This window comes from Python bivittatus, unplaced genomic scaffold (assembly GCF_059951505.1).
Source record: "Python bivittatus isolate LINGU-HERP-01145 unplaced genomic scaffold, Pbiv_v1 ctg000480_np1212, whole genome shotgun sequence".
In the NCBI taxonomy this organism is placed as follows: domain Eukaryota; kingdom Metazoa; phylum Chordata; class Lepidosauria; order Squamata; family Pythonidae; genus Python; species Python bivittatus.
Window position 1 is genome coordinate 96745434 of NW_028277075.1, and position 144179 is coordinate 96889612.

The 144179-nt window shown below is 38.8% G+C and overlaps 1 long non-coding RNA gene across 1 annotated transcript; it reads right to left on the reverse strand.

The window, feature by feature from the left end:
• Positions 1-7468: 7468 nt before the first annotated feature.
• On the reverse strand, positions 7469-60050 carry LOC148215079 (uncharacterized). Its single transcript, XR_015796915.1, has 4 exons — positions 59949-60050; positions 22640-22717; positions 10338-10434; positions 7469-9243 (listed from the first exon to the last, which is right to left on the reverse strand). It is a non-coding gene; the product is annotated as an uncharacterized LOC148215079 (long non-coding RNA).
• Positions 60051-144179: the final 84129 nt, after the last annotated feature.

A 144179-nucleotide genomic window follows, 5' to 3' on the forward strand; every position in this document is an offset into this window, starting at 1 on the left:
GTCACATGCTCGCAATTTGGGTGCTTGGCAACTGGCTTGCAATTAAGATGGTTGCAGTGTCCTGTGGTCACGTGATTGGCATTTGTGACCTTCCATGCCGGCTTCCCACAAGCAAAGCGAATAGAGAAACTGGCAGGAGGCTGCAAGTCGCTCCTACTCCTGCTGCTTTTTCGCCTGCCATACTCCGTAGCACCTGCCTGCGGCCCTATTGGACATGGCTCAGGAAGGAAGAGAGAATACTGGAAATGAACAACTGGCTATGCAAATGGTGCCAGATGGAGCAGTTTGAATTCTTTAATAATGGAACACATTTCCACAATGAAGCACATCTGTGAGAAGATGGGCTGCACTTCACAAGATCTGGAAAAAATTTATTCTCAGGATTCAACTGGTGCAGACCCCTCTCCTTAGTAAATGTGATAAGCAAGGCTTGAACAAAGAAGCTGCAAATAACCCCTTACTATATTCAGTGGCTTGACCACAGTTTTAGGCCAGGCTACTGCAATTTTTTTGGCAAAATATATCAAGCCAGGGGCTATAATTGAAAACTCTGGAGTGGCACGCACCACAGTAGGTGGGATAATTATGCAAATGGGCAAACAATTTAATTCACTTGACCAGAGCAGGGTTTTCTATTTTTCTTCCTGAGTTTGTGGAAGAGAGTATTCACATTTTTTCTATCTTTTTCTATAATTAAGCTAAGCTGATTTTAGGCCTTAGAGTTAATGTTTTTTTTACTTCTAACTGGCAGGAAACAATGTTGTCCATGTTTATCAGTTCTGGTTGGAGAAGACTCTGAGGTCTACAAAAAAGGAAATTTGGGGGATATTCAGAGTCCAAGGAAATCAAACTGCCTACACTGGTATGAGACCATTTTACCTGATTCTATGTTTTTAGTAGTCTGGAGTTGGAAGATACTTGCGTTAACATGGTGTTTCCCTAAGCTAGTGCCCTCTAGAAGGGCTGAGGCAAAACCACACAGAATTCCGAGCTTGCTGGCTGGAAATTCTAGGAATGGTAATCTCAGTTCATCTGGAGGTCACCAGGCTGGCAAATCCTGTCCTAGAACAGTATTCTGCATGAACTCATGAAGTCACTCTTCAGATATCAAACGAAAATTCAACATGAACATATTCTCACCTCCTGGATAAGTTCATAGAGCCAAACTTCTAAAAACGAGGAGAGGTTATTGGTATCTTTTATTTGCAGGATGACTGTAGCTGCTTTTGAGAAAGTAACAAAGGGCAAGCCTTCACATTTGGATGAATGAGCTCATTTTTGAGGGTTTGTGGAATGGCAAAATAGGCTCTTTTTACTTTGCCTTTCAGAAGACCTTTCCATGTAACTGCTCTCACCAGTCAGAAATCAAACTGACAATCTGCCTCAGGAAGCCAATCGAGTTACCCATCTAAAGAGACAGAGTGACATTTTACAGGCTGAAGTGTGAGGCCTACCCTCAATTTTCTTCCGTCAGCCCCAATGCTTGCTACTTTGAGGCCTCATGGTTAGACAGGAGAGGGCCTGGGGTAACAAAATCCAAGGACCCAAGAGGTAACTGGGACTGACAGTGTGTTTAAATATTCTAGAGACTTATATGTGACAGGGAGTCAAATTTAATATATCCTCGGGGAGTCTGGACACACAGACATAATTTTTATATTTTCAAAGTTGTGGTTTAAAGACAGACTTTTGATTTCATCTTTCCTCCAGAGATACTTTGGGAAGCACTGAAGCAAACTTTCTCACTTTTGCACATAATGATGATTCATCATCGAGCAGCACCCCCATTAAGCTTGCAAACCATGGTGAAGACCTAAATTGAGTATTGTTTTAGGTTACTGAAGAAATAAAACCAGTAATTATGTATTCCACCCCATACCCCCCTATTACACTGAAAAGAAAGAACATTTAAGATGTGCATGAGGGAAAAAACTATGAAGAATATGTTCTGGGAAAAAAACTCTGTCTCTTGTATAAAAAGAAAACAACATTTTAGAATATGTAATAACACCTTATATACTTCTATTTGTCTTTTCCCACCAATTTTTCAAGGTCATAAGTGTGGAGGCTGCAAACTTTGACATTCACAACTAGCCAGCTCAGTTTACATGCCATCTAGCATCTCAGTTTACATATATATCTCCTGAGTAGAGATGACCTCTGTCACTTACATAAAAGGCTGACTTCTCTAGCTTCTCCTATTTGGAAAGAGAAAATTTGGAGACAGAAAACTTTTAACAACTGAGTGGAACTTGAGGAAACCAAGGAAGAAGTATGGACTGAGTCTGGGACAAGAGGGGCTTATCACACCATCAAACAGCCTCTGATTAAAGCTTGGACTTTCCAGGAATCTAGGGGAGGGCCAGGTAAAAAAGCAGAGGAGTGTTTGCTTCAGAAAATTGTTCTATTTATAGAGATAGTAAAGGTGCTATCAGAAACTTGTATTAGATTCTTAATTTAGTTTTTTGTGTGGTGCTAGTTAAATTTTATTGATTTTGTTCATATTTCTTTTAATAGATAGGGAATTCTGGATAACCAATGCTCCTTTTTCCCTAGCTCGGGCTGTGTCCAAGAAGATTTATTTTTCTCTTTGTTGACTTCTTGGGAGCTGAAATATAATTTGGAAGCAGTCACCGTTCTAGATCCTACCTTAGCCTACCTTCACTATTTGTAGCATCATCTTGTAGTCTGTCTGGAACATTTCATGTATGTTTGTACATTTCTTTTAAAGTAAAATGGGTTTCATAAATCTTTTATTTTAAATAAAGTTTTTATTTGGTTTATCTCTTGTGAGATTGATCAGTCCCATAAAGAATGGCTGATATGGCCAGGAGATTTCATTATAGCAATCTCTTCTCTTCTCTTCTCTTCTCTTCTCTTCTCTTCTCTTCTCTTCTCTTCTCTTCTCTTCTCTTCTCTTCTCTTCTCTTCTCTTCTCTTCTCTTCTCTTCTCTTCTCCTTTTAAACACCAGAAAGGAATCATAGATTGTGGAAGCCCAATTTCTCTCATACAGTGGGGCTATGGAGAGAATAACAGGTGAAATGTATCCTGGAAGATAGGTAGTGACAGTGGGAACTACCAAGCTGCTATCCTAAGTGTAGTGGTCTTGAGAGACAGGAGGAAGAGATGTTACCAAGGCAATGGTCAGATAAAAGAAACCTGAGTCTGGGCCAAAACTGTAACTGAGAAGGCATCTCAGACAAAATACTCCCTAGTTCTCATGAAGACAAAGGGAGAGGGGGAGTGCATTCAGACTCGCAAGATTCTGTTACTACAACTTTATAATAAAAGTAGTGTTAGCCTGCATGACTTTGGTTTCCTAGTCTGGTCTACCTTGAAGGGCTGACACCAAGGCAGAAAGAAGACAGGGCTATGAAGACCCAGAAGGCTTTTGGGAGAGGAATTTGAGACCTCTAGCCTTTCACCATGAAGAGCTATATTGACTGGGCTCACAAAAAAGGAAAGCTCACAGAAAGTAATGTAAGTGATTATATTTTGAATTAAGTTACATGCTATCTCATAGAAAGATCTTAGTTAACATGTGCTGAATTCAATAAAGAATTTTTCTTTGTATTTGAAATTTTCATTTTCTCTCCCTTCTTCTCTAGGTGCAATGGAACACTGATTACACATTGAATTCCTGGCATAAAATGATGTCCTTGTGAAGGACCATGTAAATTGATAGCGTGATACCTGGCAGGAGTAGGAGTCAAAGTGACATCTTTGATTCTGGGATGAATATGAATGCATATCAGGGACTTTCTCCAATTTCTCAAAACACAATGTCCCATAGTCCTTATCTTGCCAATTTGGATGCTAAAGTTGGAAGGGAGATTCTGCTTATTTATGTCCCTAGAGTCGTGATTTTACAAGATATAAATGAACTACAGATATAACGAAAAGGCAAGACTGTCCTTGTTTTGTTAGTTAAACCATTTTGCTGCTACATGGCTTCAATAGATGATTTATTTTCCAAAAGTAATTTAAATATCAGACATCAATGAATAGACTCATAGGGACAATCCATTAGCATTCTGATAATGCTTTGAAGGTCCACAGTATGAAAACATACTTCCTTTTATCTTTTTTTCTTTAAAAAAATGGAGGCCAATACAAATCTTCCTGGAGCCTGGTTCAGGCTTTTATATGCCAGTTTTTTTTTAAATTGTCTAGTCTTTCCTGTATTTATTGACTTACAAAAAAGTCCACTTTAGCTTCAAGTACCATCTGGTGTGTTTGTGACTATTTTCTTCGTTTCATCAACTTGATATTTGATGAATGGCTTTAAAATGTTTTAACAAACAAACAAACAAACGAAACCCTTACTATATATTTTAGGCAGTAACTGATTGTGAATATTGCTCCCTAGTGAGATCCAATATGGAGCCAGATGCTTCTTGATCATTTAGAGGAGCTGCAAGGAGAGGATCATAGAGATTCATCACTATTAGAATTCTAAAACTCCAGAGGACACTTTATGGTTGCTACATGTCAATTGTTCTTATATATTTAACCAGTTGGCTGGTGTACCGTGGAGCAGCATAAAGCAAAGACATGACATTTCGGGAAAGCAAGTAACAGTCAACTCACCAGATCCAGATCCATTTCTCTATTATTTAGGTTTGAGACACATGACGAAGAAATCTATTAGGAAATATTAGGAAAAATATTGCACATGCTGCCTTTTCAAATACAGCTCTAAACTGTGCAGGCAAATATTTTGGTAAGCAAAGGAATAGGGAACAGGTTTGCGATAATGTGAAAGGTTCAGTTGAGTTGAGCTGGTCATTTTCATGGACTTCATACTCCATGTACTTTTCTAGGCGTCAGAACAGAAGTAGTTTAGCAGTGCTGTCTTCTTGGATACTTGTTGGCTTCCTGGTCTAGCCTACAGGCCTGAAATTTCCTAAGCAAGTTGCTTTGTTGCTGTTGCTTTCTTTTTCAAGATTAATGAGGCTCAGAGTTGTGTGCTGAATAATTTTGCTTTTGGATCCAATATGGGCACTTAAGAAAACAACCTGTTTTGACTTGAATTTGGAATGAATCAGAGGCCCATTTTGATGTAGGCCTTCTCTGAGGCAAATTTTGTTCTTTCACTCAATTGGATTTCTTTTGTACAGTCATAGATTTGACCCATAGCAGTCCACCTTGTCTTGCCATTTGGCTGAATCTGGTGCATACCCATATTTAAAAACCAGATGTAGCTAATGAAAACTCCACTTATAAACAAATTGCGTGGGGTTGACTTTAAATTCAAACTCAGTTTAAGATTTAAAAATGAGCAGCTCAAAATTCCTATGAATTTCCCAGAAATTGGATGAAAAGGCATCATAGTGGTCTTCTGAGTGATTTTTGGATGGGAATAAATAGCATCAAGTAGTATTCCTCTCCAGGATACCTTAGGTGAAGAATAAAAAATAGCTTTTGTCTTATTTTAAAAGAGGACTCATATTTACAGTGCATCACTGTGATTGATATAATGAGGCATCATCTCCCAGCCTAGGGCCCTCCAGATGGGTAATACAATGTCCAGATTGCTAATAGAGATTCCTGGGAAGACTATTTCCGGTTATTTAGAAGGAGTCAGTTGGGAAATACTGCAATATTCTCCCACCTTCATCTTTTAACAGGTAACGATAGCAGTTCACCAATGTGAACAAAACATTTGAAACCTGAGAGAGAAAGAGTAATGATTGTTGGGTTTAATTATTGTGGAGTTTCAAAATAAGCATGTCCTTTAGAATTTTGTGGATTTCTATTTCATTTATTTATTTTATTTAAAAAATTAAACCTCCTAATAGCAGAAGCTGTCTGAGTAGTTTGCAATAAAACATTGCATTTCTAGAAATACACTACCCACTAACACTTGGTAACTGCTGTAGCACAACCATTGCCTTGTACAAACTTCATCTGGATGTAAATTAATTCCTTCTTTTTGGGATGTTTCAGAAAATGCAACAGCAGGCAGATATTACATTTGTGCTTCTAAAAATCCCAGATGGAGACAGTGCTTCACAATACAAAATATATGGTTTAGAAAGGTGAACAAAGAAAGCAACCAATTGCAAATAATCACCCGTTTGAGCAAGAACAAAGAGTGACTTAGTCAATTCCCACAGCCCATAATGGTCCCTTTGAATTGTGCTGTTTTTCTTTTAAATGTGGATGGTAGTCATAAAATTATGGAAATAGATACAAATGTCTTCTATTGCAAGTGAATCTTCTTCACACTTTAAAGCTTTTTAAAAACTATTAACAGCTTTAACAGCAGGAATTGAACTGGTTGTAAAAAATGTAGTTTATCTGTCTACCCACCATCAACAGGGATTCCTAATTTCTTGTGATTACATCAGGATGGATTTTCTTTTGATTAGGTTGTGTCATCTAATGAAGATTACAAGACACTGGCTTTTAGGGAAAGTCTAAGAAAATGAGTGCTGAAATGGATGTGGTGATAATCCAAAAATAGGGGACTGCATATGCATAAGGCTGTCTGGGTTGTCTGGATTTGGAGCCAGGAAGCTTTTCCTTTTTCATTGGGTGAAACCTATTTTAAGAGTACACCAAGTGGCGGTGGTGCTTTATGTGTTTTATGACCTGAACTGGCAAATCAAGATCTAGCAGTGCAGCTGCAGAGAGCTCCATGAAGGAGATGAAAAGTCCACCCTTAGTTTAAGCCCAGAAGTAGGAGAGGAGCCGTCTTCTAAGGTACGGCTATGAGGTATGGGCTACAAGAATCTGGGCTACCACTATTTGGCAGAAAAGATACAAAGAAAACTCTGAGTCTTTGCTACGGGTGGAAATTTTCTGAAGTTTTGGAGCCAAGATATGGTAGACCTCCTTTGTGGCAGAGTCCTCATGTATCAGTGGATGGGATACATAAATGAGAACTTTGTTGAAATGTCCCTCTCAAAGTGCTACGGTAGGAGAACCCCCAAGAAATAAGCCTCCTGTGACTGTAAAGTAGCTTGGCTGCATGCTACAAGTCATGTGGTTCATATAGAAAAGGATCTACATATAAGGCTTTGTGCTATGTCACTAATGTGCTAAATTATAAATATCTTGCTTGGTAAGGTAGGACCAGGATAGAGGTGGATAATTTTTTCAGAGATGATTCTTTTCCAGAGAAAATATTTTGTTTGATAAATTCATTAGTATTAATGAATGGATGAGAATAGCCATTTATTTATTAGATTTACATTCCACTTTATATTCAGAAGCTCAAGGTGGTCACACAGCACTGTACACCTCTTCCCATTTTTATCCCTACACTAACCCCTGTGAGTTGGACTATGACTGGCCCAAAGTCACCTAGATAGCTTCTGTGGCTGCAGATGAACTAGAAGCTTGATTTCTCCAGTCATAGTTCAATATCTTAACCATTAGAATCTCAGTGTTTGGGGAGGAATTAGTCTGAGCAAGTCTGAGAGATCAGAAAAAAAGGCAAACTGTAAATTGACTCTGCCATGGAAATTTATTTATTTATTTATTAAATTTATATAGCCACCCATCTCACATATCTGACTGTGACTACTGTGGCATACAATAAAACAATCAATAAACAATATAAGACAACAATTAAAAAATTTAAAACACTTAAAACACAGATATAAATAAGACTGTGGGAGAATGGACCAACAGCCTATATATAATTATCCTATGCAAATGAGCATTATTTGCTAATGTATTGGCCAAGAGAAGATCCCAATGTATCCAGAGAGGATCATGTTGGGAAAAATGACGATAGCCTAAAACAGAATACAAGATCTTTGAGAACAATAGCTTATAATTCAGTACTGTATTATATTGTATTAACTACTATTAGATTATTTATTATTATTTTGACTGCAGTATTTATTGAAAAATATGATTTATATCTTACTTTCCTCCAAGAGCACAGGGCAGGGTACACAATTTTTTTTTACTTTTTTGTTTTATTCACCATTTATTCTTATAATAATCCAATGAGAAAAAAAATAGCTGGCTCATGGTTGAATAAGGACTTAAATTTAGATCTTCCCAACTGTAATAACCACTACACCATAAGAGTGTAGTGACTTCTTTATTAGTTTCTGTGACGTAATAATAATAAGAGTATAGTGACTTCTTTATTGTTTCTGGGGCTTAGTAGTAATCATTAGTCATTGTTACAAGGCCTTTACAATTAGTTTTACATTAGTTAATATTACAAGGCCTTTACATTACATTAGTTATTGTTACAAGGCCTTTTCAATTAGTTCTTTATTAGTTTCTAGGACTTAGTAGTAATAAGAGTGTGGTGACTTCTTTATTAGTTTCTGGGATTTAGTAGTAATCATTTGCATTGTTACAAGGCCTTTACAATTAGTTTTACATTAGTTATTATTACAAGGCCTTTACATTATATTAGGTATTGTTACAAGGCCTTTACAATTAGTTTTACATTAGTTATTATTACAAGGCCTTTACATTATATTAGGTATTGTTACAAGGCCTTTACAATTAGTTATTTATTAGTTTCTGGGACTTAGTAGTAATAAGAGTATAGTGACTTCTTTATTAGTTTCCGGGGCTTAGTAGTAATCATTAGGTATTGTTACAAGGCCTTTACAATTGTTACAAGGCTTTTACAATTAGTTACAAGGCCTTTACATTAGCTATTATTACAAGGCCTTTGTAAAACTATGGAGTTTTAGAAAGCTGGCCCCGAGCATAGGGAGCAGCAATCTCCTCATTTTCCCTTCCTAAAATATCCAGATTGAAGCTTCAAATATAATTTCTGATTTTTGGAGGTGACCGATTACATTGCAGTTTTTCATTTTGGAGGCACACTTGAAAAGGAGCTGGGCTGTGTGAGATCAGTGGTGGCTACTGATCAGTCGTGCCTGAAGTTAAGCATTTTATTTGCAAGCATTCATCTCAACATCTGAGAGTGATTACAGCAACAGAATGAAACAAGGTACCAAATGCAAGCTTGCAAACTGCATGACATCACTTCCCTCCCTCTTTTTTTTGATGCAGATGCTTATGATGCAGATGTTATGAAGAAGTTCAGAGTTATTTTTTCACATGTAGTTCCATGAAATTGTATCTTAAATTTCAAAGGAGAGTGATCAGGAGGATTGTCTTCCTCTTTAAACCTGGATTATAAAAGTGAATTCTCTTCAATTATCTGTCAGGCTCATGGGCAGCAAAGGAATCCGTGCACAGCACAACTTAATTCACACTCGTTGCCAGCATAGGAAAGGTTGACATATACAACACTGTGAAAGCATATCAATGCAATGAGTGAAACTGGTCTTTCCTTTCCTTTCCTTTCCTTTCCTTTCCTTTCCTTTCCTTTCCTTTCCTTTCCTTTCCTTTCCTTTCCTTTCCTTTCCTGTCCTTTCCTTTCCTTTCCTTCCCTTCCCTTCCCTTCCCTTCCCTTCCCTTCCCCTCCCCTCCCCTCCCCTCCCCCCACAGTAGAATGATTCCAGTAGCTGGAACATTCACCAGAAATAGCAAGTAGATGGAATGCTATAACAAACAACTAATACCAGTAATCAATTCCACTTATGACCATGCTAACTTCTTAGATAGATTATTGGTCCATCAAGTGTTATCATGTCTATTGTGAGAAACTGAAAGAGTGTCTATGACTTCATCATTTATACACTCTGACTCTGAGTTAAAGATCCTTTCCTTAGGTGTTACAGACTCCCTTTGATAAATTGTGAACATGCTGAACAATTGGACCAGTCCTTGAACATGGCTGAAGTTGACATCTACTCCAATGAGTTCCTTGCTTAGCTACAATATTTTAGGAAGAGAGAGCAAAGATGATGTCAATGGGCTGCTCACTCTACATGGGGTCCCCTCCTTTCCCACTGTCGTTGCCGGATAAGAAAAAGCCAAGCAAGCACAATGGATTGTCCTTCTCCTTCTTCTTGTCACTCCTCTACTTGTTTTGGAAAATGAGGTGAACAAATAGTGAGTGATAGCAAGGGGAAAAGCAGATGGGGAAAGGGCTGTGGGGATCAAAAGGCATCCCCTGCAGGAGTGTAGATCTCAGCATTCTCCTTACAATGCTGGCTCCTGACACCAGTGACCTAAGCATGTTCAGTTGAACAGATTTTGTGCATGTGTACGTGCAGATATACTCTGAAATGGAATCAGGGATCCTTGGTTGTTCAGATTTATTTATACATGCATGCGTGCATGCCTTATGTTGACTCTTAGCAACTGCCCGGACCAGTCCCTGCAGTTTTCTTGGCAAGATTTCAGAAGTGGTTTGCCACTGCCTTCTTCCTAGGGCTAGGAGAGAGTGACTGGCCCAAAGTCACCCAGCTGGCTTTGTGCCTGAGGCACTAAAACTTACAGTGCCCTGGTTTCTATCCTGGTTCAGATCACGTTGGCTTTTATTTGCTTCACTCTTAAAATGCTTTTCAGTTCACTGCTCAAGGCATCCTTCAATCCTGTAAGGAATAAATGCAGATGAACAGGATTTTACTTTTAATCGCTTTAAATGAGTCCAAGGATAACCAAGTTTTGACCACATGCTCAAAGGGTAAATGTCATAAACACACAGCCCTCTTTGGGAAGGTTGTCCTTAATGTAATCATGATCAAGAAGACTGGAGTCTTATCCCTGCTTATATCATATACGATATATGATATATATCATATCAGTTTTTTTTCAGAATTAGTAATGGAAACAGGGCTCTTAAGTTCCTTTTTAAAAAAAAAAACCCACTGCAACAGCAGGGAAGAGGGTGTTCAGAAATGAAGAGGCTACAGAGGAGAGAAGGTTTAACTCTCCCAAACCCATAAACAGTCATTCTGATTCAGGCAGAGAATAGGAGTAGCCAGGTCTCCATCAACCCACCACCAACATTTTTATTTCTCTGGCCATAGTACACTAGAGCATTTTAACTGAAGACGATGCCAGAAACTGAATTTTCACTTGAAAATATATGCTTTACCCTTGAGATTTGGCCTGAGTTCACCTGATACCTGAACTGGCTAACCACATTTTAGCCTAGTGGGTGGTGTGAACAAAGCTTGTGTGTTAGTTTATCATTTAATGTGTTGCACAAATATTGAAAATTGGGATAATTAACAAAGCCACATTTTAATTATGCATAAGTATGTGCAAGCCCAATCAAAGAGAAGGCACTTGAGGAGGACACATGAAGGGCTGGTTATGTATAGGTTTCAGCCAGGCTGATTCTAATTGCCCTACCAAAAACATGGGAAATTCACACTCAGACCTGACCACCAATTCTTTACCTATGTTCAGCTATGATGCAGAGTTTTTAAAGCTATCCCTATGCCATAAACCTTCTGTTCTATTGTCTGAGAACATTGAAAAAGAATGAATGACATGACTCAAGTTAGCTAGGATTTGTTTCACGATAAAAAAGAGAGCACTTTTATTTAATGTGTCTATACTGCTGCACATATCTACTTGGAAGAACCTATTCATAGGATTTTAACCTCACTGTGCACACTATCCATGTATATCCTCAAGTAGACTCTGTTGGGTTTAGTAAGATTTATTCTCGTGATGTAAACAGATGCAGTGTAGGATTTCAGTTTAATGCCCTAAGTACAGGAGATCATTCTAATTCTTACAGAGGCATCTTGTTTTCTGTCACGCTGGAAACAGCTACCAAGGAAGTCATTGCAATTTTGCAGAAAAACATTTTCCCAAGTGCAACAACCCTTCTGCTTCATTTTCATTCCAGAAGAAGGAACATATTTTAACACATGCTTATGGTTTATTATTGTCCAGTGGTATTGGCCACATACCATTTTGCATGGCTTAACCTCATGAGGATCATCAGGTAGACGAGAGCTCATTTTTAAAGAATTTGATATATATAGCATATTATTTTATGAGGAGAGAGAGAGAGACCTTGCCATCAGGTAGGAACACAAAAGGGTGGTGGATTGGAGCCAAGTCAGTCTTTCTACTGCCACCGTCTTCTTTGCATGCCTCCCTGCTCAGCTTGCTTATCCAGCCAATTGTCACTGCGGCACTGATTCTTCCACCATCCTCTCTTCTTCCTACCACCTACTTGTACAGTCAGCTGACTGAGTGATCTAGAGTGGGGATATAGTGTGCTAGCGGAGAATGGGGCATTTTCCCCATCTCAGAGAGTAGGCTACCTTGGGCTACCTATGAAAGCAGCCTTCATTTTTAAGCATGTTCATTTAAATCATTCAGTCCATCCATCTGGACTATTGTTTCTAGCCATCAGCTATTACAATCTAATTATTGTATAAGCAATTAGTATGTGTGCCATTGGGTGTCCTCTATGTTTAAACAAGATACTAAAATGAATGAACAGAGTGCACCATAAAGTCAGATAAGGCAGATTGAAAACTTGTGGCCAATACATCAAGAATAGAATACAACTATACGTTTTGTATACAATGCACAAGGTTTAATGGTGATTATCTTGCAGATATTTACATAATGTATTGACAGCAGATATGCTGTTGAGCCAGATTTAAAATTTCAGTATTAACTTTAAAAGCTTTAAACCACTTAGGGTCCGCACATTGTTTATAGACCTGCCTAGCTTTTGTGATGATTATAGACATTTTATGTAAGGACCATTTGATATTCTACACACTTAGTAGACTCAGAACTCAGTGTGACATAAAAAATTTAAATCACCTTGATTTCAGTTGGTCTACTTTACGTAGATCAAAGTCTGGATCCAACCCATCATTCTGAACAAATCTTACTCGTGCTTTGCTGCTGCCACTGTTCTTGCAGAATTAATTCTCCTCACCTTGTCTTCTGTATGGCACATAATTTTCCCTTTCCATGGGGCCATTAAACACCTTTTCTTCTAACAAGTACTGCACAGTTGGCTGTGTAATCATTCCTGACGAGAAATTAATGGAGGTGCTTCTGTAGAAATAATCCCATGAAGGCACCTTACATACCATCCAGGAAGCTAACTGTGTTAGACTTTATAATGAATGTCAGGGGAACATGTCCCTAGGATTAAATACTTGGAGAAGAAGTACATACTATTACTATACTGGGAGTTCTAAGATGGAAAACAACACCTATAATCAATTATGAAACTGCCAAATTGATGACCTACAGGAATACATAATGAATTTTTGTGTCACATAAGTTTGATCTCTTCTGCACACTGACTTAACCGCATGACTTTTTAATGTCTTCCTATCTTAGCCAAGCATTCTGACAAGTTGAAATCTGTGAAGGAAAATATGCTAGCTATATCAGTTGTACATAGCATATGACAAGTTTATGATTTAAGGATGACGGGATGTATTCTGGATATTGAAACCACTTTTCTAGATACATAACAGTTTTTGAGCTTGTCCAATTTCCTACACAATGAACATACAGTATTGCAATGTAACTAGGATCTCCACTTCTTTAAAATATTTTTCTAAGATTAATCAAATTAATCAAATCAAATCTGAACGAATAAACAAACTTGAATACATTTGGATATAATGGTGAATATGAAGAGAATAGCTTGTTTTACGATCTAGATGATGCACATAAGATGTTACAAAAAGAGTTACCTGGGAAGAGAGATTCTTAGCTTGTATTCATTTGATTTATTTCCTTTCATTCAGGAATTCAAGACAGCATACACAGCACTCCCATCTCCCATTTTTCTCTATACCATCAACCCTGTGAGGTAGATTGGGCTGAGAGACAGTGTCTGGCCCAAAGTCACCCAGGGAATTCCTGTGGCTAAGAGTTGGATTAGAATCTGGGTCTTCCTGGTGCCAGCCCTACACCTTAACTATTATACCACTCTCATTTTGTAGCAGCACAAAGGGGAAAATTAATCTTCTAAGATGGCATTTCCTATGTGCAAATTATTTTTTAAAACAATATTGCCCTAGTAATGGGGTGCTATTTTAGTAAGTTAGAAAAATACTCATATTAATAAATGATACAGCATTTCCCCCCGAGATCTGTATGGCTCCCATCCTGACAATGTTCATAAGTCTTTGAAAACTTGGCTTCGCTCCCAGGCCTGGTGGTAGGGTGGCTGCTGAGCCCTGTTGGTTTTTCTGTGGGTTGTTGTGTTTGTTGTACATGATATTTCTCTTTTCTTTTAGTGTTCTTTACATTTAAAATTTAAATTTAAATTTAAATTTAAATAAATAAATAAATAAATAGTTCCAATCCTACACACCCTTAAGCAGCACCAAGTCCCACTGGGTTGGTTCTAGTCTTATTCCTGAAGAGAATAATTTACTGCAGTGCAATCCTTAATGTTTGGAATACAAAAAGGGAGTATGCAATTAACTTAAATGAGACAATAATATGAATGATATGGAAGTTCTTTCTTCAGGATTTGACATCATTACTTCAAAGGATTGTTAAGGTGATGAACATGTTTCTGTGAACTCATCTCTGGACTATGCCATATAGAAAAGACCCCATGAGATGCCTGGCTGCATGTTAGAACTATGCTGAAATATGGAATGTCATCCAGTTGATGTGACGATCCCTACTATATTCTTTATATTCCTCTGTTCACAAAAATGTATTGAGTTTGGGGCCTTGACACTTTGAAAAACACCTTTTATAGAACAAAAAAACATCCTCCACCCCAAAATGTTAATGTTAGGTTCAAGCTAAAGAACTTTGAAGAAGGAACTGTACATTGGATAGCAGCTCTGAGTAACACACATTGCTCATTGTCATGTAGTTCTCTGATAACGTTCAACAAAATTATATTGGTTCTACAGTGCTTCCACTTAGCTTAATCTTATGAAACCTGTGAGCCAGAATGGATCACACCATAAGTTGATAATCCATCATAAGGAGGCAAGCCACATAAAAAAGAGGACTTTGAAAGATACCTGTGCCTTCCACTTTGTCAGTCTAAACTATCTGTATCAAAATGCTGCTGCAAAATGTCTAATGGCTATCACAGCCATTCCCATTCTGGCACCTTCTAGATGGGTCTGGACTAGGGATGTGTACATTCTGCCAAACAGAATTTTGCAACAGACCAGAATCTCCCAAAGGATTTACAAAGTATGCTAGATTGAATGAGGGTATAGACGGGGTTGCACTTTAATATGAGTTGGCCTAGAGATGGCATGGCCGCATGGGTATTTGAGGAAGCACCAGAATAAAGATGGAGCATCCCCGAAAGAGCCCACAGGCCATACTAATTGAGGATTATGGGAGTTGTAGTTCATGATACCTGAAGGGAACTAGCTTTGGGATTATTTGTAAGTTATCTGTGAACAGGTCATTGTTACATGACTGTTTTTCTTTTGGAAACAGTTATAATCTGTAGATCTGTTATAAGGTTTTTCATGGAGTACCATTATGGAAGAAGTTGCTCATTTGTGAGCTTCCTATCTATGCCCACTAAAAATTTATTCAGTGTTGGAAAAACCATGCAACTGTAGTGAAATTGCAATTACCCTGATTAAATTATCATCTGAATTGACTCTTATTCTGCTTCTAATGTGGCATGGGTTGATGTACAAAATGTAAGAGGCCATTTTTCCAGCTTTTTTGCAAGAATGGATAAAGACAAATAAAACATCTTATGATGATTGATAAAAAGGACAAGGGCAATAAAAACAGTCAAACGACAAAAACACCACCAAGAGGCTGACTACTATGTGTGATAAAACAAATATATAGTGGAAGTAGTCTACAAGTGAAATAATTGAAAAACACTTTAGGGGATGGGCAATGTTTTAGAGGGTTAATGATTGCCAAAGGCTGGATATAGAAAATAAATATGTCCTAAACAGGATGCAAGCACAATCAGAGCAAAAAAAAAAAAAAAGGTGGAAGATAAATTACTATTTTGTTTATGCAGAGTTTTAATGCTCACCACTGCACAGCTTTCAAGGAGAGTAATCCTATGTGGACTTTTATGGGAACAAGTTATACTGAACAAGTTGGGATTTATTTATGAATGTTCACAGAACTGGTCACTTTAGCAACAGCTAACATGTTTTATTTATCTTAATATTGGTTTTGATTATAGATGATTCTTATCACTGACTTGTTTCTTGCATGCCACTTGGAAAACGATCTGCTTGTAGAAATATGTGAACATAAATAAAGTAAAATAATAAAGCCCAATAAGCAGCCAACATATAAAGGACAAGCAACAGAAGCTGTATTGCTTTATCTTGAAGTTGTCCTGGGCATCTTTGATCATAAGCTCAGTGCTTATCAGGAACAGGCTGATAAACTATATAATGTTCCATGATTTTGAGGGATATGTCAAAGCTGAGTTCAACCAAAAATTGGTTTGCGATGTCAGAGAGACCAATGGAGCTCTTATAGGATGGAATGCTGAAGCAGTTACCCAAATAAGGAATTTGCCAAAGTCACCCTGTTCTATAGAATGACGTTTAGGTAGATCTTTAGGAGAACATCTCAACTCTGTACTTTTTACAAAAATTAGATGAAGACCACAATGGGAGTTTGAATATTAGTGATGAATTCCAAGCAGATTTCATTTTCCTATCTTCCCTGCGATACAGAATTCCCTCCAACCTGCTCTGCAGAGTCCCCCAATCCACTGGAGTAGATTTTGTGGGTGTGTAAGATGCTGCAGAGAAAAGTGAGATCCATTCATTCTCAGGTTTTGATGATGAAAAGTGTTTCCATCAGTGGGAAAACACAATTGGGAAGCACTTTAGATTTCAGTTCAGATCTCACCAGAAGCCTATGATCTACATAATTATTGAGGCCCATCACAATCCTTGTCCTGTCTTCAACTTTCCAAACTTTCTGAAGCTCATGGAAGATTGGGAGGATTCCTAAGGGCAATCTTCAGGTTCTTGAAGTTGCTTATATAAATATCTGTCCCTAATTTCCAGGGTTCCTCAAATTTCTGCATTATACTTTCCTGCACTATACAAATATATTATATACTAACTTTCTCAACACACCATACAACACATTCTCCTTATCTGTAACTTTTACTCCATACCTCTTATAGGCTCCTATACTGTTAAGTGGCTGTTGAGTACAGTGACTATTTCCTCAGGAATTCCTTCCGCAATGAATCTCAATTACTAAATAAATAATTTGGGTCTTAATCTTATCTGCAAAGACTATTTGCAATGTTTGACAGTCCATGAAATTTCTCATTTCTTCACACCAGAGGATCTAGAAATGCACTGCAGGGAATCCTCACATTTTATCATACTGTCAAAGAAAATTTGAACCTCAAGCATTTGTGTGCTGGACAATACTGTACATATTTCATTAGTAAATTTCTGCTTTTATTTTATCCTCACTTTTATTATTTTGATTACAAAATATTCACAGTTGGAATGTTATTTACAATTTCGCATAAGAAATTCAAAGTAGTACAATGCTTTCCTATTACTGGTCTAATCTGCTCACATGAAGTAGTTTTTGAGCAGAGTGGCTCTCCATCCCTTTCTTTGTTGCATTGGGCCCCCTCATCCTGTCCCCCCGATCAAATTACTGAAAAGGGCACCTTTATTTTTGTGGGTTTTTTTAAAACAAAGAAGTGGTAAGTTGCATTAAGTTTATCATAAGATTAGTGCACCTAATTTACAAAGCACCTTCCCCTAGATCCCAAAATTAGAAAAAGAAATCCATCCTGACCAAAATTTCTGTCATGCTTTCTCCAGTGACATCACAGCAACAATGCCACATCCTCTGGAATCCTCAGGGGGGGAAATAGAAAAGAGTGTCTAGTTTAGAATGTCTGAAGGAGCTCCTGACCCATCCAATAGGCCAGGAATTCCAAAACTGTCATCATCTATCAGCACCATGGCACCATGATGCTCCTTCATTGCCACTGCATTCATTAAGGCTGAACCTATGTGACAATAGCTAAGTATGATGCTTAATTGATGATGGGCAGCCTCATCTTTTAAGTTGTTTTTGATGATTATTGGTGAGCGAAGAAACATTTGGGGCAGGAATTAGAAAACATGGAAGGGGGCTTATGCTTTCCCATTTCATCCAATGCTCCTACAATCAACCTACCAGCTAGGCACATTGGGAAAACAAAGAAATCTTCAAAATCCCATTGGAATGGATGTTCTGAAACGGATTCTCCTTTTTAAGTCTAGCACAGAGGTTCATAACCTGCAACTCCAAAGACTTTATCCAGGACCTACAAGACTACAATTCAGTCTCCCAAGGAGTTCAGAAGCTATTAACAAATTGGATTTTTAATATAATTGAAGACTGAAAGTACTAAATAAATGTCTGGAGAATAATAATAGCTATATAGTAGCATCTTGATCTAATGGGCTAATTGGGAGCCAGGGATCCATTATTAACTAGTATCTGTTAAATTGGAGAGTACATCACCCAGGGTGATTTGCATCATTTGCATAACACCATCATCATGTGAATGACACAAACTACATCATTTGTGTTCCATTTACATCATTTACATCATTTGCTTCAATTTGCATAATTTATGTCATGACACTAAACAGCAGGGAATTAATTGATTCCATGCAAAGTCCATTGCAAGATTTTACAGTATTTAACTTTAATTATTTTTAAATGCCATTGAAAACAACTAATTTGATCTTCAACCTGGCCATACCCACCATGTTTTAAGTGCACTGGGACACAAATCAAAAGCCAAGAGCAGCCCTTCCTCCCCCTCCAAAAAACTATGCACCCCTGGGCTCAAATTATATTTCTTATGAGAGACGCTTCCAAGTAATCTTAAATTCTTACTATTCTGATCAGGCACTATGGATGGTCTATCAAACAGCTCTTGTACTTTTCCAGAATCTTTTGTTCTTCTATTGAATAATTTAAGAACTGTTCATTTGAAGACATCTATGTTTGCCATTTGGTCCTCATAGATATGGGGCATATTTCCTTGCCTCTCACTTTCATCTACGATGCTCTTTTGAGACCCCATCAACCATTATACACAGAAGTGAGCAAGAGGCAAACAACTTAGGGATGGAAGCACAAGTGATTGAACATTCTGGTACTGATACAATCCTTGGCATTTTTGTGTGTGATTATGCAGCTCCAGTGGTTTGAAGCAATCAAGCAGAGAGCCATCAGGACATTGACAGATTAGCATCATCAGTCCCATGCTGGGACCGTCAATTTTCTGTATATTAATCGGGAGGAAAAAATCTTGCTGATTACTATTTAAATTGCACAAAGATATATTGGTCTTTTGGTCATACCTGACATTTTGATGTGGTACAGAATTACAAAACATTCTCAAAGTATTAAATAAAAGATAACTGCTCAAGGAAGGAATATTTAAAATGATTTCCTTGTGCCTTAAAAAGTCGAGAAACTGAATGTCCTTGTGGTTTACTCTACGTGTGACATCCATGCATGACCCCCACTAGATATTCTGAACATTATCTCACATCCAATCAAGAGTCTATCTTAGACTGTTAAGTGTCTGTGTGTGTGTGTGTGTTTGTGTAAGAGAGAAAGAGGGGAGGGAGGAGGAGGAGGAAGAGGAGGAGGAAGAAGGCTTCAGAGAAATGCATAAATTCAAACAGAAGTACAGTTTCCATGTTTCATTATCTAAAAATATAAATTCCCATGTTAGCCAGTTATGCAGTAGTAGCACTAGGGAAAAAAAGGGATGGTACAAAAGGATTATAATGTAGTCTTAGTGGGTAAGCTCCATCCCACACATTTTCTGAAAGAGAATAACAGTATATTTTACATTAACTTTACTGATGGGGGCACTGGGGCATACTTGTTGAAAAGGCATTTCTATTTTGTGTCCCCCCCTGCCCGAGACATTCCTGAAATCAAGTCTATTGTTGATCTGGGTTACATCATGCTGTAAATGCCCAGTGCCCACAACAGGGCTGATCTATCTCCACATTCCACCAGCTTTTTCAGCTTTGACAGGAAGGCCAATTTACTAAATGTTGTGGAAAGTCAGATTCCATACAGGAGTAGGAACTATCAAAGAAATATATTTTATACTCATTTGCCATTCTATTACCTATTTGGTATGCATTTTCAAACAGAAGTCTACGTCACAAAACCTGGAGCTATATGCAGTCCGAAAAAGACTTGCGTTCTGATCTGCCTATGTGTCCAAGAAGTGTAAATTAAGTCTCTTTGCAATCTGAACCAAATTCTCTAGCATCCAGATTTCAAAGCTTGCTGTAATAAGACAGAGTAGGTACATGCTTCAAGGCATTTGCTGTGGTTTGTGTTAATTATCTCTGAAGATTGCTATACCATTGGATGGTACTTAGGTGGGAAAAGCCTAGGCTGTACAATTTGAAACCCAGACACATAGTTCTCCTTGGGAAAGTACCTACTTTTTCTATACTACTTCCTATGTGTCTGCCAGGAAGGTCCTGAATGAGGTGTTGGTAACATTAGACCTGGGTCATTTTTTACATATGGCATTTTAACATTAGTGGATTTATGTGTTGGGAATATATTTTCAATCTTGGTTCCTCTCATTTTCAACTCTGTGACAAAGTGGGAAAAACCACGCCATTGTTATGATGGAACAAGGGATATCAGGAATATTGCAGTTAATTTTCAGCTGCCCGCTTTTGTGGTTGAATTAATTCAGCAAATTTCATCGTCTTTGATATATGATTGTGCCAGTTCAATAAAGCAGATATTTAGTTGCTGAATAGGAGACATACAAGAAAGATCTGATAGAGGATCTTGAAGTTCTGAACTGCATAACTAACTTAACTAGTTAGAATTAATTTGAGTTAGAGAGGGCTCCTGTGCTTAGATGAAAAATGGCACATCTTTAAAACTGAAGCACCTACAGTTGTCAAACCAGCAGAGATGTTAAAAAACAAATGTAAACGTAGAAGCATAAAACAAAAATATTAGCTATTCTGGGCCACCAGAAAATCTCCTAGGATTAAGAATGGTGTGGTATGTTGGCCTGCTCAAGCAGCAGCTTGCATATATTCATAGAGGGCTGCTGTCTTCAGCCCCAGATTCTTCATCTTCTTGGACTCTCCTTTTCCTTTTTTAGTAATGTTTTAAATTGATGTTTTATGTATTTATATATATTTATGGTTTTAATGTTTTGTGTGAGTCGCCCAGAATTCCCCCATTGGGGGGAGATGGGCGGGGGGGGGAGAAATTTAATAAACAAACAAACAAACAAACAAACCAATAAATATTCAGCAATATCTGTGGGCAGAGACTTGTAAGCATCTCTTAAGTGTTTAAAAAAGGGAACAATCCCGTGCTGAAACAACCTCATATGTTGAATGTTTCTGAAACACCAAGGCCAAGTTCCCATGCATTACTGCAGAGGTTTGCATCTTCATTTTACTCTTAATGTCACATTATTGAATTATAAAAATGATTTGGAGCCCTGATAAGCTGGCTGTTTGTCACCCGCTTTGTATCCTCCAGATGCAGTGATGTTGCAGACCTGTTTAATGTCCTGTATGCAGGTTGTAACAGGTAAGAAATTACACACCTTACATTTCAAGCTGTCATAATGAAACTACTCATCCAAAGAATGCTTTGCCCGTAAGAGCTGCAAGTATCACTATACTGTGTTTCTTTACATTATTCAAAAAGTGTTGCTACATTTAAAAGGTTCCCTGACCAAATCCATTTTGAGGCAATTGCTGTATTAGATCAATTCAAAGATTACAAAATAATGCCTTGGCTTCTGATTTTCCAACAGCTCTATCTGACAAAATAATGCAAATTGGGTCCTATCAAATTCAGAACTATTAGGCTCCCTCAAAGATTCCTCCAAGCCTTGTGAAGAGGAATGAAAAGAATTATTCACCCCTCTATTTGGAATACCATTAGAAATAGAACCAGGTTTTATTTTTCTCAATTGGATCTTTTGAGTTCCAAAAATAAGGTGTGCAGTGACAAGAAGACCTCCTAAAATCAGACTTGATCCCTCCTAGGGAAAGCTTACTTTTGGAAGAAAAGCTTCCCATTTCCTCTTACCTTGCTCCTCCTAGGAGGACTTCCAATCCCTAGTAGTAGCTTTGTGGGATGTACAGAGAGAATGTGATGCAAAATTTTTCTTGAGTGCATTTCTTAAGACTAGTTTCTTGTAGGCTCCAAGCCATTATGCTTAAGGCATGATGTTTGCCAACCCCCTTATTCCTCTGTAAGAATATATTGCTTCATATAAGTGGCTCACCCATTTCTTTTCTGCCTTATTGCTTTCTGCCTGTTATACACATGGCTGTTAAATAGTAATCTCAATTACTTATTGACCTCCAAGCATCACTTTAAGACTTCCCACTCGGCTGACATGGTAGCTGGCCTGTCAGAGTAGTAAAATAATGTCAATTACAAGCCCCTACTAACACTTGGAACCCAAGAAAAATCAAGCAAGAGAAGCCATTCTCTTAGATTTGCAATGTCAGATGATCCCACTCTGCATTTTTGATACTTGGAATTTTTCTTGGCTGTATTTATTTCAAAGGTTTTCACTGCTGTCAGGATAAAACACAAGGTAGCACTTCAATGCAGCATTAATCAATCTTGCCCAAACTAAATGCATCATAAAAATTACTGAACTGAGGTGTGATTCCTTGGTGACTAACAAGTTTAGTTGATGGGCTAAAGGTCCCCCCCCCCCGTTTTTAAGGCTGCATCCCAGATGGTGTCTTAAACAGTTGGCTATGTAGGAAGCAGAGATATGATGCATTCAACATACTGTGCACGCACCGACACTGAGACGAATAATTGGCTGGTAGGTAAAATGTAAGTCAGAAGGGATGTGATTCTGCATTGAAGATCATACTCCTAGGAAAGAAAGAGAAGACAGCATGTAAATGATGGTGCAATGCCCAATCTAGTTATCTACTCCAGCTGAAACTAAACCTGGTGATTTCCCCTTTCCAACAAAATGCATGCATATAGCATGGGTGCATACAAGTGTGTTCAAATAATGACTTGAGAGAAGCCTCATTCTAAAAAGACAGGGCCTGGGCAAAGAAAAATAAATTGAATTAACAACTACTTCACAAAATTAATTGTCCATAAAATAAGGTACCTCATTTCATTTTATAACATTAATTCAGCCCCATCTGCATATAGCAGCCTTTCTCTCACACACATTCTCACCTATTGGAACCCCCCCCACACACACACACACTTTTCTTCCTTCCAGTAGAAGCATCAAAAAGAAGAACAACCAGGGTGGAAATATGGCAAGGTAAATGAATAGCCATACTGCGAAAGGAAGGAAAGAGGAAAAGATTAAAACTTGATGGAGAATAGAGATAAGGTGAGAAGAACTGGTCTAAGAATAAAAGCAAGAGAAACTGTGTTTAGGTCTTACAAAGAAGATTAATATTTAGCAGATCAGCAGCCTTTCTCAAGCCATCTGCAAAAGTGCCCAGGCTTTTCAGCTCTGAGTTCTACATCAGGGAAGGTAGATTCAACACCTTCATGTGATCTTCTGTTCCATCTCTCAGATCTCATACTGGGAGTTGGGGTTCCACACACTTGGGGTATAAGGGCTCCAACTGCTGCTATTTAATGCAAGATCTGTCTGTAATAAGATTTTCCTTCTCATTTAATTATGGATGAGAAGTCAGATCTGATCTGTATTACTGCAACTTGGGTGGAGGAGGACTGGGGAATTCCCTTCTCAGAAATCTGCCCAACTGAGTTTCAGGTTTGGTGTCAGCTGCAATCCTTGGGCAGAAGAATGGGTTGCTGCTGTCATTCCTGAGACTCTCTTGGCATCAAAAGGTGCTATTCTGCAGATAATTAGATAAGATACCTCATTTGTGCATCTGGGCCAAATGGCCCTGGTGTCTGTGTACCACTTGCCTCGCTGTATGACAGAATCCCCATCAGGGGTGCTAGACCTGATTGCTGAGGTGTTGGTTGACTTCAGCCTGCCTTCCCTCTGTGAAAGGTTTGGAAGAGCCCAGGAGTTATTGGGTACCATGACAATCATGGACCTGACCCAACTAATTGAGGGCCTGACATATAGATCTGGTTTCAGTCTTGGGCAATCATGATGTGATCTGAAAATGGGGAGTGCAGAACTTCACCCCTTGTCATGGACAGATCACTCTCTGATTGCCATGGAGCTCTGCAGTGCAATCCCCCTCTGCATTGGGGAAAGATGTATTAGATTGGTCTGTCCCATATGCCTGACAGATTTTGTCAATTTTCATATAGGAATATGAGTATCTCCCTATTCACAGATTCACTGCACTTCCTTGGTTTACTGAGCAGATGAAGTGAAAGGAGATGCCTGAAGTTATGCTAGAGGAAGAGCCATCTCGAGTCTGAACAGACACTGGCACAAGCTCAAGCTTGAGCCTACACAGTGGTGATTTGAGTACCAAAAAAAGAAATACTTTGCTGCCCTTATTGTGTTTGCCAAGTGCTGGCTAATGGCCCTTTTTAAGATCACTCATTTCCTTTAGGGAAGGATGTTCTCTAAGTCCATCTGAAAGGCCACTGTTAAGAATTTTCACAGCATTTGGCAGATGAAACTCCTCAGATCTTAGATGAAGTAGATTCTAGCTGGAAAGTGCCAGTGGGATGGTTGGGACATTGTCTGATGAAGTGATCTGGGATCATTTTGAGTCTATGGGCCCTGAAGAAGTGGATAGGGCCCACTGTACCAGTTCTCAGTTGGATCTCTGATCTTCATGGTTAGTTAAGGACTTGCATGAGGTAGCAGGAGGTAGGATCCAAGCAGGTTGCAACACTTCTTTGAGTGAGGTAGTGTTTTAGTCACCTCTGAAGAAAGTAGTGATATGTACCCTACTCGAGAAGCCTCTCCTTGATACAACCATTTTGGACAATTATAGGCCTGTCTTCAATCTTCCTTTTCTTGGAAAGGTTGTGAAGAAAACATTAGCCCTACAACTACAAAGGACTTTACATGGGGCCGGATTAAGGCCAACTGATTGCCTAAGAGCAGTTAACAAAGGTACCCCTTTGCCCTTCTGTTGCTTAACCAAACAAGACATTTTTTATAGTGAATTTATTTACAATTACAACAGTAAAAACTAATGCAAACTGAAAAAAAAAGAATAAAAAGAAAAAATAGAAGGTGCAGAAAAAAACGAAAAGAGAAAAAAGAGAAAGAAAAATAAAAAAGGAAAAATAAGAATATAGTGAAGAAAAAGAAAAGAAATATATAAAGAAGTGACTTTACCCTTCATCACAAGTATAAACAATTTTAGTAACCTACCACTTTCTGTTAAAATACAACAAATGATCTCTTCTTCCCATATCCCATCCCTTCTCTATAAACAAATCCATAAAGCTTCGCCATTTTAGTCCTAATGTCAGCAGAAGTCCATTAAAGTTACCAGAGATAACAACATATCTATTTTAACCTTGATCAAATAAACTAACTTTATAATCCTTCCTTTTATTTCTAACAATCTTGATCTTTAGTCCATTCAGATAATGTTGTAGAACTTGATTTCATTTTTTTTGTTGTTGTTTCTTCTCACAAAATTCTTCAGAACTTTAACAAGCCTCTTTTGTAGATCCAATATAGGAAAATTATTCAGGTCACATTCTTGGTTTTTAATTTATATATCTCCTTTCATTATTAAGACATTAGCTGGTTTCTTTTATATGTCCAGTGTAATATCTTTTTCCATGTATTTCTTGTAGCCTGTCATTTTTAAATCCACTTTCAAATCAGTCTTAATCTTGTCAGGTAGAACTTGTTCCTCTTCCATAGCATTTTTTAAACATAGTCTATCTACAGAGGCAGACACTCTTAAGATTAACTTCTGGGTCCATTGTTCAAAAATATCCTTCAATATGTCCAATGTTAAAATATTTTGCTTCATTCTGTATTTGTAAGTCAAGTTTGAGTGTTCTTCTCCTTTAATTGTAATGTTTAGTTCCTTCTAGTTACTTTTAGTGTCCAATTTTTAAAGTCTTATTTTATTTTTTTAGGGAATTCAAAACAAAAGCATTTTCCCATAGGAAGGATTCTTTATAGTTAATTCCAAAATCTTATTTCAAATTTATCTGGACCCTTAGTCCATTTGTAACTTTCTAAAATCAAAGTTTTAATCACTCTTTTACTGTTTATTGCAAAAAAAAAAAAAATTAAATCCTTAAACTTGAATTTAAAACTTCTTTCACTAAGGATTGAAAGATACTCACCTGGTGCTGTAAAACTTGTTGATCCAAAGACTCCTAATAGCTGAAAAGCAGTTAACAAGCTATTTCCAAAAGTGATTAGAAAAGAAAGAATGTGAACTTAGTGCCCTTTCAAAGATGACTGTGGTTTGAGCAAGACGGATATTCCCTCATCTCCCAGAACTCTAAACCCTCTGGAGACTGCTGTCTTGCTGCTTCCTCATGAAGAGCAGCTGTCTGGAGCACTTGTGGGCAATCTCAAGTCCTCTCCTTGTCTGGAGAGGAAATATTAAAGAGCCGGTCTACTTGCTGCTCTTCATTCCACCATGGTCGTCAGTTTCGCTTTTTGTGGAGCTGTCTTCAGTCCACCATTTCTTCCCCGGAACAACCAACAAGACATTAAGACTCAGTAAGTGCTGAGAACTAAAGTCAAGTGTGGCAGTGAAAGAGTTAAGGGCATGATAGTTAATCCAGGGCTGACCTTACAGGAAGCAGATTGTTTGAACCCTAGGCTGCCAGTTCTGCTCATTCCTAGTTGAAATTCATAATTTATAAACTAGTCTCAGTGAGATATTATTGGATGAGAAAAAAAAATCCATCAATTCTCCAAACTGAGCTCATTACTTGGGGAAAATTCCATAGAAATCAATATAATATGCAGACATACTTAGGATGGATATGAAAACAGTGTTATCAAAGGGTGTGGCTACAGTCTTACCACAAGAATGTTCTTGTTTTTTGAAAATATGTTCAAGGAAAGATTGTAATGTAAAACATCTGTAAACCTTGCTTTGGAATGCTAATCCAGCATCATTTACTATAAACCACCCAGAGTCGCTCTGCAATGAGATGGGCGGTGACAAATTAGAAATATAAATATAAATAAATAAATAAATCATATAGAACTTCTTCTGTATAAACTATATTCAAAAGAAAGTAGGTACTTTTCCAGGATAATTCCACACATACGTAAATTTATTTGTTCTTTCATAGGAAGAAAAGTCACATTTTTCATCCACTAGCAGAAATTCCCCAAATTAATTCTATTAAATATATTTTCACAAAGCCTGAAAGGCTCATTACTTAGTTAGAATTTGCTGGTAGACAAGGAAAAACTGTTGTAGAAGAAAAGTTGTATCCTTGACACAGCAAATCAGCAGTTAGGAGTCAGCCTAAAAAGAAAAAAGAAATACAAAATGTTTGTGCAGTCAATTCTAATTCTCACCCACAAGTTCCCTATAATTCAGTAATTTCATTAATCATTACTGTTGAACACAGCAGAATGGTATGCACCCCAATGTATGTTACTGCGTGTTCAAGTCAATGTATAATATTCCTATCCCATGCCTCTTCGGCTGAGAAAGAGCATTCATGTATCTGATCTATTCATTCTTTAGTACTCTTTGAACTTCAAATTCACTTGCTTTAATATGTCTTTTCCTTCTACAATTTGCAAAATTAAGAGTGTTTTGATAAAAATAAAGTTATCAAAGAGGTGTTGGAACATGGTGCTCAACTGCATGTTTTTGCTCTTTAAATAAATTGAGCTATGTCAGATTTATGTTGCCAGAGAAGAGTGACTTAAAGAATGTAAAGGAGATAGGCATCCTTATAACCTGATAGAAAGCTGGTATGACCAGCAGAAAAAGTATATTCTAGAAATAATACATCATAGTAAAGGCTTGAATGAATTATGCAGTGGAATCTCACTCATGTTTTGTCTCTGACCCTTTGTGAACTGCACATACTCAATGAAAATTGCAGGCTTTTGGAATCACCTTCCTTGGCCATGAGAACACTAGACGTAAAAGGGAAACAAACAATGAATTAGTCCTCAAAACATCTTTTGAGTATCAGAACTGAACTAAGTTAATAACCCATTTGGCTTTCCACACAAAGAACCACTTGCAATGTAATTTACTTATTAATTTAGAATAATCAGGTGGGAAGTGACTTTACTGCTGCTATTGTTAAATATTGGGGAATTGGAAACTAGCTTTGTTAATTTGAATATTTGTATGCCAACAACTCCCTTAAAGGCTCAGGGTGACTAATTTGGGTCCCAGGCTATATTCTGCTCAATCCTGGCACAAATTTTAATAAAAATTGAATGGCATCATCATGCATTCTATAACATCAGCAGCATTTGTTTGTACATAATTAAATTCTTTGAACACTTCAGGGGAAATGAAACAAATCTCCCTGTAAGGCTGGTGTATTCCATTTCTGCAACAGTCTGAGAATGTTTTAACTGTTCATTTTTCCCTAACGTAACGCAGCTTTATGCATTTTAAAAATTTAACATATGCATTTTCCTACATGACTATCAGCTGGAGAACTGCCATGCCAAAGTTCAAGAGGAGAGAATTCTGAAGAGTAACCGACAATAAATTCATATTGGGACAAAAATATAACAAAAGGAAATTGCATAAAAAGTGTGCTAATGGGACTTCTCTTCCATCCCTAATGCCATAATAGTATTTTAATGTTGTTCAGTTAAGGTACTTGCCATACATTGTAATGAATATACAAGGGCTAAATTTGGTAGGGAGTCAGGACTGGCCCCATCCCTATAGTGTCTGTGTCCTGTGCCGCCTCCTCCCCAACTCCTTTACATTCACTGAGGAGGTCTGAAGAGGAGATGCGTTCATGTTCAAGCAAACACAAGTTCTACAATGCAGCTGGGAACTATGATTAAGCAGTGTTGTATTCATGCGGAGCAAGCGCACATCCATTCTGAGTCTGACCTCCCTGCTAAATGCAAGGAAGCTGGCGAGAAGACGGGACAGGATGTCAGGATGAAGGGGATAGGGCCAGTATGCAAGGCCCATTTTTCACTTGGTTTAGGGCCTGCTCATTCTACAAGAGTGAATAAGGAGAAATTTAATGTTAATTCTGTCTTACAGAAAAGGGAGAAGCAAAGGAGTATACAAGGAAATGATTTCTCCCACTCATACAGAGCAGGCTTGTATCCAACAAGAACTTTCTAGCCCCAAGGTAACTCTTGTGGGGGGGGGGGAGACAAAAAAGGATCATGCTGAAGCATTAGGGTGATTTTGCTCAATGAATAATCCCAGAGATTTCTAGATGCCATCTATGACAGTCTCTCCATCAGTGGAGAAAGTACATATTTAGGATGCTTTATGTAGTTGTGGGGAGGTATCATTATGACAGTTCTCTCTCACCATCACTACTGCCCCCCCGGCTAGAGATTTACAGAAGAGGAAGCGTGTAGGCCTTTGCTATTTTATTTCAGTTATTAAGATGACTTACAATTCATAAAATCCAACACCTCTTTGACATATCCAGCCTTGAGTGTCAATCAGTACAACAGAAGGCATCAGTGCTGGCCCAGATCTCCGTCCAAGGTGCCATTCTCCTCCTTTCTTGGTGCCACCTCTAGCAGAAGTTGCTCATTAGCTGAACTGCAGGCTGCAGCACATGCAAGCTGCCATGCAAATATCTTTCTACCGCCAGCACAAAGAAATCTATTTTACGGCTGCACTAATTGATTTTTGTTCATTAGGAATGCTTTTGCCCTAATCTGATAAGGATGTGTGAAAGTATTTTCCCAATCAACCTCAGGTTTGATAGGTATTAGAAGGGGAGGTGTTAATTAGGCACAATTTGTCTGTTACCTTCATGGGGTTTCTCCCCATACTATGGCGAAGCAGGGTCTGAGATAGTGCTTGGTGCTATATGGATAGATGTCCTTTCACCAAAGCACATATTCCTTTAGATGAAGAAGAATGCATAATATTTGTTGCGACTTGCAACACTTAACCTTCTCCTCTTGCTCAGATGCCTGAAATCTGGATTATGATTTTTCTTGTTATTTGTTTTCTTTCTGAATGATTGACAGAAATAGTGATGCAACTAGCTGTGAAACCTGGGGTCAAAAGTTGACCCCCACTGCTCAAGAGGACCTCCAAATAAATGTTCAAGGATGTTGAACCTATGACATGGCTCAAATCTTTCAGGTGAACATGCTATCTGTGATGGCTGCTTCCCACATGTAATATTCCTTTCAATGTGCTCTGTATAACCTTGATATCAGTCTACTGTAGTGGAACTTTAGATGAGAGAACACATTTGTTTGGTGACAACTGGTCTGCATGCAACTATAAAACATCTGAATTTGTAAGACTTTGGAGTTGTCCCTCAACTACAAAGTTGTAGAGCAACACTTTCCATAGCTTTCCCAAAAGAATTAAGATGAAGTCATACATGAAATGTAGTTTCTCTGAAATAGTCATTGCAAGACAAAGTCTTTGCTCAGTATTTTTCTCCTTCAGCTCTTTTGCTCCACTACATAACAAGCATTAAACATGCACACACAATCCTAAATTGACTTGATTTAAATTTAAATCTTTGGCCTGATGTTACATAGACTGTGAATGTAACTTTCAAAACATATTGGGCCTAATTTAGCATGACAGCTTCCTAAGTGAACTACAAACAACCTCTAAAGTGAATGTATTGTTCCTTTTCAAGGACTTGATCTATAAAGTTCTAGTTTCTACTCTGTTTGTAAAAAGCCTTTGAATAGTTTCTTTAATTCTTGTTGTCCAGGGGGCAGAGGTCCCTATTTGGTGCACTAGTGCTGTTCCAGAAATTAAATGTTGGTTGGGAAGATGTATTGCATTATGAATTTGCATCCTATTCAAATAATCCTTTATTTTTCTTCTCCTTGAGCATTTTGTTTGGCTCTACCTTCTTTTCTCAAGCCATATTCATTTGGGGGACTGTGGCCCTTGATACACTACACAGAACAAAATGTAGTCCTTGGGCCTCTAACTGTTGCTTACAGTATCTGTGGACTATACAAGTCCTGAGAACCACTGTCTATCTTTCAGCCTTTTGTCATTTGAATGAAAACAAAGTCCCTCCTTGTTTTTCCTTCTTTCACAAACGATATCATGTTTGAGTAAGCAGTACACTTTTATAGGCCTTCCTTCTCATGAGGCATCTAAGGCTGTTAATACATCATTTGCTTCCAACACCTGGCTAAATAGCACAAGAACAGATCTTCTGCTTTGGATTGAGAACTACATTTAATCTGCCCTCCTAAAAGATGCAGGGCTAGACTGAAAAATGGGCAGGGCATCCTTAATACCTCTACAGCAACTCAGGAAGAACTAGAAGTAAATCTGTGTATGTTGGTCACATCAATTAATCATTAGTAAACCTATCAATTTTAAATAATTATAAATGTAATTATATACTTGACAATGCATTTATTCATCTCTTTCCAATTAATTGCACACTTCAGCAAAAATAAGTTACATGCATGTATTCCACAACTGACTACTTTCCTTTACAATCCACCCCAAAGATCCTCATTAAATGATGTGTGCAATAATAAGAATTAATGATCATCATTATTATTTTCCCAGTACTGAGAAATTCAATCTCCCTTGCCTTCCCATTTCTTTTTTAATTGCCACAAACTGTCTTGCAAATAACAATATAAGAGTCCCCTTCTATGTTAGTAGCTTACGCTCTCTATCCGCTGCAGCTCCCTGTCTCCAAAACCAAAAAAGTTCTTAAGAGTGTTTTCACGCTGCCGGAAGCAGGCAGGGGGAAGTGGATGCGATGAATTGCTGCTGCCATCTACTGGAGATCTGGAGATTTGCAGCCCAGTTCTGGTTTCTCTGGAATGAGCAACTGCAAGGTCAATAGACGGCGGGAAGTGGGCCTTAGAAACCAGGGAATTAAAACAGTCGTTAGGCACATTTGAAAACAGTTGTTAGGCCACTGTTGCGGCTGAATTTTGCAATAAATTAACCTGCAATTTATAAAGTCTAAACTAGCAGGAAATGGTCAGTGCTTTTGGGAAGGGAAAATCTAGGGCCTGCACTAAAGTCTTTGGGGACATACGAACCTTATACATTGCCTACCTCTAAAATGGTGAAATTTAAACAGAAAAAAAAAATGTTTTGGTTGGAAAAATGATAAAACATAACGATTCTCTAATGTAAAGATTGCTGTGGTAAACCTTAATTATAGGAAGCAGTAAAATACTGATAGTTTTCTAACAAAATTTGAAGTTCAGCCTTGTTGAAAACTACTTGTGGAGAGGAGATGGCTGAGGGTTCTCTACAGATTTTCCTGTCATCAAACAGGATAGGGTAGGAGGAGGTTACTATGTTCAGCCGTGGCCTCCCACACACCAGTTCTGTTGGGACCTTAACACAATGAGTTTCTAAATGTGCAAATGCATTCCACAAGTCCAGAAATGAAACTATAATTAATAACCAATCAGTTCAATGTAATTAAATAATATTTAAGATTAATAGTACTCAGGGCAATCAAACAATAAGCAACTGGCAATTTATGGGTAATTTAGCACAAAGAATATTTGAGGCTGGAAGACAAATAAGAAGCAGTTAATAATCAATGAGAATTTAGGATAGTGTTCAGCTCAGTGAGAGAAAGAGGAAGCAGGAGTCCAGAGATGGCAAAGGAAATGGTGGGAGGTTTCAAGAAGTGATTCACTTTATACAATGTTCAGGTATAGAAGGAGAAGTTCAAAAAAGAAAAATAGAGACTCTTGTCACAACAAAAAGCCAGAATTATTTTTTTCTTTGAGGCTTACCTGTCATAGCAAGGGGAGAGAAATGTACAAGAGGTAGTATTCACATACACCTATGCTATGATGAAGCACCTTTTGCACAGGTACACATTTGCTTCAGAACAGAGGACAAAATAGAGAGTATGTTTGTGGATTGAAGAGAGAGAGGGCAGGAAAAATAATCACCTTTTCATTGCTGGATTACTTGTACACACAATTCTGGTCTTCAAAGGTCAGGGATACTTGGATCCTCCAGTAGTTGGAGGGGAAGGGTGATAGCAACTCACTATCAAGAGCTGCTTGTCAGTGCTCTTTGACTGGGCCTGATTAGAGGGCTCCTTGACTTCTTGAAGCTATGGTATTCCTGAAACTGTGGACTGAGGCCACCAAAGGGTGGGTCTTAGTATCTTGCTTCTTTGTCTCATTCTGGATCAGCTGCTCAGGAGAAACCACCTGGCTCTTTCGGGCTGTAAAACCCAATTCAGCAGGCCTGCTTTGAGGACCCAGAAAGATGCTGCTTCCAAAGTCTAAGAAGGCAATGGACTGGAGGGGTTTAGTTCAGTTCCTGTAGGGTCCAGTAGTCTCCTGGGGTCTCTAACTGCAAGACCAAACCAGTGGAGGCCCTGACAGACCTCTGCCCATTTGAGGGTCACTTTGGCTGGATTCAAGCCCAGTCCATAAGGGGCTCCAATTTCTAATGGCTCAAAGATGTTCCTCTCTGAGATTAGTGAAAAGGCTCACAAGTGAAGGGTGGGAAAAGCTCAGGGCATGCGCTCCCTTTCCTGAGTGACTTCTGAATGACTTCAGCTACTGATGTTGAGAAAACAAAGATTCTGAGTGAAGTTTTCCTTCTCCCTTTATAGGAGATTTCTGCCCTCCTCAGGCAAAAATGTTGGAAGTCCTGGGAAAAATGGAGGACAACAGAGGTGGCCAAGACTAACAAAGGTGAATCAGAAAGGGAAAAAAGGGGAAAAGGCTGGGCCTGGTGACTGGGCTGAGTTAATATACTTCCCTCAGGCAGAGAGAGACATTGGAAGGGGGTAAGGCAGAAACATGTGTCTTTCCTTAAGTGCAAATGTGTTACCTCTACAGAAAAGGTCCAAAAATGGTAACCAAATTTATATTAGCTTATTTTGTGCGAGGCATTTTTCAAATCAACCTCAGGGAAACGCACCCATCATTAGTGGTTGTGTGGCTGAGCACAAACTGTTGTGCTGTTTAAATGACACGACTCACCAAGATCAAAATAATTTGATAATATCTCTCTTTGTAGTAATGGACTGATATGTGCCCCCTAAACAAGGAAAAGAAAGATTGCTATAATTCAGAAGAGTTTTGAAAATGTTCTGCATGTCCATCCTATGCATAAACTTTCCCAGCAAGTAATGCTGTAAGGAAATCAAGATGATGATGATGGTGGTGGTGGCTGCTTGCCTGCTTGCCTGTGCACAATTACCCATTATGGCTGTATCCATTATCACTGGTAGATTATTGTGTAGAAGCTCTGTTTCCAAAAGCAGGAGAGGACAAGTCTTCTGAGCATAGCTGGTATTAGCATACCAAGCTCGGCTCATTATTCTCCTGTGTAGTTGCAGTGGAGAAGCTGTTTTTGCATAAATGAATTCTGGATGTATGAACTAAATCTGCCTGTCATTTTCTGACTAAATAGTGAATTGGGGGAAATTACCCAGTGGGATTCCATTCTGGTTTAGAATGCAGAATAGGCTATCTCCATAGTCTTTTCCTATGGTTTTTCCAATAAGCAAGGTAATGTCTGAAGGGGTCATTCTGTCTGAAAATATGGGGTGAAATTCAGTCTTATTCATACTTTAATTTGATTTGCATCAATCCTGAGGGATTTATGCATGACTGCATCTGAATTCAACCTATAGTAAATGTGCGACTGGGAGAACTAGGCCAGCTCAGCTTCAGGCATGTGATTTATATACAATCCTTTCCTTAGACCTTGAAGGATTCCATGCCAAGACACATGGTGAATACTCATTATTTCTTTTCAAACTTTTGGTTAAAAATACAGTGCTAAAGATGGACAAAAAGATTTATTTTCCCATAAAACATGTGGATTTGTTTTTTCATCTTTTCTCTCTAGCTTTGGTATTGTGAAATGTCATACAACTTTAGATTCAGTAAAGAAATATTTACAGAATATTGTTGGAGCATATACCACTGTTGTTTTTAAAAAAACACATTGCTTCAATAAAGAACATAATTGCTATGCACTAGGCATTCATCTGATTTGGTCCTGCGGCAATTTTCAGGTGCCTCACCTTACTTGCTGGAAATTCCAGGCATTTTTGTGTCTGGGAAAGACATTTCTTTTCAGCCTGTCCAAGTTTCTTCTGAAATAATAAAATAATGGTTCTCCAAGTTCTGTGACAGTTCACTGGAAAGCCAAGGTCACTTTTCAACAGTAGGGAAGGAAGGGAGAGGAGCAGCTTGACCCCTAGTCTCATGTGAGCAGGTGTGAATGACCCTGAAGGTGTCATCCAGTGTCATGTGATATAGAAGACATCAGGAAGCCAATCAAACAACTGTGGTGTTCCAAAGTGATGGGTTAAATGGGGCAGAATGGAAAAAGTAGGTTGTCCCTGTGCTCTGACCAAAAGGTTTACATCCATGTAAAGGCAGAATGGCCAGCCAGGCAGACAAGCCATTGGGAAGCAGTCAAGTCATTGTGTCTAGTCGGAGGAACTAATAAGAGGGATGTTCAATTTTTTAAAAATTAGTGGCAGCAGTTTAACGCTATTTTTCATTCAAAACCTATCAAAGTGGTTACAATAATTACATTGTAAATACACGTTCATAATTGAAACAATCGTTTAATAAATTTAAGGTAAATAGAGTATTTAATGTGAATACCATAAAATATAGAATAAAAATGGAAAAGAATTAACACCATTTAAAATTCAATTATTAATAATTAGGGCAAGCAGTGCAATCAAGAGGAGGCCTGGGTGAATAAATATGTTTCAGATTTCCAGCAAAAACATTCTGCCGGGTAATCTCAATCAGAATTTTATTCCACAGGGGGTTGCTGCTGCAGAAAATACCTGTTTCCACACCACACCTGAATGCATGGTAGGCCGGACATTTTTTTTTTCTCACAGGTCTGTGGAAGTAGTTTTTTCTTTAGATAACTGAATCTTTTTATAGGCTTACACTTTTTTAAACACAGGTTTTTTGTATGCACACTTCACCACATAGCCTAGCCACAATTCTGTACCAGTTGTAGTTTCCAAGCAACTCTTGGAGGGGGAGACACATAAAATGTATTATTTAATACGGTCTTGAGGTTATTCTGATCAAGTCTGTCAAACTTGAAGTTGATGACAATTGAGACTCTAGATAGGATTAGGCTAATTTGGGGGTCTCCAAATGCTTTGGATGCCAACTTTGAGCAGCCTCAGCCATCATGGTTCCAGGCAGCAGATATGGAAGATGTTCATAGCATCTGGAGGCCACCAATTTGCCCATCTCTATTTGATAAGATGAGACTCAGCAGGTGAGGGTGTGGCTTAAGAATATCTTGTACCAATTCACATTCTTCCAGTTTCTTTACTGACATCAGAAATATGTACATATCTGTTGAATAGAATTTTATGCTGAATAGAACAGGACTTTGAGACAGATAGATATAGAATTTCAGTTAAAATCTCCAAATATGTTCTAAACATTCTACAGTTTTACCACAATGATGCCATGCCAATTTTGAAATGTAAATAAAAAGGGGCTGTTGAAGATTAATTCTAGGAACTAAACATTTAGAAACTGACTAAAATATTAACCTGGGAGACGCATACTATTTGTCACTGAGATTAGCTTTCTTGCAAGATGGTCTTTTCTTTCTTTATAATTTAAAAACTTTAAAAATACATTTTTTAAAGTTTAAACTTTAAATATATTTTTATACATTTATAAAATGAACATATATAACCTAAACTCTAAGCCCAAAGATAAATTAAAGGCCCAGAAAGTTACTGTAGTTCACTTCTCCAAATACTTTAGAGCAGCTACCTAGATATGGTGTCAGATCAGCGTCTTTCAAACTTGGCAACTTTAAGATGTGTGGACTTCAACTCCTAGAATCCCCCAGCCACCAAAAATATTTTGCTTCCTTTACTGTACAAATAATAAGTTACTATTAAAAAGTCACACTAAATATTTCCATGGAAAGCCATAATTATCCAGACTCTTCCATTAATTCATTATTTTGTTTATAGACATTCATCCTTTCTCTTTTCTTGTCCCTTTCTCTCTTCTGGAGGAGTCAAATCCAAAATGAAAACTGGATCCTGTGCCAATAATAACTGTGTTGATGAGGATATGCTAGCAGGGGAAATGTGCATCTGAAACTCATTATTAACTCAATAAACCAAAGTCCTCATCCTTTCTGTACTCCTTGTTTCAAAAGCAGCAAAGCCATAAAAATCTGCTTTCAGGTCACTCAGAGCATGTCATCACAACAGTGAACCAGCTGACCTGTTTTCAGAAACACCCAGAGTCCTGTGAGAAATCCAAATTTTCACAGAAAAAGCATCTCCCTGTGTTTGGCATTGAAAGACAATATACTTCAGCCAGCTACCTTCTCTCCCTAGAATGATTTTATGGTTGACTCCCTCTGGTCTTAAACATCAACCAATAATGGATGTTCAGAGACGTTAACTTGTCCTAGCCTCTATCACAATTTGAAGCCTCCATTAGTGAAGAGTTTTTTTAAAAAAATGAAACAGTAGGCAATAGCTAGCGTGCAAAGGAATACTGCTATAATGTCAGTAGGCATCAGTGGAAGTTCTCATTCTTTCAAAAAAAAAAAAAGTTCCATATTTTATTGTGGGGTAAAAAGAAGAAGCCATTAACTTCTTTCCAAATCAATATTTGGCAGATTGGTACTTATGGAAGCCCAATGCAAAGAGATAATTAAGTGATACACTCAATCATAAAAAAAGCTGTTCATCTACACCAACCTTGTCTTTTTAAAACTATTGCACTGTCAATACGGAGCAATATTTTAGACTTTATTTCTATTCAAGCCTTAAAAAATATGTAGCTGTCAAAGTCCAGAGAGATTAGCTGTAGCTCAGCCTGAGCTTACAGGACCAGTGCCAAGAGTCCAGGTTTTTGCCACATAGATATACTAGTCCAGTTGTAGGGATTTTGTGCTTTGGAAAATTCCACAGCTCCTTGCATCATAGAATCTTATTTATAGGCTTTGACTTACATAAAAATGCAAACAATTTAGGATGGCTAATAACCATTAAAGGAGCCCAAAGTAATATTTTAAAAAGCAGTATGAAAGAAGAAAGGTCATTGTAGGGAGCCATGGAGGTGACCTTACAGAAGCCACGCAGAAGCTATTAGGACAAAAACACAGGCAGAAGCATGCATTAAGCCTAGAGAGGTGGGAAAGTATTAGCAAGAGACTCTGACTGGCTCTCCCCTGAATCCCTGGGATGTAAGAGGGAGGGAAGGGAAAACAGAGGCAGACCTGTAAGATTATGCTATTACTGTCTGTCTCAATAAAGGATGATTTTGGCCTTCCTATGAAGTTAGTGTCCTGATCTGGTCCACCCTGTAGGGCTGACAGTGATATAACACAAGCGGCAGATTCAGCATCTGAAATATTTAGATGTGTATTCCTGGTGGCATTATTGCCCTCCAAAATAAAAGTCCCCACCAATCAGTGAAAAAACACCAGAAAGGGAGGCCCCCCATGCCTGAGGCAGGGAATTGCACAGTGTAGGTCCAGCTGGCCAGCAGAGGCCTTACCTGTTTTTCACATCCACCAGGTCTTCCCCACCATTGGAACCTAAATAGAGAATGTCTCAATCAGATACTAAGGTGTCCGCAGCCTGAAATATAGGGAAATCTTTCTTAAAGTATCCTTGACTTCAGCAGGGGTGAGCAATATGCAACTTTGAGCACCCCCATGGAGCTGTGCTATAATGTTGGTTTGTCCACTGTCTGATTTTGGATTCTGGCATGATGCTCATATAAAAGCCAAGAAGAAGACCCTCCCCAGAGAACTTTTTTTCCAAATGAGATAACAAGTTAGAACCACAGTGTAGCAGAAAAAGGAATAAATGGAAATAGTACATTGGCAGGCTCGCACTACAGTGTGAGAGATTTTGTTTCTAGTCCTACTTGTTACACTGAATGAAAGGCATAAAACTAAGCAGCACATTTCAAGATACTAATGTGGCCAGATACCAAGTTACTTCTCCAGGAATGTCTGGTAGTTAAGCGAGGAGGAATCTGTACAGGAAAATCTATAAGGAGCTCCAAATGCTAAACTGGCAATAAGAAAGAATCAATAATTAGCATTGGCATAAAAACCTTTCCTTCCTTCCTTCCTTCCTTCCTTCCTTCCTTCCTTCCTTCCTTCCTTCCTTCCTTCCTTCCTTCCTTCCTTCCTTCCTTCCTTCCTTCCTTCCTTCCTTCCTTCCTTCCTTCCTTCCTTCCAGAATAAACCCCTGTTTTCCCATTTAGTGGTGTACAAGTGCCAGTAGAACAGCCAAATCTTCCATGTTCCATATGTATGCACAGCAAAGTATATTGAAAAAAACCCAGTTATTTTAAATGCATCCAAAAGTGGTTTGGGATCCAGGGAAAATATGCTTTGCATTTCTTCCAGGCTGAAGTGGAAGAGGGAGAAACAAGTCAGTGTCTTGCCTGAAATGTAAAGCAAGATCCTGCTAGAATTTTGCAGATGCCCTTCTTTCTTCTCAGATCTTGTCAATAGGCGAGTATTTGCTATTGTAAAACCTTCCAGCTTCCTGAGCAGACATGCTGCCTTACCCCCTCCTCCTCTCCCCGGCTGTTGGCAGGCTGAAGGAGAGAAACAAAACAAAACAAAACAGGAAAGGATCTTTTCTTCTAAGGTGACAATCACTTTGAGATTGCAACCCTGTATTACTTCCTTAGAAGTAAGCCACATTGAATTTGATAGCAGTTACTTCTGAGTGGACATGTATAGGCTTGCACTCAGTGAAAAATCAATCAACGTTCCTCTCTCAGGAGACAGATCAGGGATTTGGGGGCAGAATTCTGTAGCCTGGATTCTATCCACTGGTCTTTCAGGAATTCCTCCCACATATAAAATCAGCTGACTCCTCCCCTGATAACACCGTCCCCTACTGGTTCCTCTGGCAATACTGAAAAATTTTGTGGGACATCTGCAAGAGAGGTTTTTGCTTAAAGTGATCTGGGTAAGTACAAAATGATATTTTAAAAAGCAGAAAATTAAAGAAACCACATTCCTAGCAAATTAAGTGACTCAATTAAAAAAGAAATCAACCATTGAAAAAACACATCCTATTAAAATGGCATAGTAATAGTAAATCCATAGTACTCTGGATTTTTTGCCCCTCAAAAACTAAGACAAAAGATAGATGCAGAATAGATCTTAGCTGACACTTTCTTCATTAACCTAAATATCTGGCCAGTCAGAATATTATGTCTTCCAGATGAGTGATATACAGTGGTACCTCGGGATACGAACTTAATCCGTTCCGTGACTCTGGTTGCAACTCGAGTTGGTCTCAAGTCGAGGTAAAGTTTCCCATAAGGTTCAATGTAAATCCGGTTAATCCGTTCCGCCCTCCGAATTTGGTCGCAACCCGAGGCAAATTTCCCCATAGGGTTCAATGTAAATCCGGTTAATCCGTTCCACCCTCCGCCCGAATTTGGTCACAACCCGAGGCAATTTTCTCTTCAGAGCCTTACTCCTGCCAAGCCTGCTCTGCATTTTCTTTGGAGCCATGCTAACACGCACACCAAAAACCTTCGCAAAACACCACAAAACACACCACAAGCCTCACCGAACGTCTCCTTGCTACCGTGACCTCGCCCACAGGAAGCCGCGATCACGTGGCAGCAGGGAAAATGGCCGCGGATCCGGTTCGTAAGTCGAGGCGAATTTGTAACCCGAGGTAAATTTTTCCTGCCGAAGCTGGTCGTAACCCGAAATGTTCGTTAGTAGAGGCGTTCATAACCCGAGGTACCACTGTAATCTTAAAGAGAATGATGAATTCTATCACGTCATATTAAAGATGATGTCTCCTCCTAACCTATTTTAAATCATGGTGCATATGTGAAGTTTCTCATTTATTTATTTCATATAGGTGCCGCCTAACTGTAAACCCACTCTGGAGTGCTCATACTGTAACAAGCAGGGTAAAAGTGCAATATAATTAAAAAAACATGATAAATAAGAAACCGATGGTGAATCCACCTAACAGCGTAAAAAGTAAAACAAACAAACAAACAAACAAAAACAACCAACATCCAGTGAATGGCTCCAGTCGCCCTAGCCCAGGGCCTAGAAAAACAGTCAGGTCTAAGGCTCTCCAGAATGCCATCAGGGTGGGAGCCACCTGGATCTCAATCTCATTCTGCAGGGCAGGTGCCATGACAGAAAAGGCACATTTCCTGGGTTTCAATAGATGACACTCTTTCTTTGAAGGAACCTGGAGCATGCCAACCCTGTCAGCTCATACCAGCTGGGCAGAAACCACAGAAGATAGGTGGTCCCTCAAATAACTGGGCCCTATGCCATGTAGGGCTTTATATGTCATACCCAATATCTTCAATCACAGGTGGAAGCAAACTGGCAATCAGTGCAGCTAGTGGAACAGAGGTGTCACATGGACATACTGAGGCATTCCCAGTTTTGCCTTCTCTGCTGCATTCTGGAACAGCTGAAGCTTCCAAGTGGTCTTTAAGGGCAGCCCCATGTAGACCACAATGCAGTAATCAAGCCAAGTGGTAACTAAGACATGAGTGACTGTCTGAACCCTATTGCCCACCACTCTTGAATGGGGAAGTGGAACACCATTGAAGGTTAAAGATGGAATATCCCTGGATCCAGGTGGCCCTAATATCTGCAGCCACTTGGTCTTAAAAGGATTGAGTCAGAGATGGTTCTTCCCCATCCAGGCCCACACAGCTTCCAGGTACTGGGATATGACTTTGATAGCCTCATTTGGCTGGACTAGGGTTGAGAGATATAATTGGGTATCATCAGCATACTGATGATATCAAACCCCAAACCAGTGAACAATCTCACCCAACCATCAGTTCATGTAGATGTTGAACAGGGAGGGAGAAAGTATTGAGCCCAATGCATCCAACAAAGAAGGGGCCTCGGGAGACACCTCCGCCCCAACACCAACTGGACCCAGCCCTGAAGGAAGAGAACCACCATAAAATGGTGCCTCCAATCCCAACCCTTGGAGCCAGTCCAGAAAGATACCATGATTGATGGTACTGAAAGCTGCTGAGAGATCAAAGAGCCCAAAGATGGATGCACCACCTCCATCCTGGTTCCACCAGAGGTCATCTACAGTCACAATCAAGGCTGTTTCTGTATAAATCCTGGCCTGAAACCTGACTGAAATGGATCCAGATAATCCATTTCCTTCAGGGTTCTTAGCAGCTGCAGTCTGACCACCTTCTCAACAACCTTCTCCCCAAAAGGAAAGGTTGGAGACAGGATGGTAGTTGTCTAAAATCATTGGTTCCAAGGATGGCTTCTTGAGGAGGGGATGCATCACTGCTTCCCTCAAGGCTGGTGGTACCACCTCCTTCCTCAGACAGGCTGACACCATAGCATGGACCCAACTTTAGGCTAGTTCCCTGGTTGCATTCACAACCCAGGAGGGACCTGGATCCAACAGACAGGTGGTCAAACTAACAACAGAGAGAACCCTGTCTACTTCCTCAAGAGTCACCAGTTCAAACTCATTTCAGATCACACCACAAGACTAGGCCCCAGTCACCTCAGCTGGACCAACTTGGTATGAATCTGAGCAAGTTTATTTGCCAGAGAAGCAGAATGTTTCTCACAGTGGCCCTGCAGATGATCCTATGTCCCATCCCTGCCTAGCAGGAACCAGGTCACCCTAAATAGGGCCATTGGACAATTATTCACAGATGCGATAAGGGGAGAGAAATATTTGTTTTGCCACCCTTATTGCTAAAGGTAATTCCTAATACGGGCTCTTACCCATGTTTGATCAAACTTGCTCTGAGTCTTCCTACAGTGCTTTTCCAGTGTCTCCTGAGGTGCTTCATCTCCTGGAGCTCCTCTGAAAACCAATATATGCCCCAGAATCAGCACACAGGGAGAGGCTACATAGGCGTGATGCACTCCGAGGCTCAGCCAGCTACCCATTCTAGGCAGCAACTAAGGCCTCAGCCAAAACACTCACTCAATTCCTCAGGGAAAAGCCTAAATTCCCTCTGGAACCCATTGGGGTCTCTCACTTGCCTGGGGTGGGCTGGTCAAACAGGCCCTATCTCCTTGCAGGGGAGGGTAGCACCAGTAAGCCAGAAGGCAATCAGAGAGTGATCTGTCCACGGCATCAACCTGATGTTAATGTGCCCCACTACCAGATCACATTGTAATTGCCCTGAGACAAAAAACAGATCTAATGGGTGGACACTGGTATGCATCAGGCCACTGATGACTTGGGACAGGTCTATGGCTGCCAGGGAGGCCATGAACTCCTGCACCACCCTGGACTCCCTGCCAGATTGAAATCCCCAAGCACCATTATAAGGACGGCATCCAGCAGTAAAGATAGGGATGATGCTGGCTAGCAGGCAGGGCAGTACACCAACAGCAGCCCAACTATTCCCTAGAGCCCAACTTCAATCAAAGTGCATCACATCCAGTTATTTGCAGAGAAAATCTTCTGAGAGTCTTCAAGTACTCATGGATAACAGCAGCCACACCTTTCCCTTTCCCCTGGGATCTCAGATTATGCAAAACACAAAAGCCAGGTGGATACAGTTCCAAGAGCAATAACCCCCCTCTGGGCCCAACCAGGTCTTGGTTAGACACGCTAGGTTGGTGCCCTCATTCATTATAATATCATGAATGAGGGTAGCCTTTTTACACGTGACCTGGCATTCAAGAGCAGAAGCTGGACCCTAGGGCCACCAAGGACCCTCAGGGCCATCAAGGCACGGAGGATGGAAGTCAAGAGCCAGATAGCATAATGCTTTCAAGCAGCGGACCTAGTGTCCCAGAGTGCAGCCTGCCCCTGGGTTCCCACCATATGTCTTCTGTCCATCACCATTCTGATGTTTATTCCTATCGTCTCAGCACCCCCACACCCTGTTCCCACCCCTCATTCCCTCCTCCCAGGCCAACCCATGCATGCCCAATCTCACTTCCACCCATCTTACAAACACCCAAACCAAGGCCCCAACAAACCACTCCACCTCATAGGGAACTCAATCACCCCTCAGTCATACCTACCCAAGCACTTGCTGGCCTCAAGGGGGACCATACCCTGTATAATTAACTTAATTTTCTATTTTGGAAATAGCTAAACCGTATGTCTGATCACAATATTTTGGAAGGAAATTCTGTCCTCCTTGGTTGGAGAATCTGATTGGAAAAATAAAGAGTTGAACACTCATTTCACAATCAAACAACTATCCTGAGATATTATTACAGTGCTTATGCATTTAATTAGGCACCAGTTGTCTAATTAGACAGAACCACCTTGCCTTTCTCTTTCTGTGCCTTTCTTTGACTCTGGATGTGGTGTTCCCTAGAGAAAGATAAAGCAACCCTAATTATTTGAGTGATCTGTAGAGAGGTAGCTTAGAGGAATTCATTGATAAAATGCATGCCTAATTTTAGGTTAGAGGAATGGCTTCTTGGGTGGGAACAAAGACCTTTCCAGGGGAGAGAATATAGCTGTAATTCTCACATTACGATGATGAGATGATCCGTTAGAGAATCATATTTGCATTTTCATTCAAAGTATCATTTATTTTAATGGTTTGCTACCCCATCCCCTCCAAAATCCAGATAAGCCCAACAAAAATAATTATAGTAATAAAACTAGATTATCTGATGGCTCTGTCTGTTGTAAACTCATTTCTTAATATGCAATAGAGCTTAGGATGGTTAAGATCAATATATTAGGGCTGTGCAGATTTTGATGAAGGCTTGATCAAAGCAGCATTCTGTCCAAGAGCAATGGAACTCTTTCACTTCTCTGCTCTGAAGTCTCCTCCACAGCCTCTTCATGCTTGCGATAGCTGGAAAAGTCTGGAAGGCGATGTGAAGCCCTTTGTGAAGCCAAATTGTGGTCTTTTCTCCTAGACAAGCCTCAATCATGTAGCCTCCATAGCACCAAAATGAATCAAAGCCACCTCATCCAAGCCTAGAAGATATGTGAAGAATGTTATATTTCAAAATGTCTTGCATTAAAAAAAGGCTAATGGAACTTTTAAAAAAAATATTCAAAAAGGCTGGGAAAAGGTATAAATACTTAACACTGATGCTTTTTCTAGCATGTTCAGGTGCTTAAAGTGCTTCATCTATTGTCAGCATCCTGTCTACAACATGTAGTTGTAATAATTACTGTAATCTTGTAGGACAATTCAACATTAAAAAGTCAGTACTGCAGGTGATGAAGTATTGGTGGGATGGTTAAGACACCAGGCCAGCAACTGTGAACTCCAGTCCTGCCTTAGGCACAAAGCTGGTTGGGTGACCTTGGGCCAGTCACTCTCTCTCAACCCTCAGACATAGGCAAGGGCAAACCACTTCCAAAAATGTTGCCAAAAAACCTGTAGAGATTTGTACAGGCAGCTGCCACGGGACAAGACAGACTCCAAGGTGGGTGGGGGCGAGGCTGAGAGTGTGATTTGGTAATATAAAATAATTTGCTTATGATTTTCTTCTTGTCATGAATAATAGGTGCAGAAGAGGAGGTTCAATTCAGTACCATGGTTGAGACAAGTTATCCCTGCCTAGAATGTCATGGTTCCAAACTGGCTTATAGTCCTTAACCTTATTACTTACTTCTTAAAATTCAAATATCCTAGGACAAACTACATGCAAACAACCATATCTACTTCCCCCTTCAGTTATAAAAACAATAGTATCACTCTTCCTGGAGATTTCAGTGACAGGATTATTTTATTTGTATTTATACAATTTATACAATTTATCCCTGCCTCTGTCCAGAGGGGCTTTAGGTAGGCAGTTTAGAGGTGGCATTCAACAGTAATATTTACTTCATTTATTTTATTTGTATTCTGTTTATCCTTCTGAGGATCTCATAACATTGAGAGCAATCAGCTGCTGACTCAGTGACCATGGAGGACATTTTCATATCTCAGATCCGGAAACCAAGGCCTATTTGGGTCAGTATTCTATGTCATAAGAGTGGCCAGGCAGGTGCATTGAGGAGCTCATAGGTGGGAAAGCCATAGTCCTCTTGCCCTGTTGCTCCCTAGTGGCCAGTGTTTGAGGTTGATTGCTGAGCTGCCTAGATGAATACCACTAGTGGCCAATCCTTTATGAATTTGTCTAGTCCCCTTTTAAAAACATTGGCATTCACATCTTCTAGTAATGCTTATCCACCATTTACTAGTCTTGACTTTTCTCATGTTTATTTTTAAAGAATAATCCTGCATTCTAATACTGTGAGAGGGAGAAACACACATTTAATCACATTTTGGGGATGATTCTTGATTTTATACAGCTTTACCATAAACTTCCCCCTGCCCACTTCTCCAGGCTGATAAGTGCCCGGTACTATCATTTTCCCTCACAGGGGAAGTTTGCTAGCCTCCTGATCATCTCTGGCTTCCATTTTCAGCACATTTTCCAGCTTTAGTTTCAAGGGAAGCAGTAAATCTGTGTCACTGCAAAGACAGGCTGATTGTTTGAATGTATCTTGATTCAAGAAATTCTACATGGAGAGGAAATGACCACAATAGGGAAGTAATTAGGAGTCTTTTAACACCTTTCCTGACTAACAAATTTTATTAATAGGCCTAAGCTTTTGTGAGCTGTGCCTCACTTCATCAGCTGCATGAGAACTTTTTTCCCTGATGTTCTAATTTCCTAGCTGCAGAGAGTTTAATTTACAGTGTAGAATTCCAGGTGAGGGACCATCTGAAACCTGTAGTCCAGTCACAACCTGTCCAAGCCATATCATCCTGGTGGCAACTAGGACTAAACTTTACAAGAAAATGCTGCAAAATAGTATTGGGGATTAATTTAATTTAGTTTATATTCATCTCTGAGAATTAACAAGTACTTGTGGATTCTAATTTACCATTTAGCATGCTTGCAACATCCCTTATTAATTTGCATCTAGGAAGAAGACAGAGAGGAATGGAAACAGATAATGGACAAGTTGTTCTCATTAGTTACCATTTTCTATTGTCAGCCAATCATTATTTTTTAAACATCTGTCAGCCTCTGCTTTTCTTGTTCCAGCCTCCTTCGTGCTGACTTGCCTGTGTGCTTTTCCCTCTCTCTGAATAATGGAATGAGTCAACACAGTCCCAGATTTTCTTTTTATGCTAAACCAACTGTGTGGAAAGTAAACAAAGCAGATACCTTGGGGAAAATAAAGGCAGGTTATCTTTCTCTGCACACCAGTACAGCATTACTCCAGCTGCATGCATCAAAGGTTTCTCCTAGTCCTGAAGCTGCTCATGGACATACTGTATCTGTGTGGAAAAGTGGAATCAGTGGGGAAGGGGATCTTGTAGACATGTTTGGATGGTGGGGGTGGGTTTTTGCCCTAAACTGTGTCTCTGTATGAGTCGGCTGCCTTTTCATGGACTTCTGTCCAGCTGAGCCAAAAAGGCCCGATGCTCTTGTGCCTCAAGCAAGTGGTTGGATGGCATTTCATACCCCAGGATTAAAAAAAAAAAAAGATTACATGCAAGCAACAACAGTTTATTGATATATACAGGGCAAGATAGCGAAAAAGATGAAGGCCAAATTGCTCTTTGGTCTCATTTCCTTCTCCTTCCTCCCATTTGGAGTTCTCAGATCAGCCCCACTCAGAATATTTCAGAACAAAGAGGATCATTGTAGGGGTAGCAATTTGAATGCAGGACCAAACACTCATTGCCCCACCTTCTTGCATTTTATTCAGTCCAAAGGAGTGGGAAGACTCAGAGGTTTTCCTCTTTGGCTGACCTTAATGGACCCAGTCCTTACTGTGGTGATGGATCATCCAGTGAACAGAATAACATCTTGTCCTGAATTTTATTACAATCTTGTGTGTTTTACAACTGGCTAATCACTTATGTTGTCCACACAAGTGGACTGAACAGGGGTATATTTTGAGGGTGATGACTGACTGATGAATACTTCCAACCTTCCCTGCCCCTCTTCTTAATAGAGGCACTTCCCTTGTGTTTATGTCATTTGTACCTAGGAATGCATCAACAAAAATCACCACTGGTCTGGTTAGATGAACATACCTTTCTCCAAAGGTGCAGGAGTTGCTAATTTTTTTCTACTAAGAAATTATGGCAAGACAGTGATGTGGTAAAGAAGAAAGACCACCTTTTTCTGTTGCATGCAATGCAGTCTGATAATCCTGTTTCGGTCATAGTGTCTCGATGAGACAGGATCAATGTCATGTAAGAGAAAAGCCAGCTTTGAATTGAGCTCAGGTCCTGGTATCTTCTTGGACATACCCATGCTCTGCAGCAGCAAGGAAGCAGACTGTTATTGCCTTCTTCCAGGATGTATTTTCAGTTTCCTAGTTTAGCCTGCTGCCCTGGAATCTTCAGGTACTAACCAGGTGTGGCCCAACTTAATCTTCTGCTCTCACAGGAGGCATCTATTGCAAAGATGGGATTTGGTCACAGAGCAACCAGTAAAGGGCAAAACAAAAACCTTCCATTCTTGTTGTTGGAACAAAATACACTAAACCATCCCAGCCTTTTCATATTAGAACAAGGACATGATGGGGTATGTGGATTGATCCCATATGGGTTGGGGGTATCTTGTTCCTTCTCCCAGGTCCTTGCTTGAGGAAATTCACCCCCATTTTCCCATGTCTGGATTTTAAAAAAAATTCAGCACCTACTGGGTGAAGAAAGGCACCTGTATGCTATATATTTATCAAACTGTATAGTTTGCTTCCTCAGTAGCTTTAGAGGGGAGATAGAGTTCAGTCTGTGTGTGTGTCTCTGTGTGTGTGTATGTCTCTATATATTAGACAGTTGTGTTCTATAAATAGATCTGTGCTGGATTGTTTCTCTTGATAAATGGTATTTTGGGATTTACCTAATGTATTATGCTATAATGTGGTTTGCTTGGCTGGGCTTAGCACAATGTGTGAACCAGGCATTGTTGTTTGCAAATTGTGGTTTATGATTGGCTTTATGAATGAATCTGTACATTATGACTTTTTCAACAAGTGTTGGCTTATGCAATGTTGACTCATGAACAATAGCATCTACAGGAGTGGGCAATAGGGTGCAGAATGACAAAAGGAAGCATTGTGCTATTGTGATGTAAGCCATGATGTAAGCCTAGACAACTGCCATGACTTTGTATGCATGCTCAAAAGGGGTAGAGCTTGTGATATAATGACACAATGATGCTTTTGTCATTCTGACAAGTAGCAAAATCCCCAGATTTGTGTTCATGAACATGGTGACATGTTCATGAACACAAAATAGTAACAAAGGTTAGACAGAAGGTTGTCAATTACTCTTGACTGTCTTCCTTCTTCTGACTAAGTTTGTCTTGTACCAGGTTATTCTGATTTTAGCCAGGCTCATACTGAGGTTCAGTGAATTCAGTGATCTGCCTTTCTACATCAGCTCAATAGGCTGTAGGTTAGTTTTACTGCATAAAACATGTTCAGGAAAACACCTGGAAGGAATATTGATAATACTCCATTAATCTCATCACTGTACCTCTCTTTCTCCCTTTTTTCAAAATTTCGCTTTGTCACCTTGTGAATGGTTTAGCCAACATTTATTTGTATAAATAATCAGAAATACTTGGATGGAGTATAAGCCACCTGGCTACCCTAGCGCCTTTCTCTTCTTTGTTTTTAGACAAGAGCTGTTGGATGGGAGTAGAAAGTTGCTGAAGATATTCACCAGAACCAATATATAATCTCTGCATTTTGTTGGCAAGGGTTTCAGACAATGAGACTGTTGCAATGAGATGTTTGGCAGATGATCTGTCTGGGTTGCCTTGTCCTCTCCAGACACAATTTTTCTGTCTATTTGTACTTGAACAGTGAAAAAGGATTGTGTCTGAGGAATGTGGGGTCTTTCAGCAAGAGAATTGGAGGAGGAATTTTTCACTGAAAAATAGTAAATAAATATGAAACAATAGGAACTGCCCCCCCCCCATCCTTCCCAGTCATACAGAACATTGTTGGAAGAACTAAAGCGATTATAATGAAATGATGCTATATTTCAAATCCTGATTTTGAGTCTACTATTAGACAGAAAGCTACCTTGAAATTCTCCAGAAATACAAGAATCATATTTTGCTAAAGAAAAGTAGATATTTTATTCTAACTAAATTGCCGGGTTGCAACTGAATAGTTTTTGTGGAAGTTAGTGCTTCAAAAACAAAAAAACAAAACACCTGTTCTGTTTCATCAATACAGAAAGGTAGCATGTTGATTTGCTATTTCTGGCAAATTAAGTATTTACCTGGAATTGCTGTACCTCTTGATTTCAAATAGTCAGGCAGCTTGTTGGACCTCTGAGTTTGATGAATACAAAATCAAGCTAAGTGAAAATTCTGTCAGTGTTTCATATTATAGTTGGCTAGGAAATATATAATTCCAAGGGAAAAAAAGGAGGACAAACAGTGGTATATAGCTGTTTGCCTAAGCCAGAAATGGGACACTTCTAGATCTCCAGATACTGCCAAATTATAGTTTGGAGCATCCTTCACTAGTGGCCATGCTTATTAGATATTGGATCTTAATTTTAGCCATGACTGGAAGTCATATGTTTCTCACTTCTGTCTTAAATCTTTAAAAAAAGACAAAAACTGCCTGTATTATAATTAAATACTTAGTAGATGTTTGCTAGTGATTCAGGACCACTGCCTACACAATATAAGCCATCCTACTAACTGGATGCTATTTCCCAACACGTTATAAACCATAATTTCATAAAAAAAAAAAAATGAAATGAAATGCTTGTTCAACAGCCATTGGTTTTTGGGAGAAAAAAAATGTTCATTTTTCTGAAAAGTACAAAGTGGCTGATTGCAGAGGTGGTTCCATCACCTTAGATTAGGGATGCACATCCGTTTTGAAAGGCTTCAAGGGTCAGGCCAGGAGAGGCAGCACTCCAAAAAGTGAATGGGACCAGGAAAAGCCATGGCTGGGGCCAGGAGAGAAATTAAATATCATTTAATTTAGTTTAACTGTAATTAACTATAATTTAATTATAATTAACATCAAATTAAATGGATTGAATGTTGTTCCTAAGATTACTTTCATGCATTTAATACATTTCTTTAGTGTCACAGAATCATTGTATGATTGGGAAGCAACTTTTGGTGAGAATCCTCCAACCAGCTTAATGATGATAGAGAATTCTCTGCAGTCATGGCATGTTGACTAATTCTTGATGGAATGGGGCATTGTGGGAAAAGTCACGCGTAGCAAATGAGAATACTGTACTGGTGAACTCTGCTCACCAATATTTTCTTGTAGGTCCTCTTGTTTCTAAAACTCAAGTTGAGTGATTAAAGCAAGACAGTATCAATGAGTTGACAAAATATTTTCCTCTTAAAAGACACAGGTTTTTTATCTGTAATTTTAAAATAGAATATGAGAATATTTCTATATGACTTTGTTAGGGCTCCTCCTGTGATACACACACACACACACACACACACACACACACCTTTTAAATAATCAGATTTCCTTATAACCAACCTATGACTGTCAAGATGAGAAAAAATAATAAATGCACAGCCAACATTGTGTAAACTTAGTGTCACTTATTCTAACTTGAAAGAAAACATTGTGGAAAAAATACGTTAAATGTACTTAAATTTAAAAAGCATTAAAGGAGTCACAAAATTAGAAAATGAGACGAAGAGATTCTTTAAGAGATAAAAGCAGTGGTGGGAGAAATTGGGTTAGAAAGTAGCTTGACAAAGAAATGAGCCAAAAGAACTGAAAGCAATGAAAGAAAAACATGTAGAGAAGCAGGGGAAATACATTAAAATGGATCAGCTGATGTCTAATGGAGAACTAGGCTGTTTTCACCATATACAGTATGACAAGGTATCAAGTATAAAATCCCTTTATCTTGAAGTTTGCATAACTGGAAATTTCAGAATCAAATTAGAGCTAGAGTGGTGTAAAGTCAAGGCTCCAAGGCAAGGTGTGTTCCTCTAAATTCTTGGATACAGCCCCCCAAGATCTCTAAAAGTTGCTATCAAATTATGGTTTTTAATATTGGAGAAAAGGAAACTTAGTTAATATGTGGCTGGTTAGACATCATAGTAATTTTATTTAAACGAAGTCCGATCAAATTTATTTTTTTTCTGGCTCTGCACATGCTTTTTAGGAATGTGGCTTCCTATTTATTAATTGAATGTATTAATTGAATACATAATTTACCTTTCATCTGACATCTGACTCACATATCTGCACAACAAAATTGTGGTTTAAGCTGAATGAAAGTGACTGATCCAAAGTCATCCAGTAAGCTCTGTGGTTGAAGAAGCACTTGAACCTGAATTGTCCAAGTCCAACATGTTAACCACTACCCCAAAGTTTTCTCCTTTCAAGATACTCAAAAACTAAGACTCATCTTTCACCTGGAAAAGTATGAGCACTCCAATCTAAATTCTTTGGTTAAGTCAGCCTTTTCCAGTCCTAAGACATCAGATGAAAATGCCATCAAGCCTCAAGCATGGGCAATGATCAGGGATGATGGGAAACCTTGCTTTAGATGTTGGGAACCAGGCTTCAAATCCCCATTCACCTGCAGGTGGACCTATATGGGCAAATAAACTGCAAAATGTCACCCATCAGGAAGGTTAGATGGTACTGTAACTTTGAAAAAGCCCTGCAAAAGAGAGAGAGAAAGTCATCTGTGTATGACATGCAGCTTGATTGCACCTCTGTTGTAGTTTCATCATGTGAATTATTGTGGCCCAACAATCTGAATTTAGCTAGGCAACTGATCCATGTAGTGGAATCATGTGAAAACTCCTGTGGATCTTTAGCAGAACAATTGTCCTCATCGAGCCATACTTCTTGAAATGTGCACGAAAGGCATGGAGTTAGAGGAAGTATGGTCAACATTCTGCATTTCATGAAATAAGGCAGATAGAAAAGTGGTGATGGTGTCAGATTCCATGTTTATGAAGTCAAGGAAGCAAACAATGTTACAGTGAATGTCAGAGAGAGAGAGCTATAAATCAGCAGGCACACAGTCTTACTGTCTAAAGGTTAATTGTCATTGAGAGTTTTCACAAAATGCTATTATTCATCATTCTTAGAGCAAATGATGGGCTATTAGCTCAAAGGCCAGTTCACAGAACTGCCTCATGTTTCATATCAGACTGCCAATCTCCCTGTTTGCTGTTTGGAATCTACAAGGTAGACATATATAAACTCCTCTCTTGTGAGAAATCTTAACATTTTTATTAAAAGTCAATACTTTTCCATGTTGCCAAGTATCTTACTGAAGGATAGATGAAAGCAGATTTATTATTTATTTGTTTAATTTTATAGGGCTTTTATGCTGCTTGGTCATTGCAGACTCCAAGGAAGTGGTCTTCTATGGTTCCAAGGAGAGTCTCCTGAAAGTTAAGCTGGTAGGCTTTTATTTGGAGATGTTTATATAGATTGATGACTTGAGTCATCAGTGTTAGGGTTCCCAATGTCCCTGACCCACTCTTAAAACTGTAAGAATCTGATGCTGATCTGAGATGCTGAGGACAAAGAAATATTTCCCATGGGAATTATGATCAAATATAGTTGGGAACCAACTTTGAGGATCCTTCTGTAGTAAGAATGGCAGGGAAGATATACATCTCTACCACTGTTTTGCAACTTTTTTACAGCAGCAGAATTCAGTGGTTGGGTTTCCTTAGTATTCAACATGCTTTAAAAAAAAAAGTTTATTTATTGTAATGGTTAAACTATTGGACTCAAGTACAACCTCATGTGTGGAAGCTCACAGGGTGACTTTGGCTCAGTTACTCTTAGTTTACCCTACCTCACAGATTGTTGTAAGGAAAAATATTGAAAAAGAGTATGCTAGGTAGACTGGTGTCCTATGTTCCTGAGGGAAAGGCAAGATATAAGTCTAATAAAAAATTAAGGGGTGGGACCCAATTATACACCTTCTTGGTGGCTGTCCACACACTTTGGAACACTTTGCCTCCCAAGATAAACCTCCTGGCCTTTAGGAAGATGCTACAGACCCGGCTATTCTGCAAGGTGTTGGGATGCTAATGATATGTGAATTGCCTATTAGTTAGCTAGCTGGTTAATTAATGGAGTTAGTTTTTCTGGTGTTTTGTGAATTTATGTATAGCATTTTGGGTTGTTTAGAAACTGTCCTGAGACTATGGAAGTAGGCAGTAAATCAAGCTCTGTAATAAACAAGCAAATAAATAAAGAGTAGGCATACTATATTTTAATTAAGTTGAAATGAAATGAAATGAAAATTAAATTTGTCTTCAGTCACCCTTTCTTTTATCTAGGCCTCTCATAGTCTTTGAAGTGTCTTTAAAGACACTCAAAATATGACTTCAAGCCTAAAAAGAAGTGTACATCTGGGTACAGAAAGAGTGGGAAGAGGAAGAAGATAATGAAAACATTATTCTTCACCCAGCACAACCCTTAGAATTTGTTGTAAGAGAAACTCAAGAGTAATATAACCTCCTTTGCATGAAAATATACTACAGCCTTTCCAGTAGATCAGGAATGGAGAAAGTGTTGCTGGAACTACAACTCCAATGTTCTGCACCATCAGTCCTATAGGCTGGGGCAAGTGAGAGTTGTAGTTCAACAACATTGCGAAAGCTGCATGTTCCCAAGAGCTGCTATAAGTTCTGTGATAGGGATCTGATCTCAGAAGCCTTATTGATATGCCAGTTATGGAGTCTGCATGTCAGTTATCCTGTTGTTCAGGGAAGTTTTATTTCTCATGGATCTCCACTTCTCACTGTTGAGAGTGAATATAGTCCTCAGATCTTCACAAAGAAGATCTCTAGTAATCTAGTAAGGAAATAATATCCATTGGTTTACGCACCGAATGAGTGAACCCATCAGTTCATCTTTGATTATTTTTAGAATTAAGTCATAATACTAGTTCATTCCATCACATTTTCAATAGCTGTGTGTAACCATTTTAGGAAATACCTTAACAATAAATTTAGGGAGGAAAATACTGTTGCCTCTGTTTTCTGTTCAATACTTGTTTTGCTTTCCTCACAATAAAGTGAGAAGTGCATTCACTTTTGTATCAAGCGCTTTCCAAAAACCCCAAGTGGGGCCTAAAGGAGCTACTAATTTGAAGAGGTTCTCTGAGAAAAAAGTCCTGCATAATGGAAAGTCATCCTCGTCCTCATAATAAGAATGATAAGGAAAACATGTTCTTTTCTTTTTAACACTGCTAGTTTTCAGCATTAATCCCCCAGTTGTGTTGACAGCTCTTTTCACTTAATATTATTGGCAGCTACAGAGAAATCCCGGTAACAAATTAGACTCCAAAGTGTCATTATTCAGAGTTCTCTGATTTGCTTCTAAGAAATGTGGTCCAAGAGAAGGCTAGAAATGATGGTATCTGCAAATGCTATTCTTGAAGTTAAACAATCACCAAGGCAATATCAGATTTTCCAAAGCTAACTGGGCCAAAAATCCTCTAATATGAGTTGTGTTCTTCCTTCTACCTCTGCTCTGTCAAGATCAAAGCTGTTGTCTCCCATACATGTAATGTTAGGATGGTAGTTGGTTGCAAGGAAATGCTGGAGCTCTTCCAAAAATGATCAGTAGCTCTTAGTTGGAAGCACATAAGCTTCCATCATGCTCCACTTTTCTGCCTCTGTAACATTTGATTCTTAAAAACTGAAGCTGTCCTCAAGTCATGCTTAACACCTGGTGACTAAATCCGTGATGTTTTCTTGGCAGTGTTACGGGACTGATTTGCCATTGCCTTCTTTTGAGATTTTTTTTTCAGTTTCCTGGGTTATACAGTACAACAGTCTTTATCTAAAGGAATTCTAGGAGGTTCCTCATCTAAAAATTAACCAGGGCTAATCCTGCTTAGGTACCAGCATCAGCCAAAGTTGCCTAGGTAGTGCCCCCCAGTGAGGTCCTTGCTTTCTGTTTATCAACAATTATGGAAAATGGACTGAACAGGGACACAAGCCAGTTTGTCACAATCTTCCCCACTGTGATGAGGTGAATTCAATTTCATTTTAAATTAGAGTAATTGCTTTCGAGTTTGCATCTACACAGATAAATTAGTATATGCTAATTTTATGTAAATCTGTATCCTTTTCTTTTTATCCTATTTTGGTGATGCACTTCTGTGTTGGGTGATGTATAAACGCCACTTCATCTAAGGCATGCTCTCAGTTAGGAATATATGGATTAGTCTCAATCCATTCCATGTAATGGCTGCAAGATTTTAATCTATTTTAAAATTAATTAAATTAAAATGCTTAAATGATAATAGTAATTCTGCACTTGTCACTGTTTAACTTCATCTATCTATCTATCTATCTATCTATCTATCTATCTATCTATCTATCTATCTATCATCTATCTATCTATCTATCTATCTATCTATCTATCTATCTATCTATCTATCTATCTATCTGGCATTGTGTACCCCCCCCCCAGTCCAGATGGGAGATTCCACAGAAGGTCATAGAGAATAACAGGGCTAAGATCCTGTGGGACTTCTAGACCCAGACAGAGAGGCAGGAACTGGCCAAGCAACCAGGCAACGTGGTAGTAGACAAGGACCAGAAGACAGCAGTGGTGATAGATGTATCAGTGCCAAGTGACAGCAACATCAGAAAGAAGAAGTATGAGAAGCTGAGGAAGTACCAGAGCCTGAAGGAGGAACTAGAGAGGATGTGGAAAGTCAAGGCCAAAGTGGTCCCAGTGGTTGTAGGAGCACTCGAGGCTGTGACTCCTAAGCTGGGAGAGTGGCTCCAACAGATCTCAGGAACGACATCAGAGCTCTCTGTCCAGAAGAGTGCAGTGCTAGGAACAGCTAAGATACTGTGCAGAACCCTCAAACTCCCAGGCCTCTGGTAGAGGACCCGAGATTGAGGAAGACACATACCACCCATGAAAGTCTGTCTGTCTGTCTGTCTATCTGTGTCTATCTGTATTTGTTTATGGCTTTCTTTAACATATATAATTTTCCTTAATGTTGTTTTTGTTAACTACAGTTATCACTAATATAAACTTTTATGTAGAGTTCCAAGCAGAGAATGACAGACTTCATTCATTGCTACAATATATGCCACAATGGAATCTGCTTTGGTTGACCGTAACAGTTGACCCCCACACTGAAAGAATTTTATATATTTACTGTCTATAATACATAGAGAATAGCACTGCATGACCAGAGGCCCATGCACCCACTCGAAATCTTAGGTGCAGCCTCTAATAGTTTCCACCAAATTGTAATCTTAACTACAATTTGGTTGCCCCTAATAAGGTTAAGATTTTCCCCCTTAGCTACATTTTATTAGCTACATTGAATTAATTATATTAAATCAAATTGAGATTTTTTTCTGGCCTCATCCTTCTTTGTCTGTATCTCACTTACTTTCTAGAGTGTGACTCCTAGCATATCATCCAAGGCCCTAACTTAAAAGCAGTTGTGCAACCCTGCCGAAAGGTAATGGTAAAGCTATTCAGTACTAAAATATTTTACAAAATTCTTCAGGTGTAGGATCCAATCAGATGGCTATGTTAGAGGAAAAGATTCACCACTTGTATTTCTTTAGGGCAACTTTGTATTTTGTTGTTGTTCATCTCATTCATGAAAAACTTTTCTAAATAAAGTCTTCTTGCTTCTACTTGTTTTCTGGATTGTGCTCATTAACTACACTGATGTCTTCTTGATTTTGGTGGTGTTATGTGGAATTGTTAAAAAAAAAAAAATTGAGTGAGTCATTCACTGTCCTTCTTCACCTCTGTACTAAGGAGAACAGGGCCAAAAACCTGATCAGACCATATCAGTTGTGACACTCCACCCTCAACTCTTGAGTCATTCCAGGAATCTTTGCCAGAGAAATAGAACCCTTTATACGCATTATGTTGATAAAGAGGGCTGGCCAGAAACTTGGGTCTTGCAGAAAAATAATCAAATATATTCTGATGCACTCTGAATCTTTCATAGAACTGATAATGGTGTATATCTGTTTTCTTCTGATATCAATGTTTTGAGAGAAGATGTGAACTAACCTTCAGGTTCTTTACACACATTCAAACACTAGAGAATCTCAAAGAAATCCCCAGGCTTCCAATTTTTTTTTTTAAGCTTTGATATAATTTTGAATGAAAATATGTTCATTTTCATATTTTGCCTGCAGTGCATGAACACAGAAAGAAGTTCCAGGGTTTGAACAGATTTGAATGCTTATAGCTGATAAATAGTTCTAACCTCTTTGAAATATTCCTTTTTCTCATTGCTCTCTTACATTCTCTGATTGTATCTTACTTATTTTATTGTTCCTCATATTTATACAAATTAAACAGTGGCGGCCCATGGCATTCATTTTTTTAATTCAACAGCCAAGGAATAGACATGTATAGAAAATGTGGTCTGTTGGGGAGCCTTGACTGGTTACCATACACTGGACAGAAGACTGTTTCAGATTTATCTGTATCCTTCTCTACTATGACCTTGTACAAGACTGTATACTTTACAAGCTAGTCAAATCTGTGATCATGGTTTTTTAAATTAATTAATTCATCTTATATACCACCCCACGGACAATCATACCCAGAATTATTTCCAAATAGGTTTAAAATTAAGAATAAATTAAAACTGAGACAATAATAAAGCCAATATTAATGCTTTTAAAAGCTAACACTGTAACTAGGACAAGGATTAAAGATTAAATGCCTGTCAGAACAGGAATGCATTTAAACATATGCAGAGTAGATTTCAGGTTTTTAGGGAGGGCATTCCACAAGTTGTGGGACTACCAAATAGGTTTTAATTCTGTTCTCCCTTACTCATATAAAGGCTATCTTGACCTCATAGCATTCATCTGTGCGTGTTAGTCAACAGTTTAGGGAATAATCTTCACTGTGGCCAACTACTGTTATGTGAACAGTTTTGTGCAACATGTTAAATAAAGAGCTTTTCTTCACCACTGAGAGAAAACCATACCTACCTGAAGTGTCCTGTTCCTTGTCACTACTAGTCACTGGTTACCTTCCAAGATAATAGATACCAAAGCCCGACAGGTCTTACACACTTTGAGGCTACCTTGGGATGTTGTCCAAATACGGGGGAAAATGCTACTTTAAAACCACTACAGCTGAGAATGAGATGAAGGCAACCTCATTGGAACACAACAGAGAAAAGAAATCTCCAGGACATTTTGGTGCTATGGTCAGGTACAAGTGGAGAAAGATACAGAAGCTTCACATATAAAAGTCACATTTAAAACTACCGTTGATGTGACACATGCTTTTCAGGACAGAAGGAATCAAATATACACCTGAGTGTGCCTGTCATATGTGCACACTTGTTTCCACCTAGTCTGTCTCCCTCCATTTACTAGGCAACACCAACTTTTTATTCCTTTCTTTCTGGGACCCACTTTCTGGGTGCAAATCCAGCATTGAGTATATTCAGAGCACACAGTTAAGAGTAAGAGGTCTTCAGTGGAATGAATATATGCAAGATATGAATTCAGTTTTCTCTACAGCCTTATCTTCATCTTTTTTAAAAACAGTTAAAACATGATTGAACACAGCACACAGCATGTACAGATATAGAGATATATACTCATTTCCCTCTTTTAAAAGGTACATCAACTGTACTCTGTGCCTATTTTAATTTATTTTATTTAAAGTTATTATAATCCTTTTATTTTATTTAAAACAAAGGTAGCATTATCTTCATCTTTGATCATGACTCTTTGTCATCCCCGATCCCAGAGGTCCACTCTTTAGGATGCCTCTTCAGTTAATCAATACCTGAACACATTTAATTTCTGTTTTCAATGCCTTTTTTATCATAGGAAAATCCATAGCCTGCTTGAACCAATAAAGAAGAGAACTGTGATCTATCATCCTTGGTAATAATATGATCCCTATTTGAGGGAAGAAGAGTGGAAAATGTCTTTATGAACCACAGCAAAGGAAAAACCTGCTTGAATAAAATTTACAAGTTGCATGTACTGAATTTATGATAACCAGCTTAAAGGAAATGAAGAAAAATGTAGAGCAGCTATGATATGAAATCACCTGATCATTTTGGAAAAGAATAAAGGAGCTTTTAATGTTGACAGATTTGACTTACTGTGTCCACAATATCTTCCAGAGGGGTTTTCAGCTCAGCTTTGCATACTGACGCTATCGGGTTTTTTTTCCTGGTAGCAGCTTCTTGAGAGTTGGAATAAGGAAGATGCTTCACGTCAGTGTATTTTTTAACCTCCTGGTCCCAAGCTGATGTTGACTAGAGAAAACTGCATAATTAACACTGCAGTTTCCTGGTGTGAGTGTTTATGCTTTTGTATTTCCTTGTTTTCTTTTTAATTACTGGAGAACATGAAGAGAGGAGATTCAGCAGACTAGAGACAAGCCATGGGAACATTCTGTCCTATGTTAATAGTTGTGAAAGCCAGTTTTGCTTCAGAAATTATATTGAGTTAAAAAGATCCATTACATTTCTCTTTAAGGCAGCATGAAGATGCCTATCTTATAGCAGGAGAAGACTTAACTGCAATTTTTTAAAAAAATGATAACGAAGAAGGAATAGCTTAAACTATGACTGCATTCACATAACATCCTTGGTGAGGTCACTCATTTGCTCAGTTCATACATACATAGAATCATAAACCAACCAAACAGGCTGAATATGCCCACACATTGTAGTCCCCCCATCCCATAAACAGGGGATGTCGTAACTGACCTAATCAAGCAGGCTGTATGAAGCAATGCCACCAGTGAGTCCCCAGATACAAGCAACCTGGGCTGTGGCAATGTGTTCTTGTATGTGTGAGAAAAATCCTGGGCTGAGGAGGAGTTGGTTGAGATCAGCCTCTTCAGAAAGCATGGTTCATTCCTTTCTTTTTCACCTCAACTTTCTTCTAAGTGTTTGGGCTTGCTTTGTATAATACAGGGCTAGAATTCTTGATAAATCAGTGGTACTCATTCTGGGTAAGGGATGTAGGCTTTAGCACATGCCTTTGCATTATTCCCATTAGATCAGATTCCTGAAGGCATGGGAATTGGGTTTAACTGAAGGAAGGAAGATAGGAAAGCTGTTTTGATTGATTATGTGCCATCAAGTTGTTTTCAACTCCTAGTGACCACACAGATAGATTTTCTCCATGACAATCTGCCCCTAAATTGGTCTTTCAGGTCTTCCAATGGTGCACCTGTCACCACTGTAACTGAGTCCATCCACCTTGCTGCTGGTCTTCCTCTTCTTCTCTTTCCTTCCACCTTTCCCAGCAAGGAAAGCTGTAGACTGCTGGAAAAAATACTTGAAGAATGAAAAACATTCACACATACCCTTGATTTTTCTCATCTGGAAAAAGCAAACAAAGCAAAACCAAATTCTTTTCCATTATGATGATGGCAATTGGATTTAAAAAGAACATAATGAATAAGAGGTACAGCATTAATTGCAACAGGGTTATAATTCCCCTTTCTTCTTTCATCCCCTTTAAAGGCTCTCACTGGTCCTTGCAAGCTGTCACTGTGTTATCCTCTGCCTCCATTGTTCTGAACTGATAACCACTATGTCAATGTTATAGTTGTCTGAATAAATAATTGCAGATTCAAGGACTAGTTTTACATGTGGAAAGCCTTTTTTAAAAGATGTCTTGGAGCAAAACTGGGAACGAAAAGGTTCAAAGATTGCTCAAGATGGATAGTGAGCACAAACTCACCTGGTTCAGAATTCTACAGATCCTCACAGTGTTTCTCTGTTGCTTATTTGACATATTTAGTGGTTTAGTCTCCTTTTGCAAGAATATCCTGTTTGTGTTACCTTGGAACTGACAGCAGAACAATGTTTTATAAAGCAGGACATTTTTTGGCTCGTGCTAATTACCCTGCTTGTAAGATATAGGGAGACCTATAAAACTGAAAGAGAACAAAAGGCTTTGATCAAATATGGTCTTCATTTATGGACACATATGTTTGGGGTTTCTAGGTAATTAGAGATAATCCTAAAGTACACAATTTATTATTTGGTCTGAATCTTTTAAGTTTTACTCTGTGTATTTGATTCCTCAAACAATATCTACCAGCCTTCTCTGGCTCTGAAAGGTTGACATTAAATATATATGAAATGTATACGTGTTTAAAAGTGATTTCATCCTTCAAAAGAGGGTAAGTATTTCCTTTCCATATTTTTAAGAACTGGTGAGATATTCTTTGGAAGGTAATCTGTTTTGTTCAGAGTTCCCTCGTTTTGTTGAACTTTCAGGTTAATTTCCATGTGTTCATTTACAGCTGCACACACACGTACACACAGACACACACATAGCTTATAAATCCAGAGTATGCTTCTTGGATTCATGTTTCTGAGATTTCAGAATTCACATGGTCTCTATAATTGTATTTCAATCTTTTTGACGGTATAAAATTTCCTCATATGGAAAGAGAACTTCTATAATAATTATGAAGTGCAGTAAGCAAATAGCATCACACATCATTGAACACTCAGAATTGCTGAAAAGATATTTCTAAATATGAAAATTAAACCTGAAGGAAATCCAGTTAAATGTCTGAAGTTTCTTTATTTTTACATTGCTTTTTAAATACTTTTTCTTAATGGTGTATTCTTATATTGTTTTAAAAAATTCCCCTATAAATAAGGATTGTGGAAAGTGGGTATTTGACTCCAGATGCTTCTGTAGCTTATTTTTAAAATTTATTCTGGAATGTAGAAGGAGACAAAAATAAAAAATAAAAAAGCAAAGAAAAAAAAGTCTCTTCAGTTTTATCTCCTCTTGTAATAGTAACAGTTTATTAGTTCTCCACCTGTTTGATCTAGGAACATCTCTATTTAACCTTACAGTTATTGGGTTATGATCTGCAAATTTATTCTATAGATTTCTTGGATTTCCAAAGAGTCATCCAAATCCAGATCAAGATAACACATTTGTTTTAACAGCTGTGGCATGTTGCTTAGCAGAATTCTCAAGCTGGGTGATTCTTATTTCATGTAAATCAATTACTAAGGCTTTTAACTTTGCCATTTTCTGATCTAAAGAATGAAGTCTGTGGTTTGTCTCCAAAAAGTTCTGTTTCATCTCATCTAAACAATATAACTAATGAAAAAGAACTTTAAGAGAAATAAGCAACAATAATTTAATTTTGTGTGACTTTCTCTTTAGATTGTTTTATGGATCAACAATGAGAAGCTGTTCCCTCTCAGATGAGAAAGGGGAAGATGATTCCTGCTTTCTCTATCTTTTTGTCTTCTGATCTATAATTTATTCTCACAGAGCAATAATTTTAATGAAAAAAATATAAAAGGAAATTCCTGTTTCACAATTAAGCAATAAAGCAGTTCAAAGGCAAAGAAGTAAATCCCTAAACTGACAGAAGACAGGTATTGTAAATTCAGCACAATGTTATTCAGCACAATACTGGAAGCTGGTAAAGCAAAAAATCCAGCCCTCCCCCCCCACCAAAAAAACCAAAACTTGATTTAGGTGGCTCTGAGGGGCCAGCATTCATATGCCTGTCACTGATTATTCATTTGGTATGTCAGCTTTTGTGAAGAAAGGGGGGAAAAGGACATTATACAAAAAATAGAGCAGATATGGGCATAAAACTTCAGATCAACAAGGAACTAAGACACAGAAGAGTCTTCACATGGAAACTACTTAACGCAAAGACTTGATGTATGCATTCTTTTTATAATAAATACAAAATCTAACTGAGAAGGCCCGTACTAGCTCATTTTTCATATGTTACAAAATGTACACCAGTAGCAACAAATGAGGATGACTAGGTCTGATTCTTATTATCACAATGACATTCTTTTGTAATACCTTTCAGGATGGTGGTGGTGAAAACTACCTTCTCTATGAATAATCAGTAATCTTTTTATTAGAGTAACCAGAACTACCATGCAAACCTCTGTATGACCACTAGTTGGTAGCAAAGAATTAGAGTTTTCTATTTCCCTTTGCTGCAATTTAATGCTTGCTGGATTTTTTAGGGACTACATTTTGGATGGCCTAACTATTTCTCAAGCATTCCAGGGAGGAAAAAATGGCCATGAACAGAAGGAAGAAAGAAGAAGAAAAAAAGAAAGAGAGAGAGAGAGAGAGAGAATATATTGAAACAGTGGAATTTAAGACTATGAATAATAGTTTAAAAGCTGAAGAAGACTTTAAAATAAAACCAACTAGTTTTATATTTCTCATGTTTTTGCTTACACCTAAAATTAATTAATATATTAAGTGGGGCCATGACTTATTGGCATAACCTATTTATTTAAACAATGTATATGGTCACCCATCTCACAAAGTGACTCTGGATGGCATTCAAAAATAACAGTTTAAACAAGCCAAACCATAATGTCTGAAACAAAGTAACAGAAACCTCAGCTTGAATGAGTTTTTGGAAAACCCTAAAACAAAACAAAACAAAAATTCCATCAGCAGGAAAGTCTGGTTTTCAACTAGGGGAGGAGAAATATGGCAGAAAGGCAAATTTGGTCTGCTCTGGATTGTGAATAGGATTCACTGTAGCTCCAAATGTCAGGCAAATAATCAGAATTTGCAAATTTGTTGGCTGGGTTCACACACTGCACTAAATTATAGCATAATTTGTTTTCTTTCAGGCTAGGATGTTGTGTCAACCTAGCTATTATTGCTTGTAAATTGTGGTTTATGGTATGTAGTGATGTAAGCCCAGCTAACTGTGATTTATTCAATCATGGTTGAATAAATTGTGGTTAAGCAAATCATGGCTTAATCCTGTATATGAATCCAGTTGTAATGTGTGAGGATGGGGTGAGCCTTTCCAATTGAACAATCTGGATTGCAAGGTTATTAGAAATATTACTTTTGAGATCTAAGAAGAGTAATCTAGCTTTACAGTACTATTGATCTAATAAAACAGCATCTAACATTAGCTCAATAGCATGCGGTGTTTCCCCACTGACTTAACAATTGCTTTAACTTTATTGAGATTAATTTAACAGCAGACTGTGTTGTTTTCCATGCGCTTATGCTTGTATTGTTTTTTGTTTAAATCTAATCTTAAAATGTTAACAGAACAGCACAACTTGCTATACAAAGAATTTTAATCCTTTCGGTGTAACTATGTGTGGTATTTGAATTCACATGGTGATCTGATCCTAGTTGCACATTTTTCTATGGTTCTGGGAAAAAAATCATTCCAGATGTAGTTTGCGTTTAATGCGGCCTTATTAAATACTGCTACAAATTATGGCATATAATACTGAAGATAAATCTCAGGAAAGAATGTTTCTCTAATTATAATTTGCTATTGATGATTGCAACTAGTGGTGATGATCCTGGGTGTTAGTCGGAAATCTTTCCCAACACTTGCTCAGGAATAAGCTACAGTGGTACCTCGGGTCACGAACTTAATTCATTCCGCGACTCTGGTCGCGACCCGAATTGGTCACGACCCGAATCAAATTTTCCCATAAGGTTCAATGTAAATACAGTTAATCCATTCTGAATCATATGTATTTTTTTTTAAACCACAAAAATATGACACAAAATACAGTACAGTACAGTATGAAGAGAGAGAACATTAACCTTGCTTGAGGCGTGGAGGACAGGAAGGTAGGTGGGGAGGCGGTTATTGTTTGGAGGGAGAGTCCCCCTCCCTACAGGAAGCCACGACCACATGTGTCAGCAGGGAAAATGGCCTCGGATCCTGTTCGTCACCTGATGCGGAGTTCGCGAACGGAAGCAAAATTTTGCAAACGGTGCTATTCGGGACCCGAATTGGTCGTGAACAGAAGCGTTCGTGACCCGACATACCACTGTATCTGGTATTTTCATATGATGGGCAAGAGCAGAGCCCAAAATGAAGCGAACAGAAAAGTCAGACCCAGAATTAAGATGGAGCTTTTTGGCACTTTTTTCTCATTGCCTGCCTTCTTTCTCTTCTTCCTTCCCTCCTTCCCTCTCACACGACAAGCAGGGAAGGGGCAGATTATTTTAACAGAACCCTGAATTAATCCTCTGAAAATAAGCCAAGAACTTCATTGACATTGGGCCAAAGGCCATCATTGGCCCAACCCTGCTGTTTGCCGTCCTATTGTTATCTAGAATCTATGGACTGAACATGAGACAGTCTGTAGGCCAAGCATACGTTTGAGCAGACCACTTGGCCAGGATTTTTCCTCTCATTCCATCCCCTTTACTTATTCCCAAGTAAGTTCCACTATTAGGTTCAGCTGGCTTCCCTCCGAGTAAATGTGATTATGATTGTGCTCTATATTCACTGGGATTTCTTGTTACAATGCTGTACATACACACAACTCCTGTTCACTGCACTCATGATAGTGCATATACAGAGAGTTTTTCCATGCAACCCCCTTTGAAGATTTATTTGTGTGTACCTTGGAATCCCTTTGAGTAGACAGTAGATATGAATCAAGTGGCATATATGTAGCTCATTTTTTTACTGACAATTGTTATCTTGACACTCTTTTATATACTGTGTGTGTGTGTGTGTGTGTGTGTGTGTATGTGTATATATATATATATATATATATACACACACACACACACATGTGCATGCACATACACACACACACATATATATATATTTGCAACCATACTTAATTTCTTTCCACTGTATGTGGTTAAGATGTGGTGCAAAGGACCTATCACAAAATGAATACTGTTTCTCAGTGGATATTGACGTATGAATGCAATAGCACTTGTGGTCCTTTTGAGATGGAGGTAGCAAGTATGTTTAAAGATAGAAGGCTTTTCATGTCTAAAATGTAAGTTTGCAAGCCAGTAATAGTATTTTCAAAAGAAAGCATTGTTTGAAGGACATTTCCAAATTGGTGCTTATGAAACTTCAGTTTAGGAAGCTATTCAAACTGAAAAACAAAACTAAACTGGGTTTTATTTGTATGTTTTTTCAAATAATAAGATATGCTGGAATCCAATTAAAAGTTCATGGATACAGTATCTCTGAAACATGTGGTATACACATGAGAACTTCCTTTCTTTCAAGCAATTCCTTTGTTTTTTGTTTTTTCAAAGGAATTATGTCCAGTTATGTCTCTGCTCTTAGATTGTATCAGAGCAAATGGGAAAGCTGCAGTACTTTTTGCTAATTTAGCACTTGGGGAATTATATCATCATCATTACCATCATGATTGGTGAGTCATCCATTGACTCGGAGTCAGGTATCATCAGTACGGTCCCAGGCTGACCAAGTGATGCTGTTGAGGTCTTGTCCCAGTGTCTGGAGACTGTGTGGCTCTGGATGGGGAGTTTGTTACTAAATCCTGGCAAGACTAGCTATGGATATTTTGGGGGCCCTGGTTTGGGGAATCTTCCATTTTTTGGTCTTGGATGGGGTTGTACTTCCCCATTCAAACTGGTGTGCAACTTGGACACCTTAGACTCATAGCTCCTGCTCAAAGAGCAGGTGGCGGCAATGGCCAAGAGAGCCTTTGCACAGCTACGTCTGGTGCACAGCTGCACCTTTTCCTGGACTGGGAAGCTCTTCAAATGGTAAATCATGACTTAGTCATCCCACGAATGTATTATTGTAATGCGTTTTACATGGGGTGTGTTTTACTTGGTGGAGATATACAGGGATTGTTGCCTAGGCAAAAGGGGCTGAAGCATTTTTTAAGTCCAGAATGTCCATATAACACTCAAAGTGGCTCAGGCAGACACCTCCCTAAGTCACTGAATTATAAGAAGAAGGAGAAAGTACAGCACGATCAGACTTGCAAGATTCTGTTATTATAGTCGATCTCAATAAAAGTAGTTTTAACCTTCCTGTGAGTTGATTTCATGGTCTGGTCTACACAGTGGAGCAGACGCTGCCCTTGAAGACTGCCCAGAATGCAACAACTCTGGCAGTGTTGGATGTGCTTCCTTATGCCCATGTAAGTAGAGAGAAGAGGGAATAGCCTTGAGGGACAAAAGGAAGAGCTGCTACGAAGGCAACAGTCAGATAAAAGGAGCCTGAGACTGGGCCAAGAAAGTAATGTGTGAACATGTCAGAGAAGCCCCTCCCTAGTTCACATGAAGATAAAGGGGGGGGGGGAGTACATTGAGACTTGCAAGATTCTGTTACTATAGCTTTACAATAAAGTAGTACTGACCTACATGGCATAGGTTTCCTAGTCTGGTCTATTTTGGAGGTCCGACAATATGACCCCAGTCTGCACTAGTTATCAGTTGGCTTCTGGGTAGTGCTGGTTATCATCTATAAGCCCTTCATAGCATAGGGCCTGGTTATCTGAGTTTTCACCTGTCTCTGATCGTTTCTACCTGTCCAGTGCAATCAGACAGAATGGGCATGCTCTGAGTCCCATCAATTTAGCAATGTCATCCTGCAAGAAATGTGCACCTGCCCTCTGAAATGATATCCCTCCAGAGATATGGATGCCTCCCACCCTGATGACATTCAGGACAGTATTAAAGATCTGGCTATTCTCCAGGCTCTGGAGCAGAGTGAAAGTTTAGCTGCTGCTGGATGGGTTGTTGATTCCTTTTTGTCTTTAATAATTTTTATTTTTTAACTGTAACCCATCCAGAGTCATTGGGAGTCAGGCAGCTTGTAAATTGTGTAAATAAATAAATTATTGTCATCATAATCTACCATACATTACTAATATTGATCTTTCCTCCTGTATTTGTGCATATGTAGGAGAAAAAGTGCTTTGATACAAGTTCCGTAAGTATCTGAACTACAATTAACCATCTGGCAAGATATTTCAGCACAAACCAAAATAAGTAATCAGACTGACCAAGTTTTCCTCAAGTTTGGACTGAACTTCAAAGATTTATAACTGCACAAAAAACTAAATTGTATTTATATTGTGTTTGAGGAGTAGATAGGAGAAAAACATGGGTTTTTAAACTCAAAATTTGCTGTCATTTTAAATATAAACTCTTTTAGATAAGGCCTTAGCAAGAGGTAGCACCTGGCCAACCTCTTGGAGGCCTAGAAGCTAAATATGGTTTGTCTTAGATGGGAGTCCGCCAGCAAATACCAAAACTGTAGGCTAGATTGGTAAATCCAGAATAATCCCCAGAAGGCAAAAATGGCAAGCCACTCCCATAATATTACACATACAAACACACACACACACACAAAACCCATGTTTGTGTCCATGTTTGGGAACTCAGCTTAGCTCCAGAGCATCTTTATATTTTCTTTAAAGGGAGTCAGTGCAATATCAGAGCTGTGAATGAATGGCAACCCAATTTTATCTGTGCCTGGGGACTGTACTGGGCTTCTAACTGTACTGATGGGAGCTGGGTAGACTCTTCTGAGCAGTTTTCTATGTCTGGCTCCTTTCCAAACATTACCCTTATGGGAGGAAAGGAAAAGGGGCCCAGGTTTAGCCAAAGACAGGCTACTGTTTAGTACAGTTGTGCAGAGCAACTGCCAAGTCACAAGCATGGCTACTTTGAGGGCTTCTCCCTATCATCTCAGCATGCAGGTGTAGGCAGAGAACACACTTCCCCTGGGATTGCTATCAAGTAAACTGGCAAGATCCCTAACTGCACAACTTTTGTTAATAAGTGTTGTTAATATGTTTTAATACTAACGTTTGTTAATAAGGTTTTGTGAATAATGCCTAGAATTAGGGGTCAGAGTACGGATCTTGGGAAGTGAGATAGGAGCCCTCCAGTCCTCCTTGATTACGGAATTCCTTAAGGCAGGGTCTCTTTGAAGCTTTTGAATTTCTTTTTCTGGAAATTTTGCGTGAAGGACTAAGAGTATGTTTACCAGATAAACTTGTAATGTGATCTCCCATCTAATGGATATTTGTGTTTTCTAGAGAGTCTGTGCAGGTTTGTCTTTGCTATTCCACACCCCCATCCCCGACTTTCATTTTTTAAAAGTAATTTCTTTGGGCCTTACTGGGAGGAGTTCTTCAGTACTTAAAATCCTCTCTAGTAGTTGGTTTCCCTCTGATTGCATTGTTCTCCACCTCTGCTAGAATCTTTCTTCTCCTTTCCATCATAGACCAGTTTTCCTCAGGGGAAAATCATTAGCTGATGGTGGGTGAATTTAAAACCCACAGTTGATTGGCCAGTTCTTTATTTTTTCCCAGGTCTGTCTGTCTTTCTCATCCTTGGAATATCTAGCAATCCTACTTCATTTCTTGGCTTTAGTTTTGCTTCTGTTAGGATAGAAACTGAAGAAGAAGATGGGTTGGGCAACACTGAGGTCGTTGGGAGATACTTAATGTTGGCGTAAGAACCACAGTGGGCAGAAATAGGATACACAGTGGGAGGGGATGACTGGAGTCTGGATTTGCTTTTTTTATTTGGGAGAAGCATGACTTGCATTGCATTAGTGCCTATTTTCATCTGTTTCCCGCCTCCAAATGGCAAGAAACCACACCAAAAGGGTGGTATCTGGAGAATGGGAACTTATCCTACCATGAGGATTTACAGTTTGCTCACTTTTGACTGAAAGTTAGGTATACTTAATGGTCAGTGACAATAGCTTTCCTATGGCAGGCAGAATTACATTATACCAAACAGTAAGCAGAATTAGTGAAAACGTCCAGGTGTCTGTGCATGGAAGAGCTCTCAGAGCTTTTGAAAGCCTCTTTTCCCTTGCATAAAAACTGCTCCTGAAGATTGGGGGATTCGACAGAGAGATAACTGAAACAGAATGAGAGGCAACAGCTGGAGGCGAAAACAAGCAAACTCTTTTTTTGGATTCTTGGCCCCCTTCCCTCATCCATCCTTGAATTATATTCAGCATCGACTTCTGAATGTGATTCAACAGTTTGGTTAGAGCTGAGGCTACATGTTGCTGTGTGCAAACATTTAGTAACCTGTTGAGTTGGAGCTGCTCAGAAGCTGCTTACACTCTGGGGAAATTCTGTTCCTCTTACGATTGCAAGAGCTGTTCTTTTTTGCCACATTTAGCCTGGGGCTTGTGCAATTTTCACCCCTCTCCCACATATTCCTAGGCAGCATATCGCATACTGCTTTTTTCCAGCAGATGATCTTGGAACTCTGCAAGGCTGGTCCCTGATTTGCATTGGCATCAGCAGCTCCATCGCAGAGAGAAATCCATGCATGTTTTTCCAATTAGAGATTTTCTTTCTCTTCCCTTCCCCCACCTCTAATCTGCTCAGAGCACATACAATGCTTAAAGAGAGAGAAATGTGAAATAACTCTGGGCTCCACCAGGCCGTGGATACAAATGTCACCGCTTTCAGCGGCTGACTAAAGCTTGCTTCAGCAACACCTTTGCCAGATTTCTGCTTTATCGGGGTGGGGGGAATGAAGCAGGAGATCACTCTGTCTGCAAGAACCTCGTTGTTGCTTTCAAGGAGGGGGATTGATTATCTGGGGTCTGAGGGAGATAAGCCAAGCCTATCAGGCAGCTTTTGAGCCTTACCAATGCTTTAACAACATCTTCAAACGGCTGTAGCACTGCAGGGTTGGAGAGATGGGAACTGGCATCTTTTGCTGTTTGGGGCATCATATCACACCCGTTCCTTGGTGTTTCCTGGCAGTTCTTGACCAGCAGATGTGCAGCAAGGCAAACTGTTTCTTCCCTTCAAAGGGAACTTTGCAGTGGGCTGGTGCAGATGTCACTTTAGAGCCGCTGGCAGTTCTTTCCCTCAGCATTGGGCAAAGCTGGATGCAAACCTGCCTCCACATGGTGAGCTACAGCACGGAGATGCATATCTGCATTCATGCAGCAGCAGCAGCAGCAGCAGCTCCCTCCTGGGGCTAGAGGAGGAAGAAAGACCAGAGAGACTGACCGGGACTCTGGAGAGCAGCACACCGCAAAAGGCAGCACTGATGACACGGCTCACGACGGATGAGATCACTGATCAAACATTACGCTTCACTGCTGTTTTGTGGGTTGCTTTGTTTTTGTCCCCCTGGTTTTTCTTGCTTTGGGTGTGTGTGTGTGAGGGGGGGGCTTCAGTTTTCCTTTCTTTTCCCTAATTCCTTTCTCAAAAGTGAGGTGCACACAGCCTCCAGAAGTTTGACCCCCATTCCAGACAACATCCAAATGTTTCTGCTGAATTGTAGTGTTGGAAGGGGGAGAAAGTGCTAAAGATGTGAACAGTGCCAGTAGAGAGAGGACGGTGCAATGCAGTGGTTAAGATGTTGGGCAAAGGACTCAGATGCTTTTTGGATGACTTTGGCCAGTCTGCCTCTCCCTCTCAGCCCAGCTTATCTCACAGAGCTGTTGTTGTGGGGGAAATAGAGGGAGGAAGCACTACGTATGCCACCTTGAGCTTGAGCTTCCAAATGAAAGGTGGGATATAAATCAAATACATGCATTCTACATTAACTGCACAGGTAGTCCTCACTTAATGACCACAATTGGGACTGGAAACTGTTGCTAAGCGACACGGTCGTTAAATGAAACATGTGATTGCACTGGACCTATGATGTCAGTTTCTCTGTGGTCATTAAGCAAATCATTCATGGTTGTTAAGTGAGACATCATGTGACTGCAACTTGTGATTTTACTGCTGATTTCTCCATTGACTTTGCATGTTGGAAGCCAGCTGTGAAGCTCGCAAATGGCAATCATGTGACCGCAGGATGCTGTGATGGTCATAAATGCAAGGATTGGCCTAAAGTTACTTTTTCAGCATGACTGTAACTTTGAATGGTTGCTAAACAGGGCAGTCATTAACTGAGGACTATCTGTATTTAATGACATTTATTAAATTAAAATTTCAATTAAGTTTATTTATTGCCATAAGAAGGTTTAATCTTGGAATGATGTCATGAGGAAGTCCTTTTATTTTTTTATCTAAATGTTATTTTTATTTATCTCTTTTGTTTTGCTTTGTTTTATTACATTTTGTGTTTACTTTTTATATGTGTAAATTTTAACTGGCAGGTCTATATGGTGTTTTTATTGCTCCTATTGTATTTGAACCTGCTTTTATGTCTTGTTTTAGTGTTGTAGCTACTTTGATGGTCATTGACCATAAATAAAAAAATTAATTGAGTTGAGTTTGCATCCTGTCTCCACCCACCTTTTGGAGCGTGACCCTCACAATGCCACTCTCATGCCAAAAATATTCACTTCTGTCCTAAAAAGCAGCTAGCTTTTGCCCAGGTAACACTATAGGTTCTAGGTCCTGCGAGAATTAAATATGTAAGAGAGCTATCATTCACTGACTTTTACTTTGCCATTCCTCCAGATATTTGTAACAGAGAACATAAGTCTTTTAAACAGAGATCACATGTTTTCTAACTCATCAACACCTCCCATTTGTCCCTTCCTTCCCAACACCAATTAAAGTCCTCTATTCATCAGATGAAGCAGATAGCATTTTCTCTCATTCAACCGTTTGTTGATCTCTACCAAGGAATTGCCACTTTACCAGCATCTTCAAAGGGATATTTCATCTGTGCCAAGAAATTTCAGCAGAATGTTTTAAAGAAAGGGTTAAGGGTTAACAAAATTTGGTACTCCTCATATCCATAAAGTAAGGATTCCTCCTCTTAAACAAAACTCTCTGTGTTCTCCCTAGACACAGATTATTCTATTTAACCATACACATGGACTAAATCAACCAACTCTAACTTGAGTTAGAGTTATAACACGCACACGCACACGCACATATATATACACACACACAGATTATGTGCCATCAACTCCATGTTTGCACTCTATAATTATAACTATGTGTCTATAGTTATAACATAGCATCCCTCACTCTCTCGTGCATGCACCGATGAATGTATTGTACCTGGGGTAGTCATACAAAGAGATGGTTCTTATTTACATAGCACCTCCATAGGAACCCCATTGCATAACCACATCTGGCTGTTAATGCAAAAAGACAAGAGCAGGACTGAGTAGAAAGTAGAGTGGGGCTTACAGATTTCTGATGATTTGCAGATCACTAAGGATTTCCAGCTCCCGCTGGGTTAACATTAATGAAAACAAAAATCCTTGGCCTATATAAATCAACCCAAAATCAATCAGAACAGACCTGAATACAGTATAATTTTTTTTTATTTTTGTTATAGCCTCCAGTTATGATACTAAAAATAGACTCCTAAGCTGAGTACGTGCTCTGAGGCATTTTAACATCTGCCTTCCTATGGCCCATTATTAAGCATTTGCCTGTATGTGGTGGTCTTTGAAGTAGAATTAAAGAAAAAAATAATAAGATGGCTCTCGTAAGCCTAAAACTTGCCCTCCACTGCATTGGAAAGGTTTGATAGTTGGATAAGGGCTTCAACACATGTGCAGCTTTTAGTTGAAGTACTACTGACTGGACAAAATTGTGGGGTATTACTGATACAGGAATGCATATCAATCATTGTTCAATCACATAAGTGGACACAGTATGTTGAGCATGAAATTTGTGCAGCTGATCTCCATCAAGACCATGGAGATTAGTGGAGATAATTCAGTTTTAATCCCCACTTCATACATGCCAATCTGCCTTAATGGACTTCTTCATCTGGTGAGTAACCAAAAGTTAACTGTATTGAGGGATACTGAATTGAGGGACAACAGAAATTAGAGAACTTCTCCCCAACAGATTATATTGTCATAACTATGATATGTATGGGATGGGAAGCAGGGCTACTGTAAACTCTGAATGTAGAAATGATCACATAGATCTGTGTTTCTCAAACTTGGCAACTTTCAGATGTGTAAGCATAAGATGTGATACCCATATTAGTACAGGGGTTACTGAAGTACAGGGGCTGTTGAGATGCTAGGCTGAAGACATTCTTCATTCCCCTCATAGTTTGGGGGATGAGAAGGGAGAAACTAAACAGACTGAGCTCCTAGGGAAACATCTAGGCTTTGCAGTCACAATTGCTAAGATGATAATGGAAGCTTTTTCATGAGCAACTATCAAAAGACTTAAGTAACTTTGCTCCTCAGAGTTTAACTTCTGCTAGGAAAATACAGAAGAAACAAAATTATGTCCTGGATGTTTACCCTATGTTAAAAGTTCATAGCAAATTCAAAGTAGCTTATGCATTTTTCTTTTACAAACCTATCCAAATGCGGTAGAGGGCTTTGATTATTGCGAATGAGTAATAAAATTGTTTTTCATATTATATAAACACATTGGGTGATGTTTAACAATTTGTTGTTTTGAATAAGCTTCAGAACTGACCTCTGACTTGAGTTCTGTGCAGCCTATAGCTACAACCATCTTTCATCATTTAGTTAATTGACTCTATACCATGGTGGGTTTGGTATGTTTTACAGTTATCAGCTGTTATAACTTAGTATACAATTTATGGAATTCACAAAGCTAATGCTACCTGCCTATATCTGGGCTGCAAAAATCCAGATAACCTCTAAATGGCAATAAAGAGACCCATCCAGCCCAATAGAATAAACTCTCCTCTGCGGCAGCATGGAAGATGCCACCAAGTTTAGCTTTCTCACTTTAAGAAAACAGGATCAATCCACTGGTAGTCCTTTTGAGATTGCAATTGCAAACCACTTAATCTGGCAGACAGATACTTAACCTGTGTTAGTCTCTGAAAAGAGTAGAGATCTTTTAATGTCCCAACATGCCACACTCAGTGTTTGTACATCATCCTGTAAAACTGAACCTTGAATAATCTCATTGATGAATAACATACGACAATGCTTGGCTTTCTTGAAATCTGTATACAGGCCTACAACTTTAGGGAAGTTCTGCTACTTTACTGCAGTACTGTAGAAGAGAAAGGCCAAATGTAAGAAATATCTAACATCTGGATTTAATTTTGTTTTCAAACTTTTAGGAGTGCCATTGTTTTGATTAGCACTGAGCCTAGATGATATGTCTGTGCTTTAGCTAAGATGGCTAAACTAGCATATTGTATTTAGAAGAAGACGGGATAATTCAAATATGAAACTGCAATAGAGTTGACAGTTTCTACCTATGTTACAGGGCATTACCTTCACAACAGCTTTTTGAGGAAATTCACTACTACATTTTTGTTAGAGATGAAGTCCTGCAATCAAGAGCAGTTTGTCCAAGGTCACATAATGAAGTCATAGCCAGAGATGGAACAAATTCACAGCCAGCTGCTTGACCATTGCAAGGAAAGCCAAGAGTTATCCAAGCTAAATCACTGATCTGGACATTTAAAATAGCTTATCCAAGGGTTTGTTTTTGCCAAATGCCAAAAACTAATATCGGTCTTACTTGGTAGTTATTTCAACAGTTTCTGACAAATTAAGAGCACATCACAAAGGGATGTCCCATGTTTAAACTCTTCTACAATCGGCCTGAAGATTTCAACTGGAATTCTGTTTTTATATTAGGTCTAATCAATTTTATAACAACACTAAGAACATGGGATGTTCTATTTGCTTCATAATGTGTAATTTCCTTTTCCGGATCAATGCCTTTTTTAAAGCAGAGAACAATATTAAACCTCCCAAACCCACAACATCAATCAAAGAAAAGTGCACAAACAGGCTAAACTAGCAGCATTAATTGTAACAGGGAGAACAATATAAATCAAATTAAACTTGTCATTTGGAGGCTAACTTTCATAAAAGGAAACTCTTAATAGCTCATTTGTAGAGGCCAGCTTCTCAAATCTGATCTCAAGCAGTATAAACATAGGACATTCCTTAATAACATTCCCTAAACTAGGACAGCAAGACAGAACACTCTTTTAATTGTTGAGCACAATGTGGACTTCCAAGTCATCTGCAGCCTTCTGGAACTTTTTGATCAGAGAATCAAATATGAATCTCACTGAATTAAGGAGGTGCATGCATACAGGAGGATCTACTAGGCATTTTCCTTGACTTATGCTGCCTTGTTACCTTCAGTCTCTGTTCTTTTATAAAACAAAAGAACAATTAAACTGAATGTTGGCAGTCAGAGTGAATGTCTCTGTCCAAGCTTCAATTCAGTTAGTGTTTAGGGAGGTCAGCTGACTCAGATCAGTGAAAGATTTCTCTAGAGCGATCTGAAAGCCATTTAGATCTATAGCTCTTCGAGGTCCAATCAGTTCAGTGATTCTACCACACCTGTGGAGAGCAGCACACCCCAGCTTCGACCAAAGAGGGTTCAGTCTATAAAAATATCTTTGCTGCAGTCCACATCAGCTACATGTTTGGAATACAAAAATGAAGGTGTATGATATACCTTCATATTTTATAAGCCTCTAGCTGCCAAGGCAGCCAGAAACTGTTTCAGCACAAAAAGCTCAGGAGAACATCAACATGATATCCACCACCACATACTGTAGATCAGTTTGCTGGTACACAACAGAATATCCAGTAAGTATGTATATTGCGTATGGACCATATGTCCAAACTGAGAAGTACATAAGAGAAGTGGGTCTATATTTCATAATTCAAGGATTTCTGTTCATTCAAAATGATAGAATGCTGCAGTAGGCATCTTGATAACTCCTCTTCTTAATTAATTTGCTAGAGTGCCAGCTCATCTTCCAGTCTATCCACACGCAAAAGGCAGCTCATAATATGAGCATTAAGAAACCACATACCAATATATCAGCTTACCAAAAACAGAAAACAATGATATCTTGACAATCAGAAATGTGATTAATTAAAAACCGGCATGTGCATCACAAATAGAGTCATCCAAATGCAGCACAGTTTCCTCTTATGCATAATTGACTGATGATAAGAAGCTAAAACCAATCTGGTTCTTGTGGATTTTAAGCTTTCCCCATAGGCTAGAATATATCCATTACTTCCTTGTTAAGGGCTGAGAAACATTAGCCCTGTTCTTAGCTGGAGGCCGTGACAAAGAAGCAGCAAAAGCACAGTGCTGTTAAAGAAGAGCGTGTGGGTCACTGGGGCTCTAATCCGATTCTCGGTTGAGGGATGGGAACAACGTGGCTAACCCCATGGCTTCAGCATCCAGGAAGAACGGAAGGCAACCTCTGCATTTACTAAAAATGCTTCTCTCTGCCTCCTGTTCAGGATTATTTTAGGCTATCTAAGCCATACATCTTTTAGTAGTTTTTGCTTCACATGAAAAGAATAGCCCCATGTGAGGAGAAGCAAAAGCTTCCTGCCAAGTGAGCATCAGCTTCGATGAAATAAAACTCACTTGTCATCCTTTTCTTTCTCAAGCGTGTCTTACGTATGAATGTAGAAATTGTTCCAACAACATTAGAGGTGAATGACAATCACTGTGAAAACATGTCAATATATTATGAAATCTGGACATGTTTTGGTTAGACTCCTCCTCTCTGCAAATAGTGAATTGTCTCTTCAAACTAAGATGCCCTTTGGTATAGTCCTCTCACATCTTGTCATACTACTTCAGTGTGTATCAGACATTGCTTAATTTTTCCCTAGCATGCACATTAGTTACACTACTGCCAGGATGGGCAACTTTTCATTTATTTGGGAATGTATTTGTTTCAATGTTTTCAGCTTCAGAGAGCTTCAGGAATGTGGAGATAATGTGGTGACATTCCCAAAGACAGTAATTCACTGTTTTTGCTCCTAGGGTAATTTTGATGCAACTATTTTTTAAAATTAGCTCTCCAGAAACAGGAATTTCTGCATTTTGCCCCAAAATGTCAATAGCACAACTGGGGACAGGCTCCAGGTTCATCAACATGGGTCAGGGGCCACATGCAGTCAGCTGGTTGCCCACCTCTCTTCTACAGAGAAATAAATCTTGGTCTAGAAGATAGCCCCGCCCCCCACCGTCCCATAAATAAAATCTTATTTATTAATATTTCAGTTGATGAGGTGTTTTCCTGATTTTCTCTGCACTAAGAATTCCTAAAGGAGAAGAACAGTGTTTTATATTATAGAGAAGTAGTACTCTTAAAAAAAAAAAATCCAAAAAGGTAATTTTAGAGGCTGTATCCAACTGTGCCTGTCTGCCAGTGAAATAGATACTGAATCTCCCTCCTCCTGTGCGTCTCTCAAATTTGCTCCATTGAGCGAGGTAAATTAATTCCCAGGCAGCTGGGTCACATGATGCTGAATGTAGCCCTTGGGCTTTAAGAAAGAAGAGCAAACATTTTATTCATGTGCAGGAAGGTGAAGAATTGTTCTTTCCAAAGAAATGAGGATTTTGGACCCAGCCTGCTAAACTTCTTAGCCCCTGCTAAGCTGCAGGCAGGTGACAAGTTTTATTACCATTATTTGCATACTTAATATTAGATACATGGTGACATTGATCATTACAGATGCTAACTTTTGTTTTGAAGACAGGAAAATGAATTTTCAGTCACTGAGTAACTTCCATGGAGCTCTGTCGATTTTTATTGATATGCAGTGCCTTCAGGAAGCAGTCGTGGATACATTTAGGACAGAGTTCTACTAAACCCAGGCAGAGGCTTAATGTTGCTATACATGAGATGGACTATGACATTAGTCAACTAGAAATGTTGTTTACTTTCTCAGTGGCTTCAATCATTTCTGATCAACCTGAGATAAGATACTGGTTGATATAGCTGCTAACCTAACAAACTCTTCCTTCTAAAATATTTGTTGGTGGAACATTTCTCCTTCACCTTTAGGGCCTGGTAGACATCATATCTGGTTGAGAAGGCCACCTGCTCTGGCTAACTAGCTTCCTCCCATACTTTCAACCTTTTGCTCTACAGTAGGACAGTGCAACTTCTGGGTCCAGGGCTTCATCTGGCCTTTGAATGGCATGCAAGGAATGACACTTCAAAAAGTAATGGCAGAGTTAGGATAAGAATGAACTTGGATGTAATTTCATTTACATTTAATTAAACTAAAATACAGTGAATATAATTACTTATCAGTCATATATTTAATAATTTTCCCCTTGTATAATTTTAGAAATAAAAGTTGGTAACGACTTTTGGAGTTTTCTGGGGAGGACAGGCTTAAAGTTGTTGAGGGGTCCCTAGGGTGGCAACTCTGTTCTAGTGTGCCTATAGTGTTATAGATTTACTGTACCTGTGACATCCTGTGTTTTGTATTTCAACATCAGTTTTATTAAGATCACTATAGTTGCAATCTACCTCTTGTGTTTGCCACTTAACTGGAGCTGCACAAGGAAGGTACTGAATAGCTGTCGCATCATTCCAGGAAATCATGTGGCTACCAGCCACTTTAAAGACCTTCTCACCTAACATGCTCCAAAGCACCTTTTAGAAATCAAATCCAAAGCCCTGCACAGACCTTCTGAATAGGATGTCCCACACTGGAGACCCAGTGTGGTGCAATTATTAGGGTATTAGACTGTGATCAAGTTCACGCTGAAAGCAGATTGACCTTCTCTCAGCTGAACCCATCCACAGTGGTGTTACAAAAGTTGGAGGAGGCCTTCAACAACTTAAAGAAAGATGGCATCTAGTGAATATGTACATATATCATATACATGATTGGCATTGATTGATGGCTCATAATATGTAAAAATCTGATGTATAAGTGATCTTGTTTCAAAACTAAGTTTTAATTAATTTGCTTTTCTTCCAGAGGTCAAAGTAATATATATGTTCTCCCTCCCCTTATTTTATCCTCACAATTGACTTCTGAGTTTGAGTGAATTGATGAACTCAAAAATGTGTAGGCAGTTTCCAACTGGGATTTGAACCTGGATTTCCCCAGTCTTAGGGCCAAATGCTAACTACTGTACCTGCTTAATTTAATTCAGATAGATCAGGTCCCCCAGTAGAGATTTCTGTCTCCCAATAGATTTTCAGTTAAAAAGGTGTTTTTTTTCCCCCTTCTAAACTAACTGGTTGGAAAAAGCATGCTTAAATTAAAATCTGAACCTAAGCCTTAGTTGAAACCAAGAAACTGATTTTTCTAAGAAAGAACATGTGAAATTGATTCTGATATCAGGTATTTGGATATTTTGCCTATCTACAACTTCTTTATTAAAAATAATGATCTGTATAAGTACAATAACATGAATATTCTGTTAAAACAAAACCATTAATAATTAAAAGACAAGCATCAGTAATGAAAGCTGAATCAAGAATAAACTGGACAGGATTGGAAACTGATTTTTTCTTTTTCAGGCCGTTAAGTGCAGTGTTATGTGACAACAGCTTTTTCTTTCAACATTGTGTCTGAGGGGGGTGGGGGAGAAACAAGGAGGTCAGGTGACAAAATGTGCATTGTGACATCATGACACAAATCCTGTGAATTGTTTAATTGCATCTAACACTGCAACATAGGTACAAAAGAGTGAGTTTGTGTTGAGATGTCAGCTCTTGCATGCCATTTCTTCATTGTTGTGGTTACTTCTGGAGACTCATGCCTCCAGCACCTTCTGGTAGCTACTGCTTGAGGGAGTGCTTCACTCTGATTAACAGTAAACCTGCCCTGGTATAGAAGAGTATGGAGATAACCTTGAAAAAGGAATACATGAATAGTTAAGTAAGCATCAACTAAGCCCTGGGAAAGAAGAGCAGGTGAGAAAGAAACTTAAAATAACCCCACCTTGATTGTCTTTGATATAAGAGGGAGCAGAGGGAAATTCTGCCAGCCTTTCAAGATTCTGTTATTATACTCTACAATAATAACATGGATTTCGAGTAGTTCTTGCAGTGTTGGGTTAGCGCAAAGGGCTGTCACCTGGTATCGGTATCAGAACTTCTACAGCAATACCAGAAAATTGGGGCAACTAGTCAGAAGCTAACTTAAGTCTTTCTCTTTTACCAAATCAGGCTTTAATAAATGTCCCCTGCTTGAAACTTGGAGTTTGGTGAATGCATGGAGGGGATATGGAGAGAGAGAGCTTCCAAGGCTAATCCAAAAGGCTAAGTAGATATGTAGAGCTAGTGGTTTCTGTTCTGATCAGATCCTAATCTATTTAATACTTTAAAGGCCAATCGAATAAAGATAAAAGAATGACCTGTTTTGGGCTGCCAAACAATATTCCAACAGCAGCAGCATTTTATACCAGCTGAAATCTCTAGATGGCCTTAAATGCTGCTCCATATAGAGAGGATTGTGACAGCCCAATGTTCTGTGGGACAATTTCTGTTGAATTTCAGATTCTGTGAATTAGCAAAATTTTCTGGACTATTGTTTGTAAAGCTCAGAGAATCAATGGATATTTTGTCTCCAACCAGAAGGCTTTTCCAGATTATCTTAAACCTACTAGATGCGGAACTGGCTGCAAATGGCCTGTCATATGCCTGATTTCCATTTGGTATGAAATGTTTAGCTGCCAAACATAACATCCACCATTTCCCCGAGGGGTTTTAATCCTCAATAGATTTTTAGTTGCAGATTTTTAAAAAAAGCATTGTGCAAGTTTTTTTTTTAATACAAAGCCAAGCTTTCTTCTTGTAACTAAATGAACAGAATTTCCCCACAGGTTACATCATGGTTACTTACTCTCTGCACCATCAAATAAAGTTTCATATTGTTAAAAAAGGATTTGATTAGATTCTAATTGTTCATAGAATATTTGGCCTGAAGGGGCATTTCAGTAAAAATGAAAATGCTCTCATCTTATCCATCTGTCTAAGATCCAAATGGCTGTTTTATTGTTCTGAATTTCTAAACCTTTTTGTTGTTGCTGCCTTGAAAGGAACTTATTTTTTTTTCTTTAAGGTATTTGATATTCCTGTTTATTGCTCATGAAAGCTGCTCATAAGAAGGTTACCCATCTTTTGTGCCTTCTTTCATAACATCCAAAACACGAAGCATTTATTCTCCTTGCTGAAGGAGTGTAACCTGACATCTCATCTCATTCCAATTCCGGGAATAACACAGCGTAAAAAATTGGAAAAGATCTTCAGTTCCACTGCCAGCATCTTCAAAAGAGCCTGCCTCTGAGTTCTTAGGTCCCACATAAATAATTAGATTTGCATCAACAAACTCAAAGCATATCACCCTCCCCTTCATTAGGTTTTTTCATAGCATATTAATTTAGCCATAATATATATATATATATATATATATATATATATATATATATATATGAAAATCTTAAGGCTGAGGGAGTGATTGTGTATATATATGCATGAAAGAGGGGCGTCACTAAAACTTGGGATTTTAATGCAGAAATGTAATTAAAATTTAATTTTTTCTTAAGACAATCACTATTAATCATGAAGTAATCATTTATGTATTTATCTGATATATTTACATACCCTAAAAAACTCCTAACAGTTTACAATATACCCAATATAATCATAAAACTAATACAAAGCGTAAAAGAAAAGAACATCTTAAGATAAAAATAAAATTATGGATGATACCTGAATTCCGTTCCAGCTTGAAACTGGATAAATATGAAGCTTTGCACAGTGGTTTCATCCCCTTATGTCCTCTCTCATCTAATCTGCTTCATCTCTTATTCCAAATCTCCACACATTCAAGCTCTGAAGTTTTGTTTGTTTGCTTTTTAGATTCATATGGCTGCCTTTCTCACATAAAGAATAAAAACATCAATATAATAACAAAATTCAATAAATAGAATGCATCAGAAAATGAAAGAAAAATGGCCACTGGGGATAAACCAGTCCACAGCAAATTCATTCAACTCACAGGCTCAATCCCTCCAAACCTCTGAGAAATAAAGCAGGTCTGAAGGTCTTTACAAAAGGCCAGCAGAGTTGGGGCTAATCTAATCTTGGGAGGAATGGTGTTCCAGAGGGCAGGCGCTGCACCAGAAAAGGCACACTCCCTGGGCCCCACCAGATGCCACTTTTCAGTTGATGGGACCTAGAGCATGCTCCTTCTGGCAGATCTGACAGGGTGGGTAGAGACAATTGGACAGAAGCAGTGCCTCAGATAGCTCGATCCCATGCCATGAAAGGCTTTATAGGTGACAATCAGCACTTTGAACTGCACCCAGAAGCCTACTGGGAGCCAGGGCGGCTCATGAAGCACAGATGTAACATAGGTATACTGAAGCACACCTATAATTGCACACACCACCACATTCTGGGCCGATTGCAGGTTCTGGATGTTCTTCAAGGACAGCCCATGTACAGCACATTGCAGTAGCCAACTTGGGAGGTGACTGAAGCATGAGTGACCATGTGGACTGCTGCCTGATCCAAGAAGGGCCCAACTGATACACAGCAGAAAGTTATGCTAAAGCCCTCCTGACCATGGCTGCCAACTGCTCCTCAAACAAAAGCCATGAGTCCAAGAGGACCCCCAAACTGTGGTTCTGTCTTGCCAGTGCAACCCCATTCAGAACTAGAGATAGAAAAATCACTGGATCTAGGAGGCCGTAAAACCCAAAGCCATTAGGTTTTGCTTGGGTTGAGTTGAAACTTCTTCTTCATCCAGATCCCCACAGCCTCCACACACCGAGACAGAACCTCCAGTGCATCGCTTGGCTAGCCCAGGGGAGAGAGATACAACTGGGTATCACAGCATACTGATGATTTTTCATCCTGTGACACTGAATGACCTCACTCAGTTGCTTCATGTAGATGTTAAAAGAGTGGAGAAAGTGCTGAGCCCTGAGGAACTCCACAAGAGAGGGGAGCCATTTGAATCTGGCTCATACTATCACATAATCCACTAGATTTGGGTATATGATGGTATCAGGAAGCAAATTCAGAATAAGAGCAGACTGGCTTCCCCTTTCTTGCAATAGATTTCCCAATAATGTGGTTAATCACACTATACAATAGAGAGGCTTCATCATACACCACAGGGAATTCAACAGAAGTCAAGGCAAGGCTAGGCCGTAGGATATATGCTTTATACATAGTATGAAATATAAAGGATATAAAGTATGGAAAAAATATTTCTGTGCAGCTATCGTTCAGAATTGAAGAACTGCTTGGAGAACAGGGGAAAAAAGTCAAGAGTCCAAGAAGCATGCATCTCTCTCTCTCTCTCTCTCTCCAGTAAGGATGTATGTGGGTGCTAGGAATGCTGAAGGAAACCCATAGGTCTAATCACAAGCGATAGGTGACATCTGGGGAAAAGGGGAAGGTGGTATAACCTTCTACTTTACCTACCAAAGTTACCATATGCAACTGACTCTTGTTTCAATGGTGGTATCAGGATTGCATCTTTCAGCACACTTGAGAGCTGCAGATTAGTTTGGGGCGCACAAAATAATTGCCAACTCCTGGCCACCACTTTCCAACCCCAGCATTTATTGCCCAAGGTAGCTGCCTCATTCTGGCTTATAAGAGGGCCCTTGCTTTGATGGATAAAAGATTTTTGCCCTATTTTACTTCCTTTCCCCAAATCCCACATAAGTTAGTGAGGCACTTAATGTGGGCTGAACTTTTTTACCAAGTGTGCCCCCAGTTCAGAGGCACTGCATAATAGATGAGTCAGAGCATAAAGCCTCTTATCGTTCTGTGACTGCAGTGACCTCAGGAGGGCCAAGGCAGGATAAGTTACTACTTCCAATAATCACTACTATTCCAATAATTTACTTCCATCACATTTGTGCTGATGTAATAGTCATCATGATGGTCTAGATAAGTGCTTCCCAAACCTGGGTAAATTATCCAAAATTGGGTGAAAGTGGTTTTTCTTTCAGTAACAACACACAAACCCGTTACCCATCCCAACAGGGACATTTAAATTGACTTAAGTAAAAAAGGACTTTCTGATAAGTGGTTTTGGGTAATGAAGAAAGAAGTTTGGGAAGCACTAGTTTAAATGTATCGTGTCACATTCTACCTTCTCCAGTCCCCCAATGATGCTTACAGAAATAGTTTTATGTGGCATCAGAATAACCCATTCAATTATTTGGATTGATCTCAGTTTTGCTCATATGTACGTATATGCCCATCATGCAGCAGTATTATTAATTTAGACCAAGTTGATCCCAAGATTCAAAGTACAGAATCATTATGGAATATTTAGAGCAGCAGGCTTCAAGTGCAGTAATAAGGCAAACCAAAATTCAGGAATCTGTGAGTGAGCAGCTGGAACAAGGTACCAGATGCACAGGAATAACAGGCAGAAGCTAGCCAATGTTGCTTCTGCCATTTGACCTGATTTTTATTCAGAGGCAACAAAGAACTCTATTTAATCCCACCCTGTGTTATCAGATGTTAAGGGTGAAGGGTGTGCTTAGGGGAATTTCCTGATTCCCAATCAAACATTATTCCCAAGAAACCCAGGCTTTCAACTTTAATCTTTTGCACCATTCTCATGGGCTTGAGGGGTGTTGGTTTTAGATGATTTTCAGGGAAACTGCTAGCAAGTCCCCCCCCCTTTTTTTTAAGAGGCTGAGTTCCACCTTTGGCTTAACACTTGGCTCTAATGAAAGACCACCCACAGGTTCTATGTTCTCATCTGATTCTCAGTCTTCCCCCAATAAGGATTCATCTAACAGGCCCTTCAAATTTTTAATTTATCCAGGGTAGTTTACAATTTGTATTATGCATTCACTTACAAAGCATATTGGGTGATCTTGGCCAAACCAACCCAGCAGGGATGTTGTCAGGCTATTCTATACTCCCAACAATTACATATTCTAATAGAACAAAGCTTTTGTTACCATGCAGGATAACAAATTGAACTGCCAACATTTCTTAGCCAGATGATTTTCTCTAAAGAGAAACTATTAAATAACACAAATCTTGCATTCCTGTACCTAGGCCAGCCTTCCCTAAACTTGTTTATTTTGTGTGTGCCTTTGAGTCAGGGTTGACTCCTGGCAACTGCCTGGACAAGCCCCTGAAGTTTTCTTGGCAAGATTTCAGGAGTGGTTTGTCATTGCCTCCTTCTTAGGGCTGAGAGAGAGTGACTGGCCCAGGGTCACTCAGCTGGCATTGTGCCCCAGGCAGGACTAGAACTCATAGTCTCCCCATTTCTAGCCTGATGCCTTAACTGCTACACCAAACTGGCTCTTCCACAATCTAGTGCCCTTAAAATGGGTTAGACTATAGATCCCAAGATCCTCAGGCAGCAAGGTAATGCGGTCCAACTCATCAAGAAGGCATCAGATTGCTATAGGTTGGGTAATCACTCAGTTTCTGTAGGTACAAGGGTCTTTGGTCCTGCCTTAAGAGAGAGCTTCATACACAGAATAATCTTCATTATAAATCCAATTCTCCTCACAAAATACTTTGCGTCACCTCAAAATCTTGTCTGGCAGTTCTGGTACCTAGAAAAGACTTCTGCACATGCACAGAAACCTCTTTGGGTGCTTGTAGTAGTTGACTGCATAGTGTGTGCACAGTAGCTTCCTCTGGTTACTGGAACTCCTGGACAAGGCCTCTTAAGTGAATTAATATGGTTGATTTGCTTTTACATGTGAGGAGGCCCCATTGCTTCACAGAGGAGCTTCAAAGAAATGTTTAAGGTGAACCTTTGGTGAAGTGATGCACTCCTTCAAAGCTTTCCATTGTGGTAAAGTTATGTGTTCATAAGTTTCATGTTGGACTGTATCCTGGAAAGAACTGATTACCTAGAGAAAAGGATTTTTTAAAAATGTGTAGCCAAGCAGTTTGAGCACTTCTGTCACTAAAGAAGTAGCAGAAATCCTGTTTTGCTGAAGACTTTGGTGTTCCCAGCTTCACAAGCTGAGTAAGTTATCAGAGAAAGAAAGAGAGAGAGAGAGAAAGAGAGAAAGAGAGAAAGAGAAAGAAAGAAAGAAAGAAAGAAAGAAAGAAAGAAAAAAAGAAAAAGAAAGAAAAAGAAAAAGAAAAAGAGAAAGAGAAAGAGAAAGAAAGAGAAAGAGAAAGAGAAAGAGAAAGAAAGAGAAATTCACTACGGGTTTTTTCTACTATAATTTACATTAGGAATTGCTAATTGTATTATGATAGACTGAATCCTTACTTTTGAGACCTTTATGTGAAACCCTTTAAGGAATGGCTCATGCAAATTGATAGTATTTAAAAATAGCATAAGGAAAAAAAATCCACAGAGATGATACCATTCAAGAAAGAGGCACCTATTCAGATTTCTCCCTCAGCATGCATTTGTCATTGTTTCTGAGTCTCATGAAAGTCAACCTAAAAATCCTTGTTCTCACATCACACTAGATCATGTGGATTATGCATTTTGGCTTAGGTATTACGTTTTCGAACTACATGCAAATGAGCCTATTGTAATTTATTTAACAATTTAATTTTTAATTAAAAAAACCCACTCCCTTGGCATTATATGAGAACCAGTATACTTACTTATAAGGTAAATTGATACATAACCTACTTAACAAGTTCAGAATATTATATTGTATCTTTATAAGCCTTTATATCATGCTTTTTTACCCATATGCAGACCCTTCACCCCCTCCTCCACAAAGGATTATTCCTCACTGGTATGTTAAAGTGTTTCCACAAGGTGGTACAAAAGAATATTGACATATTTGGCAGAGCCCTCCTTACGGAGTCCTATTCTGCCTCAGCAAAGAGGCCAGTGATTCTTCTGTCCTCACAAATTTAATGCAGGGCAGTTTAAGGAAAATGATTGGTGGATTGACCTGACATCAGCTGTTGTTGGGAAAAACAACCACCAATAGCTCTGCCTAAGGGAGGAGACAGATTTTGACAGATGGCTTGACAACCTGTTGAAACTTGGCCTTAAGATCCATGGGGCTGGGTGTGTGCCTAGTTTACCCAGCAGGGCCACACCTGCAGATTAAATGCTGCTCTACCAGTCAGAACTACCCTCTATCCCGGCCAATGGAGCAGGTGCCTCTCAGGTGTTGGTAGCTTTGCCTGGTAAAACAGCCAATAAAACTATGCAGTACTAGTTGTTATTATTAGATTTATGTCCCACCTTCACTTTGTACCACTCAATGAAACCTCCATAATGCTTCTATTTGGCAGCAGCTCCTATCCCATTTCAGAAACATCTAAATATGGTTTTCAGCTACCTCCACAGCTGGCTGAGGATGAGACAAAAGCAACATGGCAAGGATATGTCCTTGCAATGATTAATGAGTCATCTTTATGCCACAGTTAGGAAGCTGCGAGGAAGAGCCCAAAGTCAGAGAAATTCCCCCAGTAAGTCAACTGTCAACTATAGTTAATACATTTTTCAGGTTTTCAACAGCTTATTAAGTCAACATCATATCAAGGTTTAACATTCTGACTTTTCTGTAATTTGGATGAAATGAAACAATATAGTTAATAGAAGACATTGGGTTCCTCCACATGTTAATCCAGCAATCAGTGCTACAGCCCTACATTCCCATGATGCAGTCCTCTCTTGGATGGGCTATTGCCCATTCTCTTGTCTCAGTTCATCTCTAACCTTTGGAGGTAACCCTACTAGCCAACCCAACCTTAATTCTTCTAGTCTGTTTCTGGTTGGTTTCATAATTCCTGTAAAATATGGCCTGGCTTGAATTCCATGTTTATATAAGCAGCATGAGCCAATCTCTTATCCCTCCCTCCTTTTTGGAAAAGTAATCTCAGGAAGTTTGAATGAAACCCCATGCACAATTCCTCTGAACCACTTTTCTTCCATGGAGAAAATAAAAGCAAAACCTGGAGAGAGAAAAAAAAGTAGATGGGTTGAGTGGTAAAATGGCCCACAGTACAAGAGATCAGCTGACCTGTCTGTTCCCTTTGTCATTTTTCATTAAAAGAAAAGGAGGAAAAGATTAGAGAAGGTTGCACATAACTGGACATCACATATTGTCTGGGCTTAACACAGTATTTTTAAGCCTTTTGTTGGATTAGATGCTCTTTTTTTTCTTTAGAGAAGTAGGTATAGACAACAGTCTCTCTCTGTTTCTTTAACTTAAGGCTACTTATTGTCATAGAAAGAAAGAAATGAGGTCACTAGGTTACTGATGGGATTCTTCATGAAGAAAGTCACAATGTTCTAATTCATCAATCCTTCTTAAGCTCTGAATCCTCTCCATCTACTAACAATCCAAGAGCAGCTCATTGAACCAGAGAATGGCCGTCTTTGGAAATCCCAGACAATGACAATTCCCATTGCTGTCAAGACTATCTGGGCCTGCTACACTGAAAAGAAAGAAGCTAAGAGAGTCTTAATGAAAACTGATGTTGCATTAGACTTTGCCCCAAGGTCCTAAAGCACATATATAACACTGCAGGAGATGATACAACTGGTAAAGGTTTTCTTCTTTTTTTTTAATAACACCGCTTTTTAAAATAATTTGATCCAAAGTAATTTGGATCGTATGGAAAGACTGAGGGAGGACTGCATTACTTGGCTTCCTAGCAGCAGTAAGCAACACAGTGATGGGAATCGCATTGGGAACATATTATGGGAAGTATATTAGGCAACTACATTCTACCTGGGTGCAAATAGCTTTTTGAATTTTTTTAAGGTCAATATGATATAATCAGGCATAAATCTTTGCATAGAAATTTTGGAACTGTTCAGCTGAGATCAGCATTGGTCAAGAATGAATGCTTAGGAATTGCATAAATAAAAGCACAGTAAAATCAGGCGGTAAAAAAGTACAGGAAATAGAAAAAGTTAGCACGGATTTTTTAAACACAGGGTATTAAAATTACCTTAAAAATCTAAGATCTACGGTACATCCTAAAGTGCTTGAGCCAAATGAGATGCTATTACTTGGTGCTAGAAGGATAGAGCAGAAGGTGCTAGAAGGAAAAACAATGGGGGTACAAAATGAACTACTTTGTGGAAGGCATCAATAGGAATGGCATTGCAGTAGATGAGGCATTATTTTTTATGACACTAGCCTAATTTCATTCAGTGAGGAAACTCAGAACTTAAAGATCTGGACTGATACACATAGGAGATAACATTCAGTAATATCATACTAAAGTTGTTGATCTTCATTATTTTTCAATGAGGTTTTACCAAATGCAATGTAAGCCTCTCTGGTTGAATAGACACAGTCAGCCCTAGGTGTTTTTCAAAGGAATATTTTCAGAGAACAGCTTATGTAGGTTATATTACATCCCAGAATTGTCCCACATAAGAGGCTCTTCTTGCATTATTCCCCGCATCCCATCTCTCACTAATGATATACACTGTCATATAGATTCAACGGAGGGGGTGAATTTCAGTATAATACTTTTTGACATCCCGTATGGTCTCTGGGGTTTCCACATGCATACTCTAAAACCTAGTGTGGTTGTTGGCAATCACATATGTCTGGAATCAGGCCATATTTCTTTTTTGCCCAGTGATATTCACATTTGAGGAGATGGGAGTGATGATCCAGCTCTGTAAATAAGCTGATTGATCTTCTCTAAGCTTATTTCTATCTCTGATTCCTATGATTTTTGAAGAGACATTGTGCATGTTGCAATAGTGCCAATTTGTTTAAGCTGTCAGAGTGGAAAGGATGGAGAGAAAAAAGGTGGCATTAACAATGTTATATAAACCCATCTTTTTCCAGCACCTCTGGACCTCTGAAATGGGGGAACCATCTGGAAATCAGGCATGATGCCATCTTGACAGATGGGCATAAGCACAGAAAGGAATGAAACCTTGCATGATGATCAAACATGTTGTTTAGCAAGGAGTTCCAATGAGGAATATCAGAATAACTTTTCATTCCAGGTTTTGATTTCACAGTCTAAAGACATACCTTTACACTCTTTGAACAAGGTGGGGATCCATTTATAGTAGAATAGGATAATATTCTAGCAGCAGTGCTGTAGGAATTTGAGAATATAGTACAGTACTGATGTAGGAATTTGAGAATATTGGGAACTTTCTCTCTGTTGGTTTCTCTTGACTGTACAAGTTTATATAGAATGCCAGAGAAATCCTAGCAATTTGTATACTGATTGGATCCCAATATTTTAAAATAATTGCCTCAAAGAGGAATCAGTGCCATGAAACAGAAGACCTCACCCCAAACCCAAAATGCACCCATTCCCAGAATATAAGAAGAAGCTAATCAAAAGAGCTTAGATAGACAAAATACATGCTTTTAAAAATATTATTTATTGAAGCCAATTTTGTACATCACTTCAAATAGATCAATTTTATATAATTGATAGATCCAAATTATGAATTAGGTACAGAGCAAATAAGATCCAGAGATCTTACTATGGCAATCACTTTTCTTAGCATTCCCAGAATTCCTGGCCCATTAGTAAGAATGGGCCATGCCATCTACAACTTTCACTCTTGCTGTGATGATGATGATGATGATGATGATGATGATTTAAATGTAACCCTGATCCTGAGAGCTAGTTTGGTGCAGTGGTGAAGGCACCAGGCTAGAAACCAGGAGACTGTGAATTCTAGTCCCACCTTAGGCACGAAGGCAGCTGGGTGACCTTGGGCCAATCTCTCTCTCTCTCTCTCGGGCAAGGGCAAACCACTTCCAAAAATATTGACAACTGCAGGGACTCATCCACGCAGTTGCCAAGAGTCACTATTGACTTGAAGGCACAAAAAGAAAAAAAAAATCCTGACCCTAAGGCTAAAATGAACATATATTGCAGACTGAATTTCTCATAAGACAAGCCCTCTAGCTTGGTTCTTCTTCCTCTTCCTTAAGGGCACAGTAGTCTTTGGTAGCCCCATGTGTTCTCTTTGTTTTCATTATTTTGAGGCTGCCTGACTCTATAGTGACTTTGGTCAGTTTACAGATTAAAAAAAAAAAAACTATATCAAAAAAAGGGAAGCTTAACTCTGGAGGGAAGTGTATTGTCGAAGGCTTTCACGGCCGGCATACGATGGCTGGTGTGGGTCTTCCGGGCTGTGTGGCCGTGTTCTGGAAGTTCTGTTTCCTAACGTTTCGCCAGCACCTGTGACCGGCATCTTCAGGGTCCAGGAGCACAGACAGGAGCAGTTCTCTCTGTGCTCCTGCTCTCTGAAGATGCCGGTCACAGATGCTGGTGAAACGTTAGGAAACAAAACTTCCAGAACACGGCCACACAGCCCGGAAGACCCACACCAGCCATCTGGAGGGAAGGTTAATTTCAAAGGAAGTACATATGCATTCTCCCAAAGCTAACATTTGATGGCTTTGTTAGGTTTTCCTCAACATCTCCAAACGTCTGTTCAGCTGCCCATATGTTCTTTGGAGATATACTATATATATACACACAGACTGTATCCAGGTACTGATATTCTTAATTTCAGCAGGGCATTCCATTGTGTCCTCTCTGATGTATCCTGAGATTTATTTATGAATGCTTTGATGTTTCTCCAGGCCATGTTTAAGTGCAGCTGATAAAAATTCTAGCTGATTTGAAATAAGAGTAGGACAAAATAGCTGAAATAGCTTCTATTTGGCAAGTAGAACAAGCAACCAAGGCAGATCTATCTGAGAGAAGTTTAAAAATTCTGAAAACAAGTGGACAAAAAAAAAATATAAGTAGGATTTACAAAATGCTATACTTAAGAGTATGTTCCTGGGATAGAGTCTTTCTCTCCTAGGAGTAGCAAAGCAAAGTAAGAAGATTTATCTTGCTGGAGTAGTACTTTCTTTTGCCTCCTTTTTTTTGAGCACTTCCCTGGCCAACCAGCTTCCTAAATCTAGTTCCTATGAGTGGATAGATTAATTGTGCCCTACCCTGGCCTTCCTCCTAGCTTTTCCCCTTTTGTTATCCACTGATTTTGCTACTATCTCTGAACTTTCTGCTTTGGAGTTAGAACCATACATTTGTTGCAGTGTCTGGGATAAGGTGACAGCTCTTTTGAGCCATGTCAACCTTCACTAGGTTCCGACCTTAGCCATCAGAATATAAATGACTGAATGGCTTAAGGGCAAGTTGAATGTGCACTTGTCCTAAAAATGGAGGATTCTGAAAGTCATTGGTACAAGTTTAGAGGTCCACTAAACTGTCAAAAGCTTTTTAAAAAAAAAAACTGTCAAGGAGGAGGATGCAGAGAAGAAGCATAAATTGACAGCTCAAGCCAGTGCAGTCCCCCAGTAGATTAGTTCAACACAGGCAGGGAGTCTGTACACATATAACTGCATGTGCATAAATCTGTCTCTTTCTCTGTCCAGTCTAGAATTTTGGAACAGCAAGCTTTCCAACCTGCATGATCTGGAATCCTGCTTGCATACCCTATGTACAGTTGATATATGTCAATTTCCTCACTAGGTATATTTGAAAAGATGTTCATCATCTTCACCATACATTTCTAATGCATACTTTGAGGATCTGTGTAAGGATTTGGAACTGTGGAACATCCCTCTCTTTACCAAGCACTTTTAAGATATTTGACATGCTAAAGTATCAGCTGGCTTATTTATTACAGACAAAGAAATGCCTAAGCTATTTAAGAAGTGGCCTGGCCAGGAATGTAAAGTTCTGCTAATGCTTATGTACAGATTACCATTTGCAGCACTTGACTTTCTCAGCTGCTTTAGTAGAAAAATGTACAGTATTCAGAACAAACATTTAATGAAAGGTCAGTCTTGCCAACTGATCTTGAGAAGTTGATTCTTTTACCTTAACCTTTACCTTTACATCACTGGCACGCATATTTTGAGCATCTCATCAATGTCTTGTTTATCATCACTGGATTTATATCTAATTCAGGGGCCAGCAAGGTAGTACCCATAAGATCTAGATGGCATCTGCAGAATCCCCAAATTAAATACAACTATATCTATTTTCTTTTTTAAGAAACTATATATTTTTTAAAATGGCCATAATTTTGCAAGGATCACCAAAACTTGCAAGATTTCAGTGTTTTGAAATGAGATCTTTTGAAATGATAGAACATTTTGGGATTCTTATGTGAAGAATCATAAACATTCTCAAGGGTGACATTGCTAAAGTTTTGTGAGATTTGGCAATCTTCTGAGAGTTTAATGATTTTTCTTTAAAGGGGGGGGGGCTATGCCATTGCATGAGATTTGACAATAGTACCCTTCTTGTAATCATCTGACGTAGTTCAGCTCTTTCTCCAGAATACAGAAGAATATCAGATCCTGGAGCTTCAAGGAAAAGAGTTCTAGCTAATATTCACAGCTAGCTAGATTCAGCTCAACATCTTAAAATAAATTATGAGTCTTATTAGAAGATTATAACACCCATTTCCACTTACCATTACAAACTCATTAAAAGCAAGCATCCACAAAACAGCTAAGTTTACTCTACATCATGAATACTTATGTTATTTCATCCACTTTGCCAAAGTAATTATTTTGGCCTATAAACCCAGGGAAACAGACCTTTCCTTACTGTTTTCTGTGCCGCTACTCCCAGATTAAATGTCTGCATATAAGAATTTGTTCTGATCATTGCTCTTTCCACCTATTCTTTTACATTCAGAAAGAACTTCTATCAGTTTTTTTTTTAAAGGAAATACCCAAAGTCAATCTGTGTTTATATTTCAGGGAAAAATACTTTGTCAGTGGATAGTTGGTCAAATTAGTGCTGGGCAGAGAAATTTTCTCCTTCCCCCCGCCCCCTACCAGTTCTGATTCAGTTAGGGTTTAGATGTCCTTTCAAAGCAGAAGACCTTGTCAAAGAAAGGTTTGTGGTGTAGTGTTTTTGCGCTTACTGAACAACAGGTTCCCCAGGAGTTAGTTTGTCAATATGCTGTTATGTTATAATCATGTTTCAGCTGGGCCTGCAGCCTCTCTGGCTTCCCTTTCTTAGATCAGTCATAAGAGAAGCTGTCAGGAAGGAATTTCTCTTGAGCTACCATAACTGCTACAGAGAGAATGCAGAGGTATAGTCGGTCTCAGTACTATCAAGTTACACCATTGCTGCTTGAGCTGCACTGAGTACCAGTAGGATCCCAACTGCAATCCAAGGAGCTGGTCACTACCTATAAAGTCCCATATGGCTCAGAGCTTGGCTATCTTAGAGACCTCATTTCCCCAATAGTTTCTGTCCATCCCGCCTGGACAGCTAGGGAGGGCATGCTGAGGGTTCCCCATCTATCAAAGGAACTATGTTTTGAAGAGGGCTGATGGCGAGTGTTCTCTGTAGCAGCTCTGCTCCTCTGAAACAGCTTGCTCACTGAAGAGCAGATGGTCCCCACCCTCATGGTCTTCTGGAGGCTGGTGAGAATATAGCTGTCTTGTGGGGGGGAGGTGGGGAGGTTTGGGGGATTGACATATTGTGACTCCACTTCTTAATTCTGTAATTATTGGTTCTGTCCTTTAATCAATAATGCAATTCTTGATTTGTACCTTCTTTTTAATGCTTAATGTAAGCTATTTGGTCAGGCTGCTTTGAGGCAGTTAGATCAATTTAACAAATCAATACATAAATACATTTCTCCTCCTCTTGCAGAAATTTGGAGAAATCATCCATTTTTTTGCCATAAATTTGGTGGAGAATTTCAAAAGACCATCTGTGCCCAGCTTGAGTTTATCCTGAATGGGAAACCCTTAAAAATACCTACCCATTTTCTCAAAACTGATAAAATATATCTTTTGATTTGATACTAAGAGTTGCTACCTATGCAAGCACTAAATAAACATTGTGACAGCATTTTAAATAGTAATATTATTCTTATATATATTGGCTAGAGAAGTACTTATTTGAGCTTTTGTGTAATCTGAGGTAACTTGATTGAATATTTTAACATTTTCTTCTACAAAAACATGTTAAGATACAAATGATAGCTCTGTAATTATAGCAAGGGATACATTATTCAACCTAGTGTATCCTCATCTCTATTATTATTATTATTATTATTATTATTATTATTATTATTATTATTATTCCAAGGAATTTATATGGATTATCTTAAATGGTTCCTTGGAGAAAAAGAATATTGAGAAATGAGAATTTACTAATGCAGAAAAAAGACAAAATGGCTTGCTTATGGCTGCATTCTGTAATGAGAGCTAGCTAACGCTAGCACATGTCCTGTGTGTGGACGATCTTCTTAATTGTAAATAAACTGAGGATGGCTGGCTTGGTAACTCTGCTGTCCACAGAAGGAGCCAAGGTTTATGGCTTACCATGTGCAAACCTTACATATAGGATTTACCATTTGAGGAAATGGCCTTTGCAGGTATTCAGGAAGGAAGGAAGGTAGACATGTATGAAAGAACCATAAATAATGAAGGGTTGCCTAAATAAACGTTAGGGTACTCCAGTAAAGCCTAGTAAAGTGTTAGAATAATAACATGAGCAGGTTCTTAATGCATTTTTCAAACCATCTTGGAAAAAGGGTTCTTCTATTCTTGGTTTGGTTATTATGCTTTCATTTAAAGATGCTTGATATTTTCATTGTACTCTATTTTAATTAACTAAAGAAAGCACCTTTCTTGTCAAAATGGAAGGATTGATGAGAAAGATTTTATATGTTTCTATGTTTGTACTATGCCTTTAACTGTTAATCATTATACTGCTTGAGAAAGATTTTTTTTTTTTTTTACATTCTTTTAGGGTCCCTATCAATGTCTCTAATCCCAGTACAACTTGCTCTGCATTATGGAGTTCAGGCATTGGTATAATCTCTGTGCCTTTCTACAAATAAACCAGCTCATGCTCCTTTGGAAGATCTTTCAAGATGGTGTGCACTGCCCTTGGAGCATAAATTAGCACTATCAGAGAACACAGAGACTCCACAAGGAAATGTCTATTCTGATCAGCATGACTATCACTACATTGAGTTGGTATTATGGGGATTGTCTGGCTAATGAAGGCAACAGAGGAAATACTGTTTTGTCTTCCCCTCAGCCTTTTTCCAAAGCATTTTAGTCCAGATATTCAGTTGCTTTCCAAGTGGAGGTGCCCATCTTACTCAACAGCTCTGTGCTGTACATATATACAGGCATACTCTGTTTTTCTCCAGTATTTGTTGCCTACCACAATTTGGAGCAATTCTAATCTGGAGTAGTCCTCTGTACAACAAGTAGCCATGAAAGAATATGGTGCACTTCAACTTAATAGTAAACTTGTGGCAAATTCAAAGCCTCTACATATTCCTGGATGCCCAAGAAACTGGTCCATAATTTTAAGTTTTTATATAGTTGCTTGCTTAAAATGTAATTTCAGCAATTCAGCTATTGAAGATATGTGATAGTTTATGTTGGCTTAATTTGGATGATATCACTAAATGTCAGAAATTACATTACCAATGGAAGAGAATACGTGTAGCTCAGGGTTGAACTGTGGAGTCCTTGGGGTTCTCTAAGCTTGGTTGTTTCCTTGCAAGTGTTTCATTACCTGGCTAGGTAACATCTTCAGTGTTAGAATGGAATGGGGTTTGCTCTCTGTTTATATACCAAGATTATCACCAGACATATAATCAAGCAGTAAACAATACCCTAATCAAGGAACTACCAGAGGGGGGAAAAAATAAAACAAAACAAAGCCCACACCCCCACCAACACTGGCAGGGCGTGCCACTGTATATAAACAGAGAACAAACCCCATTCCACTCTAGCACTGAAGATGTTATCTAGCCGGGTAACGAAACGTTTGCAAGAAAACAGCCAAGCTCAGAGAACCCCAAGGACTCCACAGAAACTAAATTGTATTGCAAACAGATGTATCCTGAACTGGCAAAGCTTCTAGGCCTTCCCACCCTCCCTGCATAACTTCAAACAGTTTGGGCTAATTCAAAATGTACCTGGATTAGGAGGACAGACTCTAAAAGTCTAATCTGCTACTCTTCCCCCCCCTCCCCAATTTTGGTAGGTTGTTCCTGCTACTAGAATGCACAGATTAAGCCTCACCAAAGAGATGATTTAGCAATTCAGTCACATGAGCAGTTTTTCCCAGCATGACTGAGAACTTGTCAGGATTACTGTCTTAGACAGATTTGTATGTGTGGATAGGTATTTGGATGAACAGATGGATGGAAATGCAGACCTTTCTTTACATTCAGACCTTTCAGCTTTTCCCAGAACTATTTAGAAATCTGAATACTTGCCATACAATTGAGAAATCACAAAAAATGTTTGTGGTTGAGAGCGCACGTAGTACGCATTCCCAAAATAGCACAAGGAAAATGAATGCATACCGAATGATCATTTTTCAAAATGTCTGCGCGTGTGTCATGCACTGCTTAAAAACTCTGGCAGTTTTATCAGTCAAGACCTGCTTTTAAGTCATGTCAAAGAATAAAGGCAGAGGGACAACTCTGAGACTTGTCAAACAAGGAATTTCCAAGCAGGAACATAAAGCAATGATATTGTTTATTGATAGATTAATGCTGCTGATTCTTCCTGGTGCTGCCAAGAAATGTGATCTTGTTGTGAAGCAGAACTCTGCTATTGTTTGTGATTCTAACTCAGATTTCCTTAGCGGCTGGCCTACTCTAAGATACCTAGGATGAGGGCTGGAGAGATGCAGGTTCAAGACCACCTTTGGTTAGTCATCAAAACACATCCAGTGACTTTAGCCAGTCACAATCTCGTTTGTAAGCTGCCTTGAGTTCCTAGAGAAAAGAGGGCATATAAAACAAACAAACAAATAGCTGGCATGTTTTAAAAAGATGAATTTGTACTGCCAAAAGTGCTGGGAGATAATCCTTTGAAGCATTTCTTGTGTTGGGGGAGGAACGAGAAGAGGGGAGAAACAGTGGATGTATATATACAGTATGATAAGATTTCATGTTGACAATTACTTTAATATATAGCATCATACATGTTGGTGATGATAGCCAGGCTGGTGTAGTAGTTAAGTTGCTGGACTAAACACGGGGAGAGTACAAGCCTTAGGCCTCCCTTAGGCATGAAAGCTAGCCAGGTAACTCTGAGCCAGTCACTCTCTTGGCCCAACCCACCTCACAGGGTTGTTGTTGTGGAGAAAACAGCAGGTGCCTTGGAGTTGAATAACTAAAGGCAGGATATAAATGTAATAATGATATAAGTAATTGTTATATTATTAAGCATGAGCTATATGGATATCTAGTAATAGCTTTTCCTTCTCCCCCCCCCCGCCCCCCAAAACAAAGTGCAGGCAGAGTGGGTAATAGATTACCAGATATAATAAAAGAGAAGGCAGATTTGAACAATAACAAAGTTCAGGTTCCCTAACCAGACAGAATCATTTTCCAGCTACAGTTTTTGGATGGTATCAGCCAGGTAAGCACTGGCAACTCAGGGTCTCCTTGGAATGGCAGATTTAATAAATTATCATCCATCTCTTCAAATATTGTTCCCCCAAGAGGATTTAAAGAACAGTGACTAAGAAAAGATAGAATAAAATTCTGGGGGAGTGGACTTTTTTCTTTTTTAAATCACAATAATGTAAAATGGCGTCATCATTTTTCATGTGAAGCCAGCTGTTTTTTAGCAGATAACTAGAGGAATGAAACAGCCTCCTGCATGCACAAAGGGAAGTGGAATGAAAAACATAAAACATGTAGGACAATTATCGGTTTAACCTTGAAAAGCCAGACCACTGCCATCTTTGAGAAATGACTCAGTTGTTTGTTTCACTGGGCCTTGCAACAGAATCAACAGGCAGGGATCTTGACATTTAGCGACTTTTGTGTTAATGTTTTTTTCATGTGTTCCCCCTTCCCCTCTAATTCTTGTCTAGTCTTTCCTGGTCATGAATATGTGAAGATTAGATAAGTTTGTTTATTTTGCAGCATTTTTATACCATCCAGCTGGGACAGACTCCTGGCAGTTTGCAATACATACACACAACACCCAGAGAGGAAACAATTAAAAACTACAGCAACAAAATAAGCAGAATGGCATGATACGCGAGCATTTGTAATAAGTGGACCAAAAGGCCAAACTAAATGAAATGTCAAATGCATGCCTGCTGCTAAAAATAATAATGGTGTATCACCAGCTCTTCCTCTTGGTTGTCTAATATTTGTGATGTTCTGATATGCTGAATTTTTCTACCACCCATTACAAACAGCCAATGAGTTGGGCAGGAATTGGAATTAGAGATTTGAATGGGTAATTTTAACTAGTCATTAAAGACAGGAAGGGACAAATGAAGTGTGGGTATGCTTGTTACTTTGATTTTTTTGCATTCATATTTGACTGAAATTCCTCATTATAACAAATGTATATATGCTGTGGTTGAGATTGTATGACTTGATTTCACATCCATCTTTTTTTCATTCCAGGCATGCAGATTGGAAAGGCAATTTGAGCAAGAGAGGTTGGGCTGTACACTAGAAAAACACCATGTCGAACAGACTCACATCCTAATCACATTCGTAGGATATAAACCTTAATTATGTACACACTGCTGTGATTGGGGGATGATTCTGAGTAATAGCTAGCTCCACAGGTTTAACCGTCTCTCAAAAGTCATTCTAAACCAGTGTTTCTCAACCTTGGCAACTTGAAGATGTGTGGACTTCAACTCCCAGAACTTCCCAGCCAGCAAGGGAGTTAAGTCCACACATCTTCAAGCTGCTGTTCTAAACTTTGTTCCTCCCTTTCTGTAAACTTACTGCAGGCTTGCCGAAGAAACATGGAAGCAAGTTTTAACAGTACTCCCATTTTGCCTGTATAGGACTAAGTTTTAAAAAACCTTTGCTTACTACCCCAAGGTGCTCCTGTCCCATAGTTTGAAAACCCCTGCTTTACTGCATTTACTTGACATGTCTCACTTATCTTTGTGACTGCAGTTTATTAATGCAATTGTATTCATATCAAAAGTAAGTTAGATGAGGACCTACATACAACTTTAAAATGCAATTTTGCACTATCTAATTTTCTCCAAGTTTGAGTTGTTGTTTCTCTTCATTCATTTTCCACTATTGTATTCAATCTCTCTTTCGTGTTCTCAGGTTTTCAGATCCAGCTAAATAGCAGCTTTTCCAAGGATCAAAATGCTGTCAGTATCCTATTACGTATCCAAGAAAAACAAAATCAATAAAAATATGACTACTAGCATTTAATATTAATGTAGCACTAGCAATTGTTGAGGGGCTGATTCTCACAATACGTGAGGAATGCATCTGTTTTCATTGGAAAATAAGATCAGAACTGATCTCTCTAATCCACAGAATGACAGACTTTCCTACCTCCATAAAACTTTGTGAAAACCTATAATTCTCTCTTGATTCAAATGTGTGGAGAGGATTTGGGGAGGGGGAAGAAAAAGATTCCACTTCTAGAGATGTTTACTTGAGAAAACAGCACTGTAAAGCCTGAAAGGCATTTCTAAATCCCTAGAGCTCTGAATTGTTGTTTCCAAAACGCACTCAAAAAATAACTTCTAAATCTTATCTTCATGCTTAAGTACAGCTGTTGTTTAGCAAAGCAAGCAGCGTTTTCTATGCTTTCTTTACTCGTCATTTTCTAATGGAGATCTTTGGTAAACAATAGAACTTAATATCACATGGAAAATTACATGGTTGCCATTTATCCTTTCCATAGCTCTTTTCTTGGTAAATTAACATACTTAAGCATTACTTGCAACATGGGTTCTATGAAAGTGTGTGATCAGATTATGTGGTAATATATGTTCTAAGGTAAAGGTTTAACGATGTGCCACACAGAATTTTACTGAGGTGCTATAATTTGTGATGAAGTACAGATTAACAGACTCATTGATTGTAATTATCTTGAATAATCTGTGTGATTACTGGAAGAATAGTGCAAGATTATTCTTACCTTTAACAGGAGTTATACAGGGGTTAAGCAGTGCACTTTCTACTCCCTCTACTTTTGAAGTATCATTTTAGGGAGAAGTACAGAAACTCCTATAAAGGAAAAAAGATAAAGGCCTCCACCACACCACCACCATCCCCCTCCCCACTCCAAATGAGCAATAAGCTTTTGTGAGACCCAGCATTTGTCACAGAAGAAAAATGATTCAGGATGAAATTGCTGGAGCTTTTCAGTGCAATGCTATGTATTTTTTTAAAACTCAGAAATAAGCTCTGGTTTGTATTCAGCAGAGAAAAGAAAGGATTTCAGCCTTTTCTTTCTTATTTTGTAAATAGATGCTAAGCATGTGTTCTCAGCTTCAGCTAAAGACACTTGAGAATTTCCTTTGGGCTGTATCTTTAAGCATTTTCACTCGTCAGGTCCTTATGCCATGAGGACTCTTTTCACACAGAGGGAGAGAGAGGGCCAGCCCAGGACATTTTGCTGCACAAGGCCAACAGCAAAATGGCTCCCCTCTCCATTCCCTGTAAAAAAGAAAAGGGGACTGGTATCTTACTGGCAAGAAGATAGAGCAGCAGGCTAGTTTACGGGGTACAGGACACTGGGTGTTCTCTAAGGCAAGAGAATGGCCTGGAGGTAAGACATATTGACTGGAGAGCTATCATGACTGGCAAGCAGCCTCCATTGCCCAAGGCAGTTGCTTCATATATCCTGTAACACTAGGGTCAGCCCTAAAGAGAGAGAACAAGATGGAAGGAACAAATCGTGTGGCCTATCACTCTGGGGTTTGGGGGGATTGTTTCCCACTTGATCAGCAGTCCACAGAGATGCCCCTTAACTATTTGAAAAGCCATGGGTAAGATGAGGTAGAATTAATTATGGCCCTTTCCACTGGCCCAAATATCCTGCTTAAAATCCTGGAAGATATGGAAAAGGATAAGGATGACAAAACTTACCTGCCTCTTAGGAATCAGAAATGGCGCATTAACATTAAAATGGGTAAAGCCTGAGACTCTCAAGATACATCATTACAATCATTTAACTCTAGAGTTTATCTCTAAACTATTTTTGGATGGAAATGTTGGTCTGTAATTCTCTGAGGAATGAACTCCAAGTCAGGAATAGTTTCCAAGAAGAGTTGACTGTGGCCAGCTGAGCAGGCACACTTCCCAAATAGCAATATGTGCCAGACAAAGAGTTGGATGACCTTTTATACACCTTTACATCCTACTACAGATGCACACTTACAACTTTCTTTTTTACAACCCTTTGGAACATTTCTTATCAGTTTTTTACCATAGTCAGCCACCCCCCCTTTCTAAGCCCTGCTGCGTATATGCCTCTCTCGCTTAGGCCTAATGGAGATCTGGGTGCAAGCATATTTACAAAAGCACACAGCATTTACACATTTCAAAATTTCCTCTTTCATGATGACTACTTGTTTGTCTGTATTGGACAGTTACTTGTTTTATTTGGAATTCTGAAATTGTCCTTCGTGCTAGAAGCATCCGATAAGTAGAATTCTACTTTCACCTCTGGAATAGGGGAGATAGGTTTCATTTATTCCTCATTTCCATTGAACTGAATAGAGTTCTCTTGTTCTATCTGAAAATCTGCTGCATAGATTGAGGAACCTTCTAGAACAATAAGAAGGATGGAGACTCCAGACGCTCCCCTCCCAATTTTAAATTGATTTTGTACTCAAATCACCAGTTAAGAGCAAGGATAATGCTATAGCAGTTTGGTGGTTTCTAAAAAGCAATGGCCGCAGGTGTGATCTCTCAGGATTATGGAGGCTGCTGCTTAAAGGTACAAGCAATGTTTCTTCATTATGTTTTGAAGTGAGTGGCTCTCTTCATTATGGTACTCAGTAAATGGCTTTAAAATAAAACACTCAAACCAGTAATCCTCTGATAGAAGGAGTCTGAGGAATGTCTCCTATTCCTTTTTTAAAATGGAGAAAAGGAGGAAAAATTACCTTAGCTTCCCAAAAAACTTCAGGATTGGATATTGTAGCACCTAACCTTTCAAGGTAAAACTTCAGGTACATTGTTCATGCGCTAAAGGGCTTAACCTTTCCATTGCATCAAAGAAAACTAGAAAAAGTAACACAGATGAACAATGGGGACTCATGTGATTCTGCAAATTGCACCCATAGTCTGGTTTGGACAGGCAAGTGGAAATGAGATGCAGGAATGAGTTTAAATACTCTGTATTATTCAATCATGAACAATCCATTGAAATATTTTATGGTAAAATGCTAAAGAAATTGACCCAGACACTCACATATTGAGCCATGCAGCCCAACTGCAAAATCAAAAGCTAAATGTGAAGAGTTGGAATGGACAAATCTTGAGCTTTTCTGAAATGTTTTTTCAGTTTTATTTCTTAGTAGTCTCACACTGTGAATCAATACAAAATTTAACTCCATGATCATTTTTTGTTAGTTTTATCCATAATAATATTTATGACACCACATTTTAGCTGAGTCGAATACTTATATGATCCATGACTATGTAACAGTTGCTTGTACAACATCAAGAAATGATGATGAAATCAAGTAATCTTTAAAAATAAAATTAAATGGTATTGCATGCTATTCAGTTTTGTATCTTCTGGGCAAAAGAGCAATACAAGGAAACTACAGTGTTCTTCTAGTAAATTCAATTTGAAGTCTGTTTTCCATCCTGTTAAAATGTACATATTTTGCATGCATAATCTGTCACAGTGGTTAACATCACTACAATAGATTCAAACTGAATTTTAAACACACAAATCTTCACGGAACTGAACAGTGTGTTTCCAAAGCATGCATGAATAAAATCAGCTGCTAAACAATTCCTTTCAGTCATTGTTTGATATGGTTTGTAAACTTGCCATTACACCTAACCATGTGGTCTTTATACGTATCTGGTTCTCAACTGGCAAAGGAAAAACCACAGAAATAGAATAAACATGCGTTTTATATAACCTTTGTTCCCTCTGAAACAGTCTTTGCTTCACTATGTCTCACTTTTCAGCAGCCACTGAATGTATGCTCCCAATTGGTCCTGGGATACTGAAAAATTTGTTCTGTTGGTTTCAAGTATTGAACGATAGCTAGTTCGATATATGTGAGTTGTGTTATGAGCGATGGTTCCAGCCCCTTCAGGACCAGACTGAAGTTCATGAACAAGGCTTTCTGAAACAAGATAGCTTTAAACTTTTATGCACTTCCCTTCTCTGCATACCTTTGCTGCTTGCTGGTGTGCTGAGTCACATTCTCCCGCCCTTTCATCAAAGAAAAGAAAAAATGGACAAAAAAGAACACCTTCTTCCCAATGAAACAAAATACATATACATTATGATAGATCCATAAAAGTGACTCCGTTTTTAAACAATGAGTTAAACCTTTCCCACACAGAATCATATTTTCCAGTAATGAGGCAGTTGAAAGTTGAGAGTGAATGTATTTCTTCTGTCTAGGGTTTTAGGCCCAGAGTGGTAGTTCCTTTTCAACAACAACAAAACTTACGTAGTTATTTAGTCAATTTCTATAGCTGCCCTTTCAAAAGTGACCCGGGGTGGCTCACAATTAAAACAACAAAATACTAAAATCTAAACAATCATAAAATATAATAATATATAATAAAACAAAGCCTGCCAAAGACAATTCACAATAGAAACATTCATACTGGACAGGTTCACAAATCCTCCTGACCCAACAGCTGGGGGAATCCTCTTATATTTCAACCTCTATTAGTCCAAAATTCTTCATAAATAATGCATTCCAAATTTTTAATATATACATTAGCATCATATGAACATCCTGAAATTTTATTTCTTTCCCCCATGTAACAAGAATGTTAGTAGCTTGGCTAAAACTGGAGTCTTTGAAGGACAGATGAGTTTGAGGGGCAAATACAATGCAAGTCCCAAGTTCAGGTCCAAGGGTTACAGTACAACTAAGGAAACACAAGAAAAATGTTTCAGTTGCAAGCCACACACTAGGAACTAGCAGGAAGCTTGCTTATACATAGGCTGGCCACCTACCTCTAACTGCTGCTTGATAAATCAGTCAGAGCAGGCCTTCAATGTCCTGCTTACTGAATCTGAGTTCCTGCAAACTTATTTGTCTGCACTTTCTCGGAGAAAGAAGAAACTACGGGAATACACTTTAGCTTTCTGTGCCTATTGACAATTAGGGGGCAATAAAATGTAGGATAAGTTAGCAATGGATGGTTCTGCACTTTTATCTCCTTCCTTGTCTAATTTGCATATATCTAGGTAACATGCCTTCTATTGGTTAGATGACGTTCTCAGGGCTTGCACCACTTCCTTCCTCTCTCAGTTCAGTTCTCTTTCCCTTCTGATTTTGACCTGCCCATTCTGGTTCTCACTGACTCACTCTTTCTCCATAATGGACGATAACACGCTTTTAGCTATAGGTAGACTTAAATAATTCAGGCTTACCTATCACTGTGCTGTTTCCCAAAGAAAGCTTATTTTTCTTTTCTTTCATGCAATCACCAATCTCAAGAATATTTTCTTACAAAAGTTCCTAACTTCACCATTTCTTTCACTTGAGCAAACTGACCAACAGAAGCATGGATTTGGACAGCTCCTCCAGATGTTTTTGCTCATCTCCAGTTCTTCCCTCACAGGTGCCTGAGATACTCCAGTCTCCTGTGGGTCCTGGCCCTGAAAAGGCTCCTCCAACTCCTCTTCCTCCTCAAAACAATCCTGACATAAAAGGAATATAGAAAACATCCATTAGAACACAGAATCGCTCGAGGAAACTGATGGGCAACAGAGTCTAAACTAAGACCTTTTTCTGCCAGGCTGAGACAAAGAGCAAGATGTTGTTTTCCTTCCCACATTCCATATAAGTAAGCGACCTCAACTCATGTCTGAATTTACAACACTGCTGGGGACAGTAGTTTATTTTTCACCAAACTGGGCTGTCAGGACAGAGAGTGGACTGCAAGCTCCACCTTCCAACATTTTGTCCTATTCCTTTTGTCTTTATATCTGCTGTTTAAGGCAGTTGCCTCGCCATCTAATATAGATGCGCAGAACCTCAGGCACCAGGGTCATATGTGGCCTCCTAAAGCCTCGGATAGGGCCTTCTAAAAGTTCTGCTAGTTATTTGTATTGAGACAGAAAAAAGGAAAAAGAAAAAAAAGTCGTACATATATTTTAAGTTATTGTAACAATTGAAAGTAATTAATTGCATTTAACATTATATGTTTTCATCCTGGCCCCACTTGCTTGTGGGAGTGGGGCCACCAGCCCACGATTCACAGGCTATGTGTGGCCTTCTGTACAGACAAGGCAGGCTATCCCTGGTCTGATGGCTGGGCAAATGGACATTAGACTGAGTCAGTATGACTTTTTTTATGGTTTCCTTGTTTGTTAGTTGCTTTGAGGAACACAAATGATGGCTTGCCATATTCTTCTCCTATATCGAATGCAGACTTCATTTTTCCAAAATAAGTTTCAGAGTACCATTCAGCTATTGCTGATAGTTTGCCACCTTCAGATACTGCTTCTTTATGATCCAGTCAGTACTTAAAGGCACTGTCACCTGGACCTTTGCATACAATCAAAAATGAATAAATAAAAGAATTCATCTATGTCCTTGAAAGGAAGGTCTTGAGCTCTCAACAATAATATATTTGGAACAATGGTGGTCAGGGGTGGGGCAGGAAGGAAGTATTCAGAAGAACATGAGCTCATTCAGATTTAGATGGCTTATGCAAAAGACCTTGAAGGATTAAGATGCCTCTACAAAGGAATGCAACAAAGTAAAGGGATTGGAGGAATCAAGAAACAAAATGCTGGTGAGTAACTTATGTGTACTTTGTGAGCCTGTACACTAATTCTGCGGCCTTTAAAAAAAGAATCTGATTCTTTCTTGCGTGATCAACAAAACCATTTCCCAACTCCATACCCTTTTATCCTCATTCTTCTTTAATGCTTAATCTATTTGTCTGATCAAGAGGATAATCCATTTTGGCTTTGTGTCCAACTGGTTAGTAGTCCATCTCTTTCAGTTCCCCCTTTCATAATCCCCATTCCTTCACAAAATAAAGCAAATAAATAAAATATTCTCTGTATTATCTTTTACTAAATAAGTCTGTCTCATGGTGGAAATGAATATGAGAATATGCGTATGCACAATTGTTGTATCTTATAGCAGAATTGGTGTGTGTAATATATGTAACGTACAGTACGCTTCTCGGGTTTTTGCTTTTAAAATAGGTTGCATAAGCAACACATAATGGATCATTCCCAGATGAAGCAAATTTTGCACAGGATCCATGACTATAACCTTCCCAGTCCAAAAAAGCATGTTGTCAAAGGGTGTTCGACTATCTGATTGTTAGTAAGAACTTACTTTTTAAACAGCTTGGGAAAGTTTTTAATTTTAAGTTAGAGCAGGACACTTTCTCCATTGATTCAGCAGAACTTATCTATAGGCTCTTTGCTTGACAGTTTGAAGGCTCTTGCCTTTCCTTATCTCTGCTATTGCTGTCTTAAAACTAGCATGGAGGAATAGTTCAAAAATTTATTGTAGCGAGGCCTTTGAAGGTATATCTGGCTGAACCTTGGCAGGGTTAATGTCCTCAAAAGCATCTATCTCCCTTCCACTCTAGTCACATCCTGACAAACAAGATTTTTTAAAAATAAAGATGCAGCTGGAGGCATTCTGGTGCTTCCCAATTGCAGCTCATGGTTAAATCTTAAATAACATCTTGAATCAGTTTGAGATTTTTTGCTTTCAGATTTTGAAGTTGACTTGGAACTTGACTGATTTCCACATCCCTACCCTATTCCATGTTATACTGTACTGTATCATCAGATAATCTAAGACATCCTTCCCATATTAAAGGTAATGGTTTGGGGAAAAACAGTTAGCAAATACAAAAAGAGAAGAAAGATAAAAACATGCTTCCCTCTTTTTCTTTCTTTCTTTCCTTCCTTCTTACTTTGTCTTTATCTTGGCCTTGTTTATTTGTTTGTTTTTGCTAGAAGGAGAGGAAATGTATGTGGGTTTATGTACTTGTGTATTTCAATGCATAAGAATGGTTTGTGTGGGAGACTGAGAGGTTGCTTTATGCACATGGGGACTTAATTTTATAATGGATTATCATCTCTCTCTCTCTCTCTCTCTCTCTCTCTCTCTTTCTCATTCATAGCACTGACAAAGTTACCTAGGTGGGTAATGAAACATCTGCAAATGGAAAACTAAGCTCAAAGAACTTCTACAACAAAACACACCAACCCTGAGAAACATATTCTCTACCATCACAAGACATGCAAATGGACATCAAGAAACAAAAAACAAAATAGAATGTAATGTTATTAGAATGTAATACAGGTGGTCCTCATTTAGCAACTGTCTTGTTTAGTGACTGTTCACAGTTACAGTGGTGATGAAAAAGTAACTTTACAACCAATCCTCACATTTATGACCTTCGTAGGTCTGTAAAGCAAAGGAAAGCTGAAGTAAGATCATAAGCACAGTCACAGTTTAACTTAGCAACTGCTTCACTTAATGGCTGAGTTGCCAGTCCCAAATGTGGTCACTAAATGAGGATTACCTGTAATCAAAATAGCAATGTTTTAATGATGCCACCCCATGGGGTCGAGCATTCCTCATGGTCTCCAAATGCTTTCCTGATGAGCCCCATCTTTAAAGCTCTTCAGAAGCCCATCAAGGAGGAAGCAATCTGGATCTGAATATTACTGTCCAAGTTGTTGCACAGAAGGAATGCCCTCATGGAAAAGGCTCAACTATGGGGTCTCTGTAAATGGCATACCATTGGTGGCGGGACCCTTAACAAACCTCCTCTTCCAGCTCATACTTGGATTGGATAACATATATATAGCTCAACTTGGTTTTGGAGTGGAGCTTATGGCAAATATACAGTATACATAAGCATGACATAAGCACACATTTATTTGAGAGAAGGACATTTCTTTGACTGGATTCAGCTGAAATTGACAATTCTAGTTATGCAAAGTGGGGAGGATTTGGTCTATTTTTTTTTTTTTTTGAGGGCATGCTTGTCTTAAATCTAAGGGTCATCTTCCTTTTGGGTAAGTACCTTAATATTCACAAACATATTATTTCTTGATTTAATCTGAGATCTGATGGAGTTTGGAGAAATTCTTCTTCACACCAGAATTTTTGCGTACTCCCCATAGAACAGGAGTTCAGACTGGTCATGTCTGAACTGCTCACAAAGTCATCCCAGAGAGCATCCATTCTGGATTAATTGGAGACCGATTTAGTAATTGTAACAAAATGTTCCCACTTATGGAAAAGACCATGAATATTAATAGATAATTATGTACTGACGGAAGGAAACCATGATCGTATCTTCTTAATAAATAAATTTGAAACATATACAATTATGTACACTAATCTGCTATTTTAAATTTCCAGGGTTATCAATGCTCGGTCTGCAATAATGTGATTGAAACACACACACACACATTTTTCATAATAAGATACCTGACATAAAATTTATTTGGGATGCATTGGTAAAACATAGGAATGTAATCTTTTAACTTCAATTGACCAAATACAAATGCAAAATATTATAAGTACCAAATGCATCATGCTTCATTAGCTAAGTATTGTCCAATCATTATGTTAAATAACCATATTTCTTTCTTGGAAATGTAATGTAAACCAATCTGCATTTTATGTAAAATAGATCTGCATCATTTTTTTATTCATGAGCTTTAAATGGATCATTATTTTTGAAGGACAGCCTCTGTCAAAAAGTTTATATATGGTAGCCTGTGTTTTCCCATAATAATAACCAAACTGGTAAACATTTTGAAAAGATTACTCAAATGCAGTATTGCCAAGATAATATTTTACATGTCATGACAAGCGGGTTTTGCTATGGAAATGCAATTACATTCAAATTAGTGGCAACCATATATGAAGTAACTGTATAAAACCCTGAAAGATACTGTACATATTTATGTCTATCTTCCTCCTCTTACACAAAATATTGAAGACTGTTCGGTATGCATTAAAATCTCCCTCACAGCCCCTGTATCGCAATTATCCCGTGCCATTTCTGCTTTGCCTCACCAAGTGGCAACTGAGACTTTAGACTGATCTATTTACTCCCAGACAGGCCTTTGGAGGTGGGTGGGTACAAATGCTTTGACATCTGTCCAAAATATGGATTGGTATTTGCAACGATAAGGTGGATTGATCATTTTAACTTACTTCAAAACTGCTCCATTAAAATACAATCCTCAGTGTAATCCCTCATACGCTTGGTTATTGAGCTATTGAGTCCAATGGACAAAAAAAAAAGAAAAAAAAAAAGAGCGACTAGATGAGCTAATTCTATTTTATTATAAGGCTACATTAACAGAATCTTGCAAGCCTGAAAGTACAAATCTCCTGCCCTCCCTATTTACTGCCTGAGTAGTTAGGGTGGGTCCTTCCTAAGTTTCTTTTCCTGGCCATTACTCTGTGATGGGCTCCTTTCTCTTTTATTTGATTGTTCCCTAGGTGGCATCTCTTCCCTCCATCTTCCAAGGTCGCCCTCACATTCCATCACACTCATAGAGAAAAGAATTATATTGGCAGGGGATGCTGTGAGAAAGAAGTAGGGTAGGTAGCAGGCTTAGATGAAAATCTGCTCCTGGATCTCTCAAAATCCAGAAGCAGTTTTCCCCAGTGGATTCCTGGTGGGATGAACATCAGCAGAAAAAGAAGTCTAGCCAACACTTCCATTTAAGGATCCAACTCTTTAAAATGTAAAAGGTGGTCGAGAATCTTGTTTGTCCTCCTACTTTCAACCATGCAAAGACCATGCATGTTCACTTCATCATACAGATCTTCTCAGAGGTCACATCTCTTTTTTCAGCCCTTTCTGAAATGACTGTGGTACTCCATAATGTTGCATTTTCCCTCGGTCAATCCAGGAAGTTCTGAAGCAGCTTCAGAGAACAGCCCCACAATGATCAAAGAAGATTAGGCATTCTTACTTTTTAAAAAAGGAAAAGAACCCTGGCATTTTATACATTTTCAAAAGTGAACCCAGCTCCCCATTACCATTATGAGATGTATCAAACATCTAGATGTTTCAATTAAAAATCAAGAAAGAAAACATAATGCCAGAAAGCTGCTTTGCAAAACAGGCAGTAAAAATGGGTTAGATTTATATCAATGCACATATTCCTAACTGAGAACTGCAGAGTGGAATCTTATCCTTGGTTTCTGGCCCACCTGGTCTTAGCCCACCTCTGGACAGCTGTCTCCTTAAAATTGTTCTTTGTAGAGAAGCTTTCCTTTCCAATCCCTGAAGCACCTGCTTCCGCATCTTATATTTCTGCTACTCCCAAAGAGCGCTGTCTCCCATCATAAGGAGCTGGCTGCTTGGACAGCCCCTTCTGCAACTAGGTAATTTCTTAAAAAAAAAAAAAAAAGCTTGGAATTCTGCTTATGGCCCCTCTCTCATCCAGCACTATTCTGTGTTCTCTTTTTCTACTTCTTTTTGAAAAAGGGAAATCTCTTGAGAGTTGTATGGTCCCCTGGTGTTCCACCTTCTACACTCTCCTTGTGAAAAATGGAAGAAAATCGGTACCTTTGCTGCTGTTTCTTGCTGTTACTTTTCTTTGTCCTTTTAGTTCTCTGAGGAATATCTGACTCAGAGACACCTTTTGCATAAGAAGCCAGCTCTTTTCTTCTTTGGAAAGTCTCTCGGTAATTCATGTGATGGATCTTGCTTCTGTAACCTCTTCATTCCCTAATCAATACCATACACAGATGTTTTGGGAATCAAAGGCCACCCATCATAATGCAGCCTGACTGTCTAAAAGAATAAAGGAAAAGTTGACAGGGAGGCATAACAAGATGCACATGTACAGCTTTTCTATGATCAATGAAATTAGCACTCATTAGGGGAAAAATATGGATCGAGATGTGACATTAAAAGGAGTTCTGTGTACTGCTTTGTTGCCCAAAGGAAATGATGGAAATTATATTGAAACACTTTTGCCATATCAGTAAGCAATATCATTTCACTGAAAGGATTTATCACATTGTCTTTGTTAATGTTTATATCATCAATGTGCTTCAAAAGAATCAAGGAATTACACATAATACTGCCTATTCCTGAGTTAATGCTTGATATCCTGTGAGGTATAGTAGATAAAGATGGGAACAATGACTTCATGACTAAATGGAGATTTCAACCTGTTCTGCTCTAAGTCTATAGCTCTGCCTTCCCCAGCCTGGCACTTTCCTGATGTGGTGGGACCAGAATACCCAGAATTCCCTATGGCTGCCTCAGGGATTCTGGGAGTTGTAATTTCAACACACCTTGCATGCACTAGCTTGGGAAAATCTGCTCATCCTAACTTTCTAGTTATTAAGGAGGGTCAATCTCAAAGTATATAATTCCTTTGAGAAGTCAATTCAAAAGTATGCCTCTCCTCAGAGACAGCTAGACTGAAATGTCAACATGGTGTTTTATTTTCTTAGAGAGAGAGAGAACATTTGGAGAAAAACATATTTAACATCTTTTATTTTGCTCTCTTTTCAGGATGCTCAGAGGAAAACAGATTGCCTCCCCCACTTACATTATCTGCACAATAAACCTATTGTGAAATAGCCAGAGGCCCAAGGTCATCTCATGAACTTTGCAGCTAAGTGGAGACTGAATTCTGGCTCTCACCAGGAATCTGTGTCTAGTAGTCTACACACAATGCCCAACTCTTCCCATCTCAGAGCCCTCCATATGAATTGGGGTACCACAGCCAATATGTCATCATCCTAGCTTACTTTGTCACTGGGATGATGGGAGTTGCAATCTAATATTTCTGGGTGTGACATTCTTCATTACATCATTCTGAATTTTTTGAGTCAGAATAGAATGAAAAAACACTTCTTTTAGCCAGAGATACCCTTAGACTAGAGGGCTTTAAAAATATGAAAGGATTACAATTAAGCACATTCCATTTACTGAAGAAAGAGCCCACTGTTCCTGTAACTTCCACTGCTGAAATCTATATAGACAGCTCTAGAAAGCTTTCATTGTTGCATCAGCTCTGAGGAAGAGACTGTTGTGACTGGGTACTTGGCGAGAGGTTGGGTGCCATAGGCTGCACTTCCCCATTTTCTACCGCGCTATGAAGATGGCATTCCAGTTCAGAGCTCATGTCCTGATGACTATAATTTCTGCAAGATCAATGGGGAGTGCAGAGAAAACCAGGATCTCTATTAATAAGCACAAAGGAAGTGATGCTGAGAGGATGGAAGAGAGTTGAGGAAAAGGTCATGGCACAGAGTCCATTGCTTTGTGGACAAGAGAAAGCAATTTACTTGGAACATTCTTTTGGGTGATGCAATGAGTGAGGCTGTTAACCCCTGGTAAAATAATCCATTTGGAGTGTAATAATAGCTGTGCTTTGAAAAAAAAAAAATCCCTAAACAAATATTTATCGCCACTTATTCTTGAGCAAGCTCCTTTAGACTCATGATTCCAAGTAACAGCATAACTGTTGCTTTTCCAAATCAGTTTGCTGGATTTAATCCTTTTTTTTTCCCCCTTCCTCTTTTGCCTCCCATCAGTAGAGTCACTCTGAAGGTTATATCTGAGTTTACCCTAAGGTGACTGGTTGGCTGGTTTACACTGGCAGGCTATTTCTACCTTTTAGGTAGCCCAAGTGTTGGTCACCTATCCTCAGAGCCTGGGGGTGAAGTGGTTATGCCAGTTCCAGGCTGACATAGTGGAGAGCCCCAATCTAGGCACTCCTGGCCAAAAGAAGGACCTGTACTGTATATTTTCTGAGATCTTCATTGTGTGAAGCCTGAGGAATTCCATGACTCCCCACTTTTTCGTGCATAGAAAGGAAGAACGCTGTCAGGATTTCATTGTGCTGCCCGTTTCCTCCTGAGGAAGACTGAGGGGGCAGTGAATGGTTAATGTATAAAATAAAACCATATATACTCTTGTGATTTAACTATTCTTGTGCTTTACTGTTAATATTTCAAAGTACTTTAATTTCAACATAATAAAAGAGATCACTTCCAGTGGAGAGCCAGTTTGGTCTAGTGGTGAAAGCACCAGGCTAGAAATCAGAAGACTCTGAGTTCTAGTCCTGCCTTAAGCATGAAAGCCTGCTGGGTGACTTAGGGCCAGTGGTTCCTTCTCAGCTCATAACATCAGGCTTGGACAGGTCAGTAAATTCCGGTCACAATCAATGGATCAATGTTTGGTTGATCCGAAAAAGCAGACGCTGCACCTGTGGGAAAACACTAGAAAGAAAGAGAGAGACAGAGAGAGAGAGAGAGAGAGAGAGAGAGAGAGAGAGAACACTTCCATTATTCTGATTACTTCATTTAATTTTTCATAGAAAAAATGAGAAGGCAACTTTCCAGAAGTTAAAGAACAGAGATGATTTCTCCCCTCCTAAACTCTTGATCAGCCACCAAACCAATAAAGAAATGAACCATTCATTTGGGCATTTGTAAACCTCTATGTTTAAATAGCATCAGTTAGATCAGGTAGAATTATAATGTCTGCTAAAATTACAAATACATTTCACCTCCAGGTCATCCATAAATCATTCTCCAACAGATTATTTGCCTTTCACAAAACATTTGTAAAGGGTATAAAGAAGACACATAAATATTTGTAGATAATGGCCGTTACTTTTGAATTACCTCCAGATTTAGTCAGTGTAGTCCAAGTAGAATCAATAAAGCTACTTAAAATAAAACTAGACCCACTTTAGTATTCTACCCCATGCAATGTTTTACTCAGACATTCTTTTCGCACAAAGCTGCATTATGTTGGCAGATGCCATTATCTGAACCTCTCTGGAGTATCTAATTGAAAGAGTTTCTGAAACAACCAAGAGAAGCAGTCTGGGGAAGGTTGGCTGGGCTCTGCATGCCATCAAAACTTGTGGGTTTTACCTACCCCAGCCTGTTTCAAAAATGGCCAAAAGTGGTGTGTGGAGAGAGCATCATTTTTATTTTTGGTATGATAGATGATGGATGAGGTGATGCTACCACAAAGGACATCTACAACCTTATCACCACAGACTTTGAAAATCGTAAAAAGAAAATGAAGGCACTGAGGGTTCAGGTGGCATTCTTGTCATCTTTCCAGTCCATGGAAGAAGACTAGAAAAGGAAAGAAAAATATTCTGCATCATCGGCAACACAGATAGTGTTTATGTGAGAATTAGAATTGATCTCTCCTCAATTTTAATTCTGAAACGTTGTCCAGCCTTCACTGGCTAGGTTGGATGCATTACCCTCTGCAGTCTTGCGGGGGCGGTATAAAAACATTCCTCTTCAGCAGTGTGTATGCACAGAACCAGAGATGACTCTGTGGAATCCCTAAGCCACCTGCTCCTTTGTTGCTCTCTTTACAGAGAATCTTGGAAGACATTCATCTATCCCATCTTAAAGAACTACTCTGGTAGAGAACACTGGGCTTATCTGTCACTTCTATCCGACCAGGACCCTGACATATCTTTCCAGGTTTGCCCAATTTTGTGCCACTATTTGTGCCATCCATCCTACCTACAACTGAAGATCAGTACAAATTTTGGTGATTGCCACTGTTCTCTGTATTATTGTTACTTTATTTATTTTATGTAATTTTATTGCATTTTATGTCTACTTTTTAGTTTTATAAATTGTAGGTTTATGTATTTTTATTGTAATGTTCCCTGTCCAAAAGGCCATAGTAAAGGTTTTGGCACAAGATGGCTTGCACCTCACAAAATCTTGTAAAAATTGGCAACTTCCAGGGGAGGTATGGAGAATTGGCGTGTCTCTGAATGAATGGAGATGACAAACATGGCAAAGACTGAAGAATCGGCAGGTAGACCAGTTCTACAGATCCTATCTGGTTAAGGAGAGGATGGAAGATTACCCACATGTGCTCAGGACAGTTGCTCCTCCCGAGGAGACCACAGAATAGTAGTCTTTCATGGATTTGAGAGCTGAAAGACAAAGGAAAGTCATCATGCTCTCAACCATGGTGAAGCCTTTTAAAGGGCACTAGGTTCAACCAACCTCATTTTCTAATCACTTTAGGAAATTACCTACTTAACTATTTTAAGGCTATTAGAGATCTTTGAAACAACAGGTTTGAAAAGCCACCAGGTGAGTTTGCCTTCATTCTTGAATAAAAGAAAAATTAACTATAAGCTTAAGAATTTAAAAATTGGAAATAAATGGCAAAAACTAAATAAGAATCTAATCCAAGAAAGTTATAAACACATTAAGGGACCAGATGAGTTTGGAATATTAGGACTTTTACTATAAGACTTTGGAAATAATTATATAAACAAACAGCCTTTCATGGGAACTATATTGTTTTGTCTGTCCTAAATCATAACAGAACTTCAAGACTATGATTTCAGAAATTGGACACTAGAGGGAACTAAAGATTCCAGGCAGAAAAGTGGGGAGGGGAAGTGAAAGTTTGCCCTTTGTTTTGGTTAGTACTAGAATCTACAAAATGACACAAAACATTATAACATTTGAAATACTCCAGATTTTTGAAGAATGAGGTCTGAAATTAACAGTTACAATGTCAGCAATGATGTCTGCTTCTATGGATAGAATAGATCCAAAAGATATTAACAAAGGAATGACAGATGTGAAACAGAATATTTTGAGAGATTTACAGGATAAAGAGGTGAAACAAATTTTGCCTGATGTAGAAATATTAGAACCAGAAATACTGGATAATAAAAAAATAGTTGATTATAAGATAAAAAAGACAACTAAAGTGGAAACACAAATGATAAGCCAAGAGAATGACCTGGATAAGGCCTTTTTTTGGATTTAAAAAAGAGGTTTGCTAAACCCTCAAAGAAGTCTTTGGGATAGGAAAAAAAAAATATTGAAGAAAGATCAAATTCTACGACAACATCTGAATGAATTATAGGTAGTCCTTGCTTAATGACCATAATAGGCATTGGAAATTTGGTTGTTAAGTGGGGTGGTTATTAAGCAAATCACCACATGACTGGACCCAATTTTACAACCATTTTTATGATGGTTGTTAAGCGAATCACATGGTCGTTGAGAGAATCATGTGGTTGTTAAATAAATCCAGCTTCTCCAATGAACATTTTTTGCTGGAATATGCTTAATGACATGATTCGCTTAACGACCAGATGCTTTCCTTAATGACCATAGTGATTCGCTTAACAACCATCATAAAAAGGTAGCAAATTACGATCACGTGAGTGCAGGGGGTGATGTGACAGTTTGAGATGGTCATAAGTGTGAGTACAGGTTGTAAAACACTTTTTCCAAGGCTGTCATAACTACAAACTGTTGTTAAATAACGGTCGTTAAGCGAGGACTACTTGTAAAGATCAAGTTAATTAGAAATACAAGGCAGGAATATAAAGTTAGTTTGTTTGATCAAGGTTAAAATAAGACATGTTTTTATAAAGCTCTGGTAACCCTTTATGGACTTTTTGCTGACACCAGGACTGAAATGATGATTTATGGATTTGCATTTGGATAAGTAATGGGTTATGGGAAGAAGATATATTTGTTTGTAACTTTATAGGGGGTGAAGAGTTATTAAGTTAGTTTATACTTCTTGTGATGAAGATTGGAAGTCACTTCTTTAAATATGTATTTTCTTTTTCTTCATCTTTCTTCTTTTTTCTTTTTCTTTCCTTGCACGTTTCATTCTTTCTTTCTATCTCTCTTTCTCTATCTGAGTGTAGTTTGTATTTGCTTTTACTATTGTAATCAAAATTTTCAATAAATATTATTAAAAAAACAAAGTCTGGCAAAAATTGAGTGAGATAGCTAATAAACTGGAAGACAGAAATAACTTTCAAAACATTACACATCTTGATAGTGTGCAGAAATGGGTTTCAACAGCAAGAAGTACAAAATTTTTCAGTTAGAAAACAAAAATGAAATGTACTGAAATAGGATAGGGGCTACTTACCGTGGTATCCCCGGAAAAATATATAGGACTAATAGGTGATTTTAAATTGAATATCAACCAGCGGCATGATGTAGCTGCAAAGAGAGTAAATGCAATTTTACCTGCGTAATGGGAACTAATCATTCAAATGTATTTTGCCCAAACCAGCCCCTGCCTAAAGTAATATGTCCGGTTCTGGGTATCACACTTTAAGAAGAATTCAGAGAATTAGAACACATCCAGAGTATGGCAACCAAGGTAATTAGGGAATTAGAAATTAAGCCCTAGGAAGAGCGATGGAAGGAGCCAGATACGTATGTTTAGCCTTCAGAAGATGAGTTCTCTTTTATTTCAGACCATACAATAAAGGAATAATGAATTTAAGTTACAAGAAGGCAGACTCTGAACATTGAAAAAAAACACTTTCTAATAGTAATAGCAGTTTGACAGTTGAACAGAAAGATGGTGAATTCCCCTTCATTAAATATGTTCAGGCAGAGACATCTGCCTGGGATTGGATCATGAAGGGCCCTGCTTCTCTTCCATCAGCATGTTTCTTCTCAATTTTCCCAATTACTATTCCTGGCATCTCTAATACTGACATCAAATTGTATATATCTTGGGATGCATGCTGACCAACGTGGCATTTTGTACTGCTGCATTGCCATTTTTATTCTGGCTCTGGCATCAGAGAAATGGGTGAACAGATCACTTGAGAGGTTAAAACTTCCTTTTCTTTTTTGCAAGGCTGCAGGAACAACATTTTAAGATAATCCAGATGTTACACGATGAGTTCTGAAACCAAGAGACATTAGAGAAAGGATCTTAGTGTCATCTAGATTTGAATTTCAATGCCCTTATTCAGTTGCCCCTTCACAGCAACTGCTAAACTCTCTTACTTTCTCCATCTTGAGCACTCAGCTGTCAGCTCTGAAAAGAATCAAATAATTCAGAGGGAGCAATTTATTTTGTACTATACAAGAGCAAACTGCTTGTTGTGCACAGAACTGTCTACCCAGTGATCCACAGATTTGGCTGTCTTCCAGAAGTGTTAACTTGTTTCTCTTTGGGAGGGCACTCAATTACTCTGGATCAGGCCAACAGATAGGAAGGCATTGTGAAAAGTTGGCTTTCACTCAGTATGACGTGGTATCCCAGTTTTTATATACAACAAACGTGTACATATTCTGTAGAGCACAGGAGAACATTTAAATTCATGCAAGGGCCACCCTTCCAGAAAGGGAAAATGGTGGAAAAATGGGTGGAACCGTTGGAGTCAGGGCCAAAGAATGAGGGCGTCGTCATTTCCACTGTTTTCAACATAATCACAAACACAATATCAACCACTGATATTATTATTATTATTGCTATTAATATTATACTCCTATCACCAGCATCTTCTCATCACCTTCTTCATCACTGTTGATATATTATTGACATTGCTAGTACTACCATAGTGCATTATTAGCATTATTTACACAGTTAAATCATTGACACTGTATATCCATACATAACCTTCCTGAAGATACATCAGTTTGGACTCTAGCTATATACATTTTCTTGAAAGGAAGCCGGATGGAGAAATACATTATAAATGGGGTTGTTTTGTTCTAATAGGAAATGTCATTTAAATGTTTCACATTTATCTATTCCCTGTGATTTTGTTCAAAGTCCCTTGAACAAAGCAGGCTGATGTGGATTAGGCCAACACAACTGGCTGCTTGAATGTCCCGGCTTTATGACAGTAAAATTAAACCAGGAAGTTCATTGAGCCCTCTCTGAGCAAGAGTTCATAACTGGAGGGCTGCATTTTTAATTTTTTTTTAATTTTTCACATTTATACATTTATATTAATAAATTTATAAATATTATATAAATATAAATATGTTTGCTTTGGTGGGGCACAAGTTGTTCTAAACAAGCTTGAGGTACCTTTCTTTGCTGACTCATAGGCCTGGTCCAGTTCCAATCCCTTTCATTTACCTCATAAATATGACAAAGTTGGCTTTTTTTCAAGAAAGGCGACTCCATCTCTCAAACTTCACACATTTCTCCAGTCTGGCTGTGGACCTACCTTTTCACAAGTGTGAGGAGTGAAGTCCCTCCCATACAGAATATTGTAGCAGTACCCCTGTAGGCAACGTGGTGCTTTGGGGCACCTTCTGTGGAATTTCCCAGGTTCCTTGCCTCCTGAGATAGATAGATGATAGATAGATAGATAGATAGATAGATAGATAGATAGATAGATAGATAGATAGATAGATAGACAGATGTTTTAAATTACATACTTTGTAATCATGTAAAAATAGGAAGTAGGCAATTGCAGAGCAAAATACCAGCCTCTATCTATAGGAATATAAAAATGGTGGATGACCATTTTAAACAGCTTGGTTTAAAAATGAGTTCATCTACCCAGAAAAGAGACCAAGATAAACTGGAGGGCTAGAGGGAGTGTTGCAGAGAAACTGGGCTAGTTTGCCCTTGGGTAAATAAGCATGTGGATTTGAGTTTTAGTTGATATGCTCACCATGCCATTTTATGACTGTCAGCACGCTCTCAAAACTAAATACTGGCCCAAATTGGTTGCCTACGCCTGCTATAGAATATTTATTTATTTATTTGCTTGCTTGTTTGTCTGTTTGCCGGAGAGGCAGCTAGCTTGAAATATATTCCCTGATATCTATTTTTTACATAATTAACAAAAATAGGGAGCGGCAATCAATCAGCTGACCATACCTGTTTTTGTTTTTTTTTAATTGTAAACCCAGATAAAGGTTTAACTCCTGATGATTCAACCATTCAAGATTATGGATGGCCTTGGAGGAAATCTGTCTGTCAGCTTACATTTATGCAGCACAAGAGGCATCTGCTGGGAAACACGCATCCAGAACTCCCTTGAACACATGGAACTAGACACACAAGGTGTCCAGCTAGTAAGTGCTGTCCAAGAGGTAAATATGAATGTCATGGCAACATCACAGGTAAGTTGTTTTATTTTCAGATAAACAGTGAAGATCCACATAGTTGTAGCTGTGGAAAGCAAACTCAGATCTCCTCTAAATGCAATGCCCTTTTATATTGTTGGCATGCACGGCCATGTGTTAGTAATCATGTGTGGAAGGAAGGCAGTGAAAGAAGGCCTGAGGGAATTCTTCTGCGTGTGGACATTGCATCCATACTTGTAGGACAAGCAATAAATCACCCATCCATTCATCCATCAAGTAAATCCATCTGGGACTTCTCCCTCTTATTTAGGAGTGAGAATGTGGTGATGTAGGCAGAGCTAGAGAACAGCTTATAAAATAATAAAGCTTCAAATCAGATTTGATAAAATACTGGAGTAAGTATTTGGTGCTTATTGAGTGACTACTTTCCAGCTCAATCTACCTCAGAGGCTCCCAGAGGAAATAAATAAATGTTGATGTTGATATTGATGGAGGAGGAGGAGGAGGAGGAGGAGGAGGAGGAGGAGGAGGAGGAGGAGGAGGAGGAGGAGGAGGAGGAGGAGGAGGAGGAATAATAATAATAATAATAATAATAATAATAATAATCCCTTTATAAGAATTAATGGGCAAGGAAACTGGAAATTTGGAATGTTAACAAATGCAGTGTTGCAATTTGAGATATAAAAGATTCCTAAAAGAAGAACAATATTAGGCAATGTTTAATTTCATTTCTTCATTTGGGAGATAACACCCAGGCCAGGAATTCCATCCCTGTGAAAAACAAAAGAAAGTGTTTTTCTAAGGAAAGTATTGTTTTAGTTCAGGTGCCACACTGACAGACTGAAATTAAGATAATATAGAATGCAAGATTTATCGGATGCAACTCAGATTAAGATTTCATAAAAAGAAAGTCAAAAGATTCTGGAATGTTTGTTTCTGTTAAAGAATGGCCTCATCTGAGAAAAAAAAGTGGGATCAGGAAATATGCACGATGATTTATTATGCTACGTGTTGCTAGTTCTTGTTTAACAATTTACATGGTATGAATTGCTGCTGTTGGAAGGTACCTTGAGTCCCCTTGGATGTAGTCAAGCAGGAGAGAAGTACGTAAGTGAAGCAAACATTAAAAAGAACCACTAAAATCAGCAGGACCGGCTTTCAAACAAATGTGAACAAGATTGACTTTATGTGCAAATCCCTCCCCCTCCTTTTCTCCCCCTCCTTTTTTTAAATGCTGGTCCAATTTAATTTTCCAAATCATGTTTGAGTTGCATTTCCTTTTTTCAAAGGAGTGGGAAAATGATCTGTAAATTAGCTCCTCCTCATATGTCCATATGGCTAGGATTTTGTGAGCCGCAATGCATTCTGGTTGCACTCCCTGTTGTGTGTTCTTGCTTACAAAATGCAGCACAGCCTACTATAAAGCTGTTTGGGCGGGAGAGGCCTGAAGCCTGATGAACTGGCCCTCTCCCTTAACTCTCTCTTCATGTTGTAAGGATGGCAGAAGAAAAACCCAGGGTGATGCTTGTGAAAAGTTAAAAAGAGGGTGGATTGTGGAATGTGGACTCAAGATTAACGTAAAGGGTTCAGGGATATTTTTTGTTATTTGAGGTGCTGTAATTTAAAGACTATTTTCCAAACAGTGCAGAGGTGCAATATCTTTAGTTAAAGGATCTTTTGATGTCTAATATGGGGCAGCATATCTAAGTGTTTCAGGACTAGAGAGTTAATGTGTTCCTTGTAACATAATAATCCAATTACTGCTTATTAATTTAAGTACAATTTATTAATTAATAACCAACAAGTACTATTTATTATGAGCATGAAACTGAGCAAACTCAGGGAGGCAGTGAAGGACAGGAAGGCCTGGCGCAATATGGTTCATGGGGTCACGAAGAGTCGGACACGACTTAATGACTGAACAACAACAACTATTTATTAATTTAATTTTTATTTTTAATTAATTCAAGGCAGCATACTTAATGCTCTCTTCTCCTATTTTCCCCACAACAACACCCCTGTGAGGTGGGCTGAGAGAACGTGACTGGCCCAGTGTCACCCAGCCAGCTTTCATGTCTAAGGGAGGACTAGAACTCCCTTTTGAAACCAGTCGAGTAACCATCTGGACAATGTCATAGATTTTTGTAGGTGGTCTTTTGATTTATTAGCAATGATTTGGAAATTAACAAGAAGACCATGGGAATGGAGGCTGTGCTCCTAGAAGATTGGATGAAGACCCCTTTTTTATTGGCTATGCAATCATCTGAAGACCTTACCTCTCTTTCAGTATTTGAACAAAGATTTTAGCAGCAAAGGTTCTAATTATTCAGCCAAGGATTATTTGGAAATGTGGATTGCATGTACTAATTTATGTTTAATATCCCTTTTTTATTATTACTCAGTAAGCTGACTTAATAATGTAACTATAAAACATGACATGAAACCATGTAAGATGAGTTTTGATAAGTGTATGAGGGACAGAGATATTACTGTGGGATTTTTGCCCTTTCTTTTTCTATCATTCTTTTCCTTCTTGCATATAAAGTAAAATGAAAAAAAATATGGAGAAAGTGGTATTACATGGTGCATAATATTTGCCTAACTTCCTTATCAAGAAAAAAGGAGATGGTGCCTGTGTAACATAAAGGAAGTCAGAGGATGAGGCAGAGAGCCAATACCTCTTCTTTTTGAGATTTCCCTCCAAGCCATCCAGTTGTTTAAATGGTAGCACATTTTTGCAAGCTCATTTGAATGTTTAGTTAAAGCAATGGATTTGCATTTCAGCTGGACGAAGAGATGTTTCTGAAAGCTGCAGACAGAAGGACGTGCCACTGAATTCAAAGGGACTTTCTTCTTGCCGTGACATGGCAGGACTGCATTCCTGCCCTAGACACTTACTTTGAGGTTTGTAATAGTGGAGTTTTTGGTTTCTGTGGATTATGATGGTCAGAAATAACAAACAGAAAAACAAAAAAAAACCCAAGCCATCGCTGCATGGTGAAATGCAGGGAACAAAGATGACGAGAGGCAGAAAGAAAACCCATCTCTCCCCCAGGGGTGTGTGAATACAGAGTTCCTTAGGGCACGGCCATTGGGCTGTGACAAGAATACAAGAGTGTCTCTTGGATGTTCACAGCGTCTCTGTGAAATGTTGGAGGGCATTTTTCTCTTCAATTCTGCATACACCATGTGTTCCATTTTGTAGTGAAGTGCTGTCAGAAAAATGCTGCCAACAGAGTTGCTCATAGAACTCCAGATTTTGGTGGGTTTTTATTTTGTGGTTTTATTTCAAAAGCACCGACGGGATCATGAATCTTGCAAATAGCAGCCATAAAGTTAGGAACATGATTTTTATATGAAAATAAAATTATTGAAGCAACAAAGGCTGATGTTTAGTTGTGAAAAAATTAAGTAGAAATGTTCAGAGACACCGCCCCTCCCATAACCACACGTTAGCAAGCCTGCATATTTCATAACATATGAAATGTACTGTAAGAGAGAAGTCCCAAAGGCCAAAGAAAGAATTCAGTTGCAAGGCTCTTTCAACGCAGAATACTTTAGAAGGCATTCTTTTCTATTCTCTTAGGCAAGACATGTAATTGACTATATGTATATACTCTTCCGATGGTCCTTGTGAGTGATTTCAGACAATGCCAATTGTATCAGAGGACATGCTAGGGCTAAGCATTTGTAGTGGATCCTTGAAAGCTGACGGGCTGAAGAGAACTGCTTCTCTCGTATGGTGCAAACAGGTCATTGTTTGCAACGTACGAGAGAAGCAGTGGAGAGTTTCATCCTATCTGATGGATTCTTATCTTGCAATGGTTGTGAAGAAAGACCACTCTGGAATAAAACTGCTGGCAGGAAGGGAGAGGAAGTAGATGTCTTCTCTCTGTTTATGATGATTCTGTTCTCCATCCGACCAGCTGCCACTGTTTATAATATCAAACTGAGAAGTATAACGAATTTGCTTTAATTGTCCTTGGTGAGGGTCTTTTCTTTTCTTTTCTTTTCTTTTCTTTTCTTTTCTTTTCTTTTCTTTTCTTTTCTTTTCTTTTCTGCCTGTGTCTGCTAGAAAAGTGTTCTTCAGTGGTCCTGAATATTTTAGTTAATGGGAAGCTATTAAAAGCTGGCATTTAGCCACTGATACCCTCCAGAATGATGAAAAGGAATGGTATCTGTCCTGCTTGTAATATCAACATTTTATGTATGACTGAGTTTGGTTATCATTTAATTACGAGCAACTTCATTACAGCATCTGTCACTGAGCCATTTGCATTTTATGCCAAGCACAAATGCTGAGATCAGTCTTCCTCTTCAGTCTGGTGAAAGAAAAAGAGAGAGGATAAAATGCATTTGAAAAGAATCAGGAATTCTTACACTGTCTAGTGTATTCTGTGTGTGTCAAATGATCAGTTTTGTTAAAACACAAACAAACAAATAGCTGGCTTTAAATTTAATTGTGTACTCAAACCCTATTGAGGCCTATTGGCTCTACTCAATAATTTGTGTCAAATATGTCATTTAGTTTCTCCACAGGGCATTCCTGCATGTAGCCAAGCCTATGAAAAACCTGCAGAACTCAAGCAGGTATATTTGCTTGAATGGCACCTGGATTTACATCTGTGGGCATAAAGGTCCTCTTCCTGGCGATACTTGTGTTCGCTTGTTTCTTCTGTTCTTTATTAGAACAGGAATAATGGATTTCCTCTTCCTCCTACATTCCTAGGAATACTCCCCTTTCTTATACTCATAAAAACAATGAATGTGCCTTTTAGATGGCAGATCTACTGGCAGCTCTTTAGATGTGATTATCTTTTTGATCTTGATGCTTTTGTTGAACTAAGAAATATGGAAAGGGTGCAGTCACTAAATGGGCCAACTTACTTAAAACAAGCATATGTGAGAAAAAGCATTTGGAAAAGAATTGTGATAGTACCTATTGTATGAGTGAAGCAATGCTTTTTTCTCCCCATGTGGTTGGCTGAGAAATTTAATGTTAAGTATCTATTTGTGTGTGTTTCCTCTTCTGTGTACATATAACTCATGATTCTCTTGTTTTACCATCATTGGTCTAGATTGTTCTTGTATTGTTATAGATGATAAGTAGATCAGCTACAACAATACTTGGGAATGAAGGTTAGTATTTTCAAAAGGGCATTGGCAATTCAATCTGCTGTGACACAGATGGCCAATGGGTGGCCTGTGGATGTTCTTGAACTCCAGCTACAATTTGCCTCAGCCAGAATGTCCAATGGTAAGTGATTATGGGAACTGCAATCCAACATTAGAGGTATATATTCCTATATTACGATATCGTATTTGTCCCACTTGGCAAAAATTTCAGAAAGTTGACTGTACAACCCCCCAGATCTACAGATATGCACCTCAGATCCACACAGTAGGTCACTTCTTATACAGCTAAAGATATTTGATGTGTAGCCTTGTTTTTTTTTTTTTAAAAAAAGATAATCATTAATTTAAGGTTAAAGAGAATATGGCTGCAAACACTCTAAAATGGGAAAGAAAATGATCAGTGTTGAGGCAGTAAAATCTTTCTTATTTGTAATCAAATAAACTTAAGAGTACCTTTCAATATTTAACAAGAGTCAGAAACTACTAAATCAATGGCAGACAAAATGATAATAGTATTCTGCCATGTGCCTAAGGCCATGACCACAGTGTACTATGGATCTATCTGACCCTTTCCAACCTATCAGTGTTGACACATCCCCAGCTAACCAGGCTAAAAGCCACTCTTTGAAAACATAGAGGAAATTAGCAGGGAGCTTTGTCAAGATTAAGCATCAGTTTGTTTGCCCCAACCCTACTTCCATCTTCCTTGTTTTCTTAGGAATTTTTTTTTAAGTTCAATCATTCATATTTCTCAGTTCATCTTAGCAAAATATAAGTTCTCCTGAGTAGGAAAAAAACCTCTTCCTTCCTTGTGACTGATCCACTGTCTTTGATGATCCCAAATTCTTCAAATAATTTTGCAAAATAAATAGAAAAATTGCTGTTTCTCTCTTGAATATGTGAATAAAGATCACATTAGTTTTGCAGAAATAAACTGCCCCCCTCTCCAAAAGTAAAACCAAACAGACTGGACAGAATAGTCTAATTTGCATATGTTACTGAGGCAACATTTGATTTACTTCTACTTTTTTATAATGATATATGAACCCTTCCATCATGGCTTAACATTATATACAAATCAGGCCACTATGCCATGGATGAAAAATCCTGATTTTGTATATTTATGAATCAAATCAATTATAAACATCATATACATTTACATATACAGTATATCAGAAAGAAAACATATTTTTGAATTAACAGGAGTGAGATGGTTTCTCCTGTGAACTTGAAAAACTGCAAGAGAATTGATAAGAATATTCAGTATTTCAGAACTAAATTGTGTAAGCTCACATATATACATCTATAAAGTGGATATGTCTCTTTCTTTCTCTAAAACTGAAAACCAATGTAAATATCATTGCATATATGGTAAAATGTTTATGATTAGTATAAGCTTGATGTGATATATATATACTACCTGCTGACTCTAACAACAACCTTGTGGTCTATTTTTTGATACAGAAGTATTGTTCATTCTGCACTGGTATCCCTACATTTATCATTGTGTACTCGTACAGCACAGTGCTGCATATTTCATGAATGCTTTAATATTTAGATAGTTATAAAAACTCTCTATAAGATTGTAGGCCAGCCTTCGTTTTAACGGAATCAAATAATCTGCTGTCAGTCTTGAAAAGGAATCGAGGGGGAAAAAGGAACATGAAGTCTAATTTGAGGACACTAATTTATGCAACTTGAAAGAGGATGAACACAACTTTTTGCACAACAGGCAGTCTCCTTCCTCTTCCTCCCTCTGTGCCACTCAGGTGCCCCACATTGGTTCCAGAAACCATCATCAGGAATACACAGAGACCAGCAGAATGTGTGTATAGTGTGGGGTGTGTGTTGGGGGATGGTGGTGAAATTGACACCATCAAGTTCTGACATTTTATGGAAGGTCTCCTGTTAAGATTAAGTGTGGAAAATGCTTTTGCGATTTTGTTGCTTTGTTTTTCAAAAAAACTGTCCTGCTTTCTCCCCAGGTTGAAGGGTGAGGGTCCCCCCCCCCCGTCTTTTACTTCAAAATATGTGGAAGCTCAATGCAACAATTGCCTTTAGTTTCTCATTGAATGTCTTCAGGAACCCAGACTACCAGTTTTCAACAGTGTGGTTTCATACCTGCCAACTGTCCTGGCTTGGCCTCAAGAATGTTCCAGTTGGCTATTAATTCCAGTTGGCCATTGTGTCTTTGACAGCCTTTTGCTTCCTTCTTCCAGTGGACAAGAATGAAAGGTAGGCATGGGGTCTCTACATTGATCAGTTAATGCTGAGACAGATCTGGTTAATCCCTGCAGAACTGGTTTACCTCTAATCAGGTGGAGGAAAAAACCCATCATTGCTAGCAGCAGCATCTTGTTGGGATCTTAGTAACCTTTTTTGCTCATCATTGCCACTGCCACCAACCTAGCCAAGTTGTTGCCACCAATAAGGAAATTTTCTTTCCTTTCCCTTTCTTGGCATTTGTCTATCTTGGAAAAGGCAGGGGAGAAGGGTCTGTGCTATGCATTCTTATTCATTAAGCATGGAATTATGGAGATCTCAAGTCTGCTCCAAATCTAAAAGGAGCCAACTCTGGAGGAACTAACATGATGTAGAGCTATAGATGTTAGACTAGGGCTCAGAAGACCCAGCTTCAAGTCCACTTTTGGACACAGAAGCTCACTGGGTAGTTTTGGGCTTGTAACTCTTTCTAATTGTGTGTGTGTGTGTGTGTGTGTGTGTGTGTGTGTGTGTAGACAAAATGAATGGAAATCCCCATGTTAGCTTCCTTGAGCTCATGCAGAAAAGTCTGGATATAAATAAAACAAATAAATGAATGAGTAAGAATTGGTGTTTGAGCTTTAGTTTGGAAATCCAAGTAAGTTCGGCTTGGACAACTCTCCCCAGTTCTGTGGAAGGAGCTGATTGTGTTTAATTTGGGCATTCCATTGCTCTGAGCATGGAAGATTGGAAAGAGGAAAAAATAAGTAAATAATGCATCACTGCATAGGGTAAAGCAGTTGAGTATATTTGAGGATATACTGAATATTATTGGCTGGCTCCAGCTCTCTCCTATCTATTTATTGGCAGATATATGATCTTGTGGTGAGGGATTGTGGGCTACATGCAGCCATGAGTTCCCCATCTTTGTTTTAGGTGTTTCACTTCCTTCACAATATGTTTCTGGGGTTCCCTTTCCTCATTGTCCTCAGGGATGTATTGGGTCTCTGCTCCAAAATCTTCCTGGCAGCATCAAGGGTGATGGATGCCATTCCATGAGTGTGTAACCCGTGAGTCAGGAATATAACACAGGGCAATGGAAACAGAAAAATCTGAAAGAGGAATGGATAAAACGGAATCAACAAATGGCATTAATCTTAGTATGCCCTTTGCTTTTTGTTCTCTTTTTGGCAAAGGACATTGTCTAATTGTGGACTGTGCATGACCACATTGATTGTGGTGACCACACTTTTTCTTCTGCAACGATGCCGCAAAAAAGGTCATTTGCTAAAAGCAGAAACTGCATTAAAAGAGTGACCCACAATCCAAATGGATAAAACAATCCAATAATGGCAGAGAGCCACAGTTGGACAGGGGCTTAAATAATGGTCAGAGGACAGATAGTTTAGATGCATCAACCTATAGACCAGCTACTAAGACTATACAGATCTTCTTCAGATGAATATATATCATTTCCTACAGAAAGACCAGAGAATGTAGGGCCATTGTTGCCTAGGCTGAAAAATCCTGCTTAAAAACTCCCAATATGCTGACCAGTACTTTGAACTGAGTTGAGAAACAAATCTGGAGCCAGTGCAACTATTACAGCAGTAGATACACACAATTCAGAAATGTGTCCAGAATCAGAACACTGCCTACTTTTAAACTTTCCAAAACTTTTCAAAGGCATCCAGTGATAATCTGGCCTGAATATGACTAGGGCTTGCCTAAGAGTGGTCAAATATTATATTCCTGTTATATTCTAAGGCAAGAGGGTATTCAAATATATTGTCCACCAAGGATATTCTGAAGGGAGAGCCAGTTTGGTGCAGCGGTTAAGGCATCAGGTTAGAAACTGGGAGGCAGAGAGAGCTACTCCTATCTTAGGCACAAAGCCAGTTGGGTGACCATGGGCCAGTCCCTCTCTTTCAACCCTAGGAAGAAGGAGGCAAGGGCAAATCATTTCCAAAAATCTTGCCAAGAAAACAATATGGACTTTTTCAGGCAGTGGCCAGGAGTCAACACTGACTTGAAGTCACCCCTTTCCCCTCAAAAAGGAGATAGGCAACAATGCTATATGGCTATTTGTATTCACTTAGTATGTCTCACTGAACCCAATAGGACATATCTCAATGTGAGTATGCGAAGGTTTAACTGTAAATGAATTTTCAAAATATCTAGGCACAGCCTAAGGCACAGTGATACTAAAATACTGTTTCAAAAGAAGTTCCATTTTATTTATGTATACTTGAGCTGTTTCATTTATGGCTCTTTTTTCCTTTCTCCCCCTGCGCTTTCTAGAAGTGTGTGTGAAAGGCGAAGCAACATACCTTGAAAGCAGTAGTCAATGTAGTTCCTTTTTACAGAACCAACAGCAACTAGGGATCATCACACAGCATAAAAGAAGCTGAAAGCGGGTTGAAAAAGATATGCGAGCAGAGCAAACCTAAGCCAGTGCCAGGAGGCTCCGAACTTGGAGTGCTTTGAGAATTTAAGTCTCGCTGACTGCTGACTAGCAATGCCAGAGTTGGGAGGAAAAAAACAATCATTGCCTCGCCTGTTTTCTTATGATTTTTTTAAACAACAAGAAAAAACCCCACCAATGGAAGGGGTTTATTTAGACTGGTCTAAATGTTCCCCTCAAGGGAAAGGTCTAATGGTGGGCCTAGGTCAGAATGGGGAACAGGTCAAGCCTGTTGCAACAATACCACAGCCAGTGTGTGCTTCGCTTTTGGATAACTGAAATAACACAGTGTCAAGCCAATGCTAATAAACATTTGTGGTAGAGACGGAGGAGTGATGATTAATGAGTGATGTGGCAGGAATAGATTTCAAATTTTCTGGACAAGCCTGTTGAAAAAACATCAACACAACTAATGCAAATCCCGTAAGTGGATATATATATATATATATATATATTTATCACTGCATCTCCATTAGGATATATTTCTGTGGTCTGCACTTCATAGAACTTGATATGCAGCTGTAAAGTATGGAAGAAAAAAGGTGGCTTACTCAAAATAGCACAGCACAACAGCATCAACAAAAACAAGTAAAACACTGATGGCAGCCCAAAATGATGTGCCTTATCCATAACTTCAATAGGAGAAAGTTTTGTCCATGTTTAACTCTCCCTCCCAATCAATATGTAATAGAAGTGATTTACTCCAACTGGATTAATTTCACCTTGGGGAAAAAAAAACCCTTAATCAACTAGCACAATCCTCCAGGATGAACATTATTCTCAGATTAAAATTTAAATATTGATTTTAAATTTGAATTTGAATTTTTAGAGATTAGTGGACTGAAGACAATCTGCAGGATTTAGGAGTAGGAATCAGGCTGTACATATCATCTCTCCCCCTTATTGGGGGTAGCATGCTGGTGTCAAGCCTCCTTTTAATACCACATCTGGAATAAGTAACGTTTACAGATGGGATGCGTTGCTAGATATCATTTGATGCATTGCTTTTCCCTGGAGGGCTCCAAAACCTAAGGAGTAATTAGGCTGGCTATCTAATAAAGTTATACGGAATGGCAACAATGCTGTAAGATTTATGGTATGGCTGACAAAGCATATGGGAACTGTTATGAATTTGCTGACATTTCATCCATTTTCACATATAAATGCATTGGGATGGGGGAAGAAACATGGAAGGTGCCCAATTCCTTTTATCCTCTCTAGCTCACCTTGCTGTATGTGTGAAACTGGGAAAATACTAATTCATAGAGATGTCATAGTTTAGATGTCATAAAGATTCTATTTATTCTATGTGCATCATAGGCACCAAACATTTTGTTGCGTAGGGGGGTTTTTGATTAAGTTTTAGGCTCAGCAGTCTTCTCAGATAATCATGAGTGAATACCTTAAGTCTATGATTCTGGATATTTGGAAAATATGAACCATACACAGAGATTGAATATATTCTATCCATAGAACTGAAGAAGGCTTATTCCATTTTGTTACAGGAGGAAAAAAGAAAAGCTTTGTGGGGGGGTTTCCTCCCTACAGCCCAATTTTCTGGGATACTGTTCTTATGTTTTACCAAGTAGCTAGCAATCTGTGGTTGCTCAGACAGGTCATAAGTCAATGTTGTTATAATCAATATCTGGGGAAAACTTTATGAATCAAGATTTAATCCTGGAGGAACAAGTTGGCTTGATATGTGAAGATATGAAGAGGTCAATTTAATCTTCTTGTATCTTCCTGTATTTTCCTGTATCTGTCCCATATTCAGGTGGAGCAGCAAACTAAATCTGTAAGTTGGAAGATAGAAATCACTGATTTATTATGAATTCATTTCTCTCATAAACTTAATTTGACTAGATGCACCTAGTGAGGAGGAATTGAGCTTTTTGGTGTATGACCCATACCATTGATTAATATAATTCTGCCTGAGATGGCAGAGGTGGTTTAGAAGTGGTTTAATTTATTTTAAACAGATTATATCGGAAGTTCATCCATGCCAAGGCTTCTTCAACAAGAGCAGTATAGAATTTCTTGGTTCCTAAAGCAAAGATGTATCCACCTCAATTAATATTAATATTCAGCATTATGCATAAGGCAAGATACACACATGCCCTTTCTTTGTTGGCCAGAATAAAACTCGATTGCCATGGAGAGATGTCTGTCTACTAATGTTTAGATTTTCTGGGACTCTGAACCATAGAAAGACTCTGTTAAAATGGTCTGACTGAGCACTGACTGACAAATACAAAAGCATTCATGAATGCTGAGAGATGTTCTGGCTTACAGAGGTGCTGATCCCGTGAAAGCTGTGGAGAGGCAACAAAATATTGCAGGCCAAAAAAAAAAACCACCTCAGCTCGTTTTTTCAAGTGACAAACTTGAAGAGGACAATGCTCCAGGCTAACCCTTTAATGAGGGACTGACTTCCCAGTGACCAAATACAAGTAGTAGAACTCCAGCCAGCCAAAGGAAGATGTGGCATACAATTCTGGTTCCTGAATGTCTTTGGAAAACATCTGTGAAATATTTACCTAATGAAGACTTGCTTTTATTAGCAAATCTAATTATCATGTTTCACCAATTGAAGAGATTTGGTTTGATACCATTTTTTAAAAAATCAAGATTCATAATAATAGAAATAATAGAACAGAAACCCAAACCAAATAAGCCTTTGAGCAGGGCCACTGCGGGGTGGAAGTTGGTGTCAACAGCGTCAAAATGGCAGCCACAATCTGGTGATCGAAGCTCTCACCTCTTTTTATGCAATACATGTTAAAAGGGGGCAGGGCTTTGAACATGTCCACCATTTTGATGTTATTGAGTGCCCCCCTGACACACCTACTTTTCAGTATGATCTGTCTTCCTAAGGATACCCACACCGTTGCATATCTAATCAAGCTCTTTCCATTTTTTCCTTAAAGGATTTCAAGAAGAAATGTTACAGCCTCCTTAGGTAGCTTGAAATGATCTGATACAAGTGTTGGCATCAAATCTTCTCTGTCTCTTACTCCTACATTGTTTCAGAGGGTCTTCCCTTGATTTTATGATGCCAACTTTAATTCTCATCTTTTCATTTCAGGTTTGTGTTTTTGTTTGCTGCTCTTTTTACTGTTTGTTTGTTTGTTTATTTATTGAACACATTTATATAGCCACCCATCTCACTAAACCTGACTCTGGGCAGTGTACAACCAATAGTTAAAACAATATCACAACTATTAAATCACTTTAAAAAATAAATACAAACAAGATAAATAAGACAAATAAAAACAAGATTGTGAGAGAACATCTATCTAAACACAATACAACCATCATACAGGCTCCCTATGGGATCCCCAAAGTTGCTGGAAGAATCACATTTTCAGGGCCTTCTGAAAGGCTAACAGAGATGGGGCTAACCTCACCTGGGGGGGGGGCATGATGTTCCAGACAGCGGGCACCACAGCAGAAAAGGCATGTTGTTGCCATTTGTGAAGTTCTTATGTGGTTTTATACGCCACTGTGAATGTTTTAAATGGTTGTATTATACACTGTGTAAGCTGTGAGAGTCTTTTTGATTGTGCTGGTGTTAAAATCTGTGTAATAAATACATACGTACTACAAAACCTTTATTTCTGTTTTGGAAAACAGGAACATGCTCCTAATATGCCTTTACAAACTGCAAGCCCTCTACTCTTACAGATTAAGGAAGGCTCTTTACTGTTTCCTGTGTGTTGTCTCTGTTAATTCTGCAAGATCCCTGGTTTCCACTTATTTAAAAACCAAGAAGGTAATACTTCTCCTGGTTAAAGTTATACTAGAAAAAAACAGAGTTCACTATCAGCAATTCAAAATGAGCTTCATTTTTATCAGTGCATAAGAGATAATATTCCCGTAGGACTGGAAGGAGATGCCTTTGAATTCAGTGGGGCTGCCTTCTGTGTCAGCATGTGTAGAGCAGAGAGTTTCTGCTGATGGAACTGATTTGGATCAGCAGAAGCAGGAGTGGGGTAACTCCCCTTGCACATAATACCCCCCCCCCCCATCCTCAAGGAGAGAGGAAAGCCCACATGAGCAGAAGTCTCCTACTGTATATTGGGCATTGCCTTTGAGGATGAAGCTGAACATGAGAATTACAATTCTATCATCTTAGATTTCAGGAAAGCCTGCCCTCATGGACCCCATCCCCAAAGGTCAAGGGACAAATAATAGAATCAATAAAAGGAACAAGGAAATGGGATCTGCTTCTGCAAAACCAGGACAATTGGAGCATATTTCCTGTTGTTTACCAGCTGTGGAAAATTTCACTTTAAATTCTTAACTGCAGTTCTGGTGGGAGAAAATTCAGCCAAACCCCAAACTGTCTGAATCCCTCCCTTCACATATCTGTTCAATCCTTGCCAGTGGCACAGAATGCAAATATAGTCAGCTTGCTGTGAGGATTTGTTTCTGTTTGCACGATCTACTATGAGTTCATCTCCTGAAAAATTAACACTTACCTCCCAAGGCTTATAGGATGCTTATTTTTAAACACAGGATCATCTCGAAAATCTCTGCAGTAGAAAATTACAAGATTCATGCTGTCTCTAATTAATTAATTAATGCTGTCTCAAAAGAGGAAGGGTGGCCAGAAGGGTGTTCAGAAGATATTTAGAGAGCAAAAACAGCATTCCAAAAGATGATTCCCACTTGAAATGTCAGTGAAACACAGGCAAAAAGAGTCATTGTAAAGAAATGCAATACTGTATATGGGGAAGATGGTAAATATAAGCCACAGGTTTATTTCCATACAAGTTGTGTATTGCTGTGATATGCTAGGTTTTGTTACACATGTACATTTCTGGAGAGGCATCTCAGCAGTGAATGAAACCAAGAAATCTGACACATTTTTGTGGCACTCTTGAGTTTTGACAACACTGCTTAAAGTTCAATTACTTTATCTGTGTGAAATCCATGAAAATTAAGATTAGTTGAAATCATTGGAGAAAATCAGGAAGAATGAACTCAAATAAAGTCCCACAAATGTATAGAACCAGTTGGAACAGAACAATATATAGGTTATGTTCACCATTTATGGGTAACTATTTGTATCTTTTTTCAGCATGGTGAAACTTAGGCTGTTACATATATACTCATTACACTGATGAACAAACATCTGAGGAATGCTTAATCAGACCAGTGGAGAGAGGGAAAGATATATGCCTTCATATATATCCATCATGCTAATCCTTTTCGGAATCAGCAAAGTTATGCTAAGCACAGAAGGTTAGGAAGTCAAGAGAAAAAAGAAAAAAGGACAGAAAAGAAGAGAAAAGGAAATCTAACCCTGCTGTACTTTATACCAAATCTATCTCTCCATATCCTACCATTCTGGCTTCCATCACAACTGTACACCTATTCATACATTGCCCTTTGGTCTTTAAATGTCTCTCCTTCGGAGTGTCTCAACCCCAACTTTCTCAGTCCTTCTCTTTCAGTCAATTTGTTCTCTCTTCCTTCAAATGGTAAAGAATGATTCACAGAGAGCATTGCTTCTTGTATGTTCAGTCTTTAGACACAAGTGCAAATGAGGTCAGAAAAGAGATACTAAAATTTACCAGAGCTCTCCAACTGAGCTGCTAGCCTGGCACCATCTCGCTTCCTACTCTAAGACATGTAAATATGAAGTAACCTAAGACACATGTGTATCTGAAGCCCTGGCAAAGTTTGTAATTTGCATTGTGAAGCCTAATGCATTGTATCATTTAAAGGGACTAAACGTCTTTTCCATTTCCCTCCAACTATAAGAAAATAGAAAGCTGATTTACTTCCATTTTTAATCAGATGGGTATAGGAATATGTAATAAAGCACAGGCCCAATCATAAAGATAAGTTTTCTTGTGAAGTTGCTTTGCCTTTTTTCCCCTTTTAATATGATTTGAAATGGTAATGTAAGCAGAGATGTCTTTGACATAGGAAGTGGAATATCAGTTGATTAAGTAAATAAATCCATGTAGCTGTCCATGACTGAGAAAGCAAGTTGACAAATTGTCACTGCACCAGGATACATTTTGAAAAGATATAGGATCCTTTTATTACCTATAATAAAGTTCAACATAAAATTCATCTGTAGATTCATCTTCATCTGTCATTAGTTTTCTCTCGCAATTATGCGATTTGCCAAGATCTCTCTTGGTCACCTCTTGGATTGGGAAGCCATAGAGCAGCATTGTCCAAACTTGGCCACTTTAAGATGAGTGGACTTCAATTCCCAGAATTCCCCAGCCAGCCATGCTGGCTGGGGAATTCTGGGAGTTGAAGTCCACTCATCTTAAAGTGACCAAGTTTGGACAACACTGCCATAGAGGGTGCCACTATGACCACATCCAGAGGCATTTTTCTCTTTCTCTTCACTGAGCTTGCAGACGGCCAGAGCTGAAACAAGAGCACTGAAGCCTGAAAATGTGGAAAATGGAGAACATGCTTCAGGGATTGTTCGTACTAATCAAAATGAGCTGCCACACTTCATTCACTCTTTTGTTCATAGAATTTAGATGAAAAGAGAAAAAAGGGGCAGAAGATTTCTGCAACAGTGGTTCCGAATCCATGCTTGCTAAAGATAGAGAAACCAAATTCATCATTTTTTTGCTAGTATTTTAATTGTGTTTTAAGCTATACCATCGGAGTAATTATTAATTTCTCAATTTGGAAATGATATGAAACATGTCTGCAAGATTATAGCAATAGAATTAACAATTAATTCCCACTCTGGCCTTCTTCATATCTGCCCAGTTTCCACAAAGTATATTTCTAGAATGCAAGAATATTTTTGACTGAGGTGAAAAACAAAAGTACTAGATTATTTTACTGCACTTTAATCAATCTCCAGTCAGCTGAGAATGCAACATGGTTTGAAATAGCTGCTCTGCACTCGTGAAAATGTTCTGAATTGTGGAGCTCAAGAACATCTCACTTTATGGGACAAGCTGTAAGTAAGAACTGTACTCCAAAATAAAGTAATGTGAGATTTGATTGCTAGATGAAAGCCTTAACAGGCATTACAGGGAAGATATGATGTTAGGGTCTATCAGTGGAAGTTTTTTCTTCTGAAAGCAGCACCATCATCCCCAACTCATGGTTTTAATGAACCTGATTCAAACTGAGGCACATGTGACTACTAACTTTAGATAAGAAATTTCTGCTAGGACAATTTTAACTTTTAGAACAGTGACGTCTCTTTTTTTTTTCCTTCTTTTTCAGGTGGGATGGATTTTTGACCCCTTCTAACAGCCATTTGTGTAGCTGCAGAATCTAGTTTGGTATATTTTACAATTCTAATTTTCTACAATTTCATAGTGGATTTCTTTTCCAGCTTTAATTAAAGCTATTGGGTTATACGCTGAGCACTTCAAACAGGGAAGATACACACTATTTCTTTCTAACTGGGACTTTATTAATAGGATTTTAACATGAAGGTGGGCAATCAAGGTAATTTGATGCCCACCCAAGGTTTAGACTATGTTATTCATACAATATGAATGCTAGCATTTTGAGCTAGTTAAAACAGTTATTAAAGGAAAATGCAGCAATGTAAAACAATTTCTAATTATAAAGACAGGGTGCCTAGGTTTTCATGAACCCAAGATTTGAGGCAATGAGAAAAATATGGTTGCAATGTGTGATCTGAGAAGTGTTTCTTTTGCTTCAGTAAATATTGCATATAGTAATTATCCAGTGTAATTAACCTGGAGAGTTTTGCAATATAAGGATATATAATTCCCGCTTCAATCAAATTAGAGAATAATAACGCAAAAAAATACTTAACCCCAATCATGGTTTTTGCAGATTTCAGGTGTGTTTTGCTTTTTCTGAAATCTTTAAAGATATACACAGTACTTACGCTTAGGTTTTGCTTTGTTTTGTAGAGTAGCTAAACACATTTGGGAGGTAATATCATAGTTTAGTGACTGAGTTCTTACTTTGCATGCTTTCATTTCCTAGTTTAGTTTCCCACATATCCAGTTAAGGCTGAGAAAAGCTTCAGTCCAGAAGTCTAGGATGTTGCTACCAATTAGTGTAAACCAGGCTTTTCCAATCCAGTGATCTCCATATGTAGGGACTACAACTCCCAGAATTCCTATTCAATATGGCCAACAGCTGCTTGAAGAGGCACCTGAAATTACAGAAAAGGTATGTGCTTGATGGGCCATTTATCTGACTATGGCAGCTTCTTATGTTTCAATAAATGCAAGATGGTGCTGTTGCAAAAGATGGCAGTCCTATGCTGATTTCTTCCACTCCTAACTCTAATATATCCACATCCTGCCATCATTATATTGTATATTCTCCCATATGTGACATAGTGTATGGATGAGGAAAAGCCTAATATTATGATGATAGGGCATAATCAATTTAATTACCGTATTTTTCCATCAATAAGATGCCCCCATGTACAAGATGACCCCCACTTTTCCAACCCAGAATTAAGAAATCAATATTTTAAAGATAGTGCAGAACACATTTTTATTTAGTAATTAGGTAACATTTACCTGATACACTCGGTGGGAGGAGGTCCAAACCATCTCTCTGCAGCTCTATTTCCATGCTCTTTTGCATAACTGATTACATTCAATCATGAGTGAAACTGTGGATAGCTTGTCTCTGCAAACAGACTTCCTCCAATTGGTTTGTTCAGCATCAGCTGACATCAGTTACATAAAGCTCCTGATTGGAGGAAGCCTGTTTGCAGAGACAAGCTATTTCACTTGTGATTGGAGGCTAGCAATAGGAGGAAGCCTGTTTGCAGGCACAGTTCTCTCCTCGGCTTACTTCCTTGAATAAGACGCCCTTCAATTTTTAGCGTAAGGATTTTAGAAAAAAGTATCATCTTATAGTCGGAAAAATACGGTGCATCTTACAAGGGGAGATTCCAACATAGGATTGCCATTTCCTGCAACACTTTCACCTTGATCATAATGTTCAACTCCACTCTTAAGTAGAATAGAATCTTTGTTCAGCTAATTTAATAATTTGAGCCCAATAGAAGCATTTCCTTCTGGAAACCTGACAGGGTTAGATTTTATTTTTATAGATCTTGATAGTACCATCACACTGAGTAATTAGGAAAAATTTATCACTTCTATTTGATGGACAAAAGAGTGTAGGGAGAATACAGGACAGTTCCTTTAGAGCAGTGTTGTCCAAACCTGGCCACTTTAAGATGAGTGCACTTCAACTCCCAGAATTCCCCAGCCAGCATGGCTGGCTGGGGAATTCTGGGAGTTGAAGTCAAGCTTCCTTGGAGAACTTGCTCTCTCATTCTACCCTGAGGGAAGTTCACAGCAGGGGATGGTTTCCCACATGCAAAGCTTAAGAAAGGAATCATGTACAACTTGTGAAGGACCAAAACCAAAAGTTATGTTAGAAGAAAAACCATCCTTGGATGAAGAAAAAATAAAAGTAACAACTGAACCCAGAAAACAATTTAGGGAGAGGGAGGGTGATCCAGAGGTAGTCCAATAAATGGAAAATTATATAGTATTTCATATTGCTGTTGGCAAGGTAAACAATGCCAGCTGCAGCTGTTTTTAGACTTGTAAAATAACCCTCCATATATGAGAAGCTATGGTCAAAGATGTGTTACTTTTGTTTTTCTAACTAATCATTGCCTTTGATATTCCTTATTTGGACTGTTGTTGCTGTTGCTGCTGAAAATATCAGTGCTATGGGTTTATAGAGCAACAAAGGCAAGTAGTGGTGCTTTATTGCACTCAAGATCCAATCCTACCAGGCAATCCAGAAGGATATCATGACTTATCAAAAGCAGTCAAGAAGTCAAGGAGAACTTGCAGGATTCAGATGGGCCTCATTCCATACTCAATCTGACCCATCTCCAAAGTTCATCCAGTTGCATTCCAGCTGATGTTCCCTAAACTGCATCACTGTCAAGCAACTAGTAAACCGAGGGATTGATCTGGCTTTATGAAAAGGAAGAGAATGCTTTGAAACAATAGTGGCAACTGCTAAATCCTTCTTCATTTTCCACAGGCCATCCAGTTAGAGGACCTGAAATACCAAGCAGCTCCTGATTTCCCAGAATGACAGAGCCACCAATACCAGCCTGCCTTAGGTTCCCTTAAACCAACCATGAATCCAGAAGTCAGCTGTGGCTAACTTCTCCCGTTATTACAGCTCAAATATCTGCAAAACCAGATACTTTGCTGATCAGCTATTTGTGTTTGAACAGAGCACAATCACAACGGGGACAAATTGCTGATCCAGCCAGAGCTCAAAATATAATCAGTGATCAGACTGCATACATTCATGACCTTTTAAGCCTATGACAGACTGTCCAAATTCCAGATTGTCCAAACAAACAAAACCAATCCTGTATCTTCCACTACAAGCTGAAACTTATAGCAATCTGTTCAATTGTGCTAAAGGTCTTTTAGACTATACAAAATAAGACTGTGTTGAGGTGGAACACAGACAAGAACACTAAACAAGTTTATAGCTATGTTTGTATCAATACCATTCTGTCACAGTGCATCATGTACTTCCTTTCTTCCTTCCATGAATGATCCACTATGCATCATGAGTAGCCTGCAACCTAGAAACAAAAATTCTATTTGCTAGAGTCTTAAGTCACAGTACTATGTACCTTCTGGATCAGGATGGTTCTTCCAATGAATCAGATATTCCAGTGTGCCAGTCCTGAACCAGGACTCCCAACTAAGTTCCACCTTGAATTCTTCCTCCCACTCCTCCAAAATGTGTGATGTGGTAGTGCACAAGGGGGAAGAAGAGAATAGTGGGATACTAAGTGTGTTTTTGGTGTAGGTGGAAGGTGCAGGTGAAAAGGGACAAGACTGATCTATGTAAGTGCTAGAAATGATCTAATAAACTTGGCATCCACATTCTTAGTTGGATATGGAGAGGGGTGAAATCTGATAGAAAGATCCAAATGCAGTGGAGTCATGTGTGCGTGTGCTTCCCAGAGATAATAGTTGGTAGGGCATCTGTAGGAACCTATTACATGATCCAACTGCTCCTTGGGGAAGTGCTGAGTGCCTTGCAATTCCATGAGAAAACAGGAAATGGTATGAATGAGGATCAGGAAATATTTGGTAGCTGAAGCCTGAAATAGAGACATTTGATTGGAGGTATGAACAGAGTTATTGTAGGTAAACTCATTTCCAAGAAAAAGATTAAGCCAATTCTCTTGCTGGTAATTTACATAACAATTGAGGTATTGGTCCCAAGTAACATTTTGTCCTCTTCATTTCATCATCAAACTGAGTAATGAGCAGAGGGTAGATGCAGCTTAACATCCCATTGTTGAAATGGCACATTCCAAAAAGGTGGTGTGCACTGTAGTCCCCTATTAGAGATGAGATGATTGAGCAGGCAGAAGTTCCAGAAAGCATGTTAAGTTACAGATAATCTGTCTCAGGAATGTGAGAAAGTAATGACAAGCAATAAAATCAGCAACTTCCAAAAAAATCAGAATGCGGTTTCCCCATTTGCCACCCCCAAGATGGAATGGACTCAACTTTGGGACAATCCCTCCAGGTTCTTCTGAGGAAATACTGTAGCACATATATGCAGATACAGCAAGCAGCTTAAAAAAAAGTATTTCTTTCCAGTATACCCTCTGGAAAGAAGGGAAATTGATGCAATGGCTTCACCCACAGCTCCCAAATCTAACAAATGGATTGGCTGCCTGGAGGTAGGTATGAAATCCTTCCACCTGAGGTGACTATAAAAATGGTGAAACAGTAAACCCTTGAACTTACTAAAAAAAAAAACCCTGTCGACTCAAGAAAAGAAAAAAATATATAATTAAAAAAATGTTCCAGATTTCAAATTGGCAACCTTCTCTATGCCAAATGAAGATCTTAACCACTATGCTATTTTAGCAATGCTCATAGAAGATATGGAGATTTAAACATGTATATTAAGCATGGCGTCAATTGGAGGGGTAGCCAACAAACTGCTGAGGTTAGCCTGCAACAAATTGAAGCTCTCTTCCCCAAACAGACAATAATACTCAAGGCAATGAAACAGAGAAGAGTGTGCTTCAGAAGTGGAGCAGAGGAAGCGAATGGGGGATTAATATCTGTTAATTAATATCTTATCTGCTTCTGCCCTCCAGAAACAGTTGCTTACCCTTTCTGGTGACAGGGCAACTGGCTAATGCAGATAAGCCTGTGGCAGCTGACAGATGTTGCAGTTGATGGTTGCCTGCTTTATGGAATCATCAAAATTAGCCTCCAGAAGTGTCATGAAATCCAAGTCCTATATGTCCCTTCCTTGCTTCTCGGTCCTGGAGGGAATAGATCCCTGATTTTAAAAGAAATGCCCAGAGCACTGTTGGAGAGCAACAAAGAAAAATCTGACCCAACATGTGTAAGGACCCATATTA